This window comes from Cupressus sempervirens, chromosome 4 (genome assembly GCF_028749045.1).
Source record: "Cupressus sempervirens isolate cs-2001-9-10 chromosome 4, ASM2874904v1, whole genome shotgun sequence".
Taxonomy (NCBI): Eukaryota; Viridiplantae; Streptophyta; class Pinopsida; order Cupressales; family Cupressaceae; genus Cupressus; species Cupressus sempervirens.
Window position 1 is genome coordinate 25,517,040 of NC_143121.1, and position 144,179 is coordinate 25,661,218.

General features: G+C 35.6%; 1 protein-coding gene across 1 annotated transcript; it reads right to left on the reverse strand.

The window, feature by feature from the left end:
* Positions 1 to 4,253: 4,253 nt before the first annotated feature.
* Positions 4,254 to 91,445, reverse strand: LOC149559762 (SNARE associated Golgi protein family). Its single transcript, XM_089824274.1, has 5 exons — positions 91,277 to 91,445; positions 62,673 to 63,006; positions 42,917 to 43,153; positions 42,577 to 42,794; positions 4,254 to 5,217 (listed from the first exon to the last, which is right to left on the reverse strand). Exons 2-5 carry the CDS (start codon positions 62,928 to 62,930, stop codon positions 4,923 to 4,925), a joined length of 1,008 nt encoding a protein of 335 aa, XP_089680400.1. The 5' UTR covers positions 62,931 to 63,006; positions 91,277 to 91,445; the 3' UTR covers positions 4,254 to 4,922.
* Between the last annotated feature and the right edge of the window lie 52,734 nt (positions 91,446 to 144,179).

Sequence of the window (144,179 nt, forward strand, 5' to 3'; positions counted from 1 at the left end):
AACCATGAAATTGTAAATCAGACATCCACAATTCATAATTTATGATGTTATCTCCAAAGGAAAATAGTAATGAATAATTTCTCAAACCTCATCAAATTACACATTCATACCATCCATCTGCATATGTAAGAAAAATTTATCTTCCAAGGCATAAATCAAGTTGATCAAAGCAAGTTATCCATCAAGGCATAAATCAAGTTGATCAAAGCAAGTTATCCATCACAACAAGAAAGTGTCCAATAGTTAACACCACAAATTATATTCCTTAGTAAATTGCCATAAACGTTCACAAGACTCATGATTTTGAAATTTGTATTCAAATTTGTTAAGGTAGTTGCTAAAAACACTAAGAATGCAACACCATATGTTAGTAAAGTTCAAATCAACAACTCCCAACCCATATTACATTAGAAATTTGGGTTTAATTAGATTTTACATCTTTTCATTTCCAAACCCATAACTAGGGTTTCTAAAGATAAAGTCAAAAACACAATTAACTACATAAAATTTCTCCTAAATATATTTAGCGCCTACATTAAAGAATTCCAATTGTATTAAGTCACTCCCTATATTCTTTTATAGCCAATATGGCTTATCTTGACCAAACAACTAGTAAATTATTATTCTCTGGCTAAAAAATCGAGGCAACAAACTATTTTTCTATGATTTTCAAAATTGGAAAGAAGCCCTCCCACGTGAGCATGATATGTTCAATGTATGTGTGTTTTTCATTTGAGACCATTTTTTAAAAACCCATAACTCCACCATTGGTTCATAGAAATTGATAACTACTCTTATTGTTTACTCTCCAAATTGCTCTATGTCCTCTCTCCATTATAAAAAAAAATGAGATTGGTTGAGAAAACTATATACAAGCAACCAACACAACTTGTAGGCTTGGGTTGGAGAAATCAATTGGTTATAAATGTCAACATGAACATGGGTTGAAAGTGAGTGTTAGAAAATCAAATTGTAGTTCATGGTCAGGTGGGACCAAAATCCCTTCCCCTATTGCTCAAGTGATAAAGGATTTTAAATCCTTGAGTCTCCAAGTTAAACTATTTTCTCTTATCATCATTCATTATTTTAAAAAGGAAAGTGACAACCAATCCCATCAATGCAGTTTTCCCTCTTAAGTGGAAACCCTTAAATTCATTTCTTCAATCAAGTAGTCATCAAGGGTCACATATCCAATTGTCTTATTTATAGATGGCTATGCCACTTGAGCTCTCCAAGCCCTTTCTTATTTGCAAACACATAAGGTATTCTTTGACCTTTATTTTGACCCTATGTTCCTTCCTCTTGTAAGATTCTTCCTATCCCCGAGAAATCTTGAACCTTAATCTCCTTGTATGTCATTTTCTATGGTTGGATGAACTTCGTCAACCACATGGGCGTGGAATCATAGGTACTAGATTAGTATGGTACCATCTAAAATAGTCCTTGTTCTACTATTTCTTGTTGTTGTTGTGAAAATGAGATATGCTAAGTTGATGTTGTAGTAGCATGATCAAAAGAACAAGGGTCTCTTAATGTCCTTATTGATGATGGGAAGTAGCCTCATTTTCTTGTCTTCATCCTTTCTATCCTTTATTTATTTCCTCTTCTCCACTACGCTTTTTCCATCACTTCTTATGCCCATGTCAAAGAAAAGGGATGCTTATTGAAGCTAAAAACAACCCAAGAACAAAACCCTAACAACAAAAATCAAACCACAACAAAGACAACACAAATAAAGGAGCAAAAAACCATACATGAACCCTAGAAATTGTGAAACTAAAACCCATAAAACACAAACACAAACATAAACCAATCCTTTGGGAAGGAACAAAAACCCTACTTGGAAGGGCAAAGGAAAGGTAACATATCGGCTCTAGATAATGACCACTAGTGCACACGAGACTAGATAATGACCACTAGAATGTAAAGCTCAATCAATTGTATAGAACCACTCTAGAATCACTACAGTTGATCAGAAGTGAGGTTGTGAAATAAGGAGCAAAAGTCCTGATTTATAAGTAGATGTTGGATGACATCACTAATAGATTATCGCTTCAAGGCTTTAGACACCTTGACTACCCCTTTGAAGGTCAGACCTTCAAGATAGGTGTGGGGATGCCCAAACCCACAACACCTCAAAGGTCTAATCCCCTATAAATGTAGGGGATTGTTGATCAAGCATAGAGTGTTCTAGGGTGTTTATCTTCTTCAACACCTTTGAAACACCAAAGATTTGAAGCTTTGACTAACCATACAAAAGAAAAGGTCCTCGCTAATCACACATTATGTATCGAGTATTCCTCCACAATCAAACCTTTGTAGTGCTCCACTCAGCGAAATCATAACAAAAGGAACAAGAACAAACACAAGGCAAAACAAAACAAGATAAACAAAGAAAGAGAAGGGGGTCCTCATTAGGCCAACTAGGAAAGTAGGGCATGAGTTACGAAGCACAAGGAGAAATTATTGTATACTGATAATATTTTAGATAAAACATTAAGTTTGGTTAAAGTAACTTACCAAGTAAAGGATGATGAGGAACTTTCGTGCACAAGCTATTATTTGACTAGAGTTTTTTACACGAGCTATGACGGTTAAAGTAACTTACCAAGTAAAGGATGATGAGGCACTTTTGTGCACAAGCTATTATTTTACTAGTGTTTTTTGCACAAGCTATGATTTGTGCATAGGCTATGATTTGAAAAGATTAGAACTCATTAGGTAGAACCCAAACATAGCCCACACAGATTCTTGTTACATTATATTTCTTCTTCTTTTTAATAGAGAATTTTCAATCTCTTTAACTAAGGAGAACGCCTAAGACGTATTTATTTTGCCAAATTTTCTCAGGTCATGATCTCAACCTCATCATCCCTTATGGTGTTGCAGTGTTGCACTCAACAATACTTGATTGCTGACAGACTTCTAAACCTTTCAACTTTACCCACATCCTAAGGACCTATTTACAATTACAATATTCTTTGAACTTAATAAAAGTATTAATTGTATGAATATAAAGAAAAACTGCTAAACAACTATTAGCAATTTTGCTATTCTTACCATATGAATCTTGTCTATAATAAACTTCCGTAACTTCCTTTCATCACAGTTGCTAAGTAAATGCCTTCCATAATATTGTTGAGAGAATGTTAGGTCCCAAGAATGCTGAGCTAACTACATAGTCTGAAAAAAAGCAAAACAGGAAAAATGAAAATATGCTGAGACCTAATATGAGTCCATGAAGACGAATGGGGAGCTAATCACGAGGACTCAAAAAAAAAATGCAAATAGGAAAATATGAAAACATGCAGGGCTATAATTTACTCCATGAATACTCGTGTACCAAGAAGACAGCCAACAAAGAAATTGTGGATACAGGTAAGATAAACAATATCTCATTAGCATGAAACAAGTCCATTTAAACAACATTTTACCTTTAATACAGTAATAATAGAAAAACACAGTAACTTGCACAGCCTCCTGTAATATTAAATCTCACTAAAACTTTTGTGCAGTATGTCTGGCCAATAGGCCAAAGTTTGATGACTTGTAAGAGAAGAAATGAAGATTTTGATGCACATACTGCAATCCGAGCAGTGTGAAAATGTGCAATTTTGTATTTAAAAAACATCAATCTGACCGAATTTTCATATAATATTCTGTGTCAAGCTTCATTTACTGTCTGGAACAGAGAATTTCTGATGGCCAGCTGAAAAATGATCAAAATAAAAGCTATTCAAAAACTTCTGTAAAGCTCAATTGTCTACAATAGCAAATTACTATTTCATGGATGAATTGCTAGGGCTGGCAATAAGTGTCACTCTCACAATTAATAAAGATACAACGCAAGTTATTAAAATTTTGAAGCACCCCAGGATTAAGCATCAAATTGCAAGCTTTGATGCCCTTCTAAATCTCAATAATTGCCCGTAGTTCATTGCAATTGGACAAATGCAACAAACATTCCTTGTAGAGTATCAAATTTTTGTAGTACTGAATCCTTAAAATACTATTATATCATTAGGAATGAAAATCATTTTTTGTGACAGTTTTCCATGACAATAACCAGGATAAGAAATAATAATCAAGTGAAAATGCTTCCTATACAATAATGACAAAAACCAGACACGGCTATTGCATATGACAGGTGGAAAAACGAAGTCATGAAAATGCAAGTATCTTAATATCATGAACCACTCTTAAATTTTATTTTAACCTTTTAATATGGCTACCAAATGAATTACCTTAAAACATGAGCAAAACATATGATCAACTTTACCTTCCAACTGAATTTCCAGTTCAGAATGTTTATTCAATAACCAGACACCTTGGCTTGGCAGTGAGGCATCAAGTAGATAGAAATTGGAGAAGTGAATGTCCCACTTCACAGAAAAATACAGAAGAATATTTTGTGATCATCTACCAGTTATCAAATCACAGTAGTGATACAATTAGAAATGTACTTTTGTTCCAATAGCTCCATTTGAGTCCAGAATCTGTACATCAATATAATCTCAAGATTGGTATAGCATACAATTATGGAATCTCCAGGTAGACCAACTCTATAAAACTCAGTTCTTGTTCCACTCTGCATGGCTTCACATATCACTAGCACTCAACGAACCGAGTACAAATGGAGCATGACACAAGAAATGTCAATTTCAGTAAACTACCCGTGAATAACTTTAGTTTGGCCCTTGTTAAAAAGTATGATTACAAAATTATATACTTGCAAAAATGAGGCATGACCCTCAAGACTAGTACCAGTTTGATCCTTTTTTCTGTATTAAGCACATGTTACACTGTAAGCCTGTAAAAGGTGTGAAATGCCTACTGGATGCTGCTTTTTGTATTCCACCTCAGTTGCGTGTGTGTGTATCTCTAGGTTTATTCCTTAGATCCATGCCAACACAGTTGTATATTCAATTTTGTACATTTGCAGAATCAATCCTAGAGCTCTCAATTGCTGAACTGTTTGAGTGCCTTGCTGAAACTGACTCCACTTCTACCAAACTGATAGACCCACCATTTTCAACCACCTCCTCATGTGATTCACCATTTTCCTGCATATTTCGTAAAGCTCTTTTTGCATATATTGTGAAGCCAATTGCAGTACCAACAGCTATGACAAAGCAAATTGCATTATATATAATCTCCACAGGGGTTAGATGGCGATTTTTGTATTTGACGTCTGCCAATGTCTTTAAAAGAAGGCCACTGCAAGACAATAAAAGAATTTCATCCAAACCAATATAAGCAAAAGGTTTCCAGAGTAAAAGAAAATTTAAAATTATTGATAAGTCATATGAGAGTGACTGTAAATAATACTACTTCCCCAGAAGGAAATTCCCTTGTTAAGAGTTCCTGTAACACTACAATGCATACTATAATCTAATTTGCATTATAAGATGGTAAAGATTCAAGAAATGAGGTACGTAGATAATCTACCTTAATTATTATCAGCAACCTATTGAACTCCCAAAGGAGCACAATTGAAAAGCCGTGGCTTTTTTTGGGGTCAGTAAAAGGAAACTGTAATAATTTATGGATCTGATTCCCTGACAAGTAATCTAACTTGATTTTTTGGCATCCAGTCAGTAAATATGCCCATGTTTATAAAGTATACAAATATCCTTATAAGCAAGGGACAAAATCAGAATGTTATTTATACGAGCTGCATTACACTCGATATAAAAGAAATTCTCCAACACTATTGCTTGGTGAGAGCATCAGACTTCTTGAAGTGGCCAAATCTATGGGGTCATGTTCTTCACCTCAAATTGACGCATGACCTCCAGTTGTTATACATGCAGTCAGGGGACAAGCATATGGGTAGTCTCTAGAGGCTGGATGAAACTATACAGCATAAAAAGAGAAAAAGCTTTTTTGTTTCTTTCCAAGGGCCTATTTTGTAAACAGATCACACACCATAAAATGTGAGAATTTGTGTGATAAGCCCAGTTAGAATGAGACAGCTCGTTTGCTAGCATGTTTTCTAAAAATAAATAATAAATATAAATAAACCATTAAACAAATAACATTATTAAATAATTACATTGTTTCCTTTTGGGCCGGCTTATCTTTGGGTGGTTGTGTTTGGCCAACTTGGATTAAAAGAAAAATAAACACTATTAAATATTAACCTGTTATTCGTTTGTGCTATTACCTAGATATATGAGAGGATGTTTTCATTTGAAAAGGATCAGGACAACTACAAATTTGCTACAGGCATGCAAGTCTGCTAGGATGATAATCTCGGAGGCTCTTTATTGGTAGACCGTAGGACAAAAGCCCTACCTTTGTTTAACAATTTTTTTATCACGGAATATATGCTATGGAATTTCCATCATTTACAAAATCTGGATCAGTAGAAGCATTTGCCTTGTGCATGCAGAGTTTCTATGACAAAACCTTCAAAGCTTCTTCCAGGATCATGACCAGGAGTAAGGGATTTGCACACTTGCATGAGGAATTATAGCAAGCCAAAGAACCAGCCTATACCATTGATGGGACCTGGTAAGTATAAACAGCTTTCAAAAGGTATGTGAATGACACCTCTCTAATGGCATCCTATCAATATAACATTCATCATCTACAGCAGTGACTCTGGCCTGTAGAGTGTAAATATATAACCATTACTGAGAAGTTGAGAACATCTTTATGCAAGGTCAAATTACCAGTATTCAATAAATTTATGTGATATCATTATCTGAATGAGAATCAACCTCCTGGACTGTAGTTTCAAAGGTGTATTATACTGTTGATATTCGGGACTGTGTACATGTTGATATCTGATGTGGTAATTCATTAATAATCTGAAGTTGATAGCATTGTAAGTTCTCTGTTTTCTTAGAATACACTTTGCAGTCAGATTATCTTTGACTTTGAGTTAACGACTGCCGCAGGATCAGATTCGTACAGATCTTGGGTCATTTCAGTGGTACCAGAGCATGGCCTTCTTCCAACCTGTGGATTGATGAGTAACATGGAACAGAGATACAAGCAAAGAGAAAAGAAGGCAATGAGTAATAGGGAAGAGGCATAACCACAAGATTTCATTAGGTAGACCAGATAGATTCATAACAGCATGTGGGATACTATGACTGAAATGGTTCAACTTTTAAGCGAAATGAGCCAGCAAATAAGTGCTGGTAAACCCATTCAAATATTATGCTGAAGGAAGCAGTCTTGGTAGAGGAAAACCTTCAGCTGTTGGTGAAAAAGCCTCAGCTAATGGTGGGAGAATTTCAATTAATACAATGACGTTCAAAGCTAAATTTCTTGACAAAGGAGCTGTGGGGTATTGGAGAAGAGCAACCGAATCTAGAGGAAGACATGGAAAGACTTAATGATGCGTGTTATGCCCTAAGCCCTGTCATACGTGCAGATCTGAATTTCATGGGCTATTATGATATAAGGATAGCAAAAAGGCATGGGGGAAAGGGTATAAAAAGGAAGGATATTCAACACCAATTGGGAAATATCGTCCCAATCTCTGATGGAGTTGGAAGCTCATCAGAAAGGGCTTGGTTATGGAAATTAGATACATATTTCTCATTGAACCCAATGCTTGAAGAAGCCATTAAATTCGCCATCTTGTATCTCGAGGAAGTGGCTCACGTGGTACCATGGAATGATAACCCAAGGGCACAATTCTGTCACTGCCTTGGAAGACGACTTCAGCCAAAGATCTTGAAACTTTTTTTAGAGAATTCGCATTGTAAAGATTCTGCTAATTCCTTATCTCTGAATCAGACTTCTAATTCAGTCTTTAAATGCTGAGAATGGTCTTCTAAATATTCTGAATGTTGAGGAAGTAGACACCTATGTTTAATGCAGATCCAATAATCTAAAATCAATCTTTGATTGAATTGGAGTAACACTGATTTAAATTTGCTGGATATAGATGCTTGAAGGAACAGACTTGATTATGTTTGTGTGTCCTTCAAAACTGCATCACCACCCCTATAAATATCTAGTCCAAAGGACGTCACCCTCAAAGGGCATGTCCCTTTCCTTGGTGGGCTTTATAACTCTTCATAGAAAACTGGCGATATGCAAGATAAACTAACATTAAATAATAACTAACACATTGTGTTAGTTTCTCTGTTTAATATTAACAAATCTTGGAAAGTCACCGCCTAGAGGAGAAACATAGGAGTATAAATACAAAGCCTTACGTAGATATTTAGAACCTAGAAGATCTAGTACAATCTGCACTATCAGACCTGGTGATTATCAGGTTATAAACTTAACACTCCCTCTTAACTTGATAATCACACAAAGAGATATCATATCTAGCAACATCAATACAGATGAGTAAGCAAGAATTAATACTCTATATCTGTCTAAATCTTCTAAGTATGTGACATCACAGAACACATAACACAATGTCATATTACTCAATCTGTGGTATGACAAATCACTGCTACTAGTGATATCATACAGGATAAATCTGAAGAGTACTCTCTTCATTCATCCAAGTTGTGATTTCATAGAAACTGGTATTTCTATATCACAACAAGATCTTGAGTTTTAAGGTCTACCAGAATACAGGATAAACCCGGAGAATACTAAGATTCTTCCTTTATCCAATTTGTGACCCATGAAAATAGCAATGTCAACATCACAACATGATCTAAAACTCGTCTAGATCTTACAGTAAAATCTATTGTTTAGCACATTATCCAAGGTCACCGGGAGACGGGGAGACTTTGAGGTCTCCGGTACTGGTACTGGTACTGGTACGGCAATTTTTCAAATAGGAGACGGGGGTACTTGGAGACGGCAATATTTTTTTTTTTTTTTTTTTTTTAAATTTTAATAGTTTAAACTTAAAAGAGTCTAATACTAAAAGTAAATACAAAATTTCAAATTTTCAAAATAGTAATACCGTAAGACTAAAAGACTAAAGTAAATAATAAATTAATAATACTAGTGTTGTCACATTAAAAATTAAAATAGATTCATAGAGTCAAACTATCAAAGATTATAATAATAATAAGCGGTCAGATACAGAAGCACATTACTGAAATAGATTTTAAAACCTGACAAATTGGCATTGCTACAAAAAATTTGTGAAAATTATTGAATTATTCAAAATCGATGCATGCATAAAGACACACTTAGGATTTCTATTTTCTAACTAAGAGTTAGGATTGCTTAGTTTAAGAGGGAGTAAATCATTTTGTAATAGTGTTTTTTTTCCAGTTACACAGATTCAAATAACAAAGATTCCCATATTGGTACTAGGATATTGCCAACAGCAGATAAACAGGTACGAATAACAAATACGACTTATACATCAAATTGAAACATGATATCCTCTTGAAAAAACAGAAATATGGGACCAAATACATTCATGTTAACATACATAAAACCTCTAGTCTATCACTGTTATCGCTGAGTCTTTATCAGCAAATAGATGCTTGGTTTTCATGAGGAATAATACTATTATCAAGCATTTGCATATCAGATTTCTGTAACATACGTAATACTATCTTCTAATGCACTAACAACAGTTTTTGCACCCTAATTCCTCAGCCGCATAAATTTATGTGATTTGGGATCTTTACTGCAATCCTGCACAGCTTCCAATATGTTGTCTTAGACTTGTATCGTGTTCCAGTAGGTGACGTACATCACCAAGCAGTTGTTACAAAATTCATATAGTACCTTAGATTTTTGCATTAAAAACATTTAAATGAGGGCTAAAATATATAAAATTATTTAATATTATATTTTACATTTATATTTTATCAGGAGACTTCGGGGAGACTTCACTTTTTGAATTAGGAGACGGGGAGACTTCAGGAGACTTCGTCATGAAGTCTCCAACCTTTTTTGAGGTCTCCGGAGACGCGAAAAGTCTCCGAGACGCGTCTCGGTCTCCGAGACGCCACTTTTAGGGGGGAGACGGGTCTCCTGGTAACCATGACATTATCTAAGAGTTCGTCATCTCTCATAATGCCTTTTATACTAGTGTTCATTATTTCAAAGATCGTCACCTCTTTAAAAAATGAATACACATGGTGGAGCCCATAACAATCAATAGCCTGACAAAATAAAATTATTTTATTAATAATCAAAAGAGTACAAATGGATTACAACTCAACCATAGCAAGTCTCCTCCTAAAATGTTCCATCTTCACTCTAGATAGAGGTCTGGTGAGTATGCCTGTTGTCTGATCTGCAGTGCAAATGTATTCCAATTGTACAGAATTTTTGTCTACCATATCTCTTACATAATGGTAAAGAATTTCAATATGTTTGGACCTATCATGGAAAACTAGATTCACTAAGGGCTTGATGGAACTCTAATTATCACAATGAATAATCGTAGGATTCATGGCTTGCCCAAACAATCCCACAAGTAACTTCCTCAGCCAGACTGCTTCTCGAGAGGCCATCACTGCTACAATGTGTTCGGCTTATGTGGAGCTCTGAGCTACTAAAGACTGCTTTCTGCATATCCAAGATATCATACCTAATCCTAAACTGAAACAGCATCCTGAAGTACTTTCTCTGTCTTTAACACTTCCACCCAATCTGACTCGGTGAATCCATGCAAGTCTAAAGCAACTTTCTCATATTTGAGTCCAAAATTAAGAGTGCCTTGTAAGTATCTCATAATGTGTATAACCGCAACTAGGTGAATCTCCTTTGGTTCACGCATAAACTGACTTAAGGCACTAATTGCATAGCAAATATCCGGTCTTGTATTTACTAAGTACATAAGGGACCCAATCATTTGTCTGTAGAGAGTAGAATCTATGGAAGGTGATTCTGCTGCTGCTTCCTTAAGTTTATGTAGATTAGTCTCCATTGGAGAAGACATAGGTTTACAATTCCACATTCCAAATCTCTTCAAAATGTCTGATGTATACTTTCCTTGATTTAGTATAATGCTATCAAAATTTTGTCGTACTTCCAATCCTAGGAAGTAATGAAGGAGTCCCAAATCTTTCATTTCGAATTCTCTAGTTAGATCTTTCTTACACTGATCTATGAGGTCATCGTCACCTATTATTAGTAAATCATCAACATACAGTATCAAAATGACCATATCATCTTTATCTCTTTTATAACATAAATTTGGATCAGCTTCATTCTTGGAGAATCCTAAGCTTGTGAGATATTTATCAATTCTTTCATACCAGGCCCTGGGAGCCTGTTTAAGCCCATAGAGAGCTTTCTTGAGCGTGCAAACAAAAGCGTTAAGATCATGAGTTTCAAATCCTTCAGGTTGCTCCAGATATACTTCTTCTGAAATCTTCCCATTTAGAAATGTTGTTTTCACATCCATTTGATGTACCTTCCATCCCTTTGATGCAGCAATTGCTAAGACTGCTCTTACGGAGGTATATCTAGCAACAGGAGCAAAGGTTTCTTCATAATCAATCCCTTCTTTCTAAGAAAATCCTCTGACCACAAATCTGGCTTTATACTCTCAATACTACTGTCAGCAACATGTTTATTTTAAATATCCATTTGAAAGAAACAACAGATTTTCCTTTAGGTCTTGGAACAATCTCCCAAACATCATTTTTCATAATAGATTGGTATTCTTCTATCATAGCTTATTTCCACGTTGTATGTTTAATAGCATCAAAAGGATTGGTTGGCTCTGTATTGGATAAATCACTCACATTTGTTGTATAACCAGAGAATCTTTTAGGTCTTTTGCTTTCCCTGACTGTTCTGGAAGGTGCAGCAAAGTCTTGCGATGCTTCAACTGTTTTAATGGCCCAAAGTGGTCTCTTCTTTGAATTTTCTTCAAGGTTCATATTTTGAATTTCATCTTCAATTTCTTCTAAGTTCTCCCTTTGGGACCCAGATTCACTATGTCTTTCAAAACTAGACAAAGGAGAAGGTTCATCAGAACTTATGGCTCTTTTGAATGCAAGATCTTCTTCAAAGATTACATCCTTACTAAGTTTAATACTTTTCTGTCCAGGTATGAAAATCCTATATGCCTTAGATGTTTCACTATACCCTACAAAAATGTCTTTCCTCCCAGAGAGTTCTAACTTTGTTCTCTTTTCTTTTGTGTAACATTCGGTTTTCCCAGGTCTAAATTAACAAATATCATGCTCAAAGAACACAGTTATTACTTCGTTTCATAGGAAGACAGTTATATCATTCATGTTCATGTGAATAAGATTTACCATTAAAATCAGTTAGACAAAATTTCTTAACTATAAACTTGAAATACCTTCAAATGAAATTACTATAGAAATTGAAAACCACATACCTCAGAAAACTGAGATCGAAATCAAACAAAGGATGCTTCTGCAACCACCCGAGTTAGTCCACAAATACACTATAACAATTTCATATGATGACTATCATCTACAAACCACTATCTTAAAATCAAATGATAATTACAATTAAATACCACTATATTTTAAATTAGGGCATCACATACTGCTATGTCAATTAGGGCATCATTTACCATTGGTTCATTTAGGGCTTCTGATACTGCTATATCACTTAGGGCTTCCGCAACCACGGATTCAACTAGGGCTTCCAATACCACGAATTCAATTGGGGCTTTTGATACCACTAATTCAAATAGGGCTTCCGCAACCACGGATTCAATTAGGGCTTCTAATACTCCTGATTCAAATAGAGCTTCCACAACCACGGATTCAATTAGGACTTTTGATACCGCTATATCAATTAGGATTCCAGTCATCTCTCAATCAATTAGGGCTTCAGATTCCATTCCATCCGAATTGCTTAACTGTGATAGTTTCTCAAGATTAGATAAATACTTATATTTGATATTCATATAAATTAAAACAAATCACAAATCTATCTAGGTGTAAAATAATGATAACAATGAATTTAACTCAATTCAATCTTACCTCATAAATAAAAATGATAATACCTGTTTCTGATAAACAATTGAATGCATAGCTTATCTCTATCTGTCTCATGTCCGACATCTTGAGTGAGGTGAAACATTGTCAAGGGCTTAACCACTCAACCTCGGACCACAACATATCCCCGCACGATCTTTAACAAGAAAGGCCCTCCCTACCCAGAATTAATAGGAAACATCTTACCATCCAATAGGCATCATGATATATAACATGCCATACGACTTGGCAGCAGGAGATCACCATAACAAGAATATGCATGAGCTATTAATTATTTCATATTAAATGATAAAAATTGAAATGTCATAACTGATACTGGTTCATATTATTGATGATTCCTTTCTCACACCTCATCACCCATCTTCTTGGTTACAAAACCAAGTGAGTCCCAGGTATTAGGAATTCTCAGAACAGACGGCTCTAACAATTATTCAAGAAGATTTTATAAAACCATTATTTCACAACATTCTTGACAACATTCTTCATGAGTGAAATATGCATGAGCTACTGTATTATTTAATTATCATGTTATTATCTCATTCTGATAACACTCTTGTTTATTGTAGATACTCTGCACCTCTTCACCTATTTCAAGCCAGCAAGTCGGTGACTCCATGGTGCTATCAAATTATTTTCACTGCGATACTTCACACCTTCTTCACCATACTCTGGCATTGTGCCTGGTGAATTCCTTGGTGTTCACTTAAGAAGACATTTGTAATGATTTAATACTGGAATGTTACTCTTTTGTCTTGATTTATAAAAGACTTTCGGAGATATTTATCTTTTCTCATATAAAGAAATACGGCAATCTCAAATCAGAGAAAGGGAGGCATCAAACTTTATTAACTGTATTATGTATCACAAATAAAAATGTCAGATCAAGATACATGACAAACTCGTTGTTTGAAATGGAGACATAGCATTCTATGTTGTTACTATGAAACCCAATGACTTAGACGTCAGCTAAAGGAGCAATTTCATGAGCAATACCATTCAAGAAAAGAATAGAAAAGGAATACGATTTTGAATATAATCATTGCAATGTTATTGTATAAGACAGTCGGCAAACTTCCAAAGAACACGACAAACTTTAGATAATTGAGATAGGGTTCATGCAAGCATCAAATTGTAATTACAAAGGAAAAACGATACACTCATATTGAAGTACAGTAGACTTATATACAATCGGTCTTCTACCCTATACCATTCAGCCGGCTCAAGGAATTTCAATCATATAATCAAAGGTAAGCATTAAACGAATTTCATAAGTTAGATTATCTTGCATGACTTTCTCCATAACCAAATTCTAAGAAGAGCCCACACTTGTTTCAAGCCGTCACAGTGGCTTGCGGAAATGATATTGATTTGTCTCAAGGCGGATATATGATTAGAACTGGATTCAATCTCTACAAACAGCTACAAAGAAACTTGGATTGCTAAAGAATAGGAAGCTGAAGAAGAATGCAAAGAAAAGGAGTATTGGAACAGACGTAAGAGCAGATAAGTGCATCGACTTTCAGACTAGATGATCCCCGAGCTACCGTAGCAAGGAATGATATAAAAAAAATAGAATAATTAATCGTTACGGGTATGAAGCTCAATTAAAAGAAGAGCCTGACTTAACGACTTCTTGCAGTTACAAGAATCTATTCGAATTCCCAAGAAGTCTATATGAATTTAAAAACATAAATACTATTAAACATGCCAAACAATAATCGGTTAAAAGCAAGAATAATAAAAGAAGGGAATAGAATTGGAAGATTAAAATTCGAAGATTATAATAATACAATTATTATAATTCGAACAATATTATAAAGTACAACTATTAAATCATTAAATGATAATGGTGCCAAATTATTATTATTTTTTATATTTAAATGCACATAGTTAAATATTTTATTAAAAATAATATGACAAATGATAAATTAAAATCCTTTAAGATACGCTTTATATTTTAACTCAATTATTTTAATTAAATTATTTATTAAATAGCTCATGCGGGTCCCGCAAATGTATTATGTTCCGAATCACTAGGCCTTTTACCCATCTGCTCAGTGATGGTGATGCTCCTACCTAATTCTTTTCTGACAATGCTTCCACCCCTTCGACAAATTCCCTGCAAGGAATTTCTCCGTAGTTAGATTATAAATTATTTAGTCATAAATAATCATAACAGTTAACCTTTCATCTTAATTCCATGAATTCGCGATTAACGATCAACTAACATGTCATCTTCACTTGAAATCATAACAACCATCTTACCATTTTGCCAGATTATATCAAATTAAACTGCCAACTAACTTCATACGAACCTCAACAGCTATATTTCAAGCTAGGTCAAAAATTGGGATGTAAAATTTTGGAACATGAATATATACAAGACACCCAAAGATTCTAAGATGACTTATATTGGGTTTTACTTTAGTAAATACTTCTTCAGGGGTTTTATCTTTTAAGATAGGAGTGAGGGCTTCTGTTTTGAATATATACAGCAGTACAAGAAGCTTCTGCCCAAAGATAATATTCTAGATTTTGGTCACAAATCATAGCTCTAGCAGCTTCTAAAATTGTCCTATTCTTTCTTTTTGCTACCCCATTTTGTTCTGGATTATAAAGAACAATGTACTCCCTCTTAATCCCTGATTCTTTACAAAACTTTTTAAACAACTCTGAGGTATATTCTCCTCTGTTATCAGTTCTAAGGGTTTTAATTTTATGCCCTGAAAAAATTTTAGTTAATGTTTTGAATTCTTTAAATCTTTGTAGGATTTCTTCTGATTCCTTGCATTTTAAAAAGTAAATCCATGTTTTCCTAGAGAAGTCATCTATGAAAAAGATATAATACCAGAATCCTCCAAGAGAAGGAATAGACATAGGTCCACATAAATCTGAATGAATTAATTCTAGTACATTATTTTTTTCTTAGTACTATCATGAAAGGGACTTCTGGTGTTCTTACCCAGAGCACACCCTTTGCAAATACTTGAGTGGTCTTTATTTAGTTTAGGTAATCCAGTAACCATCTTCTCCATAGTTGATAAAGTTTTGAAATTTAGATGCCCTAATCTTTTGTGCCATATTTCATTTGTATCTACAGCTTCGTGAGCTAGGGCTTGAATATAACGACTAGGTTCTGTATTCAATTCATACAAATATCCTTTTCTTTGACCAATTAACTTTGCTTTCTTGATAGAGGAGTTCTTAGCCCAAGTTAATACTTTGCCATCCACAAATGCAACATTGTGCCCATCATCTTCAAGTGTTGTAATTGAGATTAGGTTTCTTTAATTCCTGGTACATAGAGTACACCTTTAAGAAGAAGAGTATTCCTGATTTTAGTTTCAAAGTACAATTTCCAATTCCTTCAACAGAGTGTTCTGAGTTATCACCAATGGTTTGAATTTAGCAGAGCTAGGTTTGAATACCAGAGCTCTGATACCATGTAAAGATTCTGCTAATTCCTTATCTCTGAATCAGACTTTTAATTCAGTCTTTCAATGCTGAGAATGGTCTTCTAAATATTCTGAATGTTGAGGAAGTAGACACCTATCTTTAATGTAGATCCAATAATCTAAAATCAATCTTTGATTGAATTGGAGTAACACTGATTTAAATTTGCTGGATATAGATGCTTGAAGGAACAGACTTGATTATGTTTGTGTGTCCTTCAAAACTGCATCACCGCCCCTATAAATATCTAGACCAAAGGACGTAACCCACAAAGGGCATGTCCCTTTCCTTGGTTGGCTTTATAACTCTTCATCAAAAACCGGCAATATGCAAGATAAACTAACATTAAATAATAACTAACACATTGTGTTAGTTTCTTTGTTTAATATTAACAAATCTTGGGAAGTTGCCGCCTAGAGGAGAAACATAGGAGTATAAATACAAAGCCTTACGTAGATATTTAGAACCTAGAAGATCTAGTACAATCTGCACTATCAGTCCTGGTGATTATCAGGTCATAAATTTAACACGCATGCCTGAAGCAGACAGGAAAGATGGAAGATCATGTAGCAGAATTACACAAGCTTGCAGTAATAATTTCTGAGGTTTTGATAAAAAGGCTTATGTTTTTCATTGTAGGAGGCTTACCTGAACCACTTCGTGAGCAAGAGCATTTGATCCTAGTCTTTGCAAGAAACTGCCAAGAGTGCTTTATGTTTTGAAGATTCGCCGACTAAAGACAGGTCGAGTTTCAAGCAAGCAGCTCCTACGCTATCAAAGAAATCTTTTTCAGAAAATTGTGCTGCCACCTAAGCAACAATCAAATGGAGATGTCTAATAACGAGTTGCGAAAGAAAAAGCCATGTTTCACATGCAGAGAGTCATGGAAACCAGGTCATAGGTGTTTGGGAAAAGAACAAATTCAATAGAAGTAAATTCCCATGAGGATATAGACCAGGTAACATGGGAAGGTGTGGATTCAAGTCTAAAGTTTCTTGAGGACAAGCAATGTCAGGAATGGGTGGACTATAGTGGCCCCAGTTAGAATGAATAGACTTCTTCTCTAGTGTATTTTCTAATTATAAATAAATAAATATAAATATAATTTCACTTGAGTTAGCTGGTTTGTGTTATTGCCTCTATATATGGGAGGATGTTTTCATTTGAAAAGTATTGGAACAATTATAAATTCATTACAAGCTTGCAAATCTGCTGGGAAAATAATTTCACAGGCTCTTCACCTGCAGTGCAAAAACCCAACCTTTGTTCAGCAGTTTTTTATCACTGAGTATATGCTTTGGCATTTCCATCATTTATGGGATCCGGATCAGTAGAAGTACTTGCCTTGTGCATGTTGAACTTCTGAGACAAAACCCTCAGAGGTTCTTCTAGGATCATGACCAGAAGTTAAACAGTTTTACAAACTCGCAGGACAAATTACAGCAAAGCCAAAAATCAGCCTGGATCATTGATGAGACCTGCTCAGCATCAACACCAATCTACAGGATTCTGAATGGTGCATCCAAATCGTGTTCATCATCTACTGCAGTAGCTCTGACCTTTAGAGTACAACGGTTACTGATTCGATATATTTTTAATAACATATTTATGAGTGAGAATCAATCTCCTGGATCTGTAGTTCCAGCATCCAATAGTGCATTATGTTGCTGATATTCTCAAACCCCATACTCATCGATATTTGATGTGGTAATTCATTAATAACCTGCAGTTGTCATCGTATGTTCTCTATTTTCTGGGTATAGAATTTGTAATCGAATTATCTTTGAGTTAATGACTGCAGCAATATAAAGCAGGAATACAGATTAGATTCATTGAGATCTTTGCGTACGCTTCAGTTTGGGTAAGGGATGCATCCCATGGAACACTGCCTTTAATTCAACAGAGGAAGGCATGCAACATCGATCTCTTGAATCAGGCATACAACTTGTTTCAAATAAAATGCAGCAGTACTACCCTTAAAGGCCTGTGCAATGGAATGGAAGGGAACATACAACAACAAGACATAGATAATATGATAAGAACAATTAGGAGAATAATCTTGCCATCACAGGCAACAAAGCCAAGTGTATTCAAAAAGTGAAATTCACCCATTGTTCCATTTTAGATGAGCCATCTCAAGTTCCTACATTATTATCAATGTGTAGGATTTTGGCAAATTTAGATGCTATAGTTCTATGATTTTATCACAAACTAAGTATACCAAAGCTATTCTAGAAAGTTTCAAATATGAGAGTAACCTTCACTTCCAAGTATTGCAGTTGGAACTTGGAATAAAATTCTCAACTACAATCTCCAAGAAATGCTGTTGAGAAAAAGCTTATTCAAAAACTGAAACTCAACCTTTGTTCTATTTTAGATGAGCCATCTCAAGTTCCTACATTATTGTTAAAGTGTACAATTTTGGCAACTTAAAAATGCTATATTTATATGATTTCATCACAAATTAAGTATGCCAAAGCTATTCTAGAAAGTTTCAAATATGAGGTAACCTATCATCTCCAAGTATTGCAGTTTGAAGTTCAGGTAAAACACTAAACTACAATCTCCAAATGATGATTTTGAGAAAAAACTTATGTTGCATGGGGGAATGTTCCCTATCTTTGGTCCTCTAGGAAATGTCTCTGAAATACATTCCCTATCATCCCCCTGCCTCCATCCCCAAAACATTGGAAAACATTTTAAAATCAACATAGAGACGCACCCTCCTGGTTCTTGAGTTGAGGATATCCCTAAGACAGGGACATGACATTTCCATGTCCCCCAACCGCTACCTTCCTACCATTAAGTCGTCGTTGAGATGCAAGGATTGTCAAACACACCAAGGATGTCTGAAGGATGCCCAAGCATCCCTCAACCATCCTACAAATGATTGCACGTCCGTCGTCATGTCAAAATGCAAAAAAAAAATGAGATAACTTTATTTGTTTAACTTATTAAAGTTCCCTCCCTCAGACATCCTACAAACGATTGCACGTCCGTCGTCACGTCAAAATGCAAAAAAAAAGTGAGATAACTTTATTTGTTTAACTTATTTGGGTTCCATTTGAACCTAAAAAGTGGATCCCTTTTTGGCCACTCCAAGCCTACGGAAGCCCCTCCAAACTTCAAAGTTCCTCACAATTGGATTTCAACTTGTTTTCTACAGCTGATAGAGAAGAGTGAAAAAGAGTGTAAAGAAAGATTGCAGGAGTGCAAGCAGTGATTGAAGTGAAAGAGGAGGAAGATATACACCTTCCTTGAAGAGATTCATCACGCGTAAGGTAAGGTTTTTAGAATTTTTTCGTTTTATTTTTCTTACTTCTATTTCTAAAAGTAAATTTCAAGTTCTTTTAAAATGTTGAATGTTTTTTCTAAACTATTGTTGAAAGTGTTTTCTTTTTTTTCTTTTTTAACTTGTGTTTTCATTTTTTTGTTTTTGTTGTTTCTTTTTGTTTCTAGACTAGAGCCTAGGCTGAAACTAGCCTCTTAATAATTTATTTTAAAAATTTTTAATTACCAATTAGGCTGAAAAAATTTTATTTTGTGAAATGCAGTGTCAAGATGAACTCTCATATTCATGATATTAGTGGAGATGATATGGAAGTTCAGTTTGAGGGTGCAGGTCTATCAGATTATGAACTTGAGCATGAGAAGAAAATTATTGCTAGTAAACCACCTTCTATAAATTGCCCCTCAACTTTTGACATAGTTTGCTAGGGGTCCTTATGATCCTAGGTCTCTTCTGAAACAATTTGTAAAGAGAGTAACAGCCCCAACACCAACAAATGGTGGCACAAGAAAATGGAAATGGCAATCTTTGTGGTGTTACTAGAGTTAATGCACACTTGTTCTTCTGGACAGGACATGGTGTGAGTACATTTAATTTTGTATGGATGCCAAAAATGTCAAGTACAGAATTGAGATAACAAGCTTTGGGGTGTGCTTGAGAATAGTGCAGTTGTATTGCCTACCACTTTGTATATTAGGCAACAATTCACGTAATTCAGCAATTATAGCAGCAACCACATACTTCCACTTGTGGCATGCATCACAAAGCAAGAATGCTCTTAGGGTCAGCCTTAGGAGCTTCATCACTCAAAGTTCAGCAAGGAAGAGCAGTGGCCAGGAAAACCGCAAGGCAAGAAGTAACCCCATAGCTGATTTTTTCAATGTGCATTTGAAGGATCAATCAAATAGAAGATTCCATTAGTAGGTTCTTCTTTGTCAATGGCATACTATTGCATGTAGCCTATTCTCCTTATTATAAAGAGATGATATTGATTGTGGCAAAGGGGAGAACATCATTTATACCACCAGGTGAGCACAAGTTAAGGACAACGATCTTGGAATACTGATTATACCAAGATCAATATTTTGATGGAGTAATGAAGGCATGTTGAAATGAATCTGGATGCAGCATAGTTATGGATGGGTGGACAGACATTAGCCATTGTCCATGCATCAACATCATAGTTACATGAACAAAGGACCCATAATTTTTGGGGGTGCTTAATTTTTCAGTCCAAAAAAGATGTTGATTTTTAGTTTCAAGACCTTAGAGAAGTTATTGAGAAGGTTGGGCCACAAAATGTGCTCCAAGTAGTAACAAATGCAACACATGTGTAGAGTTATAGAGAAGCATATAGACATATTCGTTGGGATTCCATGTTGTGTGCATGCCATGAACAATGCAATCAAGGACATGGGGAAGATTGACTGGACTAGCGGAGTGGCCAGCGATGCATGAGATGTGCAGATGTATATCTGCAACCACCAAACTTCATATATAGTCTTCAAGAGCTTTGTGAAGGAGTTCTTGAAACCAATTGAGACCAGGTATGTATCCTATTTCATTCATTTGGAGAAAATGCTTGAGTTGCAAGAGCCACTACAGCTCATGGTTATGATGCAAAAATGAAAATTGTGAGATGGAGCCAAGATAGCACAAGGGAGGAGAGTGAACGAGATAGTGAAGAGAGATGCATTTTGGAGTGATGCAAAATATAATCTCTATCATCACCCCAGTTTTCTACGTCATCTGATATGGGGTGGGGGTGCACCTAACCTTCGAGAGGTGTGTGAATGCAATGATTCTATATGCTTGGCTAGATGAGGGAAGTTGTGTGAGAGGACCTCACTTCAGAATTCAACAATAAGCACATTTAGCCAATCATTCAACACAAATGGGACAAGGTAAACACTCCTTTGCACATAGTTCCTTATGTCATGAATCTTAAGTTGTACATGGCTAGGCCTAGTAAAGTTACACCACTTTAGGATGATAAGGTGAAGGCAGGGTTCTTCAAGTCCACTGGTACGATATATTATAATAAAATTGTTCGCAATATTTGCACTAAGTGGACAAAACTTGCCACTCTTATAGGTTTTCCGATGCGGAAAAGATGGATATCAAAACTATGGCTCAGGAGCATCCAATTTTGTGGTGGAAATGCCATGGATTACAGAGGTCAAACATTACCACACTAGCCAAATGTTTTCTATCTCAGGTTTCTAGTTCTTCAATTGTAGAGAGGAACTGGTCCACTTACAGCTTCATCCACTGTATTACAAGGAACAAACTTTCCTTATGGAGAGCAAAGAAGCTAGTGGTTGTAGACATTACCTTGCGTATCATGAATTGTAAGACAAACATGTATATGGAGAGCTCAACAACATGATGGGATGTAGAGCCAAAGGAGCCATCACAGATTGATGAGGATGAGACTATAGCAGCTGCAAATATAGGACTGGTTATTGTTCCTTTGGTAGAACATAAACATGAGGAGTCCACCATTTCCAATGATGAGGAGTTTTCCTTGGGGGATGATTAGAGGCCTCTCTTCACTACATTTTGACATAATTTTGTACTTGTTTTGATATCATGTTACTGATTGTAATCATCTTTATGATATTTCTGGTATAATATAAATTGGAATACTTCTATTTGTCAATAATTTGAACTTCAAAATTTTAATAGCATCTAGCAGTTTGATATTCAATATTCAAAATGAAAACTTCAATGCTCAAGTATATAGTATTCAGTATGCCCAATTTTTCTATGTTCAAGTATTTAGTATTATTAGTTCTTATATTACACATCATTGCATAACTAGCATTTCCACCTCCCTGGCATCCCAAAATTGAAGCCTTGTTTTTGCACGCCCCAAAAATCCATCCCCACATCCCCCAATACCTGTGTTACATTAATGCTTTCCTTAAACGAGCGATGTAGAAACAAATTCAAGTGGGCATCCCTTCTCATCCCCTATTCTCATCCCCGATTTGTGGAACATAGGAAGAAAAACTCTCAACTGATTCACCAACTTTCAATGATCCAATATATCTTCAACTAGTGGGTAAATTTGATTTATTTTTACTACCAGTCAGTTAGACTTGTGTTAGACTTCTGTTTTGTAGTCAGCTATCTTTCTACATTTGTATCCAAGTCTTGAGAAGAACACTGGCCAGTTGGGAAATATGTTCTTCATTATGTCGAACACTCACCTATGGCATTGTTTATCAGCACTCTAGATTTTGGTTATATTAATTTCAATTTGGCTAGATCAATTGATTCTCAGTTATTTAATGGATTTATTTTACTCTAAAGTTTCTAAACTTTGTGGAAAAGAAACTTGCAACATACAATTTCCTTAACTTCTATTGAAGCAAATTATTAGGAAATTGGTAGTACAAGGTGTGCGGCAATGTAATTACAAATGATTGCTTAAATTTCAACTTGATAAACTACATTGACATCATTCTTTTGTGATAATTAGGCAGTCCTCAAGATGACAAAGTATATAACCTATCATGCCTACACCATGCATATCAAGGTTCACCACTAGTACATTCGACAATTGGTTGATATACTAAGATATTTGCATTTATTACCACCCTTCACAGGAGGTGATTGCAGACATAATGACGAAATCACTTAGTAAAGATAAAATTATCATATTTAGAGATAAAAGTTGAGGTTTTCACACCATCACCCCATTGCAATTGAGGACCCCCTCTTTTTGCTTTGCGGTAAGAGTAGATGGATTTTAGAAGTCTTAGTTAGTGGCAATTTCAAGTCTCCAAGCATTAGAGGGATGTAAATCTGAATTTTTGAAGTCAAGGAAAGAGGAGAGTTACTTGAAATCAATTGAACCCTTGGTCTTGAGAAGGAATGCTTGGAAGGGCAGAAAATGGTTGAGTATCATGGAGGAAGGGTGAAAACCAAAGGAGGGATAAGTGGCTTTACATGACAAGTTTGGACATGTAACGAGTTTGAGGAAAAAAAACCTTAAGTATGGGCAGCTTAGCATAGTCTAGAGGTCAAGTATTATGGAGGAAGGGTGAAAATCAAAGGAGGGATAAGTGGCTTTACAAGACAAGTTTGGACATGTAATGAATTTGAGTAAAAAATTTCTCGCAGATCCCCAAGGATAAAATCCTCAAGCTACCTTTATTTCTGCCCTAGGTCTATGACACTAAATCATAAACTACAACATGACTGAATTGGAGATGAATTGAATGGATGAGAAAGGAAAAAGATGGTGGTTTGGGATTAAAGTTTGAGCGAAGATAAATTAACTCCTCAAGGATAGCAAAATTCAGCCATCTTGAGGATAAAATCCTGTCACCATTAAAATTTCTGACTTGAGGAGATAGGATGAGAACTTAATCAAATCACTTCTATTGGTGCGACAAGGAGAGAACGAATACAAAATCTGTTTTGGAATCAGAAATAATGAGACATGTTGACTTGGAAAACAAATGATGAAACAAGAGTGAATCCTTGAAAGTGGTGGAATTTCACCACCACAAAGGATTCTCAAAAATCCTCAAACTACCTCTAATTCTACCCTATGTACAAGATAGAAGTGGATGGCGATGAATGAATAAGGCAATGTAATTCAAAAGTGGGAAAATCAAGAATGATCAAGTAAAATACTAAGGAGATGAAGTGAGTTTAAAGTGAATAAAATTCTTGGGAGTGATAGAATTCCCCCACCACAGAGGATTCCACAATACTCTTCCACCTCAATATTCCACCTTGAGTTGAAATGCTCTTCTTCACACAATTGGGGAAGATAAACATCAAAAGCCTAGCTATGTAATCAAAAGTTTTGATGATATGAAGAAATGATCAATGTTGGAAGGTTGAACTTGAAGTTGTAGACAATTCAATTCCTCAAGAATGGTGGAATTCTGCCATCCCTAAGGATAAATTTATCTTCCCAATTATAATCTCCCCATGCACATGATAAAGAAACATGAATGAAACTTGCTCTCTAAGAGCAAAATGAAGATCGGAAAGACTTGAGAGTTAAGTCTAGGACAAATTCAATGAAGAACTGAAGTATGCAAACGAAGTAATTTTTCAGGAATGGTGGAATTCCAACATCCCTAAGGATAAAATCCTCAAACAAACATAACTTTCACCCCAGAGATTTCTCTAGCACATGAGGTCTCCACCATGATATAATGAAAGGTTGGTAGGTACTTGAGAAGTAAATTTAGAAGTTTGGGCTGACAAAAGATTCCCTAAGGATAAAATCCTCATGAGAATGAAATTTGACCCCCCACCCCCCCAACGCCTTTGTAAAAGGCTCAGTCAGAGATATTATGGGCTGTGATCTTATTAAAGAAATCAAACATTTAAAAATCATTTTCTCCCTTGTTAGAGTCAGCCTATGCAAAAGTCAATGCGTCTTCAAATACATCACCTATACAGAAGGAGAAACAAATTCATTTCAACACCAAAATGAAAACAAGTCTCTGCTAATAACACCAAAGCATATCTCTAATATAGTGATTTTCTCATCAGCATTGAGGCAGTGAACTACTTTATTGGCAGCGAAATTACCTTGAGGTGGCAGCCAGTTAACTTTTGAAAGCAATAATTTCCTATGTGAAGCTTAGGAAGGCTTCAATTTTGGACAGTTATTGCAGTTTTATCCTCAAAAATCAGAGAGGTCGATGGTAGGAAAAGTATAATTTGGGCACATCATGTATCAGAAAACTAGTTTATTTCCCAGATTTTAACAAGATTTGCATCAGGTTGCAAGATCAGAAGCAATTTAACACTAAAATAAATTTGAAATTTGCAAGAAACTGAAGGAATTGGATCTTAAACTTGAAGAAATCTTTGAAAAAAATTCATCTTGCTGGATTTTAATTTGACTTTATTTGAATAAAAAGTTTCAGATTTCTTTTGTGTTTTCTTATCATTCCATGAGCTTAATGCATTTGCCTCTTTTGTTTAGCAAGATAAAAGAAGCTTGGGAGGTCGAATGAGGACAATGGATGATGGCAAGCTCAAGCTTGAGTTCAAGACTTCAAGCAAGGTCAAGCGTAAGATTTCAAGAAAGAGGATGCTTTTAAGATTTCAAGTGAGAAGGTGATTCAAATCAAGTTACCAAAGTGCAAATTCAACTAAAGATCAAGATGGAGTTCAAAATACAAGAAGAGAGAAAATCAAAGAAAAATTGTCACTAACTTGAATTTCCTCCGGAAATCCAAGCTCGCTTTGAAGGAATCCAATCACATGAAGCATTCATCACTCCATCATTTGAAGAAGTTCAAGATTCAAGTTGAAGTCATAGGAATCAGAAAATCTCCGGGGAAGAAGATGAAGCAATTTGGGAAAATGCTATCACTATTGAAGGACTAGCAATATTAAGAATCAAGAGATATTTTCCCATCAACAAAAGATTTCAAAGTCTACAAAATGAGCATGATGAGGTGGCACCTAATCATCTTCTACCAATCAGAGCATTTAGATCATGCATGTTTCAATCATATTATGGCAAGAGTACAATATTCTCATTTGTTCTCAAAAGCATTGTAATTTTCTTATTGGCCCACACGGTGGTACTGCCATGTAATTGGTTGCTAGTGTGGCAACCCTAAGCAAAGATCACACTTGGCCCTTCATTGTAATTAAACACCTATTAAAAGCCAAGACCTACTCATTTGTAACTAATTAGATTAGAGAGATAGAAGTAGAAGTAAATTAGCAAAGGGAGAGACCTATCAGAATTGTTTCCATAATGCTCTCAAAGTAATTGATGATTCATTGCTTGTCTTGGTGGTGGATTACTTAATGTTGCTTTTAAGTGTTGCATGGTTTCTTAAATCCTTACTTGGAGTAAATTTCATTTCATGTAGTTTAAAAGTACTTTAGTTGGGTGAAAAAAATTGTGGATGTTTACTTGTTTGACTTAAACAAACTATTCCACTAGCTTCTTGCTGACTATAAGTGTGCCTTTTGTGGTTAGCTAGTGAAAATACTTAACTTCAATTGGCATTCAATCTTTAGTTTGCATCTATTGATGGAGTTGAAGAGGAGATATTGATTTGAAAACCAATTGAGTATACCTTAGAAGTTTGCACACTGATAAGATGGCATCTAGTAGAGTCAAGTTCATCCATACTTCATCCATTCCTAGATTAGAAATAGAAGTAGAAGTTTAAGTTCAAGTTGATAGTTCAAAAGTTGGAAAGTCACAAATTATGTTTTTATTGTGCATTGTGATGCCAAATCCATAGAAGTTGATAAGTCTTGAACAAGTAGTGTATTAGCAGTGGGTCAATGTCCCTTGTTGGGTATGACATGGTTTAGCAGCCTCTTATGTCTTCTATAAGTCTAGTGGTTGTATTGTGCATTGACAGGTCGATCTTTTGGTGCAATGACAACCCTAGTGCTTAACAAGTGGTATCAGACCTTGATCACTGGTTCAACTCATTATAGGCCATAGCAAGTAACATTGTGAGGGGATTGTTGGCAGTGACCCAACATCCCTCGATAGAGGTCACATGGTTTAACAGCCTCTTGTGTCTTCTATAAGTCTAGTAGTTGTATCAGGCATTGACAGGTCAATCATATGGTGCAACGACAACCTAATAGTTAACATAGCATAAGCCCCATATATGATTACTAGAAAATCACATTATTCTACTGAGCAAATATCCACAATTGAAGAGAACCTTGATGTTATATCCCTATTTTTGCTTTAAAATAAAAATTTCTTATAGCCATTGAGAACTTCATGTGAAGTGAGTTAATTTGTTAAAGTAGCTTAATCGTTATGGTTCATGTAAATTGGAAGTGTTGGTTATTCATTATAATTCATGGGATTTGGAATATTGGTTAATCGTTATGATATATGAATTGAAAATGGATAGCCAATATGAATTGAAGTTATAGTAATTTTGGATTAGACTAAATGATAAGACATATGTTATTACCATGGTAATTTCTTTTGCATAAACACGACAAAGGGGGGAAGCATTACCAGAAAACGAAAGGGCATGAGGATGTTCAATGCCAAAACAATGGTGTCCCAAGCCTAATCCCAGGGTAGGGAGGACCTTTCTCAGTGGAGATTGTGTGAGGGTACTTAAGGGTTCGCGGTTGGGAGGTTAAGCCCCTAACAATGCTTCTCCTCTCCACCAAGTGCCCAAAACTTGAACAAGACAAGGATACGATCTGCATTCATTTAAATGAGTACTTTACTTTTGTGTATTGCATTTTAAATTAAAGATATATTAATGGGTTGAAATTGTTAGATCTAATGCAGGAGCATCCTGGGTTGCCTTGTTATCTTGCTCATTTTTGTTCATTCTGCAAGTGGTGCCTAGCAATTATAGACTCTTAACAGGGTATTTATACTCTTAGTTTTACTTTAACACAAAGAGATTTGATCTTAAGGTGATTCTATCAACTATTCCTTCATTTGCCTAGTTGTTCTAGCAATTCCTTCATGTGCCTAGTTGTTGTAGCAATTCCTTCATGTGCCTAGCAGTTCCTTCATGTGTCGAGTTACTGTAGCAATTCCTTCATGTGCCTAGCAATTCCTTCATGTGTCTAGCAATTTCTTTATGTGCCTAGCAATTCCTTCATGTGCCAAGTTATTGTAGCAATTCCTTCATGTGCCTAACAATTCCTTCATGTCCCTAACAGGTCCTTCATGTGCCTGGCAGTTCCTTCATGTGCCTAGCAATTCCTTCATGTGCTGAGTTGCCCAATGTATGTCGAGTGTTAGCATTTGGACATGATTTCTACAAGTCGACTTGCGGGATTTATTTCGATTGCAACATTTATATTAAGATCTTTTCTTGGGATGTGTCCAAACCATTGTTGGGTCGGCCTTCCTCTTATGTAATGTTGTAGAATAATCTGTAAGCCGTTTTGGCAAGTTTATATAGAGTGTTTAGGCTTAAAGTTAGGCAAGTTTTTGGAAGAGGATTAGAGAGCAAAACTGAAAGTGTGAATTTGTTGTTGGATCTTTGAATGTGAATGTATTTGTATTTGGCTGTAACCCAGAAGGCCTTACAGCTGAGCATGTATGAAGATATTTTGATGAATCAATAAAAGTATTTCACTCTTTTTCCTCCTTTGGTTGTTGTTCTTTGTGTTTGCTTCTGTTGTGTTAACTCTTGCAAGGTGGTTTGGATAGTTGGGTGAGCATTTGGCCCTAGTTATTCATCCTTTGCCAGCATCAATTGGTATCATAGATTGAAGTTCGTCCTTGTGGAGATTGGATCGTGTAGAACCCTGATTTGGATTTGGTTGTAGGGTGGCAGATCTGTGGATTTGACCTATAACTTGCAGAGGGTTACGATCTTGCAAGAACCTGATTTGTAAAGATGGTTCATGGTAGAAGGAATGTCGATGATGCTATATTGAATCAGTGAGACAGCCCAGAGGAGAGGAGCACATCTTGATGATGTAAGTGATGATGAAGCAGCAGCACCAAATCATAATCCAAAACCTGAAGAAGATCAAGATGAGGAAAGATTGTTGCGAGTGTTGTCTAGAACAAATTCAAAGCCAACTATAGAAGTTGTTCCTTATGATGGAAAATTAGATACCAATGCTGTGTTAGATTGGATCTCTGATATGGAGTTCTTTGAGTATGAAAACACTCCTTATAATAGAAAGGTGAAGATTGCAGTTACTAAGTTGAAATGTCATGCATCACTATGGTGGGAGCACTTGCAAATTGATAGACAAAGAAGAGGAAAGGAGAAGATTAGAACTTGGCCAAAGATGGTGAACAAGGTAAAGAACAAATTCCTCCCTACTGATTACCAAGTTAGCTTGTTGAGAAAGATGCAAAATTTGAAACAAAAGGACATGATTGTGAAAGAATATACCGAGGAATTCTATAAATTGGACATCAAATCTAGACACGTGGATGATGATGTTGAGAAAATTGCAAGGTACATTAATGGATTGAGATCTAGAATTCAAGATGAAATAAGTTTTGTGAAGTTGGAAAGTGTAGAACAAGCATATCAATATGCCTTGAAAGCTGAGGAGATCTTGAAAAAGAAGCATGAACAAAGACAAAGAGGTAGAGGTGGTAGATTCCAGAGAGGCAGAGGTAGATCTTATGGTGAAGGTGGCAAATCTAAAAGTTTTGTGCAGGATAAAGACAAAACTGAATAGAAGAATGATGACAAAGGCAAGACTGAATGGAAAAGTGGTAATTATTACCGAGTAGGTACTAATTCTTACCAAGGAAGAGGTAATTCTTATTCTAGAGGTGGATTTCATGGTAATTGTTTCAGATGTGGTAAAGAGGGACATAGATCTTTTGAATGTAGATCCTCTGAAAGTGGGCAAGGTAATAAAAATGTTGTGATTCAAGGAGATGATAAGGGTTCACCAAGTGGACCTGAGGCTGGAGAAAATATGATGGTGAGAAGAATCTTATGAAATAAGGGAAGTGATGAGGAACCTGTTTAAAGGAGAAGTCTTTTCAAGACAAGATGTAAGATGGCTGGAAAATGCTGCAAAGTGATCATTGACAGTGGAAGTTCTACAAATCTGGCATCAGAAGAGCTGGTTACCAAGTTGCAATTGCAGAGGCTGAAACATCCCAAACCTTATCATGTTTCATAGATCAAAGATGAGCATAAGATATTGGTAAGCGAAAAATGCCTTCTGAAGTTCAAAATTGGACATTACTTTGATGAAAGTTTTGTGTGATATTATGCTCATGGATTGTTGTCATATTTTGTTGGGTACACCTTGGCAATATGATAAATATGTTGTACACGATGGAAGATTGAATCAATATACTCTGTGGGTGAATGGAAAGAAACAAAAATTGTTGCCTCTGATTGAAAGTCCAAATGGGGTCAATTGTATTGCAATAAAAGTTTGCATGGTTAATGGAAAGCAGTTTGAAAAGGAAGTAAAGAAGAATCAAGTTTGTTTTGCTATAGTTCCTAGAGGACCAAGTGTTGGTAGTAATGACCGAGCAGCAAAAGCTAGTAACGACTGAGTGACAGCAGATAGTGATAGCTGAGTACCAGTAGAAATTATAGAATTGCTAAATGAGTATAAAGACATTATTGCTGATGATATTCTTGACAGTTTACCTCTAGTAAGAAGTATAAGTCATTGTATGGATCTGATTCCTGGAGCTAGTTTGCCAAACAAAGCACCATATATATTGACACCTATAGAGAATGAAGAACTTAAAAGACAAGTGCATGAGTTGTTGCAGAAAGGTTTGATCAGAGAAAGCTTGAGTTCATGTGTTGTACCTGTTGTATTAGCACCTAAAAAGAATGGAGAATGGAGAATGTGTATTGATTCCATAGCTATTAACAAGATCACAGTGAAATATAGGTTTCCTATGCCAAGGATGGATGGCATAATGGATTGTTTGAGTGGAGCAAAGTATTTTACCAAGATTGATTTGAAGAGTGGCTGTCATCAAATCAAAATCAGAGAAGGTGATGAATGGAAGACTGCTTTCAAGACAAAAGATGGTTTGTATGAATGGTTGGTTATGCCTTTGGGTTTGACTAATGCACCTAGTACTTTCATGAGGTTGATGAATGAAGTTCTGAAAAGATTTTTGGGTAAGTTTGTGATTGTTTATTTGGATGATATTCTGATATTCAGTAAGACTAAGGAAGAACATCTTGAGCATATTAGACAATATTGCAGAGGTTGAAAGAGGAAAAATTACTAATTAATCTGAAAAAGTGTTCTTTTATGCAAGAGGAGATTGTGTATTTGGGATTTGAGATTTCAGCTGATGGATTGAAGATGGATCCTAAGAAGGTTAAAGTAATTTTGGAATGGCCTACACCTGAGAATGTGGGTGAGGTAAGATGATTTCATGGTTTGGCTAGTTTTTACAGAAAGTTTATAAAGAATTTCAGTGTTGTTTGTAATGCTATGATTGAAACAATGAGGGGAGATAAAAAGGAATTCAAATGGACACATGGAGCTGATAAGAGTTTTACAACTTTAAAACAAAAGGTTGTTGAATTACCTATATTGGCTTTACCTAATCTCAACAAAGTATTTCAAGTTGAATGTGATGCAAGCGGTAACGCAATAAGAGCTATATTAAGTCAAGAAGGTAAACCTATTGCTTTCTTTAGTGAAAAGTTGAATGATACTAAAAGGAGGTATTTTGTGTATGATCAAGAGTTTTATGCTATTGTTCAAGCATTGATGAAGTGGAAACATTATTTGATTTCTAAGGAGTTTGTGTTGTATACTGATCATAAAGCTTTACAATACTTGGGAAATCAACATAAATTAAATTAGAGACATATGAAGTGGGTTGAGTACTTGCAAAGTTTCACATTTGTTATGCATAAGAGTGGAGTTACTAACAAAGTTGCTAATGCATTGAGTAGAAGACGTTCTTTGTTGACTGAAATGAAAGTTGAAATTCTTGGTTTTGATGAAATGAAAGAGTTGTATGATGTTGATCCTGATTTTTTTGAGGCGTGGAGAAAGTGCAGAGCACCAAATCTGACTGGTCACATAAGTAAGTATGATGAGTATTTCATTCAAGAAGCTATGTTGTTCAAAGGCATTCAGTTGTGTATTCCTAGAAGTTCTATGAAGTTGAATCTGATTAAAGAAAAGCATAGTGGTGGATTAGCTAGACAATTTGGAATTGATAAGACATTGAGTTTGCTGAAAGTGAAGTATTATTGGCCACAAATGTATAAGGATGTTCAAAAATTTGTAAAGAGTTGTAGAGCTTGTCAAGTTGCAAAAGGAGTGAGTCAAAATACTAGTTTGTGTACAACTATTGTTGTCGGTAAAATGTACTTCTTACACTATGCAGTAAACACCTATTATTGTTCCTGAGAAACCTTGGAGTGACATCAATATAGATTTTGCTCTTGGATTGCCTAAGACAATAAAGGGGTATGATTCCATATTTGTTGTAGTCGATAGATTTTCTACGATGGCTCATTTTATACCATGTAAGAAGACATCAAATGCTGAGCATGTTGCTGAAATTTTCTTTAAAGAGATTGTGAGATTGCATGGATTACCAAGAAGCATTATTTATGATAGAGATAGTAAATTTGTTGGTTATTTTTGGAAGACTTTGTGGAAGAAGATGGGTACTGAATTGAAGTTTAGTTCTACAGTCCATCCACAAACAAATGGATAGACAGAGGTTGTGAATAGAAGCTTGGGTAATTTGCTAAGATGTTTAGTTGGGAATAAGCCAAGTAATTGGGAGATGGTATTAGCACAAGCTGAATTTGCATATAATAATTTTGTGAATAGGAGTATAGGAAAGACACCTTTTGAGATTGTTACTGAAATGCATCCTAGAAGAATATCAAATTTGAGAGATGTTGTTGGTGAAGAAAACAGAAGTGTTACAGGAGAAGAATTTGCTAATTTTATGGAGTCTCTGCATAGGGAAGTGAAGTTGAGGTCGGAACAAAGTAATCAGAAGTATAAGGAGAATGCTGATCACTCTAGAAAACACCATGATTTTCAAGTTAGTGATGAGGTGATGATTCATTTGAAGAAAGGACGATTCCCAGTTGGAACATACAGCAAGCTGAAGATGAAGAAATTTGGACCTTGTAAGATCTTGAAGAAGTTTGATAGTAATAATGCTTATGAAGTTGAGTTACCTGATAACATGGATATATCTCCTATATTCAATATTGTTGATTTGTATAAGTATCATGAGTCAGAGGATGAAGTTATTATATCAGATGATTATCCTAAGAAGCAGATTGAAGAAGTTGAATAGATATTGGATCACAGAGCAAGAGCACAACAGGAAAAGATTACTATAAATATTTGGTGAAGTGGAAGAACAAACCTATTGAAAATGATTCATGAATTTCTCAATTTGAGTTGGATTCAAGGTTGTGACATCTCAATGATTCAGGACAATCATTTCTTTCAACCCCAGCTGTCTGATGCAAGAGCATCCTGGGTTGCCTTGTTATCCTGTTCATTTTTGTTCATTCTGCAAGTTGGTGCCTAGCAATTCCTTCATGTGCCTAGCAATTCCTTCACGTGCCTAGTTACTGAAGCAATTCCTTCATGTGCCTAGCAATTCTTTTATGTGCCTAGTTACTGTAACAATTCCTTCATGTTCCTAGCAATTCCTTCATGTGCCTAGCAATTCCTTCATGTGTCGAGTTACTATAGCAATTCCTTCATGTGCCTAGCAGTTCCTTCATGTGCCTAGCAATTCCTTCATGTGTCGAGTTACTGTAGCAATTCCTTCATGTGCCTAGCAATTCCTTCATGTGCCAAGTTACTGTAGCAATTCCTTCATGTGCCAAGTTACTGTAGCAATTCCTTCATGTGCCGAGTTACCCAGTGTATGCCAAGTGACTCTTCGTGTGCCGAGTTACCCAGTGTATGCTGAGTGTTAGCATTTGGACGTGATTTCTGCGGGCCGACTTGCGAGATTTATTTCGATCACGATATTTATGTTAAGATCTTTTCTTGGGATGTGTCCAGACCATTGTTGGGTTGGCCTTCCTCTTATGTAATGTTCTAGACTAATCTATAAGCCGTTTTGGCAAGTATATATAGAGTGTTTAGGCTTAGAGTTAGGCAAGTTTTTGGAAGAGGATTAGAGAGCAAAACTGAAAGTGCGAATTTGTTGTTGGATCTTTGAATGTGAAGTATTTGTATTTGGCTGTAACCCAAAAGGCCTTACAGCTGGGCATGTATGAAGATATTTTGATGAATCAATAAAAGTATTTCACTCTTTTTCCTCCTTTGGTTGTTGTTCTTTGTGTTTTCTTTCGTTGTGTTAACTCTTGCAGGGTGGTTTGGATGGCAGGGTGAGCCTTTGGCCCTAGTTATTCATCCTTTGTCTGCGTCAAGATCAATTACTCTCTCTCCATGTACTAGGATTCAGTTATTCTATTATAGCCGTTGATTCCTTTCATTTGAATGCATAGAGTAGTTATTATAACTATTGTATGTCAACAACAAAGATATTGGTTATTTTGTTTATAATTAATTATTTATTTATTTATTTAGAAGTAGGAAATTTTAGCATGTCACACTTGAAGTCATTTCATGATCTTACTTTGCAAGCTAGCATGAGAAGTGACCTTATTTAAGAAAAAGTTGGAGATTTGGTGATTCATCTTGGAATACTAAGTATTTGATCATTATGTTGTAGTGGAACAAAAATCATGTCAACAATTAAACTTGTAATTGACTACAATTAAGCTACTAGGGGCCATGCTAGATATATCATAGATATGTCAGTGTCATTAGTTGATCAAATGTTTTCATGTTAATTATTTCCATGTATGCTAGCACCCAGGGTAGGAGAGCCATTTTCTTATAGAGATTACATTTATGTTTGTTCGTGTAGGCTATGTAGGCTCTTTAACAGATAGCCAACTTGATTCCTTTTATAAGACAATTTATTATGTAATATCCCGAACCGGATATTAACCGATTTCCCTTTTTGCTATATAATCAGAAATAAACTTTGCAAATAAATTTCTAGCACATTCGTAAACAATAGAAATGCCAATCGACACTTTTCCAGCCTCTACTTGAATACAATATCAGATTCCAATATAAACAAATGTAATACGAGACATTCAATAAAACCAATGGTTCTCCACAAGATAACAATTTGTTATTTCCAAAATAACATTCAAGATGTTGAACATATAATCATGAATTACAAACTGATAATACGAAACCAGCAAACTCTTATAATACCTTAAGGCTTAAACAATGTTATTGCCTTATACATCAGCAATATAACAACCAACAACTAAAACATTATTGTATTACACAACAACAATACAATAACCAATACACAGAAACCAATCCTAAATACAGATTCAACAGTCGAATCGGAACGATAGGATAATAACTTGTAAGCACGAATGAAACACCTGAAGTGATGCTCCCTGGGGCAATGGGTTTACGTCCACTATCTGCTAACACAAGGGGCTACATCCTCTAACTAGCTAAAAGCTAAAGCATTCTAAGACTCTCACAAGAGAGGAAACTGAACTGAATAATAAAATTAAGCCTTCCCAACAATGAACCTCTTCCCCTTTTAATACGCAACCCAAGACTATTCGGCTCCTCTCTGGTTTTCATCTTTCTCCCTAGTGGCTCTCCAACTTCCCTAAGGCATTTCGTCATATTCCTCCTTGCCCCTTTGTCCTTTATATTACATTAAGCCAACCCCTTTTAATATTTTGAGCCTATGTCTCAGAGTCAATTTAATGTTGCATAAAGGGAACATTACAAATCTCCCCTCCTTAAAAATTGCTTGTCCTCAAGCAATTGGTACCAGGATCCCATATGAGTCGGCAAACCACCCTATAATCCAGACTGAAAACAAACCCAGCCAAACTGTGAAGCACATTACCACTCTGCAAAACACTCGTCAACCAAATTCCTCGATCCCATATTACTCTTTGAGGAAACATTGCGCCTGTAAACGAATCAACACTGGTCATCACCATAATCAACCCCAAACTGAATAAGACCACAAATAAATCCTCATCCAACCATAGATACATCCTGCCAACACCTGGATCCCAAACTCTGTTAGGTTGACTCGCTGTTAGGATGATATGGAAATATATCCAAGGTCCATGTATAATCCAGTAGAATGTGAAAACCTAACTTAGATGGATGATGTAAGAAATGAGCTACTCAAAAGCTAAAACCACCTTCCCATGGACATCATAATTCATACTGTCGACATAAATTTGGAGAATTTCCCAGCACGTAAGAGCTATGAATATGGAGAATGCTGAGAATCTACCCACAAATCTCACATAAATACTCCATTGAAAGCTATTCAGAGGCTAATGAAGAAAATTCACCCAACTCCTGAATGAGATGAAATCGGGAAATATATTGGGGCTGATCCAATGATAAGCAACAGAAGTTGATTCATCATTCCCATGCTGAGAATTGGATTCACTGCTAGAATCTAAGCCAGGATCCCGAAGTCTGAAATCAAACTCTTTCTGTTCATGGAAAACATGGGATGATCCCTCATTTAACACAAACAGAGGATTGTTGAACGTCCAATCAACAACAAATTCAAACAAAGGGTTGTCAACAAATTGAAAGTGTTTTGAAATTTTGCCACTTAACCATTTGGGGCAGCTATCCAAGTCTTACATCTGCTGAATGCTCTCAAGTTTGTCAATGACTTCCTAGAAGAACTTCTGCCTCATTCTATTCTCATATTCTCAAGATTGTTCCATGAGCTCGATTTGATATTCTGCTCCTTGTAGGGAAAATTGAGTCCTCCTTAACATACTTAAGCGTCTTGTTGAGATTCTCAATCTCATCCTTTTCCCTATTTGACTGTGCGGCATAAATCTCAGCAATCTTGAGAATGTAATCCCTATCAGACAGTAGGTATAAGAAATCTGATTGCATAGTCTCGAGGGCTGTTTTGACCTTTTGCAAATCAATTGCATGCCAGTCATCTTCCCCTTCCCTTGGGATCTTCTTGTAGAGCTCCTCAACCAACTTGTGGGTACTATCGAACTGCACCAAGGATGCTACGACCATATCTTTACTAACCTTCAATTGATTCTGTAAGGCATGAATTTCATTATCTCCCTACTGAAATTGTTCATTGTATTGCAGTGTCATCCTAGGTTGTTCCTCTAAATTCACATTCCGAGTATTATGGATATATGGTTCACGATGCCAAGGTCCCAAACTGTTATTGTCTTGTGTACAATACACTTCATTACTCTACTTGACAAAGCTCACCTCCAAGTCACCAACGAAGAAACCTATACCTCGTGTAACATCTTCTATGTGATTGTGAGAAGGCTACCCATCTCTGGTAGTTGTCTTCTCTTCTATTTCAAGATCATCCAAATGATAATTTTGGTTTATTGGGATTTCTTTGTACACCTCTGTGTGTTGTTTGTTTGCAAAGAGCTCCTGAGCCAACTCCAGATACTTTTGTTTTGCCATATCAGTCAGATTTAGTTGCTCTAGATAAAAATCCAAGTAGTCATTGAATGATAAATCATTCTAGATTCAGGTAGGAAGTCCTTTGTACTCTCCATAAATGTCGAGCATCTCAGATTTCACAATGGAATTTGAATTTCGGACTAACAATTCTTGTGGCTTCATAGTAGCTTTCTTGAAATTACCCAATTCCTTTCCTAATTTTGTAATCCAGGCAGTTTGATCTGCTTCTCGAATCAGTCTACTTAATGGTACTATCTGACTGTAACGTTTTCTTAAATTTCCTCAAAGAGCTAGAAACTTGATTAAGAAACCTCCTCTGTTCTATTGATATTACATATCCGTTTTTTAAATCTTAAACAAGTTGCTGCATTCAAAACATTACGCAGTAATTGCACAACCCCCATTAATCTGGCATAGCAGCAGCAAATCATTCTTTAATGACAAGCTTCAGCAACCATGTAAAATGACAATTCACATTAAGGTCTTCCTTTAATTTAAATGCCCCAGACTCCAGTATATGGTTATGAAAAACTACACATAGATAATAGCTAAAGCACATTTACACCATTATCATCATAGACTCTCCTCTCTATGCATGCACAACAAACATGCTTGACTTTATAAAAACAACTTCACATCTTTCAACTTCTCAACTTTTTGATACATCCAAAAATATCCTCTGCACGTCTCTGAAAGCATATATTCTTGAACAAAATTCAGCTCAAGTATCTATTGCATTATATACGGTTTCTTCAATCTCATGTTACTCAAGAAATCAATCTCTAAGTATACGCCAATCTCCTCTCCCCTTAGTCACAAATTCCATATGATTTCATTCAAACTTTTATACAAAACTATAACACAATTATCATGGCTACTCAAATCACATTTTTCTCCATCCATACATTGAACGAATATTCAACACACATCCCAAAATAACTTGTAAGCAGATTCCCCATCCGTGGATACAAATCCCAAGGCCAGTGGTTAAGACACGACTTTATTAATAACTATCGTGACTTTCAAACTCTATGCAACTCTCAACAATCGGGCCATGTCACTGCAATATCCAACTCATGCACCTACTTGGCACCAGTTACTCTCTTAAATATTTCAAGGCAGAATGTTATTTGGCTTTCTTCCCAATTAAACCGATGGATTGACAGCTGGTGTAGCATCATTACCGACTACAGAGAAAAGGTTCAATACAAACACGTGTTCATCCAATGGCTCAGTACTGGCTGCTTCCTAAATCTGAAAGGGCATTATTCTAGTAGGTAACACTCCTGATGTTCCTCTACCTCACACTTCACCATCTTGGCAAAACTCCTAATTTTCTCTCCAATCACCATGAGGACGATTTCAATTGTTAATATATTTAAAGCTACAGTTTGCTTTCAATGGATTTGGTATCAAAAACCGTTTTTATAAGAATGACTCTCACTTAGTAGAGACCATCGATGCCAGCTCCAGGAGATAGTGTTGTAACATATAAGGAATCTTGTCCAGGAAAACGGCCACAATCATTCCCGACGATGTTCATCTTTTCTACAATTTGGATATTGGAGCTCGACCCATGAATTTTTGTGATGCTTTTCTTCACAGCTAGGCACTTGAGAATATTGCAATATCTATGGTTTGCTATTTCTCTAAATTCAGATTTTGGAAGTGTCGAGCGATGATGAAGTTCCCTTGCTGTTGGAACTGTTTGAACTCTGCTTGATAGGAGGAAAAGAGGTGCACAATGCTACCACTGTAATATCCCCAACACATGAACTGACCAAGTATCTTAGAACTCAAATCTCATTTGCAATACACAACACGTCGACCTGTCCTTCTGTAACAGCAAGTGGTGACTTTTGACGACAGTCCCGTTGTCCAAAAATAACTCCCAGGAAGAACTTATGAGTTCAACAACAATATTCCTTATGTGAATCTATAACTCTAGTAGCAAGCAAGGTTTTGCTCAAATAGCCAACACAATCATTTTCAATAGGTAGCAAAGTCCATAGTCAACAATAATCTTTGAATAGTCGAATTCCTCTCAACCTCTTAAAACTTCGCAACAATTACATTTGGCACAAATATTTGTCGCAATAACTATAGTGGCCCAATGATATAACACTAGTATATTATCATCAAGCAAAATAAGAAGACCCGACCCCACAGTGCGGTTGCGGCTTGTCTTCACCACCAAACTCTAGTTGGCTGCCAGCAGAGCTTTGTGCATTTCTACCTTGAATCTGCTGCACCATGTATTTCTATGTGTGCCAAGGGTGGTCGAAATATGAAATGGAGTGAAGATTCAATGCTTCAACCCAGTCTGTCGTCCAAGCCACGGTCAATCTACTGGTATTTTGCCTGTTCTGCCAATTGTCCCTAACGTCTTGTTAATTCTAAAAGGACGTTTTGTTGTTCCTTGGTGTCTACGTGTGGTTAAACTTGCTAACGTGACCACCTCTCCCTATTCTCCAAACTCCCACCTTTTTGCTATATAATCAGAAATAACTTTGCAAATAAATTTCCAGCACATTCGTAAACTTGCTAATGTGACCACCTCTCACTATTCTCCAAACTCCCACCTTTTTGCTATATAATCAGAAATAACTTTGCAAATAAATTTTCAGCACATTCGTAAACAGTAGAAATGTCGACCGACACTTTACTGGAATACAATATCAAACTCCAATATAAACAAATGTAATACGAGACATTCAATAAAACCAATGGTTCTCCACAAGATAGCAATTCGTTATTTCCAAAATAACATTCAAGATGTTGAACATATAATCATGAATTACAAATTGATAATACGAAACCAGCAAACTCTTATAATACCTTAAACAATGTTATTGCCTTATACATCAGCAATATAACAACCAGTAACTAAAACATTATTGTATTATACAACAACAATACAATAACCAATACACAATAACCAATCCTAAATACAGATTCAACAACCAATACACAGAAACCAATCCTAAATACAAATTCAACAGTCAGATCGGAACGATAGGATAAGAACCTGTAAGCACGAATGAAACACCTGAAGTGATGCTCCCCAAGACAATGGGTTTACATCCACTGTCTGCTAGCACAAGGAGCTACATCCTCCAACTAGCTGAAAGTTGAAGCATTCTCAGACTCACAAGAGAGGAAACTGAACTGAATAATAAAATTAAGCCTTCCCAACAACGAACCTCTTCCCCTTTTAATACGCAAACTAATACTATTCAGCTCCTCTCTGGTTTTCGTCTTACTCCCTGATGGCTCTCCAACTTCCCTAAGGCATTTCGTCTTGTTCTTCCTTGCCCCCTTGTCCTTTATTTAACATCAAGCCAACCCCTTTTAATATTTTGAGCCTATGTCTCATAGTCAATTTAATGTTGCATAAAATAATACTTCATTATTTCTAATGTTCCAAAAAGGGAACATTACGTGTTACCACCTCACAAAGGAGCGAATTACAGACATTATGACTAAATCACTTAGTAAAGATAAATATATAATGTTTATAGCTAAGCTTGGACTTGAATCCGGTTGACCCATTAGGAGGCATGCTAGATATATCACAGATGTCTTAGTCATTAGTTAATCAAATATTTTCATGTTAGTGATTTCTATTTAAGCTAGTACCCGAATTAGAAGAGCAATTTTCTTGTAATACTTTCATTTTTGTTTGTTAGTGTACTCTGTTTGACAGATAGTAAACTTGACTTCCCTTTATAAGCCAATTTAATGGGCACAAACACTATGAGAAAGTGTCACTTGTTTGAGGCTTTGTAATGTTGAAAGTCATTCTTCGATTTCTCTACTACACTCATACTTGATAGATAACTAAGAGCCAGTAATATGTAATAAACATTAATGGAGACTAACCTGCCCCAAAATCATGAAACAAAAACATTGTTCCAAAACACCACTATCATTCTCACGTTTACAGGAAATGTATAATAGCAATATCATACAAAAACAGTTAGAATCTGGATGCCCTTCAACAATAATTCCAAGATTTGCTTATTTGTAGAGTCTGGAGACTGCTATAAAAGCCATGAGATATAAAAAGAAAGCAATTCTGGGAAAGCACGTGTGTTTTAAGAAAAAATTATAGTTACCGATGTTCTAATATGGAAGATATAGACCAAAATTTGCAGCATTGGATACTTTTTCCCATAAAATGGACTTGATGCATAACATTTTAAAAAGGAATTTTCTACTGTTCATATTATGTGCTAGCCTATATTTTTCTGGATTTGAATCTGTAGATTTTTATTTCAAACGTTTCAGAGAAAACTCCATGATCCATCATCAGGGTACACAAGCCAAAGAAAAGAAAAGAGATTTTTTGCAAATCAAGATGACTAAATAAATGGTGGGAATTGAGGCACCCAATAAATAGGCACAAGAACATGTTTCATGCAAAGATGTGGAAAAAGTATACTTGTTTCTTTCACTTTCTCTAGAAAGCAAGGAATTTAAATGGCAGAGATGAAGACCCCACAAATGATGTTCTGGACAGGATGATTGCTAGTAACAAAAACAAGTTAATAATCACAATTCATAACCATCTTATCAGTCATGCTTCTGCACATCTAATTGAATATTTGTTCCATGCTTGGCATTTCTGCATCTTAAAACACAGAACAGTCATTGAAAGATGAAACCATCCAAAAAAAAAATAATTTCGGAAATATAACTCCACCCTATTTTCATTTTCTCAGTGAAATTCCAGGCTTCCTAAGAAGGAGCTGCCTTTCGAAAAGCCAGTGCCAGACCAACAGAATCAAAATTTAGTCACAATATCAGTCTTGGACTTGCCATACCGGATTTTAAAAGTTTTATACTAGTATTATTGTTTGGGTACAAAGATAGTTCGCAAATAATAAAATAATAATCAATCAAAATACGAACTTAGTCTAAAAGATATATTTTACTCGTGAATATAACATATATACAGTTTATGGCAGAAAGTAAAAGCAAACAATTTCTCACCTATATATGGCAATTAAGGCCTCTGGAGCCATTCCAGCAGCTGACCCACAAATATATGGGCCGAACTTGACATTTGTGGCAACAACAGCATAATTGAAAATAGTATAAGGAAATGGCGATACTCTCACAAGCGCAATGATTTGGAACTGACGAAACCAACTTCCTTCTCCTGCTAACCTTATCACTGCAGCTTTTTTAGGCCATCTTTTCAGCCATCTCTGAATCATTAAATTCTAGAAAATTTTAGTAACAACTTTGCATGAAAATATGCGTTTTGATAATTCTACCAAGAACAAAAAGTTCATAACAAGCAATTGTAATTTCAAGTTAGAATCTATACATTTATTTGATTCCGAAAGAGTGATCCAATGAAGTAAGGCAATGCCATGCCTATTGTAGTTCCTGCCATTATTATCAGAAATCCAAGGCCATAACCAAAAATCATTCCAGCCAGCCACATGGAAGGCCCTGACGGTAGCAAGAAAATGGGAAAAATGGCCATAGAGGCAAGAAGAAGAAATGCGAGAACAGGCCTTTTGAAGGTTGATGCCTCCCATTTCATGAGTGGTAGGACAACCTGTCACAATCCAAGGAAAAAACATTTCTCAGAAGCAAGAAACAATGAAGAAAATGTTGCTGTAATTAAATATGGCATATGAATTACAATCAAATGAGAGCGACCACAAATCTCCTCCTTAATTTCTCACAGCAACAAAATGCTCAAATAGAATCAGGCATTCACCCACAATGTTTAAGCCTAACTGGTTCCCTTCTGTGAAATATCATGAAAATTTAAAACTGGAACGAAAGTATTGATATATTCAGCTTAATGTGTCATATTGGAAATGTATTGTGCAACATTTTGTTGTTTTAAAATGATTATCCCAATCACTAGTACTTATCTTTTAAATTAATCTGCAAAGCATTAAAAAACAATTAATCTGTTATGTAGGCAGGACATGCCACAGTCACCAAGTAATAACCCACCTTGACAAACTACTTTTACAGATTTTCAATTATAGAAGGCATGTATGCCATGACATAATGGATATCTAAACATCAACAATTGTGGAAATAAACTCAACGCGCATTTAACAAGCTCTAATGTTATTCAAGGGTTCTGCATCACTCAGTCTTACAATCTCACCTGCACACACAATAATGGCTCTATTCACCACAAAAAAACTAGTGTCTAACCTCTTCTAAGACATGGAAAAGGTAATTAAGACCTCTCTCCAGCATCCCAAGATAAGAAAACGAAAAAACAACCATCAAAGCTGGGGTTGAAATGTTTGGCATTCCAATTACTCTCTCTTTTCTATAATGCTCTCCCTTTCTATAAAGGGCCCCCTTCATGTATCTCTCTCCCCTTCCCTTCATGTATCTCTCTCCCCTTTGTTTCTATGTCACTTGGGTGACATACTTTTCTCTGTAGCTGCCTAAAAATAATTTGGATCATCTTCTCAACTTTAACACAAGTAACTTGGTTAGCTATCCCATTATTTTCGAAACATCTTTAAGTCTTCCTTCTCAATCCATGGCTGCAAAATTAAGCTGGTAATTCTTTTGACATCAATGGAATCATTTTCTCTTTTCGTATAACTCTCCCTCTTTTTGAAACTCACTAGTAGATCTTTCTCTAAGTAGCCTTCTAAGTGCATGTCATCAAAATATGAAGCTGAAAGATAATGTAATGATTAGATCTGCCCAAATTTGTACTTCTCTTTATGAACTTTGTAATACCTCTAAACTATGGAATGCCATTTGCATGAGTATAAATTTCTCCTCGTCTTTCTTTACTTGTTCTTCAAAAAGTTAGTAGGTTCTTTCTTTTGCTTATCCATGGTTTCTTTCTTCTTGCTTTGTTTAGGTTCTATAAGAAACTTCCAACAAAATCGTGTTTTATGCCCATATTGGCTGCATTTGTAGCATATGACATAATAATCTACTAAAGGAGCAAATGAGTTATTGTTCCTATTTGTCCACCCAAAAGAACAACTACTTTTGTTCCAACCAAGATGTATATGCCAAGTGTGCTCTACAATCTCTTGCCTGGAACAAAAAATTATTGCATGAAAAGCAACAACCAAGGAAAGAATGTTGAAGGATTGTTGAATTGGAGAACAATGTCTTCTGAATTTCTCTATTAACTTTATTAGTACTCTGTTTCAGTGCAACTTCACTCTTCTTACTACCTTCATTTGTTGATCGGACTTCTAAGGAAATCTTCATAACTTTTTCCCTTTGGTCCATTTATCTTCTTTGAGGATTAAATAGCTTTTAGACTTCGAGTTTCGTCGTGTAGCCAATACCAGTTTTATTGTAAGTTGGCCTTTGGCTATTAATAATATCATCTAAATTTCCGTATTCTTCTCATTCTTTAGCTTTTGTTCAATTGAGCACTTGTTTTCTCCAATTCCTTCTTCAACAAAACAATTTCAGACTAAATCCTTTCAGTGTTTCACAATTTTCTTTGTTTTCTTTTACTTGAATTCTCTCCTCTTCCTCCACTGTTTTTGCTTCAAGTTGCCCTTTTTAGTCAATAATGGGTATTCCTGATTCGTCGAGTCCTTGTGATAAATTTGCTTCATAGTTATCATCTTCTCTTTCAAAGGGTTGGATTTGCATTATCAGTTTCATATCCTTTTTATTATGGTCTTATTACAAACCAACTTCATTTTTGAAATATCCTTCCTCTTTTGTTTCCTTTTCTTCTTTTCTTTCGCCTTCACTCTCCAAGATGTCATTCCTTGTTTATATTACCATGTGTGTGCCTAAGATCTATCTTCTCACAATTAAACTATACTTGAAGGAACCCACTTTGATAACAATTGATGAGCACACACTTATACTGAGCTAACAATTATGCAACATCAAGAATAACACAAGATTAAGATGGCAACCTTTTACGCAAGAAAACCATGGAAAAATATTGCTTAGAAAAATGCTTCTCTTACAATTTCATAAGCACCGATCTACAATGACACCCATCCCATCAATTGATTTGTAGGCTCCAATACAGGGCAAATATGTGTTGTCCCCATCTTGAAATAGGATTAATAGTAAATAATATTTAAAAAATAAGAATTATATTAAATAAAGAATAATCATCAAAAGAATATGAATTATTAGAAATATAAATAGACAGATATTAAGGAATGAATAATAATTTAAATATTATATAAGCAAGAGGCTACAACACAATGGTAAATTGTGAGCCTCTTATTTGGGAAGTAATGGGGTTCGAGGCTAATCGAGCACAATAAATGATAATAACTAAAACACAACACATAATAATAATAATTTATCTTGGCTTTGGCCTCTTACCAATCCAGAAAAAAATTAAAATACTATATTAACAAATGAATATAGTAATATTATAAGAAATTATTAAATATAATAATATTTTAATTATATTTCATATAGAATGAAAAGATAAGTAATAATAGGCAAGAGCTACAATACAATGGTAAGTTGTGAGCCTCTTAACTAGGAGGTTTTGGGTTCCATCTATTGAGCTTAAAACACAATAACAATTAATCTCAATAAATAACTATATAATCTAGGCTTTGACCCATTACCGATCAAAAAAAAGATGAGTAATAATAAATTGATCAATATATGAATGATAATTTATATATATATATATATATATATATATATATATATATATATGTGTGTGTGTGTGTGTGTGTTATTTATAAAAGCATAATTATATAATTATATATTAAGTAAATAATAAGTAAAAATACATTAAATTAATTAATAATAATATATCAAATAATATGTATTGGATTGATAGATTACTATATATGAATGAAAAACACCTACAAATGGTGGCAATCAATTACAAAAGTCAAACCAGCACAAATTAATAATGAATTAATTAAGGGTATCAAAGAGTCACCATTGCTCTCACGTCTCTCCATGGGGTATATCATGGTAGTGGTGGGGAAATCTCACACAAGTTGCAATGGAACAAATGGTGAGAATATATAATACATTTTGAAAAAAGAGACTTATATACATACCATAGTTATTCATACCCCTGGCTCATGAAACTCGTATCAGTTATGGTATATATGCGATCAGGCTCAGTGATAAACCTAGGTGGGGATTGATGTTAATATCAAGTTGATGATCATTACCTAGGATTGTAGTAGGTTCAGTACATCATACTAGGATTCACATTAACCACATTCATCAAACAAGTACGAACTAGCCAATCTCCAAAGATTAATACATTATTATTATGCAGAGTATGTTCAATGCATCTATTAAAAACATTGGAGACAAACTATATCTTTGGCATATGGGATAGAATAGCTTATAGTAAAACAACCATAATACAATTCCTCATGTCTTGTTGATCATATCCAAAGTATATACATATATTGTTGCATTCAAGAGGCTATATAGGCCACTAGTCACAGAAGAAATAACATTGAGACTTATCATTGAGGTCTAAATCAATGCCTCTAATTAATGATTAAAGAGAGCATTAGAATGCAACTAGATGCAATGTGCCAAAGATTGACAAAATCTCTCCAGATGATATGATAAATCAATCCTATTGTCATGAGAAGCTACCATTAGGCCCCCAAGGGAAGCATTCATTATTTCTTGTCTTTTACTTCGCACTTAATTTTCCCTCAAACAGAATTTACAATTACAGTCTTTTGTCAACACTTCCAAAAAACCAGTGTAACACAAGGACTCACACACCCCCCCCCCAAACCTCAAAGTACCCGTCCTCAAGATGTCCCTGCACTATGTACTTGAGTACCCAAGTACCCCCACCTCCACCATGCCACCATTGGGATGGGTACTTGAATTTCTATTTGAATTTTGATTTTTGAATGTTACTATTGGGTATGTAACATGTTACTATGTTGAATGTTGAATGGTTCTAGTTCATGTTGCAATTTTGCTATATTCAAGTATTTTAACTTGGTATGTTCTACTGAAACATCATTTCATAATAACTAGCATTTCAAGTTCTATATGTATACTAAACAACACCCCTCCCTTCCCCCTTCTCCCCTTGCCATCCCAAAAATGAGGCCCATTTTCCCCCCGTCCCAAAAACTCCTCCCGACATACCCAATACTGTTGTTACACAGCAAAAAACATAACCTCAATTAGAAATTATTTTGTTGAAATGGCATTTCAACTTATCTTTAACCATCTTACAATTCTTATTCTAATGGAATTTGACTCTCAGGATAAAACCAAGACAACTCCAGATGGGGACATTACAAGATATCAATCCCACAATTTGTGGAAACCAACCTACTAGAGGCCCCAACCCCACAGCTAAGCACCAACTTAGCAAGAGACGACAATCTTTCCTTTAGAAAGCACCAAATTCCACGAAAGTTTAATCACTCAAATGTTGCTTCTTCAACAAATGATGATCTGATCTACTTCATATATTCAATAAATAAATCTACATTTATTTGGTCTTCATGCTATATACTTCTATGCATTCTATAGTATTCCCCTAAATCTACATGTACCCCCTTCACAAAATCCATCTATCATAAATCAGCTGTTATACTCTTCCTCATCTTCACATATTAATATATTCTTCATTATTCCATGATTTGATCTCACTTTTAAACTCTTCTTTACATCTGCTTAAATAGGAATGATCTACATTCATATGACATGCATTTCTAATTCCAACCTCGCCTTCTAAATATATCTTCTTCATACCTGCAAGAAAAAATGCAGCTCTGTGAAGTAGATACAATGCTTTGAAGGCTCATGTCCTTTAGTAATATATCCTCCTTAACTCAATCACTGCCTTTATTGGTGATGAGATCGTTGTATTTTCACCATCTTGATTGCTGCCACTTCATAATGATGTAATCTGCTATTTTTAATTTACTCGCTTGTTTCTCGTTGTTCACTTTAATCTTTTTGGTACATTTAATCCCTGTTGTATTACATGTGCCTTTTAACATTGCATTTTTTGTTGAGACTTGCCTTACTCTAACTTGGCCAATGAATATGTAATTATACCTACATATTGCCAAGATATGGTTGGCCATAATGAGATGTCTTTAGACTTTATATTACCGAGAACCTCTGCCTCGTTAGTTTTCCTTGTATAGAATGAATGGAGGTCAGCCCAGATGAAACAAAAATTAGACTTAAACTTCGAAGTCACCTATTGAGAGAGAGGTTGGCCAGCAACAAAGACATTTATTTTTCATAGGCAACTTTATTGAAAGTGTGTGTGTAGTACTTTAGATATTACTGGCTTTAACATCCAAGGAAAATAAATCTTAGCCAGCAGGTACAATTGTCACCGTCGATTTTCTCAATCTGCTCTTTACATCTATACATCTTGTATTAAATCATCATGAAATTCATTTCATCTTCCTTGACATCAATAACAATACTTTTAAGTTTTAACATTGAGCAGTAGTGGCACTTGAGTAACTCAAGTATACATACATCATTATTAGCTATATAGGTGAAGAAAATTAAATATTTCTTGCATTCTATGTGAACTCACTAAATAGGTGCATGATCACACTTTAAATAAATATTATTCAAAATGAAGTAAGAAAATTACACCAGCAAGGTTTAGGCCTATGAAAAAAATCAAACAATTTGAAAAGAATGTAATGTCCCCTCTTTAGTTCGACATGACATTGATCATGGATTTTGCCTATTCCAGACTCTCGTAGGCAAATCGTGTGGAGAGAGAGTCAATTCTGCGGATCAGATGGTCATATCTTGCTCTTGAAGAAGTGTTAAGAGGTTATATTTTATTATTATGTGTTATTGGGGCCTACATGTTATAATTTTAAGTTGAGTTGCACTTTTTATTTTATAAAATTACTTTATTATAAAAAGTGCATTATAATGAGATTTTATAAAGGATGTTTCTAGAAGTTCTAGAAAAAGTGCATTATAATGAGATTTTATAAAGGATGTTTCTAGAAGTTCTAGCAACTTCTTAGAAAAGTGAATAAATAGAGGGCTGGCCCTCTCATGTTGGACATGCTTGGATTTGAGATTTCTTCTACTTCTTCCATTGTGGAGCAAATTTGTAGTCTCTTAGGTCTGCAAATTATTATTTGATCTTTGGGAACGAATCACTCCCTTGGATTGGCGACTTTGAGGGTGTGAAATATCACCTGAATTGTTGCATTTGAGGAGTTGGTAATTCAGCCATCTCATTTGGACTTCATTGAGATTCAGTTATAAGGGTTTACTTTGGTTGGAATAAGGGTTTCAGTTGTGCCCTAGCATTTGTGGATTGATTAACAGGGTTTGAAGACACAGTTGTGCATTATTTTCAGACTGCCAGTCCAGGGTTTGGACCCACGTTTTTGCTCATAACTCCTAATTGGCTTGACGGATGAATTTCATATTTTAGGGGGTTATTCAGCAACCCTAGGCGCCCAAATTTATTGCTTTTGGAGTGACAAAAAACGCTGCAATATTTTTATCTAGCAGCCGTACCAGGCCGTACCTGTACAGCCCTGTCAGTTGGGCAGTAGCAGCAATTTTGTGAGTCGGTTTGGGGCAGATTGTGAGATCTTCGTGTGGCATTAATTCAGCATTCATATCCGGCAAAATTGGAGCTATTCCAGGTGCACAAACTGAAGTTTTGATTGCCAAAATATTGCATGTTATGGATTAGAACAGTCAGCACTGTCATTGCATAAATAATTATTTCTAGTCATTAATAACTGTTGTAAAAGTTTCGTCATTTGCATTCCAAATCTGAACTGGGTTATTGTTCATGTCATAACATTGCATTGTCAAGAGCTTGATGTATTAGAAGTGCATAGTTGTGACAGTCTCTCATTGTAATCAGTTCTATTTGCTGTCATTAAATCAGAATTGCATTGGACTTCATATTTGAGTTTCATATTGTCATCTATCTCTTAGATTGGTAGTGTTATAATCTAGAATTGTTGTTCATACATTATTGGCATCATATATTGAGGTTTCGTTGTACAACAATTAGTAATATTGCAGCCTTATTCGGTTACATGCCAACTGTTTGACAAAATTCCTAAGTCCAGTTTGAGGGTTTCAGTGGCCTTTATAGTAAGGGTCATTACAAAGAATTATATACTTCTAACATACTATTGAAACATACTAAATAGAATAAGGAATGGTCACAATGGGTTTTGTACATTTGGATGACTTCTTTCACAGTTTCTTTGGAGGTGGATGAGTCCCCTATTAAGGTGGTGAGTACTATTGTGAAGCTAGAGGCAGTCATCTCTCCTACTGAGGTGTAGCTTTTAGGTGTAGGCCCTCTTGGGCTTCAGTTGTTGGAGATTTTTTGGGCTCTCTGCTATGAGAAGGTTGATGGTTGGTGGTTACATGACTTCTTTAAGGGGCTGTTCATTTGGCTTGTTGTTCGTATCAAGGTGGACCCTTTGCTATTGAGGTGAGAAGAGCAGCCAAGTTATTATTGTTTACAAGAAGATCTTTGTCAGGCTTGCCCTCTCCAAAGGTTTTTTGAGCTTTTTTTGTGGGCAGCTACCACTGTGTTTTCAGTTTCCTCTCTTTTAACTATAATGATGGTATCTTTTAGTTTCTTTCCTCCCTATGACCAAGTGATTGCTAGAAGTTTTAAAGGGCTCACTTTGGTCCCTCGTTTTTGTTTTTGGTTAAAGATTGCAGCTTTGGTGGGGGCTTGTCCCAAGATGATCTTTGAGAATATTGACCATTTTTGGTGGCTTAGTCACTTCCAGACATTTGTTTCTTACAGAGGTAGATCTGAGTATTGTTTCATCTAGTCTCGTGGCACTAGTCGTCGTTAATGCATTGTTAATGAGCTGTTATTGTGCTATTAATGCATTGATTAATTGTGTCTAGTGCACTCCTGATAGTTCCATGAGCCAGCACCCTCTAGCTGTTTTTTTAATTCAAAAACATACTAAATAGGTGCAATATCACACTTAGAATAAAGTACCATCCAAAGTGAAAGATGAAAATTACACCAGCATTGTTTAAGTTATGGTAAATTGTTGTTGCATTAAATGGAGAATTCGGCTTTCTATGCAAGTTTACGAATTAAGCGCAGCTAATTTAGAATTTCAAAGAGCCAATTGTGTGTGTTGTGATTAATGTTTGCGATCATTAATTTTCTAGATTTTGTTATTGTTGAGATTATCTTATCTGTGATCATTAGTTTTCTGGAGTTTGTTATTTTGTCTCGTGTGTGCATATTTGTGGTAGCTTCACAATTTGATGAATTTTGATACACCATGTCTTCATAATTTTCCTTGTCGATTGCATTTGCAAAATATAGATTGTGATTTGCTTCTTGCTTTGTGGGTTTTCTACATGTTCCTTGCAGTTTAATTCACAAGATGATTATGTGATAGCTTATGTCTGTTTAGTTTCAATTTTAGTAATTTGCTTACACTCTTGTTACCCTAACCTCTTTGTAATTCTCTGAAAATTGGTTAAATTAGGAACTCATTCTAGGAGATAGATTAAATTTGCAACGATAGATGAAAGCTTATTATATAAACAATTGTAAACTAAAGACAAAAATAGAAACTATCTAATAAACTAACTATGATGAACATTAAAGATGTTAGTTTTTAGAGGACTACCGCAAATGTATTCGCACTACCATTATTTTGGTATGTGTTTTCCAACTACAGCGTCCTCTTGTATTTCTATGAGGACTAAACCAAGAGAAGAGACATGTCCCTTCATGGGACATCTCTATTCATCAATATTATGATGGAAAACTTGATAATAGTTGTTGTGTGTGTGTGTGTGTGTGTGTGTGTGTATGAATCACTGTAATTATATTAATTTCACTTTAATCTCATATGTTTATCCTACTAAAGCTACCAAAACATCAACACTCCCTCTTAGCTAGGGAGGATACACACATGACACATATTACACCATTGGTAATATTAGGTATGCCAAATTTTAAAGATATCTTTGATCAAAAAATATCCATCATTTTGATATCACATTTGATATCATGAGTATTGGTCTTCCAGAATATCGACACAAGATATTCACCGAGTATTCAAAAGGTTTGATATCACATCTGATATCATGAGTATGAGTATTCAAAAGGTTTGATATCACATCTGATATCATGAGTATTGGTCTCTCAAAGTACATGATATTCACCAATTACTCAATAAGGTTTGATATCATCAATATTGGTCTCCCAGAATATCAATGATATTCACCAAGTACTCAAAGGTTTTGATATCACATCTGATATCAAGACTATTGGCCTCCCAAAATATCAATGATATTCACCAAGTCCTCAAAAGGTTTTGATATCACATTTGATATCAAGACTATTGGCCTCCCAGAATATCAATAATATTCACCAAATACTCTCTAAGTAATGACCTTCCAGAATGTTGAGATGCAAGACATTCGCCATATACTCAATTTGTATCTCATAATACAAGTTACCACAAGATTGTCACCTTACAATAACTTCTACAAATATAAGTGACATCATTTGAAAGTCATGACTTTCTCATGATGTACACAGGGGTTAGGCCCATTAAAATCATACAATCACACATATGGACTTTCGAACTCCCTCTAAATATCAATCTTCAAAGCTCCTCATCCAATGTTGCCTCAAATCCAGTGTCAAACTCCCTCTGAATCTGATGATAGTCATCCTTTTCCTACAATAACATTCTCAAAGGAAAAGATCAAGGCACATGCTCTCTTATAGTACATATAGAAATAATAAGAGAAATGCTCAAGGATAATAAATAATTCTGCATAATAATATTAGACCATTCCATTAAAATATAGATAAAAATATACTAAGAACATATATGCATATATTCAATCTTCTACATTTATACTTTTAATCTATAATTTTTATTTATCACATAAAATTATCTAAGGTAATCATTTTCCCCACTTAATACTTACCTCCAACATTACCTTGACCTCATAAGCTAACTATTCCTTTAATTACCCTTACTCCCAACTAAATGGTGCGACTTGTCACTAACGTGACTCCTGACGTACTAATTTCACTTGCTATACAATGGTTTCTCTTTCCATATGAGTCGCTATCTTTTACTATTTTGTCAATCACACTTGGACACCCTTGTAACAGTGGGTGGGTATGAGAAGGTACGCACCACTTTATTGGATGATGAGGTGGCCCATGTAGAGAATGCCATGTTGCCCATCAAGGATGCATCGGTCAAAATAGGTGTGACAATAGTATCAGATGGATGGAAAGACGCAAGGAACCGTCCTTTAGTGAATGTTCTTACAGTGTCTACAAGAGGTGCAATGTTTCTAAAAGTTGTGGATTGTGAAGCTGAGGTAAAGGATGTGGTGTAGAGGCACCTAGAGCACATAAGGAGTTGAATAAACCTTTGGAGAACAAAAAGGAATCAGTGAACATGAAGACATCCAATGACATCAATTGGAGTATTTTGGAGCCTATAATGACCTATAAAGGTTAATCTATGTAATAACTTTGCAATAAAAAGGCCTAACAAGCCTTAGGACTAAAATTGGAGTCTAGGGTAGAATAAGTTTCAAATAGGGTAAACTAGTCTTTTAATAGGTTAATAAGTCCATTTAAATGAGTTGGTAAAGTTTCAGCACTTAGCAATTTCAAAAAGTTACAAAGTTACAAAGTTATAAATTTGAATTTTCAAATTATAACGGTCATGGACATTTAGGAGGGAATTAGTTTCTTTATTGTTTTTAAGCCAAATTAAACCATCCAACCAATTTGGATCAGTTGGGGTAGTCGATAGGAGAGTATTAAATGTTTCACAAGTCCATTGTACACCAAGAAAAACCCATGGTACAGACTGCTACAGCAATTTGAATTAAAAAAAATCTGATTTCTTGCAAAGTTTAAGGGTTTTGGTATGATTCAAAATTCTTACTTATTGGATAGCCTTGTGCAATGTTTTGATCATTCATTGTTCACTTCTTTGAATTCTTTCATGTTCTAAAACCCTACTACAGTTGCTGTTCATCATTTTTGTGTAGATTTCACACTATGAATGTCATTCTATGAATGTAGCACTCTGATTCTCATAGAATGGCATCTTATTAACATCCATTTAACATGTACAGCATCTTACTAATCTTGGAAATGAAAATTTGATGAATTTGTGTGGTGATCACCATAAGAAGACTAAGAAACTAAGTGAATTTGGAGAGTAGGCTGAAGGTTAGAGAGTTTTGGCCAAACAAGGGCACTATTTTATGATGGAATGTGTATAGACATGCTGTATACAAGGTGTTCCAACCTTTATTTGTTGCAAGAAACTTTGGGAAGCATGACATTGAGGAGGCCCTAGATTTAAGGGTTTTGAGGGCACAATTTGGGGCTTTGGTACCTAGAAGCCTCTTGGAGTCAAATTAACTTCATACTTCTTTGATTTGAACCTATTTATCACACTATGCAAAGATCTGGAGTCTGGGAGTTTGAATGGTTAGCACTTCCTTTCTAAATGCATGAGGATTAGGCCTTAAAAATCTGAGAAATAGTGAAAACAGTCATATACCATCCAAAGCAACCTACCCTATCCTTTTGGTATGTTAAAGAACTCCATAAAGGGTACTCAAATATATAATTTATTTGCCTAGTGTTTTGGAAAAAGTTTAAGAAAATTCCTTATTACTGCTGCTGCTGTTACAAGGCATGTCATTCGGCCTAGTGTGAGGACTATTGAAGTTTTGGTGTCTAAACCATTGAAGAAAGTCTGAAACCTGTTCAAGTACCTTGGATTGCATATTTTAGGGCTATTGGATCACATCATAAGACTTGTTGGTGGATAATTTACCATTTCACTTATTGAAGGCACTTTTGGTCACTAGTTTCAATTGTGTATTTAATTGAGTTTGTATTTGGGACCTTAATTCCACCATATTCCTTTGCCACCTCTACATCAGGATGGTCCTTTCATTGCAAATATTCTCATCCAAGCTATCAAGCAAGTTGGCCCTCAGAATGTTGTTCAAGTAATAACTAACAATGCGAAGAATTGTAAAGCTGCCAGCTTATTGCTTGAGCGGTATGAACACATTTTTGGACACCTGCGCAATGCACTCACTCAATCTAATGTTGAAAAAAATTGGCACTAAGGTTAAGTGGATAAAAAAAAATGTATGAAAAGGCACAAGAGATCCAAATGTTTGTCACGAACCATCATATGATGCAAGCCATATTCAGACAATTCTCGAAATTGGAGCTCTTGAAGGTAAGTTGAATTGTTTAATATTTTAAACATGTTTTAGAAATCTAACCACTTTAATAAACTTTCTGTGTGTTCAAATTTTTAATCTATTATTGTTTTGATTTTAAAATAGGTTGCTAAGACCCGCTTTGCCTCCAACACCATTGTTTTGAGGTGCCTTGTCAAGGTTAAAGATGCATTGACTAGAATGGTAACTAGTGCTAATTGGAGCATATGAAGGCAATCTAATAGTGATAAAGCAACTGCCATAAGGGGATTGATACTAAATGAATCTTGGTGGGATGGTGATGAGTACCTTCTAAAGATCACCGAGCCTATATTGAGCATGATCCAATGCACTGACATGGGTAGGCCTTGTTTGGGTGAGGTATATGATGGAATTGACTCCATGATTGAAGACATTAGAAATATCATAAATGAGAAAGAGCAAGATCTTGATGAAATGTTCTTCAAGAAGCTACAATTAATCATGATAAAGAGATGGAACAAAATGACTACCCCTTTGCATCTACTTGCCTTTGCATTGAGCCCCAAATTCTATAGCCAATTGGTCCTCAAGGGGAGTACCACTAGGGTTCCCCCATACAGAGATCCTAAAGTTGCTCAATGGTACAAGGCAGCCCTTCGAAAACTCTTTCCTGAGCACCTACGACCTGCAATGAGGTCTGAATTTATGAGTTTTGCGAGCACCAATGATTGTGGTCTTGACGCTCTTGAAGACAAGAACAATGCTAATGCTCATAAATGGTGGTACTTCCATGGACAAAAATACCAACACTTGCAGCCCATTGCCATCAAAATTTTATCACAGGTTAACTTTTTAATCTTAAGATTCTAATTATTAGTTTCTTGTTGGTAAATATTCAAAACCCTAATTTCTAGTTTCTTGTTGGTAAATTTGCAAATCTCAATAGGTTGCTAGTTCATCATCATTTGAGAGGAATTGGAACACATACCCCTTCATCCACTCGATAAAACGCAACCGACTAAACTCGAAGAAAGCAAATAACTTGGTGTCTGTGCATTCAAACTTGAAGCTCACAACTCACAAAGAGAATACATACAAAAAGGGGGAGGCAAAACAATGGGATGTCGAACCAAAGGCCGCGGAGTTGGAAGTCCACTTTGATTCACTTGCGATTGAAGATGGTGATCCTAAGATACATAGTACTGATGGAGCTGATCTTGAGGCTACGGCCAAGACTATGGTTGAGACTGCTAACGCTAGTGGCACTAATTGTGCTTCTAATCGGCAACTGCCTAATGACGATGAATTATTTGATGATTTTTGATGATACATTGATATTTGATCACTATGAGCCTATGACTGATTACTAATTACTGATTAGTAATGTTGACATTGTTGTTTTAACGACTAAAGTTTTGAACTGAAACATTCATATGGTGGTATCTTTTGACATTTTCTCATGCCATTCGAACAAATCATTAATATATGTGGTGGTTGAATTTGCTAAATTGCTTTAGATTAGCATAGTAATGTATGAACTGGTATGCTACAGCATATATATATATATATATATATATATATATATATATATATATATTTTTTTTTTTTTTTATAAATCTTGTATGGACGAACCCAAAACGAACCCGAACCCAGCCCAAAATTTGTTTGATCGAATTTCGAACCCACATCCAAACTAGAATCCAAACCGACAACCAAAACATCAACAAAATCAAAGACTCGATATTATAAGATGAAATACCAAATTTCCAACTCTCTCTTGAATAAGGATGCTCATATGCTAAATAATGTAAACAAATCATGTGACCAAATGAGACAACTTCAAGGTTCCTTCCAACTGTGGACTCTCACTCAATTTCAATGATGTTATATGTTGCTTATCACAAAGGGACTTACGATGCTTTTTCAATGGACTTACGTAGGTCGTCCAATGGATAACAACAAAATGCAAGGGATAAGGATGCTCATATGCTAAATAATGTAAACGAATTGTGTGATCAAATGAGACAACCTCAAGATTCCTTCCAAATGTGGACTCTCACTCAACTTCAATGATGTTATATGCTAGTTATCACGAAGGGACTTACGATCTTTGTTCAATGGACTTACATTGTTCATTCAATGAGATACCAACAAAATGCAAGGCATAAGGGTTCAGAGAATCAAAGTGATTGATAAATCATTGTTGGTCTTCATGGTGGATCACTTAATATTGCTTTGAAGTCTTGCATGGTTTCTTCAATCCTCACTTAGAAGATTACATTTCATTTTAGAAGCAGTTTTGTTGGATGAAAGAAATTATGAATGTTTACTTGCTTGACTCGGACAAACTAAGCCACTAGCTTTTTGTCAATAGTAAGAATGGCTTGTATGGTTAGCTAGTGAAAGTAGTTAACTTCAATTAATATTCAGTCTTCAGTTTGCATCCATTGATAGGATTGAAAAGGAGATATAGATTTGAAAACCATTTGAGTATATGTTAGAAGCTTGCACAAGGTGGATGGAGTCACTGACAAGATTGCATCTAGTGGTGTCCATGTTTATCCATACGTACTTCCATTCCTAGATTAGAACTAAAAATAGAAGTTAAGTTCAAGTTGAGAGTTCAAAAGTTGGAAAGTCACAAACACTGTTTTCATTGAGCATTGTGAAGCCAAATCCATAGAAGTTGATAAGTCTTAAATGAATAGCACAAGTCCCCTATGTGATTACCAGTAAATCATATTATTTCACTGAGTGAGTATCCACAAGCAAAGAGAACCTTGAAGTCATTTTATGATCTTACTTTGCAAGCTTAGCATAAGAAGTGACCTTATTCAAGACAGAGTTGGAAATTTGGTGTTTCATCTTCAAATACAAAGTATTTGATTCTGTACGTTGTACTGGAACAAAACTCACATCAACAGTCCCAAGAGGGGGTAAGAACATGTATATTTGAAGCCATGAGGGGGAAGCTTCGAGATGGGTATGAACATGTCTTTCTGAAACATTGAGGGAGCCTGCTTGTAGACGGTTTCCAAGCACCCTAGCACAATAATTCGACCATTCTCCATTATTATTAGGGAAGCAATGAGGACATAACCTAAATATAATTGGATTCATGGGTTCCGGCAAAAAGAAAATTTCCATTTGGGTTCATGGGTGAGTTCTTGTGTGTGTGTAGATATATATATATATATATACAAAAAAATAAGAGAAACGTGCATCATTGCAAAACTAAGCCATTTCATAGCATGACCCAACATGGCATCGAAAATATTTTCTATAACCTAACAAAGAAACCTAGCATCCTTGAGACACCAACCATAAGGATGTCACAAATAGGACAACTCATCAATGATTTTAAATCAGAAGTAACATTTTATAGCATTGGAAATTTACAAGAAAACTGTTATAAACTAAATACTTCCAATCTCAGAATTTTACAAATATGTGGTCACTCAGAAATCAGAATAATGACTACTATAGCTGTCTGTATACTATCACTTCACATAGAATCACCATAAACACGCGGCAGCCAATATTTGATAATGTTCAGAAATTAATCTGACATACTCAGAATGCTGCTACAGTCATTTCTTACTTCTGTTATAAGTACCTTAGACTGAAAAATTTAAAAAACCAGAGATTTTGCTCAATTTAACTCTTCAGCACGGCCCTGGACGGACCCACAGTTTGAAATTCAGACCCCACCCAGATCTGCCGCGAATCCAGACTCGCACAAACCCAGACCTGAATCCAAGCAGCAGGGTCCAAACCTGGTAACACAGAGAATTAGATGTTTTCTAAAGTCTAACTTAATTTTGGGCATAATAATGTTTAATCATATATGTTAATTATAGGTAGCCTCCCAGTAGGGGACATTACACAAATTTAATCAGAATTATGGAAAACTAAGAGCACCATTCATGCAAGCTTGCATTATCATTAACATTAATGTAAATCAGATGAAGATAGAAATCTGTCATCTCTATCTAGTGCAGCTTAGTCTACACAGACCAGAATCTGATACACAAGGACTTTTATTCCCTATAAAATTCTGGTGCTACTCTGATAAGAACCCTTTAAGAAGTTGGATTGCCAAAGGATTGCAGAAATAATCATCTTCACAAATAAGAGAAAATGGCAAAGCGTTACAGTAATTCACGCTCAAAGTATTGGATAAATATTAGAATAATACTTCAACATCAAATAAATTTCCTGGATATGGGATCATACAAAGAATATATTTTGAAATTTTGAAATAAGTCAAAACAAAAATACTTTAATTATGTTTTTTTCTTATGAAACTGCATCTTATTCCTCATATAGGGCATATTGAGTCCCATATTCAACCTCTATGCAGAGATTAAATGGCAGGTTTTCGTGCAGCCAGGAAAACCCTTCCAACTGCTAAGTTTGCAACAGTCACCCTTGTACACCAACTTTTTTACAAGTTCATCAATCTGTTTTAAACACTTTTGAACATTAGTTTTTGTGTAAGTAGAAATTTTTTTTAATATTTATCTTTTTCCGTCTAAAAAGAAATATTATTCAAGACAACAAACAAGATAAGCAAAGTTATCTTCAACCACCAAATTTCGGCACAAGATACCAGCCAGTTATATTTAAAAATTAACTGACAATCAAAACCCTTCAACTTCTGCAAATGTCCCCTTCACAATCTAATAATCTATCCATCCAGGATTTCTTACTCTAGTATTCTGTTCAGTTTCAATTATAAAAAGCCAAGAGCGATATAGAAGATATGTCTGAAAAGTACTTAATTGAACTTAAATCTGCCAGAGTAAACATATAGAGCGATTCATTATACAAAGGTAAGAGAGATACAGAAGATATGTCTGAAATGTACATAATTAACCTTAAAGCTGCCAGAGTAAACATATAGAGCAATTAAAATAGAGGACAGAAAATTTGTGTATGCTACTCTTTTTAGAATAATGGCAAATTGCTCAATATGCAATTTGCAAGATCAAGTGAGGTTTGAAAGCCCCACATACAAATAGAAACAGAGAAAGGTAGATCTGAAGCAGAGCTAAAGTGAGGATGAAGACCTTTTCTACACCCATAGAAAACAATTGAACATTTGTCCACGTCAGAAGCACAATCTGATGTAATATATGTTGTGTGATCTCTTAAGAAAATTATCACAGGATGACCTCTGACCTGGTAACGGCTCTTGTCATGTCCCATTTTTCAATCCACAGCTATTTAGTAAATACTAAATTGTAGATGAAGTCTTAAGATTATCAAGTAGATAAGCCAGTAGTTACTTTCAGCTTTTAGTTAAAAAAGTATGTAGTATCTTAAGAATGAAGTAGCTGACTCTACAGTGCCTAATTCAGAAGTAAATGCCACTAATTTAGAAGTATCAAGCAAATGGCTATGTTTGTGGATAGACAGTTTTGAGGGAATGTTGTTCAATTAGCTGCCTACATTTTAGGAAATCATTTGTCGATTAATTGCAAAGCTAGTGGACTGACTTCCCATGATTAAGGATCACTGGGAGCTGGGTCTATAGAACAGAGCAGAAGGCAGAACTGAAGACATTATTTGAAAAAATAAAACAAATTCAACTCTGATTTCAGTATTAGTGGCATTGCTACACCAGCTAGACACATTTAAGGTAAAACCCCTTTAGGCATGAACCCATCATATTGGGGACAGAGACCCTTTGGAGCAGTGTATATCAGTTAGCATGAAGTTTGCATGCTGGGACTAGCCAGTAAGTTGCATTAAATTGGTCAACTTCCCTTTGAAAGTGTTTTGTTAGCAAAAAGTACAAAAAAAAAAAACAGTAGTTGAATTCCCTTTGAATGTGTGCTTTTAGCAGAAAGTATAACAAAATATAAATAAGTATAGTTGTTGCTGGAGTGTTTTCTGTCTGTTATTTGCATATTTAGTGGAATTACTACAGCTCTGCTGGACAATCCTTTGTAGCAATAAAGATCTGTCAAAAGGGATTAAAGAAGCACCTCGAGGATCCTAAGACAAGAGTCTGCTGGATATGGTGAGGAACCACTGAAGCAGCCCTTATAGGTGACTCTATACTAAGCATTATGAAAAGCAAGTCCGTACCCTCTTAGTTAAATAAGTTAATAACGTAAGACATTTGTCGGCCATCAACTGATGAAAGCTGGGGAGCAATATCTAATAGATCTATTCCTGTATTCACTTCAATTTTTCATTGCAAGAGAGAATTGATTGCTTAAAAACAATCAATACAGAAATGTTCATTCAACCAAATAATTACTCAATATAGTAATGTTCTGGTGCAGATTTGTCAGCACACATTCAGTGCTTATTGATTTTATACTTCATTAGACATTAGAATAAGCTTTACAGTTGTCTTCCTTGAGGGATTATAATTATTCTTTACCATAATTTTTCTTATTATTTTTGTTTCTCTATCATGATCAAAGATTTTTTTTTCACTTTTTAATTTTTTCTCCATTTCCCTGTTAAGATTAACGTTTTAATTGTTTACTATTTTTTAATCATTGTATCATAATACAATACATAGCATTGAGCTGGTATATATAGCTTCAATTGTGTCCTCAAACTTGACAAATATTCAAAGAAAAAAATTGTTTATACTGACTTGGTGCCATCTTTGTCTGTATCAGCTAGAATAAGTTATAAAAATAAGCTTTTTACTGTGCTTGTCTGCAATTGTACTGTCTCAGGTGTCAGCCAATTTTCATCTCTCCCTCCCCTACTATTTAAGATATTATGAAGTGAATATTAAATAAAAGTTAACCTGCTCTAAACTCCAGCATTTTCTTGGCAGTAACTGAAGAAACAAACCCAATGCATGTTTGCAGTATACATAATGCAGGCAGAAAAGATGAACATGCATGAAGATGTTTTGCAAAGATAAGAAATACCTTCTCTACAAGGAATGGAACACCCCATATAACAAAGGCAGCAATAGATGCCACTATAATGATAAATAATGAGAACACCTTGGTCCACCACAACAATGAAACAAACTTGGACTTTTGCACAGGCCGTGTTATTAACTCATCAGACTCTGTTTCTTCTGACAAACCCAACCTCACATAATTTGTAGTTTCCTCTTGCCTTTGCTGCTCAATGTTGACAACGCTACTCTCCCTCATTGAATCATGAGGAGAATTTGACATAGTCTTGATGTCGTAGCTTCAAAACCACTTTTGTTTCTATGATTTAAAAGTTGTGAGAACAAAGTTTGGTATAGCCCTGAGGAAGAAGAGCAGGATTTAGTAAGACAAAATAATGAATAATTTGTAGTACACAAGTAAACATAGTTACCATTCTCATCTATTTTAATTAAGGATATGCAAATGCAGGAATACATGCCACTGTTTGCAATTTCCAACTTCAGAGCTCGTGTGACAGTAACTGAAAGCAACTGCCACCACCAAAACTGACAATTGGAACTTTATACAACATAGACAATCAAACTGATTCTGTCTAACAGAACAGCTACAACAGCGGAGTCTATAGTGAAGCCTTCCTTGTTTTCCAATAAGATGTATTTCCATGTCATGCTATACCATTTGTTTTATACATTTGTTCAAACTACTTCAAGAAATAAAGAAAGAAAACGTTGAAAGAATTGCTACTCAACACAATAAAATGTCTTCAAAATGCAGTGGACAAGGAATGCAGTGGACAAGGAATGCTTTTTTACCAAGGAGCAAAAGGAAACAAAACAAGAATGGCATTGAGAAAGAAGATTTTGGAGCATAATTTGCCCTCCATCTGGCCATTATTGAGAACTAATTTGTCAGACTGGTTAGCCCCTTCTCTCTGAGGATCAGTTTCTGTATTTGTAAAAGGTCATTCTGATTATTTTCGCCTCGTGCTCTGCACTATCTTGGGTTTAAATCTGCCTCTTATTATTCTTTCTGGCTTGTATAATTACAGTGAACTACCCCCCACAATCTTCTCCTATTCTCATAACCACACTTCCAAAACCAAAGAAAATGCAAACAACAATTTAACAAGAAAAGCCATAGTTTAGTGCTGGCTAATTTGGCTCGAAAATGTATAATACCATCAGAATCCATACCATAAATATTGTTACTAAAAAGCTCTTGACATCTGTAGAGAATATAGAGAACTGCCAATTTCAAAAAATTATGGAAGTTTAGATAAAGAAAAAACAATGGTTCGCTAATCTCGATTTCCCTGAAAACCCATAATTAATTTGTGACATCCCATAGTTGCAATAGTTAGAAAAAATCATGATTAGTAGGAGATTTTTGTGGCATCTTTGTTCTATGAGTCAATTGCTCCCAAAATCCAACAAAAAAGAAACTGCAATTTAACAAGAAAAGACATAGTGTGATATAGCTATCAGGATTTAACAGTGTAGCTTTCAAGTCAAACTCATTGACCCATATTTAATGAGTAGTGATTTACATGAATCCATCTCTCATGAGAATAAATGCAACACTTAGCACTCATTGGATTGAGGTGATGCTCACACAGGTGAAGCACTGGGACTTCCCAGGAGGTCACTCATCCCAGTACTACTCCAGCTTGAGCACGCTTAACCACAGAGTTTTGTCCATGGTTAAACCCGCTCTACTTGCAACCCCATTTGCAAAACCTTCACCGAGTGTTGTGCCTTATGAAGCATTCATTAGAAAGCCCCTTAAGCTCATTAATTGATAAATAGGAGATACTTTCCACATCAAATCAAATTGTGATATAGTTTCACCTCTATGAGCATCACCTAGATCCAATGAGTGCTAAGTGTTCCATTTATTCTCATGAGAGATAGATTTATGTAATCACTACTCATGAAACATGGGTCAATGAGTTTGACTAAAAAACTACACAGTTAAATCCTGATAACTATATCACAATTTGACTTGCTGCGGAAAATATCTCCCACTTATTAAGAACAGACATAGTTTAGAGCTAGCTGATTTGGCTTGAAACTTGAAAGGCAGCATGGCATTAGAATCAATAGTGTAAATGTTGTTAGGAAAACAATTATCAACCTCAACAAAGATTAAAGGAGAAAACCGTCTAAATTTGAATAGATTTATGGTTGATGAGATAAATAAATTAATAATTATTGAATGTTAACATGAAAAACAGAAAAATAATTAGATGTTTCCAGAGATATGATAGTTTAATTAGTCGGAGACTTCTAGACACCTGTGTTGCACAAAATCCTATAGTTGAATTATATGATAATTGGTACTTAAAGGACAGAATAAAGAGGGAAAACGACCAAGCATACAAGTTATTATCTCAGTTTCCAGGTGTTAAAAGCAGGGAGATGGAGAGTAGCACGGAGCAGGCTTTTAGTTCCCAGTCAAACAACTCAGCTCCAACAATGTGTCTGCATCCAAGTAGGCCTAAAAGAAGTTTCATATTGATATAATTACTCTTAACACTTCATTCAGATTAACAGCCCAAGTTATTTTTTAAGATGTTAAACTTTCTTACATCTAAGCTATTTAGGACACTAATCGTAATTGGGAATTTATGATACCTACCTCTTATATGTCTATCCACTGTCACATGTTCACAACTTTACCATTACATGAATTTCAAATAGTCTTGCAGGTATTACTTGCCACAAGTTTATACCAATTCTCATTGTTTACGGAGAAATAATCTCAAAACAATTCTCCATCACCAAATTAATCGATTGTTAAAATACTTCAGAACTTGGCCTTGCTCAAGCTGATCTCCAAGATAATTAAATCATAAACAAGCAGAGTGCTCTAAAAAGAAAGACTACTACCAAACACTTCATATTAACTCCATTTTCAAATTCTCCTAATTGAACTTTGTTTAGTCCTTGAATCGAAAGAAAATCCTATAGATTCTAGAGCACCAAAAAACAAAAAGAAATCTGTATCCAAACTATGAATTAAAAGGTTTATTGTTTCCGGGACAGAGGGACGAGGAAACGGGTTTCCAAGATGGTTTTTTTTTTTTTGGCTGAAATAGGGAACAGCAGGGGACGGCTATATATATATATATATATATATATATATATATATATATATATATATATATATTCATGAATTTCAGAATTACATAACATTGTCACATTCATCATAGCAACATAGTTTAAAATTATCAATTTCATTCATCAAATCAGCATAGAACATGGCATAAAATCGAATCATCGTCTAAGAATTGGAACATAGGATGACATCAAATGAGAGAATCAATCTGCCATAAATTAGACTTTACAGCCCTTTCTTGTGGGTTTTGGAAGAAAACCAAATTTGTTGTGCCAAATCTTCCTAGACGGGTAGCAGACATCTTGTTTGGGCAGTAATCAGCTACAACAATTTATTTTTGGGCAATTATTGCTACTATTAGAGCATTATCAAAGGTGAAAACAATCTAAGTTTTCCTCAACCCAGCAGCAATCATTTCCAAGTCTACAATATGAATATCAAATAGAGGTTTGATTTACAATCATTTTCAGGTCTGGTTTGTTGAACAAAAGTTGAAGTTTTAATTTTCAACGATAGTTGGATGCTAAGTTTGTAATGGCTTCCAAAAAAAAATCTTTGAACATGGGTTATATTACCATATTTTATTATTTTAATGTGGGGCCAGCAAATGGGCAGAAAATCACCATTTAGTAATGTTTTTTTTTTTTTTTTCAGTTGAATTTTATTTTAAAATCGAAAACTTCAAGCAGTCCCCAGGACAGATGGGAAACGGCTACGGAGTCCTCGGGACGGTCAACACCCTTTGGAAACGCGTTGACCGTTTCCGAAGTTTCAGGGATGGGTTTCCGATTTTCTTACTTGGGTGGGGACAGCTTGGAAACGTTTCCGGCCGTCCCCAAGTCCCCGAAATGGGGACGGTTTCCGAAACTCAAGGCTTAGGGCTGGAAACGCGTCCCCGGGTAACATAGAGATCCATGAAACTGTGTTTGTTGTAACAAGTTGCAATTTTGAAAAAGAAAATTCACTGAAATCTGGATGCACTTTGTCATCCACATAGGACTCAAGGCAGATGAAAGGAACTTGATGGACCAATGTCAATATTGTAGAGCAAAGCACCGACATATGAATTGCAAAGTGAAGTCTGGTTCCAAACTGGATATGGCATTGCTTCATAAACCATTAAGAACAGGAGATGGTGAAATTACGAGATTCAATGCAGAAACTAAATGCATGTGCTAGTATACTTTCCCTATATTAGACTCCACAACAACAATTTTCGGTGGTGAGAGATCTTACCTATTACACTAGTTTCAGTGGTGAGAGATCCTACCTAGCTTGTTTGATGTTTTGATATTAAAAACACATTGGCTTTCACAGATTTCCCAGATCCAGAGTCTAAAGAAAATAAAAATATTCAAGGTATTTTGATTGCACATTTTTGGGCTTCTTTTTTGGTGAGTGATGAAGATTTTTGGGTGTTAGATGGAGTTTCAAGGCAAGTTTAATGCTCGTAATACCGTATTTGTATCCATGTCCATGTAACTTTAAAATCCAAACTAAAAACAACTTTGAATAATAGCATAATTATGCCTAGATTATTTTATAAGAGCCCTGTAATCATAACATCTTAACTTTTAAAAGCTAATTAATTGCTAGGCTATTGCAGTGGCAAAATCAGATTGTAGAAAGAATTTTCTACATAATACAAGTTTCATGCACTTTTTAGATAATTCAAAATTTTGCAGTTTTACCCAATGTTCCTTTACATAATTTGTGGTTAGCCAGGGTTTTCTCTAAATAACATAGGTTCCCTGGATGCTGAACAGAAATTTATTCTTGCTAACTAGCAAGAAACCATGGGTTCTTTTTGTGGTAATATCAACTTGAACAGAATTTCTTGAGACAATCCAAGCTTAATCACACATTCTCTGAAATCCAAATAATTCAAGTTTTACCAAGGATTTATTAATATTTCAGAAAGTTCTTGGTTAACCAAGGATTTTCTATACATAATTTCTAGTGTTACCAAGGGACACATCTACTGGAATGCTTCAGGGACTTGGGGATGGCTAGGGGACATCCCCACCCCATCCCCTCTTTTTTGGAAATTGACAAGAAACATCCCAAAAACTCGGGGACTTTCGGAAAAAAATCGAGGATCCTTGTATGTGATGTCCCCATTTTTGTCAGCACCAAAGTTTGAGGGATTAGATTGTTATTGTGATCCTCATAGGCTAATTACTGTAGATAGAGGGTCTTATGAGGCAGAGGCTTGGCTATGGGAAGGTGTTGTTTTCTTCAAAATTCAATATGTCCCAGTTTGGTCTTCATTTGACTCAAGTTGGACTTCACTTGGGCTTAGTTTCAAGCTTTCATGCACTTGTTGTTTATGGAAAGTATAGTGATGATTGTGAGGAACCCTCTCTATTTTAGGAAAGTGCATTTGGTCACAAGAGAAAATAATAGGTGTGACTCCCGTTTCAGATGGCATATTTAAATGTAAAGTTTCTTACCAGATTTCAAATTCAAGGCTGACTAATGCACAACTTTTGATTGCAAGTATAAACACTACTGTCAAAGAATAGATTTTCTCGAGAATCTGTATATGTTGGTACAAAAATAACAAAGATAATAAAATGTTCTTGAAGTTGAAATGAAAATCACTCCTTTGATGTGCTTGCATTAATTGATTTCGATGTCTTGTTATGCCGGGCAGAACAAGTATACATATCACACGGAGGGGTGTGATGGTGAATGAGCATGTACATTCACCATCACACCAGTTAATCATGCCTAATTTGTTATAGACTTAACACAAGTCTTAATCATGTATTACCAATCATTATGAACTGTAGCCCGATATAATATAGATCAATAGTGATCTTAAATCAAAGGAAACAAAATAAGTTTCGATCATGTCTAAAATGAAATCTCAAACAATATATATATATATATGATCATCGGTTTCAACTGTGCAGAGTTTTATATAATACTGGTATATATATATATATATATATATATATATATATATATATATATATATATATATATATATATATATATATATATATATATGTTGATCACAATTATTGTCAGACCGAAGCTACATGCTTTAACATTAAAGGATACGTATTTTAAAAGTTATTATTATTTTAGTGGCCAAATTATTATTAAATTATTAAATGAGAGCTTCTAATTAAAAGGCGTATTGATGAAGCTTCTTTAATGAAAGGTGTATTGGAGAAGCCAAGATGCATTATAAAAGACACTTCATGGAAAAAAAAGACTTCATGATCTCCATTCTCTTGTTCCCAAATGATGTGGTCCTTCTAGCCTCTTCTCAGGAGGGGCTCCAGAGGCTTATTGATGGACCGGCCTCATTTTGTGACCACTGCCAGCTAGTGGTGAACTTGAGCAAGACTCAGGTCATGGTCTTCAATTGTCTAAAGACTTTGCATCTTCACTTCAGCTTCCAGGGTCAGCCGATTAAGATTGTCTCCTCATACACCTATCTTGGGGTCAAGTTCTTTGGTCCCTGTTTTAGCATGAGAACGGCCCACATTCCATGAGTGGCCAAGGGCATGGGCTCCCTCACCCTCTTAGAGGGACTGTGCTTTCGGCATCACTTCCAGGACACTAAGTCCAAGTTATCTCTCTTGGACTATCTAGTTAGACCCATAGTTCTTTATGTTGTTATGTTTTGGGGACCATCTCTTCTTGACTCAAATTGGGCCTCGATCGAGCAGATGCAGACCCTTCTCCTCCGCTGGATTATCCACTGCCACCGCTACACTCCACACAGTATTGTTTTCGCCAAGTTCAAGGCCCATCCTTTCCAACTTAGCACCATTTTCGACTTGATTTGGTTCATTCACCGTCTCAAGCTTCACGGACTCGACTGAGGGCCGACACAAATACTCGTACCTTGCTTACTATTCCTCTATGGACATTGCCAACTCGACGGGGACAACTAGGGCTCGTTCCTAGTATACCCAGGCCACTATCTTATTGAGCTCAATCAAGATTGACGCCAATCATCTTCCACCATACCAGTTCTCCTTGGACGCTCCCACCCATCTCCTCCCCTCAAGATAGGAGTTGAATGGACACATCAGACTCAACATTTACAGGCAGTACATCTCCACTAAAATCAGCCCTCCTGGCAATTTATGCCCTCAGATGGCCTTCTACTCGGAGCACTTCCTATAGACCCACGATGCTATTATTGTTCGTCCCTCTTGCTTGAGTCAACGTTGGAGCCATGCCCTCCGCATCACCTTGGGATCTTTTAGAGTTAGATCCCACCGACTTCGTTGCCAAACTAATCACCACTTGACCAGAGAGGAACAGGTGTGTCGCCTTTGCACCATATCCGAGACGAAGATTGCGACCCACTTTATCTTCAAGTGCCCCATCTACTATGAGATCAGAGGCAGGTTCCACTACCTATCCAAAGATTGCAGATTCATCTCGGCCTTTTTCAGTTACTCTGACCTACGGTGTTTAGCGCTCTACCTCCGGGAGACCTCCCAGCTTAGAGACCACACTTTACAGCTCTTGTTCCCTCAAAGCCAGACCTCGGATCAGCTCATCACTGACTTCTTTCCATTCATGCCCACTTCCAAGGGCATGAAATGACCGCATACACCCATATCTAAACACACCAGATCGAATAGAACTTGGTGTAAGGTTCCTAGTGTAGAGCATCTCCCTTTTTGGTTTAATCATGGTTTAGATGTTGTTTAGGGTTAGTTAGGAGTCTTTTGTGTGAGTCTAATAAGATCAAATGGTCTTTGGATCCCAACTTGTCCTAATTTGTTTGTAAGAGAAAAAATTGCTCATAGAGTCAAAATGTTGTCAAATGGGTCAAAAGTTGCTAAGTTTGAGCAACTAGGGTACATAGCCTCCTATAGGGTCCTAAGAATCCTAACCTACGTTCCCCGAGGATGCGTACCCGGCCTAAAAACAGTGAGTTTCAAAAACGGGGACGTCTTGGGGACGAGGGGACAAGTATGGGACGTCCCCCAGCAGTCCCCAAAAAAGGCAAATTACCAGGGGACGTCCCCAAAACTTGGGGATGGCTAGGAAAAAAAGGACAGTTGGCTGTCCCTAGTACAAGGGGACACCTAGACGTCCCCCAACCATACCGAGTAAGGCCAACCGTCCCCAATTTTTTTTTGTTCTTTTAATTTTTATGCAAAAAAAATTTAAAAGTGAATATTTTAAAAATAATTTTAGGATTCCTTACTAGGTTGCCAAGGTGGGCCCCACCCCTCCAAATGTGGTAGAGGCAAAATAGGACCAGGAGTCTGCTTCATTTTTCTATGTTCTATTTTTTATGTTGAATGTGAACATGATTATGATACATTGATACTTATTACTTTATGGCAGCCCTCTAGCCTTTGGGCATATAGCTTTAGGCATGTTTAGCTTTAGATTTTCAGATTTACATGTTTATCATTATGATATTGTTCACTAATATTGATATGCATTTTGACAATTGAGTACTGAAATCAGATATTATTTCCTAGATGGCATTCGAATGTCATAAGTTATGGTTCTATAATGTTTAAATGGCATGCTTTGTGCTTAGTTTCATATGAATGACATGTATATTTGCAAAATTTCAATGTATATTTTAAAATTATATATATATATAAAACCGTCCCCATTTGTCGTCCCTCCCTCCCCCATCTCCAAATCGCCAAAAAAAATTGTCGTCCCAGAAACCCGTCCAACCATCCCTGTATCGGAAACTCGGGGGAACATAAGTCCTAACTAAGGTCATAGGATAGGTCTAGGAGCACCCACTTGCCTAAAACACTCAAAAAGAAAGAAATGCAAAAAGTTGCTCAAGTAACTTTTGCAACTTTTACAAGAAAGTTGCAAGAAGACATGGGCGGTTGTAACTACCCATGCTCAGGTATTTGAGCATGGGATAAAGATTTTTGGAGGTTACGATAAGTTCAATTGCAGACCACACGTGTGAGCCATCTGTATAGACATTTTTTGAGTTTTTCCCAGCATTTATTGTGTTTTTGCACTCTTGTATGGTTGTGTACGGATTGGATTGCATAATCTGACTTCATGGCAATGTAGAGTTTTGATTAGCTTTCTTTTGCATATTCAAATTTGGTTCCAAGTTCAGGGATTGAGGAGTTATATTGCATTTTAGGAGACTATGTCTACAACTTCCATTTGCAAAGTTGCAAGAACTAAAATGGCCCTAACCTAATCAACCCCGGTTGAAAATGCATGAAACCCTGTGGAATGGTAGGTTAAGACTTGTACATAGTGATTTTGTTTCCCTTTTTGTTCTTGTAACTGATCTCCTACTTTTGGAGTGATGCCTTCGGCTAACTACTTGGAGTAGGCAAGCCAGGAGAGTGAGAAGATGTGTCTAGAGGGCACACCCATGATCTAAACTAACCAGCTCAATCGCATGGTTGGGGGCCCTAGGGAGTCCCCTTAAAGGATTGAAAAATTGTAGGAGTTGTGAAGTTTGAAGACCTCTAGGAAGCATTTTGTAGAGACTAGTCCAGAGGCCTAAAAGATAGCCTAGAAACTAGGGCCTGAGAGCAATTAGGGTTGTGGGTGACTTGAAGCTCTATAATTTGGGATTCTTGAAGTGCTAAGGGAGCTTTCAGAATCATATGGTCTTCCATAGGGTTGTGTGGAAGAATTTGCAGCGATTGATCAAAACAGTGAAAACAAACCTTGTACAAAATAGGGCTATTTAGCCCTACTTGTACGTAGCGATAGCAAAGTGAATGTTAACATGACCACAGGTGTTTGAAAGGACGAAAAAGGATATAGAAGGTAAGAAATACACTAGTAAGGACCTCAGATGTGTGTGGGAAAGATCCTAAGCAAGGGTTTGGAGTTCTAGGGAAAGGAACAAGTTAAGCAAAGGCTAGTAGGACTAGCTCCTAAACAAGTTGGCTTTGTTCTTGCATCAACCCAACTATACCTAGGAGGCAAATTGAGTCAAGGGTCTTGGAGGCCAAGGTTGGTGGAGAAGACTTAGAAGGAAGGAACCATTGGATGGTTCAAAGGGCTAAACTCTAGTTAGGAGAAGATAAGCCCTAGTATAGACCATCTGCATCAGAGTGGTATTAGAGCCTGAACTACGTTAAAATTTGGTGTATGTCTGAAGAGGAGGAGAGCCAAGAGGTTGACTGTATGCCACCCAAGGCAATCAGCAAGGGTGCCATAGTGGACTTGCTCTAAGAACTATACGGAAAGGCCAATTTGGCAGAATCAAAGAGCAAGAGGAGAGCCACTGAATGGGGAGATGAAAGTGAAAAAGAAGATGAAAGCCAATCGGGAGCGACATCTGACAGAGGCAAAGGAATGGAGTTGGAAAAGGACTAGAAAGTGTTCTTGGATGCCTTCAAATCTATCAATAAAAATAGAATGGAACACATTCCTTACTATAGTGGCAGTTTGAATGGAGAAGAGTTACTAGGTTGGATGGAAGCCATAAATAATCAATTTGACTATAAAGAAGTGTCAGGAAAAGAGAGTCAGTTACGCCAAGGCTAAGCTCAAGGGGTCAACATTGGTTTGGTGGAATATGATGCAAGATGATAGGGTAGCAGTCAGGAAGAAGAAAAAAGTTTCTTGGGATAGGATGAAAATCAAGTTAAGGGCACAATTCTTGCCCACTGATTATGAGATACAAATGTATCAGAAGTTACAAAACCTAAGGCAAAGGGAGTTGATAGTAAGTGCCTACATTGAGGAATTCAACAAGTTGAGTCTAAGGGCAAGGAGGCAGGAAGAAGTAGAAAGGGTAGCAAGGTATCTCAATGGATTGAGGCAAGGAATTCAAGATGAGATCAATATGATGGCCCCTAACAGCATGCAAAAATGCTTTCAGTTAGCATTGAGAGCAGAGGAGAAAGCTAGAAGAAGACATGATTCCCAACAAAGAGGAAGAGGAAATAGGGGATTCAAAGGCAGGAGAAAATTTGGAAGAGGACAAAGCCCAAGTAGGCCAAAAGAAGCTTAGTCTACAAATAACAATGGAGGCAATCAGAGTAAAGGTACATTTCAAAGGGGAGGATACAGAGGAAGAGGACCTCCTAGGGGTAGGTTTCAATCACAAGGTAGGGGTAATTTAGTCTTCACAGGTAGGTGCACAATTGCAACCAAGTGGGCCATACCATGGGCAGATGTCCTAAAAAAGGTTCCACCTCATCCATGGGAGAAAGAAGGGCTCAGTTAGTACAAGAAGAGGACACTCAGAGTGTCACCTCACCAATCTCCAAGGCAAGGCCAAAGTTGGAGAAAATCTTATGTTGAGGACACTATTGAAAGTTCCTAGTGTTGCCGAGCCACCTCAAAGGAAAAGCTTGTTCAAAACCACTTGTAGGACCCACAGGAAGATTTTCCGGGTGATAGTGGATTCAAGTTCCACAGAGAACATAGTGTCAACAGAGATGGTGGACAAACTAAAGCTTAGAAGGATACCCGTCATTCATGATGGGAAAAAGAACAATTATGTAATCACTAAGCAAGGTAAGAAGTTTCAGATGGATCCTTTGACAGAACCTGGTGAAGAGAAACATGTGGGGTCTAGTGTGATGCTTTTGAGTGGAAAGGAGTTCCTTAAAGTCATGAAGAAGGAAAAGGGGGTTGTTGTGCAGTGATAGTGAAGCCAAGAGTGGAGACTAAGGAGAAAGTCAATATACCTCAAGAAGTGCAACAATTGTTGGAGAAGTATAATGAGATAGTAGATAATGGACTGCCTAGTGCTTTGCCACCTATGAGAGATGTGAGTCATCAGATAGACCTAATTCCAAGAACTAATCTACCCAACAAGGTAGCCTATAAAATGACTCCAAGTCAGAATGCAGAAATTGTTAAGCAGATACAAGATTTGCTAGAGAAAGGGCTTATAAGAAAGAGCTTTAGTCCTTGTGATGTGTACCATTGTCCTTGCACCTAAGAAGGATGGCAAATAGAGGATGTGCACTGACTCCAAGGCTATTAACAAGATAACAATCAGGTACAAATTTCCCATGCCGCGGATTGAGGATTTGTTGGACAATTTGGGGGTTTCTTGCTATTTCTCCAAGGTGGATCTGAAATCAGGGTATCATCAAATCAAAGTTAGGCCCGGTGATGAATGGAAGACAGCCTTTAAGACAAATGAAGGGCTATATGAGTGGCTTGTAATGCCCTTTGGTTTGACAAATGCACCTAGCACATTCACGAGGCTCATGAATGAAGTGCTAGCAGACTTTATAGGTAAATTTGTAATTGTTTATCTAGATGACATTTTGATTTTTAGCAGGTCTAAGGAGGAGCACATGAAGCACTTGGAGATGGTCTTGAGAAGGTTACACCAAGAGAAGTTGATGATCAACCAAGAAAAATGTGAGTTTCTGAAAACTGAACTAGTATATCTTGGATTTGTTGTTTCTAATGGATGCATCAAGATGGATCCTGATAAGGTCAAAGACTATACTGGAATGGCCAACACCTAGATCCATAGGGGATGTTAGTAGTTTTCATGGATTGGCCTCTTACTATAAAAAATTTGTGAGAAATTTTAGTCATGTGTGTGCACCAATCCTAAACACCATTAAAGGGTGAATTAGATGTCGGTTTAAGTGGACAGAAGCAGCAGATAAAACCTTTGAGATGTTGAAGAAAAAGATAGCATAACTACCTACTCTTAGGTACCCTAACTTCAATCAACTATTTGTGGTGGAGGGTGATGCTAGTAAGCTAGCCATTGGGGCAATGTTAAGTCAAGAGTACCCTAACTTCAATCAACTATTTGTGGTGGAGGGTGATGCTAGTAAGCTAGCCATTGGGGCAATGTTAAGTCAAGAGGGACACCCTATGGCATTCTTCTCAGAGAAGTTGAATGAATCCAAGCAAAAGTATTCCACCTATGATTTGGAGTTGTATGCAATGGTACAAGCACTCAAAAAGTGGAGACGTTATCTCCTACCAAGAGAATTTGTAGTCTACACAAATAATCATGCCCTTAGCTTCCTGAATGGACAAGAGAAGTTAAACCAAACACACCTAAAATGGTTAGAGTACTTACAAGCATATACCTTTGTCATAAAACACAAGAAAGGTGTTAGCAACAAAGTTGCAGATGCTCTAAGCAAGCGAGTATTAGCTACTCAGGAAATACAATTGCAAAGTGTGGGAATGAGTGACCTTAAAGACCTCTACAAGGATTTCAAGGATATGTATGAAGCATGTGAGAAGTTCAAATAGGGTTTTAGAGTGGATTTTACTGACTATATGTTGTAGGAAGGACTATTGTTCAAGGGACACTTGTTGTGTATATCTCAAAGCTCAATGAGGGAGAACACAATCAAAGAGATACACCAAGGCAGTTTGAGAGGCCACTTTAGAGTGGACAAGACACTTGAGCAAGTGAATAGGCATTACTATTGGCCTAAACTCCAGTCTGATGTCAGAAAGTTTGTGGTGCACTGTCAAATATGCCAAAGTGCCAAGGGACATAGTAGTAACACTGGATTGTACCAGCCTCTATCATACCACAGAGACCTTGGGAATGCCTAAGCATGGATTTTGTTTTGGGACTGCCTAAGACACCAAGAGGACATAACAATGTGTTTGTAGTGGTGGACAGGTTTAGCAAGATGGTACACTTCATTCCTTGCAGACAAACCAATGATGCTTCACACATTGCAGGACTTTTCTTCAAAGACATGGTAAGAATCCATGCGCCACTCAACATAGTGAGTGATAGGGATAGTAAGTTTGTGGGCTACTTCTGGAGAACCCTTTGGAAAATATTAGGAACAAACCTATATTTCTCTTCAGCCTCTCACTCTCAGTCAGATGAAAAAGCTAAGGTAGTAAATAGATCTCTAGGTAACCTATCAAGGTGTTTGACTAAACAGCATGCACAGTCATGGGATCACATTATAGGATAGGTAGAATATGTCTACAATGACTCCATCAATAGGAGCACTAGAAAGTGCCCATTTGAAATAGTTTATGGGGTTACTCCAAGAGGGGTCATGGAGTTGAGAGACCTCAGCTTGCAGGATAGGAGTGCTCAAGGAGAATCCTTTACAGAGCAAATAAAGGAACTTCATGACCAAGTTAGGAAGACTTTACAACACCAAGTTGGAAAATACAAAACCAGGGCAGATAAGACAAGGAGGCATTTACAATTCAAGGTGGGAGATTTGGTACTTGCCTACCTTAGGAAGGAGAGACTGCCAAAGGGAGTGCCAACCAAGCTGTTGATGAAGAAGCTAGGACCATTGAAGATCTTGCACAAGTATGGTAACAATGCATATGAGGTGGAGTTACCTCCTGATTTGGTATCTCACCCATCTTCAATGTCTGTGATTTGTACCCCTAAAAGGGCCTTCCTTCTAATACTGGTCAGCAAACTCTTTCGGACTTGGGAGAAGATAATTGGGTCAGAGATTTGCCCACTCCTCAACCTCTGCGTTTTGACAATATAGTGGACTCCAAGGTGCTCAAGAAGACCAAGAAAGGTACCTACAAAACATACTTGGTAAACTGGAAAGGATTGCCAGATGCTGAAGCCAATTGGATGAATGAGGTAGACATACTGAAACATGGAGTCACCATTGAAGACCTTCTAACTCAAGGGACTTGAGTTCTTTGTCCCAAGGGAGTATGGTGCAAAGAACCTCCCTTTTTGGTTTAATGTTGGTTTAGATGTTGTTTAGGGTTGGTTAGGAGTCTTTTGTGTGAGTCTAGTAAGATCCAATGGTCTTTGGATCCCAACTTGCCCTAATTTGTTTGTAAGGGCAAAAGTTGCTCATAGAATCAAAATGTTGTCAAGTGGGTCAAAAGTTGCCAAGTTTGAGCAACTAGGGTACATGGCCTTCAATAGGGTCCTAATGGTCCTAACTAAAGTCCTAGGATAGGTCTAGGAGCACCCACTTGCCTAAAACACTCAAAAAGCAAGAAATGCAAAAAGTTGCTGACAACTTTCAAAAGTTGCTTTTCCAACTTTTGCAAGGAAGTTGCAAATGAAGAAATGGGTGTTTTAACCACCCATGCTCGAGTATTTGAGCATGGGATGAATATTGTTGGAGGTTAGAATGAAGTCCAGTTACAGATCACACATGCGAGCCATCTATACGAACATTTTCTGAGTTTTTCCCAGCATTTACTGTATTTTTGCACTCTTGTACGACTGTGTACGGATTGGATTGCATAATCTGACTTCAAGGCAATGTAGAGTTTTGATTTAGCTTTCTTTTGCATATTCAAGTTTGGTTCCAAGTTGAGGGATTGAGGAGTTATACTGCATTTTAGGAGATTGTGTCTGCAACTTCCATTTGCAGAGTTGCAACTAAAATGGCCCTAACCTAATCATCCACAGTTAAAAATGCATGAAACCCTGTGGAATGGTAGGTTAGGACTTGTACATAGTGCTTTTCTTTCCCTTTTTGTTATTGCAACTGATCTAATTTTGGAGTGATGCCCTAGGTTGACTGCTTGGAGTAGGAGCAAAGTACCGGAGAATAGGATATTTCCAGTAATCAAGAATCAAAATCAGATTCCTCGTCGAGAGGGAACTTCCAGTTAGGAGGAGGTGTTCCATTGAGAGGAAGAGTTCCATCGGGAGGAGGTATTCCATCGAGAGGAAGAGTTCCATCGGGAGGACGTGTTCCATCAAGAGGAGGTATTCCATCAAGAGAGAGTGTTCCATCGAGAGGAAGAGTTCCATCGGAGGGAAGTGTTCCATTGGGAGGAAGAGTTCCATTGAAAGGAAGTATTCCGCTAGGAGGGAAAAAGGCCAACATAATGCAATAGACAAACAAAAACTGTCAAGGTTCACGAAGGACGGCTCGGAGGACCCCGTGCACCACTGTAAAACATGCATAACCATATGGCAAGCTAACGGAGAAAATAACACAGCTGAGTGGCTAAAAGCTTTCCCTACCACACTAAGGGGTATAGCCATCCAGTATGATTCTAAGGGGAGACCTATGATCCAATGTAGAAGGTGCAATGAATGGGGACATTTTGCACGAGATTGCCAGGATGGAGGACAAAATGGAGGAATGTTGTGTAATGGTGGGCCAAGCAATCATGAGGATGCGAATTGCCCGAGGCAGAAGGGGGTGTTGGTTCCCAAAACCGCAAATTGGAATCCTACGAGCCTTGCCTACTCGATGCTGGGATATCCAACCGGTTAAGGCCAACTTGACAGGATCGATCAATGTGATCCAAATCCCCTGCACTTTCGACTCTGCAAAACCAAGGTGGGTGTACCTGATCCTCGACAACAACCTCAAATCCAGGATGCTTAAAGCAGATCGATTAGAACACGAAGACAATAAAAGTTTTCCAAATGGCAAGAATTAAAGGAAAACTTTAAACTTGCAATTTATGAACTGAGAAGAAAAGTAAATGATTGAAGTAATGTTTAAATAAAGAATAAATATAGATTAATACAACATATGAATATATTAATTCCTCTAATGGAAAGAAATGAAACAATTGCCAGCATATGGATTATGAATCAAGAGTAAAAGACCAGTGCCTAATTAAATGGGCAATCAGAGTCAACATTATAAGTTGAGACGTACAACTTTATAAAGTTCAATATATTAAACTATAAACAATTTTAATAATTCAAATGCGATGGTTCAATTATATAAACGCAATTTTAAATAACTCTAAAATGCACTTTAATTCCTGTGGAGACAAATTAGACATAAATACAAAAACAATAAAATATTTCACAATATTTACGTTTATCAAATTTAAAATGCAATAATGATCCAATCCACTTATCCGAATATTAAAATATTTATAGAAAATAAATAAAAAACATTTACAAAGGACACAACTTAATAATAATTTAAAACTCCGAAATATAAAATAAATAATAATGCCGAAAATAAAATCACAACAGAGACATTCCTTACAAAAGATCCATCTATTGTGAACATATCCGGATCGCACAAAATCCACTCACTAACTCAAATCCACGGGCTTAGTTCAAAAGTCCATTTCTCCGCCAATTGGAAAAATATAATATATCATAAAGCATAGGCAAGGAAAAAAGTTGAAGTATGAATATGAATATTGTCCCCCATTTTGATTTTTACATCTCCTATTTATAAAACACCAAAAGGTGCATGAGGAAGGAACATATCCTTTCACCGCACTTAATCATAACTTAACAAAAAACTGAAAAATAATTGTGATTCATTAATCACCGATAGGTTGCAATGTTCTTTGTTTTGTTAATGAAAATAAACCTTTTGAAACTTCAATGCCCCGACACAGCACACAATCGCTATTCCTACCTGCAAACTGTCCTCCATACGATGCAAGATCTAGGAATGCAAGGCTTCTCAAGACGCCACCAATTTTGATGCTTTATTCAGGACCTTCGTCTTTAACACACTTGCACAAGTTTCTGGAAATCATATGTGCATCTGCTGCTTGTATTCATCCTTCCAACGCATATATGCCCTTATCCACACAGATTTTCACTACGACAATAACCCTGGCTGCCTCCTGTGATCGCGTCCTCAAAGAGCCTTCCTGGTTTCTCCCACGTCCGCTGCTCATGCCTTCTCTTTGATCGCGAATCCTAAACACGATTTATTCTAACCGTTCCAAGAAAATATTCAGGCAATTTCTACTCTTCCTTGCCCTCTCTTCGACCACAACCCCTTAACCTACAAGAAAAATGAACAAGCGTAAGATATATATCACAAATATTACATTTGTTATGAGATCATGTGGGTGCCTTGTGCGTGAGGACTTCCAGACTTCTATAGCAAAGAAAGCATCTCCAGGTTGCACCTAGTCTATCTGTCGGGAGATAATACCCGAACCTTTGATGCAATCTCCATGGGTCAATAACAAGTGATTTAGATATATTCGCTAAAACAGCCTCTGGAGATGTCAACAAAACCTCAACACGAAGATTAGGAGGGAGTGTAACAAGTATTGAAGCACTATCCATGTCAACAGGTTGTCCTTCAAACTGGCGAGACCGGAGCAATCTCTGAGCATGCTGTTGTGCTTGGACTTCTGCTTGTTCAATTCCTCTTTTGTTCGAATTTCTATTGTGGCAGGAGAATTCCTTATATTTCACATCTTTACTAACTTTCACTGCCATGTCCAAATTGTCCAGTATTAATCCAGGTGAAATCCCTTGTATTTTGTGGCTTCCTTTTTGCCCACCTGAAGTTACAGTACTCTCAAAAGGTTCAATACAGACAACCTTAATAGATGGGTTTTTCCATCTTCAAATATCTTCCAACTCTTGTTATGGTTCCTCCTATTCTGGAACCTGAAACAAATATATCCACTTTGCCTGTTGTACCTTGCCAAATTTCAGGGCCTGTGCTTTGAAAGTGTGCATCAGGATTTGCAAGATTACTAGTCTGATCCAATGTGTAAACATTAGGAATGGCTTTTGTCAACTCTTCAACCTTTTGCACCGCCCCAAAAAAACCAAGTGCAGAGTTGATTTTATTGTTATTCTTCAGCTGCTCAATCTGCTATTGCTCTAGAAAATGTTGTCTATCACCACAATCCAGATAGGACATGAATCTATTATGTATTTCAAAAACTTATTCTGTCCATATAACAATGAAGCTTTTTAATATTGACAATACCACTTCATCATTCATCTCCTTTCATAAATGGAGATCAAAAAAAAAATTAAAATTTCGAGCTCCATCAAGGGGTAAATATGTTAGACATTGAAGATCCAAACAGCAAAATTCTTGCAGTCACAAGGATGCAAGCCAGAAAATTAGCCTATCCAGATACTACTATAGAGATGAAAAGATTTCAAGAAGCAAAGAAGGGCATTCAAGATAGAATGAGAGGAAGGGAGGACAAGGCCAAAAAAACCTACTTCGAGTAGGGGTGTACCGAATATTGTGAGGCAAGTACTGGAAACCACTATCCCTGTGAAAATCACTGATTTATTGGAAACGTTACCCCAATTGCAGGTAGCATTAACGTAGGGGGCAAGCCTAAGAGGGGCTTTCTAAGAAAGAGAAGGAAGGAGAAGCACGAATAGAAAACAATACCCTATTCACTATAGGAATAGGGAGAACACCGGCAATAGTAAAAATGGAGATATTAGGGTGCAAGCTTTCAAATACTATTGTTGATGAAGGTTCCAACGTAAATGTTTTACCCAAAGAAACGTGGAAGGAAATAGTAAAACTCACACTTTGGCCACCAACATTTCAATTAGTGGGAGCTGACCAACATGGAATAAAGAGTATAGGAACCTTGATGAGACAAAAAGTCATAGTCGGCAGCACTCAACAATTTTTTCTGAATTTTGTGGCCATTACCTTGGAGAAAAAAGGTTACGATGCTTTATTAGGAAGAGGATGGTTAGTTACAACAAAAGCCACCCATAACTGGAAACAGAACACTCTATCTATTGAGTTTGAAGGAAGAAAGTACATCATAGATCTCAAGAATCAGTCAGTAAGTCAAGACCTAGCATCAGACTTCGAAGGGGAAGACTATGAAGGGATGGAACCAAATGAGGAAATTGTGCTCAAACTAGGGGAATGCTCAGACGATGACACAAGTTCCCTGAATGGATTATTCCATTGGTAGATGGGAGACTATGAAGTTTTCCATGTCGAATGTAATAGGCTACAAATACAAGATTCTGAGTTGAAAAAACGATACCCGAAGGTGTGCACGGAGTATAAGGAAGGCGAGGCAACCCTCAACAAGACACCTGCACACATTTAAAAAGAGGTGGAATACAAGGAGGCCAAACTCCAGACTTTAAACTTGAGAGAAGAGGATCAACCCAAAGAGATTCTGATAAGGAGAGGAGCCATACAAGAGGGAGCAATAACCATACGAGGGAGAGGAGTCATACAAGGGAGAAAAGGAGCTGTACGAGGAGCAATAACCGTACGAGGAGCAAGAGCCATACGGTGAGGAGAGGAGTCGTACGGTGAGGGAGCAATAGCCATACAAGGGAGAAAAGGAGCCATAAAAGGAGCAATAACCGTACGAGGAGAAAGAGTCATACAAGGGAGAGAACTAGTCGTATGGTCGGCATACCAAGTGGAAGAAGCGATTGTACAAGAACAGTGGAAGGAAGGATGGTGTACGAAGGTAGCCATATGAGGAGCAACAAAGTTTAAGACTGTCGTACGAAAGGAAGACATCAGGCAAACATTTTGTACAGCCGTACGAAGGACACCAAGCAAGCAGTCCATACGGAACCCATACTACATAACAAGTCTGTACGAAGAAGCCTTACTCGTACTTATCATCTCCAAAGAAAGTTCGTACGAAGGAAGGTACGATGGCAGTTACTCTCTAACCGCATAACATATGCTACGACTGTACAAAATCAGGAAGAGGTTTGTACGGAAGGGCATATAAAGACACATCATATGAATGGTTGGCACACCTGGCACATACAAACAACTAAGGAAATTTGGAAAGTGAGGCATCACCACACAATAGTGAAATTAAGTATAGGAAACCTGAGCAGAGGGAACATTATTGATTCCAAAAGGAAGAAGCCTATGACACTAAAAGCGAAGGAGGAGGGCAGGAGGATAGAAAAAAAAAACTTGGAAAGCAAGATAGCCACAACAGAAGCAAAGAAGATAGATGCCCTAAGGGTACTACAAGGTGTTCGCACAAAACAAAAGACAGTTGAACGTGACTTGCAACTGCTACTGCGAGTTCCGAGTAAAGGGATGTCTTCCCATCCCCCTTCTTAAAATCAAAGTTTCTTTTTGTTTCCATGTTCAATAGTCATCTGGAAGACGACTTCTTTTTTTGGAGGGGATAGATGTAGTCGGAATAAAGTAACTATTGTGCTTAGTACTTGTTAAAGCTTATTCAGGTTGGGTAGTTAGGAGGTGAGGGAATGTGTCGGTTGGTTCTCCCAACCAATTGACCCTTCTATAAGTACTTAGAATATTGTCAATGTACTCACGATGTTTTTGGTATGAATAAATAAACCATTTTCTCGCCCACTGGTATTGTGGTATTAAGGTGCCTTCTATGTTTGCTTCATGTATATATCAATTACATTATATCATTTGCATTTCCTCTGTGAAATTGAGTTGTATTTCCATTCTACAATACCATTGGACATTCTAAAGTTGATGAAGAGGCTTGTGCTATAACAACTAGATGGATCTTGTATGAGCATAAACTACTATTGGGCATTATATTTTGGTTCTTAAATTACTTTTTGAAATTTAATTTAGGGTTATGTTCTCAAGCTGACCAGTCAAACATGAGAACCAAAAAGCATTGCAAAAACCAAAAAGCTACATTACCAGATTCTTCTGGGAACCCTTAGGGATCTGGTCCAGATGTGGTCCACTAAGGTCTAGAAAGACTCCCACAAAACTTTGTGGGCTTGCACTACCAGACCCAGAGCAAATTTTGATGATCAGCGGCTAAATCCGGAAAGAATTTGATAGGTATTTGACACTTTTTGTTTTTTTTAATTTCTTTATGGTTGATTTTGGTCAACTAAACCCACCAACCCTAAAATAGGCCACTAAAAGAACTAAAAGGTGAAAAATATCTCATTTCTGAATGAAAGAAAAACTTCTTGGCTCCATTGCTAATCTTTCTTGTTTGTTTGGCATTGCTCAAGAAGTGTTTAAGGGTCATTGCTGCTTTTTCAAGCAGGTTTGTGAACTATTCCTATGTGGTTACAAGTGTTGAAACTTGAAAACTCCTCCAAAGTCATTGAAGAGAAAGATTTCACCAAAAGAGGTAGATTTTTATTGATTTTGTTTGTTTTTTAATTTTGTTTTTTGTATTTTTTTACAAAATTAAATGAACTCTCTAGTTTTTTTTTTTTTTTTTTCATTTTGGTTTGTGCTTTTATATGTTGTTTATAGCTTCATAGAATGGCAAGTGCCTCTATCACTGGGAACTCCCAATTCAAAACAAACTCGAGCTCTCCACTGTAAAAATATGTGGAAATAGTCCAATAACTACTAGGCAGAGGAGCTTACCTTCGGATTTGAATCCAATGCAAAGAGGAATATTATTGTTCATCCTTTGGAAAGATCTAGAAGTTAAAAAGCATCGAAGGCCTCTATGGCTTCAATTTTCTATGAACAACACATAGAGGGTCATTCATATTTTTATGTTCCTTAAGAGCTAGTGCCAAATAAGAGAGTAAAGGGGCCCTTAGAAATGTCATTTCACAATGAGGGCAGCCTAGTAGAGACATTGTTTAACAAAACATCACTAGATGCATCTATGCAAATGGATTAGCACTTGATGTTGTTAACTCACCATATTGGCCGAAAAATGTTGAGATCAATTAAGGAGGCTCCAAAGGGGTTCCAGGGACCAAGTTATGAGAAGGTGCATACCACCTTATTCAATTAAGAGGTGAAACATGAAAATAATTCCTTTAAGCCCATCAAAGATTCATGCGTCAAAACAAGTGTGTCCATAGTATCTGATGGTTGGAAAGATGCAAAAAATTACTTTTTGGTCAATGTTATTCGAGTGTCCATAATAGGTGCATGTCTTTCAGAACAATTAATCATGATGGTGAGAGAAAGACGGTCCATTTATAGCCTTCAATAGTGTACTTCTTTTGATGTAGAAAAATATTACTAGACTTCTAACGTACTTCCAAACCAAGAAAGTAATGGAGAATTCCTAAATCCTTCATTTCGAATTCAGAAGCCAAATCTTTCTTACATTGATCAATAAGGTTTTCTTCCCCTGTAATAAGAAGATCATCAACATAAAGAATTCGAATTAACATATCACCTTTAGTTACTTTGAAGTAGAGATTTGGATCAGCCAAGTTCTTGGTGAATACAAGACTTAAGAGGTATTTGTCAATTCCTTCATACCAGGCTCGGGGAGCCTGTTTAAGTCCATATAGAGCCTTCTTCAATTTACACACATAAGAAGCAGCATCATAAGTTACAAATCCTTCTGGCTGTTCTAGGTGTACTTCTTCCTCTATCTTTCCATTAAGAAAAGCAATTTTTACATCCATTTGATGGATTTTCTAACCTTTGGCTACTGCAATGGCTATTACATCTCTAACGGAAGTGCACCTGGCAACTGGTGCAAAAGTCTCTTCAAAATCAATTCCTTCCTTTTGAAAAAAACCTCTAGCCACAGAACGAGCTTTATGTTTTTCAATGCTGCCATCTGCAGCATACTTGACTTTGAAGAGCTATTTTAAAGACGCAACAAATTTTTCCTTAGGTCTCGGAACTATGTCCCAAACATCATTTTTCAGTATAGATTGGTATTCTTCCACCATGGCGTCTTTCCAAGCTTGATGTTTAAGTGCTTTAGAAGTGCTAGAAGGTTCAGGATTCAAGCTCTCACATACGAAAGCATTATATGTCAATTTTCTAGGTCTCTTGCTTTCTCGAAAGGTTCCTCAAGGGGCTGCAAATCCATCTCCTTCTTGTATTATTTTCTTTGCCTAAAGTGGCCTTTTAGAGTGATCAAGACTCTCTTCTTGAGTCTCTGGAAGGATTTCAATTTCAAATGTAGTCTCTTCAAGAAACTCCCTCTAAATCTCAGGAGCAAGAGTCTTTTCTGGAGATACATTAAATATATCTAGTTCATCAATGATTTTGGCTCTTCTCAAAGCGATGTCTTCCTCAAAGATGACATCTCTACTTAATTCTATTTGTTTCTGTCCAGGGAATGTAGACTCTGTATCCTTTTAATGTTTCACTAAAACTAATGAGAATACCCTTTCTTCCAGAAGGTTCTAACTTAGTCCTTTTCTCCTTAGGTACATGCATATATACAGGACATCCAAATGATGTCAGGTTTCTTTCCAGAAAATGCTTCTTCAGGAGTCTTATTGTCCAAATGTGAATGAGGACATCTATTCTGAATATAGACTATTGTCTTGCATGCTTCAACCCAGAAAGACATACTCAAGTTTTGATAAAAAAATCATGGCCTAAGCAGCTTTTGCAATAGTTCTGTTCTTTCTTTCAGCAACCCCAATTTGTTGAGGATTGTAAGGGACTGTGAACTACCTCTTAATCCCGATTAGTTTGCAGAACTCTTTAAATATTTCAGAAGTATACTCCTTCCCATTATCTATTCTCAGAATTTTAATGTTCTTACCGGAGGAGTTCTCAATGATAGTTTTGAATTCTTTAAATTTAGAGAGAATTTCTTCAGATTATTTGCATTTAAGGAAGTATATCCATGTCTTCCTTGAGAAATCATCAACAAATATCAAATAGTACAAGTATCCTCCTATAGATGGTATAGATCAGAATGTACTAGTTCCAACACTTCTTTAGTTTTGCTCAAACTATGGAGAAAAAGCTTTTTAGCGTTTGTCCCTAAGGCACAACCTTTACATGATTCATTGTGAATATGTTTTAATTTGGGCATTCCAATTACTATCTTCTCCATTAATGTTAGGGCACGGAAGTTAATATGACCTAGTCTTCAGTGCCATATTTCATTTGAATCAGAGGTCTCTTGTACAAGTGCAAGGTTTGTCTTAGCACATAGCTCATATAGGAGCCCTTGTCGCATTCCTATTGTTAGAGCCCTTTTAATGGTTGAATTTTTAGGCCATGCTAGTACTTTCCCTTCCATGAAAGCAATTTTATAACCATCATCTTCAACAACGGATATAGATATTAAATTCCTCTTAATACCTAGCACATAAAGAACACCAGAAAGTTGAATAGAATTTTCAGATTTCAATTTTATGGTGCAAGTCCCAATTCCTTTTACTGAGTGTGCAGAGTCATCACCAATTGTAACTTCTTCATCTATTTCTATTTCCATGCTTTCTAGGTTATCTTGATATCCAGTGATGTGTCTGGAAGACCCACTACCAACTATCCATGTATTCCTTTTAGATGATATTTAGTTGGATAATGCACAATAAAAAGCATATTTCTCATGTTCATTTCCTTCATTTGACTTCTCAGATTTTGCAAAAGATGCTTGAGGTTTATATCTATCGGGACAATTTATTGCATAATGTCCGTATAGATCACATCTAAAGCATTGGATTTTGGACACATCTTTCTTCTATTTGGATTGTCCTTTTCCATGAAAAATTCTTTTCCTCTTGTTGGTTTTCTTCTTTCCTTTCTTATGAGCATTTGTATTAAGAACTTGAACATCTTCATCTAGGGTTTTGTGTTTTCCCTTAACCATTAATCTTGATTCTTCTTGAAGACAATCTGATCTTAAACGATCCATTTTAGGGATTTTCAACCTAACACTTATGCCTTGTACAAAGGATTCCCATGAGTTTGGATGTCCTCCTAATGCTATTAAGGATATCTCTTGATTTTCAATCTCATAACCAATTGCACATAACTAATCTCTTAAGTCTGTGATTCTCATAAAGAAAGCATTTATAGTTTCTCCTTTATTCATGCTTATACTATTCATCTGCCTTTTAAGAGCAAGTTTTCTTCTAGTATTATTGATTATAAATGCATTTTCAAGAGCTCGAAACATATGATAAGCTGTGGTATGTTTTGCCACAATAGGTATTATGTTGTCTCGAACAGTATCAACAATCATCTTCATTGCCTTTTCCCTTTTCTCAATCCATTCTGATTTTTCAGGATCATCTTTAGGTTCCTCTTTGCCCTCCTTTATAAATGATTCCAGTTTGTTTTCTTTTAACAACATCATTACTCAAAGTTTCCAAGATTTAAAGTTATCAGCACTTCCAAGGTGATGTTCAAATCTCATTGTGTTTGTCATTTTGGAGGAAGAGAGAACTGTTTGTCTCAAAGTAAAAATCTGATTCAATAAACTTAGTGTGATCTTTTCTTAGCCAAGCTCTGACACCATGTAAAGTTTACTTACAGATTTCCTTTTCACTACTGAATTATATCTATTTCCTGCAGGTACAGTCAATGCCAATGAAGTATACAAGTGTTGTACAGTATATATAAAAATTCAATGCAAAATGATGATAAATATTATTCAAGATCGGCATCTGAGATGCCTTCGATCTGCACGCATTAATCAATTACTATGTTACAATATCGGGCAGCATATACATTATATATGATGTGGACGGGTACATGGGTGAATAGGCATGTCTCCATTTGGAGACATGTTCATTCACCGATGTGCTTGATCGATGGAATGGTCACACCCGATGATTAGTCATAACAAGAACTAATTCCATTTAAGACTTTAACTAAGTCTATTTGCAATTGATAACAATCAGTATAAATATGATTGTTTCCAGAATTCAAATCTGAGATATTACTTCAATAATAACATGCATCGGCAGTTCTGAATGCTGTGATCTTCATTATAATATTCAGACGATATTCATGTACATATACATATCGACATGTATATATACATGAGTATGGTCTCATGAGATCAGTGCAATTTTCTAAACCAAAGCTATTTGACTCAACAGAAGCTTAATAATTCATTCTCTAGATAATTCAGAAATTTGAGAGTTTGTGCGATCAATTTAAATTCTGCAAAAAGTTATTAGAACAATTTACTCATAATGCAAATGTTTTTTTGGCAAATGACATTAACCAAAGATTTCCCTGCAGCTCATCTGATTAAATGTAGCTTCTTCACATAATTTAAGTTTAATAAACCATTCTCCAGAGAATTCTTATTCAAACTAAGGGCTTCTTCCAATAATCCATGCTATGCTTAAACTACGTTTAATTTAGATTTGCCAAAAAAATACTTCATGCTTGATGTAAAACTATTGCTAAAAGAATTGACATTTTACTTGGAGTTTACTTACATGATTTAAGGTTAAACTAGAGTTATCTCTGGATAATTAAGGTTCTGCCAAGAGAATGCATTCTTAGGTAAACTGAGCAATCTAATTAGCCCTAACCAAGATTTTTTTTACTTAAAAAATTCAGTTGTAGGCATAGCTACTTGGAGACTCATATCCTGCCCATTTGTACTCCAAATCACATACCAGAACCATGTCTCTGTCTCAGAGACCTATATGAAGATGTCTGTAGACATTAACAGAGCTCAGATGAAGTTTCTTTGTGTGTCTCCCATAAGCATCAATTGAAAATGAGGAAACTTCCACTAGAATTTCCTTACATATATCAGATAAATTACATTGGATAATTAGTCTGTTTCGATAATTTAAAATGTTGGTCTTAAATTTAATTTTAAATATTTTAGTACTTAACATTTTTGACAATGGTGTTACCATTACTCATTCCCATCTATGATACCAGTACCAGTTACCAACTCCTTGTAATTATAGTTTTAAGTATTGACAGAATTTTGTCAGACAGTTAAATTCAGGAATTTGACTGTGAGCATCACCTAGATCTAATGAGTTCAAAGTGTTCCATTTATTCTCATGAGAGATAATTTTGTGTCAATCACTACTCATGAAACATGAGTCAATGAGTTTGACTCAAAAACTACACAGTTAAATCCTGATTGCAATATCATAATTTGATTTGCCATGGAAAAATATATCCTACTTATCAGTTAAAGCATAGTTATGCAGTTTCTGGAGAATTCAGGATCTACAGAAGTTTTATCCACAATCACATAATGCATGCTTACACCAAGCTTTACTTGTCAACCTATACTCTGAATAAATCTTAAAACAAACCATTTGGAACAAAATTGAAGCTCTACCCAGGGTTCTTCACATGATCAACCTAGAGTCTTCTCTGGACAATTTCTGATCTACCGAGAAAATCTTTCTAAATGTAGACTTAGTTAGCCTTAATAAAGGATTTTTTCCTGGCCAGAAAAAAAGGTTTCTCATTGTACTGAGAACCTTCAGATAATTGAAGCTCAATCGTATACCATCTAGATTATTTGGGTTTTACCGAGGTTTCTCTGCATAATGTATGTTAAATCAAGAGTTTTCTCGTATTAATTTCAACCCTTCAAAACTTCGCAAGAAGATTATTCTTAATATAAACTTTTTTCTTTCAAACTAAAGATACCCTGCCACTGCATCAGGATAAAACAAAGTTTCTTCAGACAAGTCATCCTTACCCAAACATTCTCTCCAAGACTCGCGTTCAACTATATTTTAACAAGGATTCCACAAAAAATAATTATGCTGTTACAACGTAATTCATGCTTAATCAAAAGGTTTTTTTCCTAGCTAGATTTCCTTACCAAGGGTTAGTCTGCAACTCAAACAAATTAATCAAAGATTTCTGCGCGCGAACAATTAGAAACACAGTATCACTGAGTTTACTATTATTTCTAAGATTAAAATCGTGACGAGGGCAACCAAAGAGAAAGATAAAACTAAGGTAAGAAATATACACATTATAGGTGTAGCATCTCCCTTAAAGAATTTTCACTAGAATATGAGTCCTTTAGAGAAAACAAACAAATCTAGGGCAGAAAAGATAACGATTATCAGTGCAGGTGCTTTCTTGAATTATTTTGACTAAATCTTAATCTATGAGAAAATAAAACCAAAAATATAAAGCAGAAACATAGATTATGAATGTAGCAGATTCTCTGAATTATTTTCATTAGAGCTTGAATCCGGGAAGAAAATTTAAAAGTAGAGAACCTAAGGAAGAAAATATAGAAACAAACAGAGCAATTACCAGGTCTCACTAATTCTGCTGTACTTTATAATCTGCAGAATGCACCATTTGGCAGACCAAAGCCGAATTGACCTTCGAATTCCTTCCGTTAAAGCTGTCTGCAGACAGAAATTTCCAAACACACGGCTGACATACTCTCTAATTCGAAATAGTTGTTCAGATGGTTGTTGAATGAGTAAATGCCAAGCAAGATCAAAAATACCGGAAAGAAACGCCGTTCCGATGCTGACGTGGACAAGGACGAGTTAAGTTTCTTGTTCAAATATGACATCTGTTATAATATTAAAAAAAAATCAATTAATATTAAAAAATATTATCTTATGTTGAAATAAGAAGCCTACTAAATAGTACACCAATTTTAATCAAGAAAGTCTGCTCATAAATACTTTTACAATAAACTAATCAGTACATATTTGAATATAAAAATTATATCTAATTCAGATATGGTATCAAAGTATTCGAAATTGTTCAATTTTTATTTTTATTTTATTATAAGTCTGAAATTGTCTTTTGATTTATTTGTTTTATTTGAAATTGTGTATTTAAGTCCTAGAAACGTTCAAAAGATGTGGAACTCGTTGTAGACTACACACATTTTGACAGAACTTCGACTTTTTTGAGAGCAGAGAAGAGAAAGAAATTATTTAAAAGAAGTTTCTAGAAGAGCGAGATGCTTAGTCAACAAGATGGGAGCATTTTACTTTTCAAATGTCCTTTTGCAAAAGAGATTATATTGGCACCAAGTTAAGAATCAACTCAATTTTTAATAGAATTACCTTTGAAGTGGAATTCATCATCGTGTACTTAACAATCAAATGAGCTAAGACATGGGAAAACATTATGATGTTTCAGCTTTTCTTAGATGGAACGCTTTCTCCTTGTATAATGATTTATTTTTATTTGTTTTTTTGGTTCTTTAGGTATCTAGTTGGTATTTAAAATTAATGTTTGAGGGTGTTAAATGTCAAAGTAGTTGGTCTGGAGTGATTCACGATATTATTTTTTGTCCACAAAATTCTAAAATGTGTTTCATTATATTATATGAGATATAAATAGTAGAAAAATTTACTATGTTGTATTATTAGTTCTTAAGTGGTATAATGTATACATGTGGTTACACCTATTTAGCTTTATGAATATTATTGATATGCTTGATAGGAAGATAATATTTCACATAGATATATGGTCATAAAATTGTTTTGTGATATGTAATCTGTAGTTATTTTGGAGCATCTTTGTTTATGAATAAAGTAGCAGCAAGAGGGTGTTGGCTCGTGGATCAATTATAGAACAAGTCTAAAGTGTTGACAGTAGCCAACGTTAACTACTTATTAATAGTAGATTAACATCATGTTAACAGGAACTAGTGAGAAAACAAGATAAAAGGGTAGCCTGGATCTACCTTTGTCAAAAACAAAGGTCCAAAAGCGACTAAGCTAGTAACCATGGATAGCATAGTCAAGGATTATCTTGAGACAAGCCCCCACAAAAGTTGCAAGCTTTAACCAAAAATAAAAATAAGGGACCAAAGTGAGCCCTTTAAAATTGCCAGCAATAATCTGATCATATAAAAAAAGAAATTGAAAGAGAGAGACACCCTCATTGCCATAAAATTGAAGAAACAAACTCAGGCAACAAACAACACGACCATCTTTCTGTGTCAAAAGATAGGGTCTGGAATTGACTAAACCAATAGCCCTGGCCAACACTATAAAAAAATCTTTCAACTCATTGCAAATGCCCTACCCACCTCAATAGCAAAAGGGTCCACCTCAATAGGAGCAAGGAGGAGAAAGGTCAAAATGACAAGGTCAGAGCTATTACACCTTCTTCTATCAACATGACCACAAGAGGTGGCCCAGATATTCTCCACCTTAATAGGAGTCTCTTCCACTTCCAAAATCACAGACATCTCCATCTTGATAGGATATTGCTCCACCTCCGAAGAAGAAGCAGACAGTAAAACCCAAACCAACCTCCAAGGGTAGTAAAAAAATCAAAATTGAAAAACTAGTAGAGGTGGAAATTGAGGAGTCAGAAGAGGAAGGAGGTGGAAAGGGTAGGAGAAGGTCGAGAAGGCTTGCAAAAACACAGGCAAGGTATAAACAAAAGGCTAATAGATATAGGGTTGACGAGGCAGAGGAGGAGAGTTCAGAAAATAATGAAAGAGAACTAGAGGAGGAGAAACATTCTGACTCCAAGAGAGAAAAGGGGGATGAGGAGAAAGAAAAAAGTGAAAACTCTATTGATATTACCCAGGTGTCTATTGGTAATGTCAATACCACTGAGACCACACATGTGTCAACAAGTTTTACCCTGTAGCCTATTAACTTCTATGAGGACAGCAGTAAAGTGGACACCTCTCCTATCACCATCTCCTCCCTAGTAAAGGAAAAAATCAATGTTTTTACTAACCCTCAGGTTTTGCAGGATGGGAACCAACCCTTGACAAAGACTAAAGAGGTATATAAAAATGATGAAAAAGAAAACAATGAGAGAGAGGAGGAACAGAATGAGAAGAAGGCATAGCTAGAAAAAAGGGTCAAATCCTTAGAGGAAGGGTTCTACTCCTTCTCTAAATTTGCACTGAAGGTTACTCATGTTGCTGCTACCACCCTCCAATTGTTGGCATAGGAGAAGGATGAAACGAGGCTGGACATGGAGGATAACAAGCTCCTCTATAAGTTTCTAGTTGAGGACTGGACTAGGGCACTTCTGGCTAGGAAAGGAAAGGAAAAGGATGAAAATAAATTGGGGTATTATGACCCTAGTTGTTTTTTTTTTTCGACTACTATTTGGTTTGCTGGTTTACAGTTGTTACTTAGACTTGGGTTGGCTTGTTTATGCCAACAATTTTATATTTTGAACTTTAATAGTATGTTAAGTGATATAGGGTTCGACGCTAGAATAGATGTTACGCTGATAGATGTAAATGGTAGTGTGTTGTTTCTAGGATGGGTTGGTTTTCTTATGCCAACAGTTTATACATTGAATAATCACAGTATGGTTAGTACTATATTTGTTAATTTAGTTTGGTTAATTCTCTGCTAGTTGGTTGTTTCTTGGTTGTTAGCATAGTTCTTTGTTGCAGTGATGCCTCCTACTTGTTTTTGCTGGTAGTGTGCTAGTTGCCAACATTTTGTTTGTAAGGTTCGACCCCCTAGTTTTGGTCGCTTTTTATTTCAAAAAGAACCCTCTTCTCAAAACCAAAGGGCTCTGAAAAGTTGTGATGTCCCCCTCTGTTAGGCCCTTAGTGGAGTTATTAGCCTTTCATTCTCCGAAGGCTAAGTGGAGAAATAAGGAGAAGTAAATTAAATTAAAGTCGATAAATAAATATATCTAAAGGTGACTTTATATTTAATTAATTGAATTTTCTAGAAGCACAGCTAATTATTGTATTGGAAAGGGGGAAGCTTTTAGATAGTGCATTTTCTAGAATCACAACTAATTAATGTATTAGAAAGGGGGAAGCTTCTAGAGAGTGCAATTAAATAATATTTTATTTCCTTCTAGAAGGGTGAAGGAAAAGAATAAATAAAGGCGACAGCTTCATTGCTAGGCATCCATTATTTTCTTATTTGATTATTGATTTCTTTGAGCTCTGAGAAAGGGTTTTAGCATTTGCAACTGGAGAATAGAGTGGTGTCCCTCCATCTGAGCTAGTGAAATACCCTGTGAATTTGGTATTGGGAGGACATCATACATGTGTTCTATTCAAGCATATTAATGAAAGATCCTCCGAAGGGTTGGAGCTATTGGAGAAGACAAATCAGTCTTTTCATTGTGCCAAATTTGTGGCCTAGGGCTAGATCATGGAGTACAATTGAAGGAATAAGTCGGATATTGCTACAGTGTCATCGTTGTTGTAGTGACTCACTACAAAAAAAATCCTAGATTCCTTGAGCGATTTCCAGGATCCTATGCATTTCATTTTGCATTGCATGGAGGATAGATTTGAATATCTCAAGGCATGTGTAAGAATTTAGAAATTAATTGTGAGGTACTGTAATCTGATTTATATAAGAGTTTTACATCAGAATTTGTTATAAGGGATTAGGATATCATTGAACATCATAGAAGACATTGCCTTAATGTCTTATTTTTGTAGATGCATATTTTCTCATTTGTAGTCGTTGCTTATATATTTCAAAAAAAACCAAAAAATACTTGCATCTTTATTGTTAGTTGTTTGGAGTTTTGCAAGTGTAGCAATTCAAGTTTAGCATTTAGACAAAAACAAAATTTAGATTAGTGATATATTCCTTGTGTGCAAAGTATTTGACAAAATTATTGGTTAAGAAATCAGAATTGCAAGGGATGTTACAAAAGCCCCTAAGCTAGTAAGTTGTGGAGTTGTCAGTCTCCACCAATCGAAGCTATCTGGGGTTGAAACCAAGAGTCCCCATTGTTGTCACCAAACTTAGTTTGATCCCTCCTAGGTAACATGGAGCAGAGTCCCCTTATGTATACCCAAGATGTATCACTTGTAGGTTCATAAATTATTCACCAACCAAACAATCTAGGACTCCACTATGTGATTCCCAATACCCACTTTCTTTAGACTAGATCAAATTCAAAGTCTAAGACACCTCCTTGAGGTCTAACAAGACACAAACGTAAGCTAGACGTTTTAGGGATGAAAAAGGGTTTCTTTTAACCTTAGATGTATGTCCCTAATGTTTTTCATACATAAGTTCCACAATAATTGCTTAGGAAATCAAATTACACACCTAAAACTCCAAATAGGCTACAAGGAGAAAATAAGGATTTGTGAAGGAAACCTTCTTGGAACTCCACCACAGAAAGTCTTAAGAACCTTTAGACACTCTAATACCTTATTCAACAACCCCTACCAAGTTAGGACCCTTAACCAATCTCCCAACTCAAGTTGTTTGCAAAACTCTCCTAGGCCTAAAAGGGCTAATTAGGTCTCTTTTACAAAGCAAGTATAAGAAATTCAACACCTCTTCCAACCAAACCTATTGGAATACTTTAGGGAAGTGCCAAAAAATCTAATTTCATGTTCATATGGTTCTATTCCACCCCTAGGCCAAGTTGTGCCTCAAAAACCCAAAACTAGGTAGTGACATTTAGATGCCTGTCTAGAGGATTTATTGTTTTCTCCCAACATTTCTTGCCTCTTGTCCTGAGACCCAAATTTTTTAAAATTGCATCCTCCCCCACTTCTTTCCACTAAAGCTTATCTTTTTCCTATGGTGGAATCTCTAGGAAAAAGATTTTTTCTCTCAAACCCTAGTTAGGGCCTCCCTACGACCAACAAGCAATAAAAATTCATTTTCTCTTAACCAGTATAACTTGAAGTCCTCAAACCACTTGAAAAACCTTCATTAGAAAATACTTCAACTTTTCCAATCCTTTAGAGTTTTATGTGAATCTGTACAATTCTGTACAAGTGTTTCCTCAGGCAATTTTGATAGGAAAACAAAATATTTTTATTGATTTGAAGCAATGATCACAATAGATTCTTCTCTTCTATCTTGAGAAAGGTTTCTCAACCTTATTGATGTCATTCCTAATAGTTCCAATTTATAAAGGTAGTTTTGAACATTGGGATTCAAAAGTTGCATTTTTGCACAAAAGTTGCATTATGCAACATTGACAACTTTGACAACTTTTTGCAAAAGTTGTCAAATGCCTCTAAACTTTATTAAAATTTAATCCTAGACTCTACCTAAGATCTTACAAAGGTTTTGATCAATAAATAACCATTATTTAACCTTCTAGACTATCTTATCTTATTTATACCTATAAATTGCCCATAAAATGACTAAGGTAGACAATTAGGTTTATAACAAACCTAATGTTTGGTTGCCTTACAACTTGGACATTAATTCTAGCATTGGATTCTAGATCCAATTACTACCCTAACCCTTTGTCTTTGATCCTTCTAGTGTGCTTGCAATGGTAGGTATTTGAAGTGCTCCTGTACCATACTCTTGGGGTGTACTGGTCTCAAGTCCTCTTGAGATAAGCTCTTGCAAACTTAGGCCATGTTTCTGGATCTCTTGTTCATCCATCCATACAAACTCTTCCTCAAGAAATCCCTACCACAAAACCAAATACTTCTTGTATGCATTCTTCCTAGTTTGTTTGATGACCTTGGTGTCCAAGATCTTGTCAAGTCTTCTTGGCTCATGGGTTGGTATCCCTACAACATCTTCTTCCACTTCTTTAAGCTACACTTCTGAACCTACATTCACATCACCTTTATATGGGGTTAGATCTCAAATATTAAATATGGGAGAGATACCAAGGTGTGAGGGAAACTCAATCTCATAAGAATTCATTCCATGCTTCTTCAATATTTGACAAGGTCCTACTTTCTTCATGAGTAGTCTCGTACGCTTGCCCTGTAACCTCTCCTTCTTCAAGTATGCCCGGACCAAGTTTCCAACCTGCAACTGAACATCTCTCCTATGTTTGTCTTTAGCTTGCTTATACTTCTTTGCACTCTTCTTAAGTGCCAACCTTATTGAGTCATGGATCTCCTTCATGTTTTTTGCAAACTCTTATCCATGAGCACAGATTGGAGTGTCAGAAGGTAGATCCCTGAGTTCTAGGATACCTCTTGGATTCTTCCCATACACTATTTGAAAAGGGCTCTTCCCTGTGCTCCTGTTGACCGAGTCATTAAATGTAAACTGTACTTGTGGTAGGACTAACTCCCACTTGTCTCCATGCTACTTTGTCAAGTGTTTAAGTAGGTTTCCAAGAGACTTGTTGACCACTTATGTTTGCCCATATGTTTGTGGATGGTAGGCAAAGCTAAAACTTAGATTAGTTCCCAATTTCTTCCACAAGGTCCTCCAAAAGTGACCAATAAACTTCACATCTCTGTCTGATAGTATGATTAAAGGTAAACCATGAATCTTGACAATCTCCTTGAAGAATAAACTTGTAATTGCTTATGCATTATTGGTGCTTTTACAAGGGATGAAGTGGGCCATTTTATTGAATCTATCCACTACAACATATATGCTATCATTTCCCTTCTACGATCTAGGCAATTCCATCACAAAGACCATGCTACAACTCTCCCAAGGCCATGTAGGAATAGGCAAAGGTTGGTATAGTCTTGCATTAGTGGATGTACCCTTGGCCCTCTAATATATTGTACATGTTTCCACAATCTTCCTTACTTTAGTTTGAAGTTTTGGCTAATAGTAGAACCTTCTCACCTGTTCCAAGGTCTTGTCCAATCCAAAATATCCCCCCATGTTGCCTGAATGCTTTTCTCTAATAATGTTGTCCCTCATTGAACAATGTGTAATGCAAAGTTGATGCCCCTTGAATAGTAACCCATTTTGAATCAAGTAGTCAACATACTCAATGTGATATGCCTTAGATAAGTCAAAGTGCACCTTATAAATGTCCTTGAAATCATTATCATCTTTATACATGTCTTTCAAAGTATTGATCCCTACACTTTGGAGTTGGATTTCTTGCACAACTAGGTTCCTCCTGCTTAGTGCATCTGCCACCTTATTGGCAACTCCTTTCTTGTGTTTTATTGAAAAGGTGTAGGCTTCAATGGATTCCACCCACTTCATGTGTTTGTGGCACAGTTTCTCCTTGCTATTCAAGAAACTTAAGGCTTGGTTGTCTGTGAAAAAAACAAATTCTTTTGGAAGGAGGTAGTGCCTCCATTTCTTCAATGACTGGACTAAGGCATATAGTTCCAAGTCATAAGAGGAGTATTTCCTCTTGGCTTAATTCAGTTTCTCACTAAAAAAAACTATTGGCCTTCCTTCTTGACTCAAGACAACCCCTATAGCCAAGTTAGAAGCATCACATTCAATAGTAAAGATTTTCTAAAAATCAGGGAACACTAGGATAAGTTTATCCATTACCTTCTTCTTCAGCATTTGGAAGGCCTCCCCTGCATCCTTGTTCCACACAAATTTACACTTCTGCCCACTGTTGATGGTCTCAAGGATAGGAGCACACAACTGACTGAAACCTCTGATGAACCTTCTATAGAAAGAAGCAAGCCCATGAAAACTTCTGACTTCAGTCGTGGTCCTAGTGGAAGGCCAACTCAAGATGGCTTCCACCTTCTCAAGATCCATTTTTATGTTACCTTCAGAGATCACAAACCCCAAATAAACAAGTTCTCCCTGCATAAAAACACACTTGTGCAAGTTTATAAAAAGCTTTCTTCATGCAATCTCTTCAACACCAAGTTAAGATGTTCTAAATGGTCCTCTTTACTCCTTCTAAAAATAAGGATATCATCAAGGTATACTATGACAAACTTTCCACAAAATGGCTTAAGCACCTCATTCATGAGTCTCATGAATGTGCTTGGAGCACTTGACAGGCCAAAAGTGTTAGTTTGTGGTGACTGATCAGGAAAGTACTATACATACTTCATAATTTTTTTTAAAAAATTGGGCTACTATTTGCCATTTTCCAATGGCACAAAATGTTGGGCTACTATTTGCCAATTTGGCTATTTCTTATATTCACCGACATATGGCCAACATGGTGTAACCCTAAAGTGGCAAAAATACTTGTATAAAAGGGATTAGGGTTAGGGATTGTTAGATAAGGTGATGCAAATATTGGTTCTTGCAACAGTATTGAGCTGTAAGGGATTACAGATTGTAATCAAGTTGTAATCACTGGATCATAATAATATTGGACTTGTTGTTTGGTAGACATAGCCCAGGGTTTGGGTGAACCACATTAAATCTTGGTGTCTTATGTTCTTTTCTATGTGATCTATTATTTTCTAATATTGTTTATATTTACATGTAATTGTTATTTATGTCTAAGGTTTAATCCTAACAAAAAGGCATAATCATCCATTCATACAAGCCCTCATTGGTTTTAAATGTAGTTTTTCACTCATCGCCATCCCTAATCCTTATTGGTGATATCCACTTTTTAAGTCTATCTTGGAATAGTATCTTGTTGCCCCTAGTTGGTCCAATAGGTCTTTTATCCTAGGCATAGGGAATCTATACCTAATAGTGATTCTATTTATTTATCTCAAATCAGTGCACAATCTCCATGTGCCTTCTTTCTTAGGTTCCAATAGGGAAGGTACTACATAAGGGCTAAGACTTTTTTAGATCAATCCTTAATCTAAGAGTTCTTGTATTTGTCTTGTCATCTCTTGATTTTGCTTTGGGGTTAGATTATATAATGCTTTATTTGGTAATGTTGCTCCTAGGGTCAGATCTATGTTATGGCTTATATCTTTGATTGGGGACAACTCACTTGACAATTCTTTGGTGACAATGTCCTTATATTGGTCCAATAGGTCTGCAACCTCCTTAGGACCTACATGTCTTAAAAGCTTCACTTCTTTTACAACCTTCTTAGGTCTATCATCCTTAGGCAAAATTACTAGAGCATAGCATGGAGCCTTTTCCTGCTTCACAGTTTTTAGAAATTCTTTTCCATCTAAAAACAATAAATTTGATCCTTTTACTCTTTTGCATAATTTGGTAAGGGTAAGAGAGTTACCGTTTCACCTCTATGATTGATAGTATATGTATTCAACTTTCTATCATGGTGTGCCTCCACATCATATTGCCATGGTCTCCCTAATAGAAAATGACAGGCATCCATAGGTACAATATCACACAGAACTTTGTCCTTGTACTTTCTAATCTAGAATTCTACCCAAGCATGTTCCTCTATGATGGTCTATTGATTCTTTGTGATCCAAGATACCTTATACGGGTTTGGATGTGGTACCCTCCTTAATTTTAACTTCTTTACTACCTCCTCAAATACCAAGTTATCAGTAGATCCACTATCAATCAACATTCTACAAACTTTGACTCCACACTTGCATGTGGTTTTGAACAAGTTCTTCCTCTGAGGTGGTTCATGGGTACTTGGTGCATTAAATAGTGTCCTCCTCATCATAAGGGCTTCTCCCTTCTCAGGTGCTGCATAAGATCCTTGGGCTTCCTCTTCTTGGTTGTCCTCTTCCCTGACTAGGTTTGCTCTCCTATCAGTCTGATTCTTTGCCTTTTTAGGACACTTAGATGCCAAGTGCCCTGGTTGGTTACATCTATAACATCTTGGAGGTCTTGATGATCTCCCTCCAAATCTTCCCCTTGAATCTCCTCTTCTTCCCTTATGGGATCCTCTAGAATTGTATTCACTAAAGGAATTGTCCTGACTGGTCTCCCCGTAGTCTCTAGGAGTTTTTCCTCTACCACCACTTGTTCCTCTTCTTCTATTGCCAAAATCTCACTAGCTTCTTTCTTTTCCTCCTTGGTATTGTTTCCTTTTAAGCTTCTCCTCCATTTTCAATGCAAATTGAAAGAATTTCTAGACTATGTTAGGGGAACACAAACTTAGTTCATCTTAGATATTCATCCTCAACCCTTGCATATACCTAGCAAGTTTGACACACTTTGGTTCCACCAATTGGACTTCATAGTGATTTTATGGAACTCCTCAATGTAACTAGAGATGTCCATCTCCTTTTGCCTCAGACTCTTAACTCTTTTTATGAAATAGAATCGCATAGTCCTTAGACATATTGGCTTCCTTTATCAAGGTCACCATCTTCTTCCATGTGCTGATCTATTTTTTGTCCATCTTCACCCTCTCTGCTTGAGTGAAATTCCACCAAGTTAAGGCAAATCCCTTCAACTTGATTTTTTCTATTTTCACCTTTTGATGCTCTAGTATCTCCTCACAGTCAAAGAAACTAGTGAGTGCATCAATCCAATCCATCACTTCTTCTAGATCCATCTCTCCACTGTAGATAGTAAGATCAAGTTTAGTGTTCATGGTCCTTCTCTCCTTGGATTTCAAAGTCTTTAGGAACAACCTCTGTTCTACAGGGATCTCTTCTTCGTCCTCCTACCAAGGGGTTTCCTCATCACTCCCCTCCTCATTCTCAGAGTTACCACTGAATCATTTTTTGACTTGTTCTTTTAATTTTTTGATCTCTTTCTTCATTTGCTTCCTCTCAACATCATGAGCTTTCACCACCCTCAGTAGGTCAGCATTTGTCATTCTATTAGGAAGTTCATTTTCATTTTCTTCTCCACCATCTGACATGGTCGCAACTTGTCTTTCTCCAAAGATCTACTAAGTTGCTCTGATACTACTTGGAACAAAGTCCCCTTATGTATACCCAAGATGTATCACTTGTAGGTGCACAAATTATTCACCAACCATACAATCTAGGACTCTACTATGTGATTCCCAATACCTACTCTCTTTAGACTAGATCAAATTCAAAGTCTAAGACACCTCCTTGAGGTCTAATAAGACACAAACTTAAGCCATTTTTTTATGGATCAAAAAGGGCTTCCTTCAACCTTAGATGTAGTTCCCCAATGTTTTTCATACAGAAGTTCCACAATAATTGCTTAGGAAATCAAATTGCACACCTAAAACTCCAAATAGGCTACAAGGAGAAAATAAGGATTTGTGAAGGCAACCTTCTTGGAACTCTACCAAAAAAAGTCTTAAGAACCTTTGGACACTGCAATCCCTTATTCAACAACCCCTACCAAGTTAGGATCCTTGACCAATCTCCCAACTCAAGTTGTTAGCAAAACTCTCCTAGGCCTAAAAGGGCTAATTAGGTCTCTTTTCCAAAGAAAGTATAATAAATTCACCACCTCTTCCAACAGAACCTATTAGAATACTTTAGGGACATGCAAGAACATCTAATTCCACGTTCTTATGGTTCTATTCCACCCCTGGGCCAAGTTGTGCCTCAAAAACCCAAACCTAGACAGTCACATTTAGATGCCTGTCCAACGGGTTTAATGTTCTCTCCCAATAGCTCCTACCTACTATCCTAAGACCCAAATTTTCTTAAAGTACATCCTCTCCCCCTTCTTTTCACTAAGGCTTATCTTTTTCCCATGGTGGAATATCTAGGAAAGAGAATTTCTCTCTCAAACCCTAGTTAGGGCCTCCTTGTGACCAACAAGCAATAAAAATTTGTGTTAACCAGTATGTCTTGAATTCATCAAACCACTTGAAAAACCTTCATAAGAAAATTCTTCAAGTTTTTCAATCCTTTAGAGTTTCATGTGCATCCATACAATTTTCTATAAGCAATTTCTCAAGCAATTTTGATAGGAAAACAACAAATTTTTATTGATTTGAAGCAATGATTACAAAAGATTCTTCTCTTCTATCTTAAGAAAGGTTTCTTAACCTTATTTATACCATTCCCAAATACTTCCAACCAATAAAGGTGGTTTTGAACATTGGGATTCAAAAGTTGCATTATTCTAAACTCTACTAAACTTTAATCCTAGACTCTACCTAGGATCCTGTTGGTGTTTGAAGACGTTACCCGTTTCCAATTACCCTGATGAGAACAAAACATATCTAGGGGCAGCTAACTCCCATTATCAACACATCCATTCAGACACCAGGCCAACTGTAAGGCATGACCCTTCTTCTTCTTCAGGCTCTGCAAAACCTAGGTGGGTAGACTTGAGATTCAATTGATACCGTACCAGTGCAAAACATATCCTTGAATCTATTTAATGCAGATAAAAACCCCTAAATCTTCTATACTTAACCAGGAATTCACAAGCATGAAATAACTAAGGACATGACTCATGAAACTGGAAAGCTAAGTGCGGGTTATACTTTGAATACCTTTCAACATAAAATGAAAATGATTTAATAGATTGATGACAACAAGACCCAGGTATGAGCAACAAAATTTAATGATCCTATCTGTGATTAGTGCCTTATCTATTGGGCAATTAAATGAATTATAACCATACATCTCCTAGAAATCTCAGACGTATCTCTACATCAAGATCTCTGATCTATCCTTCACTTCGTGAACTGACATCTGCATCAAAATGAATCTCATACTCAGAATATCCCATCATGAAATCAGTAAACCCTGTGATAAACACCAAGTGAACATGGCTCTTGGTTCCATAAGCAAGGTATTTCAATCACATACATCACTAAATGAGATGCAACCTAATCTATGGTCTTTGATCATAAACTAGAAAAGATTACAGATCCACAAACAGGAGACAAGATTCATACTGAATTTGAAACCATTGCCCCTCTTTATTTGCTTTCCTTGAAATAAAATACATGAAAGATGTACGTAATACTTCATAAATCACCTAACAGACATGAACTATTTGCATAAAACTCAAAATGTTGTTCAATACAAGAAGAAATGCTGAAGAATGGTTTCTCAGTGCAAAAACTGGAACCCCATAAATGACAGAAAGAAAGAATGATATAGAAGAGAAAGAATTTTTGGATCTGATCTTTACTTGACAAGTGTCCACTTGAAATTCAATCTTCTGGCAACTGAAAACTTTTTCCTTCCTTCTCCATCTTGATTTGATTTGATTTCATCATTGCCTTGTAACTGATTTGCAAAATATCCCCTCCTGAATGATGAAATCCCTTATTTGCTAAAAATCTGATTTGCATCAAAATGCTAATAAACTTGCTTTAACTGACTCAGAGATGCCCCCAGCTGAATTCTCCTTGTCTTTTACGCATTTTCAAGCTATTAACTTGCAAAAAATCACAATTGAACTTCTTGGTCTGAAAATGGTTGCAATTCAAGTACCTGAAAGAAAACCTCCTGTAGCTTGAGCTAGCTACTACTTGTGCAAAAATTGACTCTAGAATCGGATAGTTCGTCTTTTCCTGATTCCAGCGGTTTATTGGAGTCCATGTTTAGCTTATCGGGAACCCACTAAATCTTCGTTTGAAATCCGCCTCTCTGATTGAAAGTTCAGGTTGCACATCTTTAGTTTTTTAATTTTTGAAAAATTTTTAATTACTCTAAAGTTAAAACTTTAGGTTAAATGCCTTTTTGGTTTTTTAAAACATCTGACGTGCCTCCTTTCTTTGAAAAATGACAAAAAATGACATTTTAAATTATTTATTTTTTCCTTTGCCTTCAGATCTGTGGTCAACTCAGGGTTGATTGACTGCCACGTGGCATTGTCTGATTTGTCTGGCCTTATACAATGAATGCCACATGTCATTACTGCATCCATCCTCGCTATCAGACTACGATAACTTTCGTGCAACTTTCATTTGGCGAGTTAGCGACGACCATCAGATTATCCACGTGGCGTGATCTCTAAGCTCGAAATCAACCTTCGTTCGCCGTATTTTATGTTTTTTTTGGCAACCTCGCTACTTTGCTAGCCGGAGTTGCCAAGATTTTTCGGCTAGCGAGGTAGCGACTAGCCGGATTCTTGGGTTTTTCGATTGTGCTGATGTCATCAGTTTTAATTGCACGCCCGTTCAAAATTGTGCTCTGTTTAGATATGGCTGACATCATCCTCCTTTGGGTCAGATTGGGGGGTCCCGCACACACAAGCCTTGCCTTTAAAAGGCTCATGCTTCAATTCACAATACATTCTGAGTGCAATTGTATTTTAAAAAGTAAAAATTACCCCCTGCAGCCAATGTGGGATAATGGTTTTAACCGTTTTCCTCATTTATTCTGCTTGCATGGTACTTTTGGAAGCATGATTCTTCCTTGATGGGGATGGCTATCTTCTTCAAACATACCTCCTTGCATGGGATGGGTTCCTATGACTAGCATTAGTTTGCTTCTCTTGGTATGGCGGCTTTGTTCAGGAACCTGCACAATGCTTGTGAATGGACTTCCTTGTGGAAGCTAACGGTGGAAAATGGGCATCCCAAGATCGAATGATCATTCTCAATCTGCTCTTCTATTATGCATGAGCTCCTTTGGTATTATGAATGCGTGGGTCTCTTTATATTTCATTGGCTACTACAATTTTGTGCGTTGGAGATGCTGTTACTAACCGGCTCCTTCTTAACATGGGCGTCCGCTTGAGAAATCTTTGTTTTAAAAGGCGTGAAGACTCCTTCCAACTACCTACGGCTTTTCTTGCTCATTCACTGCAGGCATCTTCTTTATTTGGCGTGGAGTTTCTTTGCTTGCAGGGGTAGCTTGTGCCATGGACGTCCTCCTTCTTTTGTAGAATGCCTTCGAAACAAGGCGTCTTTCTTTTTAAAGGCGTGATTAAAACCAATGTGGGCGTCCTTTTATTCGGATGCGTTGACTGAAGCTGCTCCTTTTATGGCGTGGATGGCTCCTGTGGTTTAGCTTGAAGTTTTCCTTTTCAATGGCGTGAGGCTCTTGCTGTTGCTGAATTCCTTGTGCCATCAAAATGTAGGCATCTATGCAATTTTCCATGGAGGAAAACCTTGTCTCCATGCTATCATTTCACTTGGCGTCCTGCTGCAGGGTTATTTCTGTGTGCTACTATAGACGTCTTGATTTATGTTGTGCGTTTCCTTACTTGAGATGAATTTCATTCTGCCCTGGTGTAAGAAAATTTCCTAGACGTGGAGCTAGGGACATCTTTCCTGATGCCCACCGTGAATTGCCATGCTCATCTAATGCATTGGCTTTTGATGTTGTCCCCATACCTCTGCCATTTCTGTGGGCTGGCCTTTCATGCAGTGGCCTTCTAATCCTTTGTTAAATTGGCTATATTTTAGAGACCCAAATATGAACGCCTGTTTTACCATAAGTGAAAAGACATGAATAGCGTGTCTTCTTTATATATTTCCCTTATTTGTATGATCTTTGAACCCATAAATTGGGCATAGATCAGATTTATTGAACACCATGCAATATATCAGGTGCCATCTCCATTAAGTTGATTGGTGCTGACAATAGGAATAAAAGCATCATTATATGAAAGCTATTCCGTGTGTGGGGTTTGCCCTTTCTTGATGTCTTATGTCTTTGAATTTCCTCTTCTTAACATGTGCATTACCAGTAATACCCAAACCACTGAAGATATAAATTTTACTTTTTGACTCAACCGGAAGAGGGCTCAATGGACAATTTCAATCTCGCCTGACACTTATACGCTCCTAGTTAATCTGATGAAGATTAGTCGGGCCCCAAGGCGGGTCCGAAAAAATTTCGTTTCCAGAACACTGATCCTTCAGATTAATCCATTCGACATCTTGAACTGATTGAAAATAAACTCTATTACTGAAAACACAATTAAAACTCATTTTACGACTTAATTGCAAACTGTGAAATTCATGTTAGGAGGTCCTTTGACTGGCTTTAAAAACTGATCCAAACACCTGATCAGAATCTGAAAAATGACACACTGAAACTTTGCTCTGCACACTTCTACCCTATCGAATCTCGTCCCATGATGAATTCGGGGTCAAAAGATATTCACTGTCGAAGTTGACCTCTCAAAATTACCTGCAAGAAAACATGTCAGAAAACTATAAACTAGGTTTGGATTTGGTTCGGAAAGCTAAGCAAATGAGCACATAGGGAAACAAAAACTGGGACACTGATTCTATGTCATTAGGTGAATACGAATATGCAATTTGGGTTCATGATGAATCATAGGACGCGAATGGCGGACGTTCAAAGTATGCTACTTGGATTTTGCAGATTAAAAGCACTGACAGAAAACATTTTTTTACGAATGGAAATGACCCAAAAAAGTGTGCAAATGGATTTGTTAAAGCTCAAAAATTGGCACACTTATAGTATTTTCAGTGGACAATATTTTCAATGGACAATTGAGAAGGGAAGGCCAAAGAAGGGGCCACTATCAATATCAACCACTACCAAAATCCTAAGAGACAAAGGCAATAAGAAGACATAAGAGAATAGATCCACCAAAAAACTTTGATAAGGGTGAGAAGAGTAGAAGAAGGCTCTCGTAGAAAACATTTCATACTCACCATCCTCAAAGTCATTTATATAAAAAATCAAAAGGACTTGTCAAACACCAAGAACAACACCAAGGGGCACTTGGAGAAAACAAAGGGATCTTTCCCCTTTCAGACAATACCCCCAACTGTATCATGAACGCCAAACACCCCAAAAATAAGAGGGAACACATCACCATCTTTATTCTCAACACCAACATCACTTGCTACAACAAAGTCATAGTCAATAGAATCCCTAGCTCCAAATTTTGAAATGGACTACAAGTGCACGCTCCCACTCATAATCATAAGTTTATTTTTTAAATGTTCTTTAACCCTTGGTTGTAAGCACTTTAGGCAAGAAGCCTCGCTATTTCACCAAGGCTCAAAGTCAACAACTCTCACTTAAGAACCACAATAGAGAGCGACTGTGTGGGGACTTGAACTTTGGTTGTAGGCACTATAGGAAAGAATCCCCATCATTTCAGGATAGGCAATTTAAAAAAAAGAATATTTGTCATTTCTCATATAGCTAAAAATAACAATGAACTAAATTAATAATTCAATAGGCCCAAAAATAGCAAATCGGAGCAATTGACATATTCATAAATATATTAATTTTGGTGACTTAGACATGACTAAATCATTATTTTATCACCAAATATATTTTATATTTATAATAATCCCTTCTTGGATGTGAGATCTTCAAATAGACTTTTGTTGGCATTTAATGATGATGATAAGCCATAACAAGTGATGCAATGCTTTTGAAATGAAAGAAATCGATGTACACTTATCATCAAAGGTTGTACATACACTTCATGATAGATAATCTCTCTACTTGCTCATGGGATTTGGTCTCATAACTTGGAAATTGAATTTTTTTCACATGTTTGCATTTTTTGGCCTCATTTTATAAGATTCAGATAACAATTTTCTTAGGTTGTTGCTTGTTTCTTCAATTGATGAACTAGTGGAGAAGAATAATGAACATAAGAGCTTGAAGGTTTCCAGGTTATTTGAGGTTTAGAGACAAAGGACTACTAAAGATAAATCTTATCCTGCGGTTACAATTATGATTAAAGAATTAAGTAATTTCAATAGTTTTTAGAGTTTTGGTTAGTTTATATGATTTTGGTAGTTTTTTCAGTAATTTCTTTTGAATTTTTTAATTGCAGAAGCTACTATTGGCTATTTGGACATAGTTTTTTAGTTATGTGGTTTTTCATGCCTCATTTCCAAGTGTTCAGACAAATTTGTGCATGTATAGCAAGGTTTCAGGGAGTTTCTTTCAATTTTTGATGATTGGTACACTTCATGTTAATCATGTTTGATTTGTATCTTGCAATGGTTGTAACATCTGATCAAGTAAGTATTAATGAATTTATATAAATAAATGTAATGTTTTGGTCTATAATAAAACTAATATTTTGGATTCAATAAATTTTGGAAGGGTTTCAATAAGTTTCTATGAATTTTGAGTTCATTGGGTGTGGGAAATCTAAAAGTTTTCTATAAAGTTTATATTAAAACAAAATATTGATGAATATGTGGTATACATTAGTTGAGGGCCATGGAAATGATGATAATTTTTTAATTACTTGCATGCTAACTTTTGTGAATTTTTACATTGATCTGGTGGTCAAATATCAAAATTAGGTGCATAATTTTGTAAAATGTTGATGAATCTTTATGCATATTTTAGTTCAATTTAGAAAATTCAAGTTGATGAGAATTTAGAATAATAATTAAATTTATTTATATATTTATATTAAATAGTAGAAAAATAATAGTATTGGTCCTCGCAAATAACTATTAAAAAGACCATTTACAATAGGTCAAGGAAAGAGCATTAACAATGCACTACTAAAAAAGCTAGAAACTCATCTCAAGAGTGGTTAGATAACTTGCCCACCTTATGGTAAGGAGAATGAGATACTAATTTTTTTTTCCTACATCATCAGACAACCTTCCAAGTGATACTATCACTAGACCCATGCCACAAGGTTGAGAGAATGGTGGAACCCTATATGAGAGATTTTAGAACAAGGGGGAGAGTGTTGATAAGTTTGTATGTGTTTAGCCAAAGGGTAAAGAAGATAAGGAGAAGTGGATCGAGGAGTTTTCACATAGCTAGAGGTTGTTACAATAACAGCAAGAGGTGGGGTAAAGTCCACCAGATCCAAGGAAGCCAAGTAAGCAATAGGATCATCATCCTAAGGGGGGTCATCATCAACTTTTGAAGATTCATCAAAGGAGGAATAAAAAATTGGAACATTCAAATGATCATTTTTTTTGTCCTTTCTCAAATTTAAGTTAATTTTATACATGTATTAACATAAGATTATTTCCCTACTATGTAAAAGAAGTGCATGAATGAAATATAGATAATCTTTTGTCAAATATTTATTGAATATTTTTGGCATAATTAAGTGGGTAGCACTTGGCTATAAATATATAGTGGGAAGTTAATTCTTGAAAAGGTTACATAACCATCTATTATGACTTAAAGGAAGATAAAATAAACCATTGGATATGATACTCGAAATGTATGGCATAATATTATGCTTTAGCATGACATTGTGTCTAAATTATCACTTGATTCTAAGGGGAGAATTGTTATTATACTTGTGCACTCAGCCTACATAGGGTTGTATCATCAATTGTGAGCTAGAAGTCCTAGACAACCTATTATTTCTCACATGTTGCCAACTATTCCACTTACAATTGATTAGTTATTTTCATCAAGCATGGGAGGGATAAAGCCAATTTCTTCTTGATACTAGTTTATCATCTCTATGTAGCATGCTTGATGAAGGGAGGTAAGGCACTTGAGCTAACATCAATTTGTGGATTTTCTTTAGCTACCCAAGAACAACTAAGTCTTCAAATCCCAAATTAAGGGAGAGATTACCTAGAATTTCTACCCACATCATAGAGCAATAATGAATAACCTTAACTAGGCATGTTAAGAGGCCTCGTTGAGTGAATACAACTGCTAACTCTATACAAGAAGTGAAATGTTAGAAACATTTAGATGGATGGTTCAAAATTAAATTTGATAGAGCATATAAGGGGAATACTAGACAATAGGGTGCAAGTGTCAATGTTCAATATTGGTAGGGAAATATTATGGATTTTGGTCCTAGAAAACTAGAGGAGGGGACCAATAATATTGTGGAGTTGAAAGTGTATTTGATGGTAGTAAATTTTGGCAAGTTCTTGGAGTTAAAAAGGTACACTTAGAAGGTGATTCTTTATTAATGCTCAATTAATTATGAAAGCAAGGTATGTGCATAGCATGCCATTTATAAAAAAATATTATTAAGGTTATTTTGGATGAAGTGACTAGCTTTTAATAATTCAAATTAATCCATATCTATAGAATGGGCAATAGAGAGGTGAATTTATTATATAAATTGGAACTTTCCTTTAATGAATGTGAAGAGGTTCGATTCAAGGATTTTCAAAATCTTCCACACAATGGATTAATCAATATTAAAAGGAGTAAGGAGATTTAAAGTCAATGTTGACGTTGACAAGGAGATAACCCGTGCTTGAGGGGTTTAACGTGATGTGTATGTATGCTTAGGAGGATGGGAGGAATGACACAATCTCTTTTTGGTCAATCCTTGTGCAATCAAGGATGAGTACAAAGGATAAATTGACACAATCTTTCAAATACAAATGTACATCATTTCAAATGCAATAGCTGATGAAAAATTATTTGTATTTAATGAAAATTAGTTGGTAATGGAAAAATTAAATCATTCTACCTAAAAAGGAAAACAATTTTTTTTTTAAAGAATAAATTGAAGTAGTGATACGATGGTTGTACCCTCGAAATTGGTTTAAAAGTGATAGGCATCTTTGATGCCTAAATATGAATGAAAATTGAGGTGGGGTGGAAATTAGTGGAGGCAAAATTCACTCTAGTTACAACCTGGTAGCAACAAGGTTTTTTTGGCTCAATGACAGACCAAAGGTTAAAGAGGCTCTTCAAATATAAAGTGAAAGATATAATTAAAAAGATTTTGGAATTGTTGGGCAATATATTTATTGAATCAAGGCACTAATATTAATTTAACTTGGATATCATTTCCTTCCTTGGGGACTAGAGGCAACAAAGAATTTTGAGACCACAAAATGGATTTTGAACCCATTGGTTGACGATGAGTTGTTGGTGGGAATTGATTCAGTGTTTGAAAGAGTGGTTCTAAGTGTTGAGCTCTATGTAACTGAAGAAATTAAAGACCCAGTGAAGGTGAGGGAGGAGGAGATCATTCTATTTATGTGGTGACTAGAAAAAATGGACAAGGATGATTATAAAGACAATTTGCTTGTTGATATGGAAGGAATTAAATTTAGCTCCACATTGGCAAGATTCTGAGGTTGATCAACACTCAATAGTGGTGGAAGAGTGGAAGAATGTACTAAGGAGATGAAGCAAGAATCATTCAATATTTGGTAATGCAAAGGTACCAATGCAAAAAATGTGGTAGAATAAATTTCTATTGGATATCTTTTGAATTTTTTTTTCTTGGTTAGGGAAATTGGATTTCTGATATTTTGTCATAGCAAGGATTTCAAAAGCTTAAAATTGCATTGTATCTTTGATTTGTGCAAAGTCATCATGGTTATAATGATGTATAGGTTGGAGTAAATCATTATGATTTACCCTTTTACTTAAGTTTACTTTGGTTAAATTCATTCATTTATTAGTTATAGTCTAGGAGTTGTTGACAACACGGGAGTTTGTTCCTATTTAAGTCATACTTATCTTCTCACCTTGATTGAGGATATCCCATCTTTTGTGGACCTATGCTTAGTTGTCAACCTTATCTCCTAGCACTTTCTAGCTTGTTCTACAAGCTTCCTAGAGGCCTTTATAAATAGGTTCTCCTATTGTAATTTCATATCTTTTGCATATCATATTTAATAACAATTTCATTTTCACATTGTTGCAATATAAATTTCTCTTTATTGCTTCAAGCTCTTGTTCCTTCCTTCTTCAGTTTCTCTTCAACAAGTTATTTGCATGCAGGTAAAATGATGACATTAGCATGATGTCAGCCCTACATTAGCACACTTGCAAGCTCTTTAGATCCCTCTTTGACCTACTCGCAATTTTTTGGCCACAGCTTGAACATACAGAGGTATTTTTTCAATCTGAAAAAAGTGTCGAAAAGCTGGTTCCGAGACGAAGACATTGGTGTAGGTCCAAGGATCATTTTCATGGCATGGAAACTTTTGTTTTGGGCATACTATCTTTTGTATCAGCTTTTTCCCTTTCTGATCATTATTGATATCATTTGTAAGCATCTTTATGCAAACACACTGAGATAAAGTGCCACTCTTGCATTTTAGGATCATGAACGTTGTTTTGAGATAGTTGTACTTGCACTATTTTATAAAGCACCATGGGGGGTTAGTTGTTGCTATTTTTGTACCCTCTTCCTTTTTCAAGTGAGTGTCCCTTCTACAACATTAGCCCCATGATGTGTTGGTGACACATGCCTTTATATGTGTTTGTACCTCTTACTCTCTTTCACTGTTCTTAGTTCTTTCTGTAGAGGATTTTGGCCCACTTTTTTCAGTTGCCTATCACCTCACCCCGTTTGCATTAAGGGGGGGTTATTCTGTTGTTTCTAATGCTTCCTTGGTTCAATGGTTTGATAGAGTGAACTATGTATTTAGTATTTGATCCTATATACTAGGCGATTGCAGTGGCTGGCTACCTATGCATTTCGGTGAGATGGATCACCTACCATATAGACACTCTCGGTTTGTGCCTTCAATTTTCCATGGAAGTTCTTCAAATCAACAGTTTCTTTTTTATAGAGTTTGTGGCTTCTTAATGCTTCAGTGATGCTCTTAATGATCTTCTTTTTGTTCCTATTTTCTAGGACATTCCTCTAGTTGGAGGCTTCTTCGGTCCTTCACTAGGTTTTCTTACTTCCTTTTGGGAGAGGGTTTTTTCCATGTGGTTTTTCCTCTTTGCCCATTTTTAGAGGTTGCATTTCTTTGCATTTGTACATGGGTACCTAACATGTCCTAGTTGCTGGGACCCATTCTGCATTTCATCTTAGTTGTTGTGAGCTTAAGTGCATTCCCCTAAGTTGCACTTAAGGGGGGGGGGGGGGGGTGTTAGAGTAAATAATTATTATTTGCCCTTTTACTTAAGTTTACTTAGGTTAAATGCATTCATTTATTAGTTGTAGTCTAGGAGTTGTGGACAACATGGGAGTTTGTTCCTATTCAAGTCATACTTATCTTCTCACCTTGATTGAGGATATCCCACCTTTGTGGACCTATGCTTAGTTGTCAACCTTATCTCCTAGCACTTTCTAGCTTGTTCTACAAGCTTCTTAGAGGCCTTTATAAATAGGCTTTCCTATTATAATTTCATATCTTTTGCATATCATATTGTACGACAATTTCATTTTCACATTGTTGCAATATAAGTTCTCTTTGTTGCTTCAAGCTCTTGCTCCTTCCTTATTCGATTTCTCTTCAATAGGTTATTTGCATGCAATTGATCTTGGCGCATTGTGAAGTTGGCTTTCATCAACTTCTATTGTATAATGGTGTAAATATAATAATGACAATGAGATCAAGTGATAGTGCTCTAAAACTTGTGTTTTGGAAATTTTGTAGCCTTTAATGGCCTCAATTAGATTAGGTAGTGAAGGATTTGATAAGAAAAAATCCACAGATCTTGTAGAACACCTGCATGCAAGAACCTATCACAGAGAATAAAAAGACAAGAGAATGCAAGGGTTTGGTTCTGAAATATGCAAGAATATATTATTTGACAAAAAGAATGAGTAAAAATATATAATAGATCAATCCTTATAGAAGGAGATAGTAAAACATTAAAGGGAAACCCTAAGATCTAAATTGCATTTAATAATTAATATTTAATTATTAAATGGAAATGCATGTATATAAAGTGAAATCTTAAGTAGGAAGTAAAGGTAATCTAATAAATATAATTAAATTAATCCTTTATTCTAACACCCCCCATTAAGATGAGCAAAAATGCAACTACAAACAATGCATGAAAAAGAAAGGAAACTATAATTTTGAAAGCATAAATGGGTCTTGACAACATGGCCTGATGAGGCACCCAACACGACCAAATCTCTAAAAATGGAGAAATAGGGAAAACCAAGTAGGAAAAACCCCACTCCAAAAAAAGATAGAAGAATGCTAAAACAAAAAGAAGGAAGGACTCATCAGTGAGACCCCCCAAGGACAACTTCCTTCACCCCAAGCATAGAATGCAACTAAAGAAACCTCAATGATGCAAAAGGTTTAGTGAAGATGTATGCAACATGCTCAGTAGTGGGAATATACTCCAAGCTAAGAGATCCATCTTGAATAAAATGCCCGATGAAGTGCATATGAAGCACAATATGCTTGGTCTGTTGATGCTCAACTGGGTTATAGTAAATGTGTATAGCACTATGATTGCCACAACAAAGAAAGGTGGAACTATTAGGGGGGAATCCAAACTCTGTCATTAATTTTTGAAGCCATAAAACCTCCTGACTAGCTAGTATAACTTCCCTATATTCTGCCTATGTAGATGATAATGCGCGAGGATGTTGCTTCTTGCAAGACCATGTGATAGGGCCATAACCAAGACAAAAAACAAAGCCATAAGTAGATCTTTGATCATCAATATCACTAGCCCAATCTGAGTCTCTATAACTAACAATGTTAGGATCCCCTAATGTATAGTGAATATCATAACATGTGTACCCCAAATGTACCTCAAAATACATTTGGCATCTTGTTAATGACTCTCGTGAGGATTAGTGAGAATCTAGAGACAAGGCCAACCACAAAGGAAAGATGAAGATGTGTGTTTGTGTGTGTGTTAGGTACAACAAACTACCCATTAGTTGTGTATATAAAATGGAATCCACTATAAGATAAGAGCAAGTGATATATTAAAAAAAACCCAACTAAAAAGGTGTGGGAGAAGGCTTGAAATCAAGCATGTTGAATCTCTAAATCATATCAAGAGCATAATTATGTTCAGGGTTTTCATTAGTGGCAAATATTCACCATTCAATGAATTCTTATAGTCAGTGGACATGGATTTGGCAAATGAAAATCGCATATGAGACTAGCCATGTCATCGATTTTTTCCACTTATTCGATCCACCACCCAGGCTGATCGCCAATTTGTTTATACATTATTGGACTGCACCCCAACACAGTCGCCAATGGATTCTATTTTTAGGGAAGGCTTAAGTCTAACAATTTTGCCACGATTTTCAAGTGTGTCTTATTGGACATAATTAATTTTCCGTTGGTATTATAAATAAATTTTGGAAGAGACAACCAATTCACTTGCCATTTGTCAAAATGTGTATTTCAAATCCTGACTATTTTGCCTCCTATTTTAATCATACAAAATGATTGGGTGTACCATAGTTGCCTCAAAAATTACATAAGACATGTCATGATTACATGGGATTCACCAAATACTTGTATACCATATAATATTCCCACCAAATTTGCCAAAGAAAGGTCCAAGGATCTTGGAAGCATTATAAATACATTCATAACCAACTTTAGTTTACACAATTTGTTCAATTATGATCTTTTAAATTTGATCAAAAATGAAGAAGTCTCAGGAGATTCATGTTAGAGGTAAGTGCTACTGATTAATCAAAATTCTACAATTTTTAGTTCATTCTTATTGAGTGGGGAGTTGAGACAAATTAGTAATATAGTGGGCACTAGCTGGGAGACATTGAACATGATTTTATAAGTCTATTTGATTTTGTAGGTCTAAAGAATCAAATTATTTATTATTAATTGTAGTTACTAGTGTATATTGTAGTCTATGTTCTTCCTTCCTCATCATTAAGTTCAATCTTTTTTTAGTAGCCTTTATTTGGTTGAAGATGTCAAACAGGAAGAAGGGTAGGACCCTTGAATATAGGGAAAGCCAACAAAGGCATGCAAAAAGGAAAACCTTATCTCATAATTTGGTGGTGAATATCAAAAAGTTTCATCATCACAATTTAATGAAGAAGGCACAACATCACAACATTAACCACAATTACAAGATTCACAACCCACAAGGCATATTCAAGAAGTAGGCAAGCTTGATATTTCAGATGACGATGAACTTGATGTTTGACAAGTACATGAAGATACCTAGAGCAACCACAATAATATAATGGGCATGAAGTTGGGTGAGAATGTCACATATTTAGATGATAATGCTACACAGAAGGGGAAAACAAAAGACACTTCCAAAAAAGATTGTAGGTAGGATCTATCAAGGAATTTTCAATTAGATTGGGCTTCAAAGTATCTGTTTATAGAACTAGTGGCCAATCCGATTGAAGATGAACCTCTGGTAGAATGTAGATGAAATATTTGCACCACAATAAATAAGAAGGAAAAGAGGTTACATTTAAAACTCGACACCATAGAAAATCATATTGGTAAAGTTTACAAAATAGAAGAGATAGATGGGGTTGAAAAACAAGTGGTGGCTTGGAAAATGGTGGATAAATGCTAGCATGTTAAAAATGCCAAAATATATAATTATCAAGAGAAAATACAAACAAAGCTTGTGGAAGTTAAAGGTTTTGTTGAATCTTATCTTCGAAGATTACTAGAAAGTGGACAAATGGGAAAAGTTGTTCAGTTAAGTGTTGTCTTTTATATTTTGAAAATAGGGCATCCTATGACAGACTACCCATTGACGAGTACTTTGTTGAACTTTATGAAAGTTTGTAAATATCTCAACAGTCATTGGTCATTGAACAATGGATGAGAATAGGAAAGATGTCTTGTTGAGGTTGAAAAAGAAGATGTAAAGGCAAAAATAAAAGGGTTAATTTTTATTGTAGTGTCATTAGACAAAGTTACAAAAATTGATAATACTTTCTAGATACACATGCATGTTTATATTGCACACAATCTTGTTCGCCAACCTCTACCACTATCTATTTCTAAAATGGAGCAAAGTGCAAATGCAAAAAATATATATGAATTGTTCAAGAAAAATATAATTCAATATGGAGGTTTGGATAATACGATGATTGCCAAAAAGTTGGTGTGTGTTGGAGCTAATGGAGATTTAGTAATGAAAACATTGAAAGGTAATACAAATGGCATTTGTGCAAAGATAAAAAGTTATTCTACACCCTATATTATTGGAATTCATTGCATGACCCATAAAATGAATCTAGATTTTGGAGTTGTGAGCTCAAATGCCCAAGTAGAGAAAGTTGAAACTTTAATCAAGGAGGTCTACCAATATTTTAGTCGAAGTCCTAAATGATTTAGGGAATTTAAAGTGTCTGTCGATGGAGTAACTCGTGGGAACAAGCTTCTTAAGGATGATGATACAAGATGGATCTCTTTGGATAGACCATCCTATTGTCTTTTTTAAGAATATCCATAATTTCTTGGACTCATTAACTCCAAGAAGGACAAGTTGAAAAACCTCAATATCTAGTCCTTCATTCAAAGTTAATAGATGTAGAGACACTCTTAAATTTAGTAGCTCTTCTACCCATTCTAAAAGAGATGAGGGATATAATGAAAAAGACCCAACAAAGGGCTATGTTTATTGCAGAATATTCTAGCATGTGTAAAAGAACATGCTTGACCCTTGATAATCTCTATCAATCCGATAGAACATTGTCTGATATAAAATTGGTAAGTGGCAGAAAATCATAGAATTGAACAATCTTGATAACTATCTACATGTCAATGTAGATGGGGAGTTATGTGTTAGTGTACATGGAATTGACATACGAATGCACTGCAATGGTAGATTGGAGACAAACTAGGAGTGACTAGCAAAGAGGCCTAGGAGGTGAGCGACATGTATTACAAAGGAAGATTTCACCAAGATCATTGAGTCTATAGTTGCTTCTGCAAAATTAATTGCCTTTGATCTTTCCTCAAAAATTAGAATGGGATTCTCTCCAAATAAACTACTTGAATCCATGGCTACTATGTTTCCTCAATATTGGAGTCTTAACTCTCCAAGTGATTTTTGAGGTAAGCTACTGACTCTGATAAAGCAGTTTTGCAAAACTAAAGTAATCAATGGAGTAACTATAAATGGAATTCTAGATGAATCTCTTTTAAGAGAGAACTAAGGCCATTTTTCACACACAATGAGGGAGCAATATAATTCTATAGAGAACTCTCATGAACATGGATCAATGACAAGGATTTGGGACTATCTAGGTCAGAGTGAAATATTGAGAGATTCAATATCAAAATATTTAAAGCTTATTGAATTGTGTCTCACCATGATATTGGGTTTGGTGGAGGATGAGAGATTTTTCAGTACTTTGGGGTTCATAAAGTCAAATATAAGAAACAAATTAGATAATAATTTGGATACTTTCTTGAGGATGTACAATTCTAGGTATGATGTCCATATTTTTCCTTATGATAGGGTAGTCAAAATATGGAGGAAGAAATGTCAAAGAAGAGGGATGGACAATATTTCTAACTAAAGTGGGATTGATAGTGCCAAGAAGAATGCCATTGGCACTAACTCATGTATTGGTTCTGGTAGTGGTAGTGGAAGTGGATGGATTGGTAGTGCTACTTATGAGCTTGAGATGCAGACTCAGAGTGAAGATAATATAGGGACTAATGAAGGAAATTATGAGTTAGTTGATAGCGAGGAATCTAAAGATTTTTAACTTGAAGATGTCGAGGATGTGGCAACTTGATCCGAACTTGATCTGATTTAGCACTTAGCAGTAACAAGCCATAGGCATTTATTAGTAATTATACTTATTGCTACACTCTTCTTTTTACTAAACATGCATATCAAATGTGCATGATTATTAAGTATTGTGGTTACAACCTAATGATATTAAATGCAAGTCTTCTTTTATAGTTAATATTCATTGTCAGTTGTATTCTTTGAGATTTTCATTAATTTTTTGAAAATATAGCAATTCATATGAGACAATTCTTATAGTGGTACACATGAATCACATGAATGGAATTTCTATTTGCAATATTCAATTCTAAATAGTAATGGTGGAAGTACAATTCAAGTGACAAGTCAATAGTTACCGATTCACTATTTATGTTTGCCTAATGTGAAGAGTCAAATAGACTTGTTTCATTATCATACAATGTTAAATTTTTATGGTATAATGGATTAACAGTTTCATTAATTTTTTAAAAATATAGCATTAGAAAATTATAATTCATATGATACAGTTCAATGAGTTCATTTTACATAGTCGTATCTTATAAACCTTAGCAATAGAAAATGAGCTTGAATTCCCTTTTATAGTAAGAAGGGAGCAACAAAAGCTTCGAGTCAATTTTCTTGATGAGGAGAGTAGCACCAAATTTGGTATCAAAGTCTCTTTTGCTTTTGAGAGGCCTATTCAACATGTTATCTTTTCATTCTGCTACATTTGTCATGTTCAAGAAACAACATACAAACTTGAAACTCTTATCTAACCATTACAAATAGAAATAAAGTATACAATACAAAACTATAGAAATGAATAAATGATTAAAAGTATTTTCACATACTATGATTGATCAACTATGAGATGATTCTGCCAACTTTTTCAAGATGTCTCATTCTGCTTCTGCTAGAAGTTGGATGCTTGGTATGTTATGGTAAATGACCTACAACTATGTCAGAATTTCATATTTGGAAGATAGATTTGAATGCAAGAAAGAATCCAACAGTGCCCTCAAACTTGGCAATTGTTTGATGCAATCGACAATGCCTTAAGGAGTTGTGTCCCTTGGAAACTTGACTACTTTAGACCTCATTATGTCCTCCAACTCATTTAGGTAAGCTTCCCTTCCAATGAATTGTGTTGAATTTGCAGTTGTAGATTAATTCAACAAACCAAGACCCTTCATTGCTTTTGTTTTTCAGTCATCTTGGTGAGCTTTCTCCAAAATGATGTCAAATATTCATTTGCTTCCCTCAATTTCTGACAATTTTGAATGATATAGCTTGCCTACAGTGTTGTACTAATGTGGTCATGAATTCCCTTGCTTTCCAAATACATGTCATTGTTTGTAATGATTTGTTTTAAAATCTTTCTTGCAATGCTCTCCTTCTGAAAAAGATTAATGCCCTTCTTAACATTCTCTCTAATCTTCCGATAAACAACATCAAGACTATCATACAATTCAAACCAATCACACAAATTATCACCATTTTCTTTAATTTCCCCTCAAATGGTTTCTTTTATTTCCTTCACTTAATTTTCATTTTTTCCATTGATTGATTCAAGTTGTTTTCATAGTTTCTAATTGTTTACTCTACTTTATTTAGCTCTCCCTATAATTTTGACAAATCATCTTCACCTTGTTTCCTTATTTTCCGTGCTTTGTCTTCCCACTATTTTTCTTTTTCACTCTCATTCTCCAAATCCTCACTTAATTTATTGTTTAGTTGTGCTGTAGACTATACCTGTTTGAACAAACTTACCATGGAATCTTTTTCTTTCTCTAGTTTTTTATTTGTTTTTTCCAATTGTTCCCTCACCTTTTTTTAGTTCTTCTACTACCTGCATGTTTACATCACCATTTTTTTCATTTTTCTTGCTTTCTTCCAATTGTTTCTTCAAAATTTCTAGTTCTTCCTCTATTTTGTTTGTTCAATTGCTTCTTTGAAGGAATCATCTTTTATCAGTTTCTCTAATTCTCTACACTTGTTAGTCATTGCTTTCTCTCGTGCCTTTTGGTTTTCAAGGTCTTCTTTTAACTTTTCAATAGTCTTCTCCAGCTTCTTTTTCTCTCTCCCCAACTTGAACAATGAGGTGTAGACCACATTGTTCATCTTTTTGGCCACACTGACTTTGTCCACATTTTTTACTTTGAAGAAATCCATTGATAGGGTGCTAACCTGTAATTGTGATGGATCTATCTAGCTCTCTAGCGAATTATTATTTGTCTATGGGCAAACAATAACCGTGAACTTCATCAATTCTTTATTTGGGTCACTAGATGGAAATATCCTAGTTGATGCACATTCTTCATCATGAGTTGTGACAATTGCTTCCTTCTTCAACACCTTTCTATTTTGTCTATTGCTGATTTTGGTCTATTGAAAATTTGTAGCAAAATCATTGAAACTAAAATATGGGCTTGCACATATAAAATAATGTTTGAAAGGAGAAATAACACTTGCACTAATGTGGTTGTCTCCAGTTCCACCTATGTCCGACATTTTAATTGTTGCACTTTGATCCATTCCTAATCCTGTCCCACTATCACTAGTTAGTGGAGTTTTTGGACTACTTTGAGGGTTTTTTCCTGAAGGAATTGTATTAGTGGCAATTGTTGAGCTCAACATTTGATTGGTAATGACAAGTGTTAGCATAACCTTTTGCTACTTCTCACTACCTAGTTGAACTTGACCCATATCCACTTGTAATATCCTTTTTACATCACTAGAAATAGGGGTAGTGGTAGGTAGAGTTTGAGTTGCATGTAATGCAAAACTAGGAAAACTAAGAATGAAATTATCACTTATGGAGGAACCTAATAGAGATGATTCACCCCCAAGGACTAGAGAAGTACCACATTATGGTGGAGCTGATGTTTGAGGTGGAAACCAAATTCCTTCACCACTTGGTCCCAACCCACCAACACCTAAACAACCCATCTTTTGTGTCAATTCAACCCCTCTGTTGTAAGTTTCCATTCTCTTTGTATTGAGTAGAATAAATGATGAAAAGAGTGAGACTGTACTTGTACTTGGAGTAGCTTGGGGATCTGTAGAAGACTCATTCTGATTATCTTTAGACCCATCCCCAAGTAGTGGTTTTAGTGCTTCTAGATATTCTTCATCTCATAATGGGATAATTTTTTTTATCTTTGTCTAAAGAATCAAACTTTGTAGAGGTCCTTGACTCACTGCAATTCTTCCTCATTGTCCAAAACTCTCTAACTTTAGTTTTAGTCCAATCCTGAAGGTCATAGTTAGTCTCCATTTCTCTTGGAATAGGCATTTTACTTGGGTTATCCACTTTATTGTAGAAATTGTAGGATGTTATGGGCTTCAGTTTTATTTTTTGGTTGTGCAATTCTCTAATTTGTGTTGACAATTCCTAAATTGAAATATTGCTTTCAGCAACACATTTCTCCATCTATATTGTAACAACTTCCCAAGAGTCCATGTTTCTAAATATTTCAATCAATGTGATACTCTCATGTACATACTTGGTTGGTTTGTACCCACAATGTACAAGCTTTGAGCTAATTATGTTAACTGGAACATATTGCCGGTAAGCATCAACATCAAAATTAAACATTGTTAAAAATAGGTGTGCCATTTGGAATGTTGATCTATCAAATGTGAACCCTCCATGTGAGAAAGGAAAGGAAAAAACATGGCTTTTATTTTGCTAACCATGAAATAGTACCTCTATATTCTCTGTATATTGTACATATTCCAATGCAAAAACCCTTTGTGTCACATGTATTGGAAGTTTGAAGGGTTCTACCATTGAACCGTAAAACCTTAACACAGTGTAGTCCTCCATGAAGTACCAATCAACCAATTGTATTTAACTTCCTAGTTGAATGCAATTTATAGAAGACTCAAGGAATCTAGGCATTGAAGCATTTGTAATTATATGACATACGGGTGCTAAGAAGAAGTCAAAACAATCCTTATGGTTCCTTCTGCTATCAATCTTCCTTATAACATCTAATCATTGGTATACTTGATCTTGAACATTGAGCTTAAGTTGGTTACTTTGAAATATTTGATGATGCTTTGATAAGAGACAATAGAAGAATTAGGTTGTGAATCTAAACCTCTTTTGGGAACCATTTTTAATCATTAACAATTGTTCTTGCATGCTATGAACACCATGCCTAATAAAATTATATCATATTGGTACTGCTTGACAATGAATATTGTAAATCATTTCTAGAATGGTAGCACCCACTTCTTCAGTACTTCCAAACCCAAACAAAATGATAACAAGGATATAATATCTTGAACCCATTGCAAAAAAATATCAATTTTATAAGGAGGCTTATGATCACTTTGAACATTGGATGGGGATAACATTAGTCCTCTGACATATGAATCTTTTTATTTATTGGTAGTCTCTTGTATGACTCTACCAGGTTTTCCAGGTCAATGTGCATGTTTGAGTTTTGTGCTACCCATGTTGCTCCTAATAGATTAGAAAATTTAGTCTCTATTAGGGACAAAATTACCTCTTAAGTATTTTTATTAACAAATTCCTTTATATTTTCATCATAGTTTTCAACACTGAGCATGACAAGTTCTGGACAAGGGAATACATGAGGAAATGTCAAATGAGTTATTCCAGTAGGCCATATTGCTAATTTATATATTATGGTCCCTACACTGGCGTTATACTTAGAATAATTTTCATCCTTTTTTGGACCTGTCCACTTATTTTCAACTAAAAATCTAATTTTCATGATATTTTTCCCATATATAACAAGATCATTAATATAGTGAAATTCATTAGTGAAACCTTGTTGATTGAAGCATATCGAAGAGTCTATCAAATCTTTTTGTTTTCCATGTTTCTACATTGTATTCTTCATGTTTCTTTTTGTCATTGTGAACCAGTTGCAAAATTTGAATAACTATTCACAGTCACAATGTACAATTTACATGGGTAATTAAAATTAAACCTTAATTCCTTTTGGCCTTTACAAATTTAAAGTAAATTAAGTAATTCTATAATTTAATTTGCAAATTATCTATAATTCTAGAATTTAACAAGTAACTACCCACTACTAACGATTTAGGCTTACAAAGTTACATGCATGATTTAAAATTAAACCCTAAATTCTATAATCTATAGTTACAGTATAATGATTTGTAAACCATTTAGTCCTCAGGATCTTACCTGGAAACTGAATTTGAGAAGAGAACCAAAAGACTAAAAGTGGTGAAAGAGCCAATAGAATGTATTGCATTCCTCCACCAAGAAGCCTTTGTATGATTCAGATTCTAAAATATTGTCACTACATATGAGTTTAGAACTACAAAACTATTATCGATTAATGAAAAAACAAGTTGAAACAACTTTACACAAAAATATTATTTTTAAAATTTAATGTTTGGTATGTGACATGTATTGGGTATTTATTTATGTTAGTACGTACATTATTGATTGTACATACTACAACTAAAAGTTGAAGCTTGTACTCATAGTTGTTAGTTGAAACACAACACGTAGTGATATGATAGAGTGGACACGTGTCATCATTATGGGGACATTGTTGTAAAATGTAGTGTTTGTTTCCCTTTCAGCCCAAAATACACCTCACATCATTGATATTTTCTGATCTAACAGTTGATTTAATGCCACGATGATGTTAATCCCTATTGCCTTGTGGTGACACATTTAATAGTCCACATGTCATCATTTTGGGAGCCTTTGGTAAAGATTTGGCCCCATTTCCCCTTCCTATCCATAAACTATTTGATACAAAAGGTGGACCACAATAAAAATTAAGTTATATTTTATATATTTTAATATTTTAACACCTGTCAAGATTTTGGTGTTTATTACCCTTTCAGCTTGAAATCCACTGGACACCATTGATCGTTGGTGATCTAATGATCAATGCCCAATGCTCATACAATGCCCATAAGAGGAAAAATTTACAAGAAATGCCCATAGAATACATCAAATACCTATGTTATTAATATCAAAGTATTTCCATAAAGCCCTATTCAAAGTGTAGACATCATAGAAAAAAGAGTGAGGTAAAGAAAACCCTTGGAAGAGCCCAAGACTAAAGTTCTGTACACATACATTTGCCCTAAATGGGACTTGAAGAGGCATCCCCTCTTTTACAAGAAATATGGGGGCATTCCCCCTATTACAATGAATTTCATGAGAATTCGAATGGTTTGTTAAAGGTTATTTACAAATGATATTTACATTTAAAAGAGACCTAATGAATTGTTGAAGTGACACTTGATGGTAACCCTCTATCTACCTTCAATCCACCTACCACAACAAAGAGTAACTACCATGCCAAAATACAACCAAATAGGGTTAGAGTATAATAAAGCTGAACACTAGCTATAATTTTCATAGGAGTAAATACCATTCAGGGATTTCACCTAAACTTGACTGATATAAAAGTCGTTAAATAACCAAATGTTCCAGGAAAATCAGAACAAAGAGCATTTTTCATCATTATACTTGACACCGACAAAAAAAAAGCTTCCAATAAAACCATCCATAGTCAAGATAGTTATTTGAAATTTTCTCTGCTAACAAATTAACGATAATGTTAAGATTTAAATAAGCAGTAGGAGTAAAGTTGAATAAAAAAAATGTAATGAGAGTTTTAGAGATTGAGTTTCAGTGAACTCTATAGATTAAGTTAAAACAAAAAGCACAACATGGTCACCAGTCAATGGTTGATCCCACAATAATGGGTTCCACTTTTTGACCAATTTTGACACTGAAATCGATATTTTCGAAACAAACCTCACGTTCGAATGACTATATCTTTAAAACTATGAATAATTTCGAGATGACATAAACTAGTGATTTGTAGTACTCTGTTCCTAATTTGTAACCGTATTTTTAAATTTTTTAAAAAAAAATTATTTCAATTTTTTCTTCTTTTCCAAAAAGTGGTACATGTTAAAATTCAATATTTTTAAAGAGTGATAGTCTTTTTGACACACATAACTTTTTTTCTAGAAAATATAATGAGGTAATTCTTTTGGCGTTGAATTTATAACATCAATATCTAGGGGATGCATTTGGTTTGATTCAATTTGGTTGAATATTGTATAGTTTATGAAGTTTTGAAGTGACACCAATCATAATTCAGACATACGTTCGTTTTGACATAGATAACTTGAACTTAATTTATCATAAATCTATTTTTTTTTGAATAGAAAGCTATCTCAATAATCTATTTCCTAGATATTTTTCAATTTTTTTGGACCTAATTTACTGATTTTCTCGAAGTGTCGAAGTCAATTGATGTTCAATCGGTAATGAACCTATAATGAGTTAAACTCATATTTGAAAGTCTTAATGAATTTGATATATATTACAATTATAGTCATTGGAAAGCTTGCTCCGAGCAACACAAATTGACATTTCTTATTTTATAGTAGGAGATCAATCGTTTTCAATTTTGGGTGTCAAAAGAGCCAATTTTTTTTTCCTTTCAAAAAAGAGGGTCAAAAATTTGTAATTTGACATGTTCGCAACAAACATGTTTTATGAGTTCGCTGCAAACACATGTTCATAGTGAACATACACAACTAAGTTTTCCAACTGTCGTTAATTCAATTTAGCATGTTCACGCAAACATGTCACATTATTTATGTTCGTGTGAACATTTTAAAAATGCTGACGTCACTAGCAAATAGGTTTGTTTTAAAATAATGTGAATTTGTACTTGTGAAGCTGTACCAGGTGACATGTTTATATAGTTATTGCATGAAATTTATCTTGAGGCAAGGGGTAAATTTTTTTTATAATGATTTCATAATGGGAAACAAGAAAGGAAGGCAAAGTAAATATGCAAGGAAGAGATTTGATGAAGTAGAACAAAGAAATCTTCAGAAGACTGTTGCACATTATCATTGAATTAAACAAAGTATGTAATTTTATATATTAATTTTTTTTTTATGGTCTTAAATTTAATTATGTTTCAATCTTATTTTTTTTTATCTAATTTGATTTATTTATAAATTTGTTGTAGACAATCAACAAGGTGAAGAAAATGTTGAAGAAGGCTCAATAGAAGTAGAAGGAATGCATATGGAAGAAAGGTCAAGAACACTCTCTACGGAATCTGAAACAATGAATGTTGAAGAAGGTTCAAGATCACTCGCTACAAAGGTTCAAATAACAAAAGTCAGAGAATGGTCAAAATCTTTCACTATAAAATCTCAAAAAATGAATTTTGGAGAAGGCTCAAGATCGCTCCCTGTAGAAATTTTAGTAACAAAAGTTAGAGAAGGGTCGGGATCAGGTGCAAGAATTGGTATGGATGAACTCCTAAATATTGCCCAATCTATAAAGAATGGTATTTCTCATTAAAATTTAGATCATTTACTTAAAATGGATGTGGATAAATTGAGAAGACTTGTAGCTACTGTTCAACCCTTAAGTATGTCTAAGAAAAGGTCAATGAATAAGAAGATAAGAGAAATTATGACTAAATTTGATAACATTGAAACACTTGAACAAGCTCAGTTGCTTTCACTTTTGCTTACACAAAAGAAGTTGCAAGAGGCATTGAAATTATTAGGTGTAGACACAACATCAAAGAAGAGAAGAATTTCTAACATGCAAATTAGTGTGATTGAAAATGTTAAACAAGGTTTGAGAAACATAGGAAAACACTCTTGAACTAAAGATAAGTCTGTGGCAAGAAAAGTGATGTTGATGTCTGTTGTAAATAAGAATATGACCCAAAAAAGACAAATATCTTCAATTTCATCTAAAAAGGGTTTTAGTAGGAAAACAATGAGAGAATATGTTAAGAGAAGATTAATTGTGGATGACAGTACTATGGAGGGTAATTGGGCAATCATGTGTAGAGCACCTCATTCTAATAGGATTGAAGAGTTATCAAAAAAATTATTCATATCATTTTGGATTGATAACACTCATCCTTCATCAAATAGTAGAGATGTTTACAGGCATAGGATTGCATCTGGTCTATTTGAACATCATACAAAACATTGATTGGACACAACACAACATGAGTTATATGTGTCGTTTTGTAGTGAACATCCTAATGTAAAAGTTGGACAAATGTTGTTTGAAAAATTGAAGCCATACTTTGTGAGGTCAAACAAAATGTTTGAAACATGTTGTTGTCATCATCATATTGAGTTTGATCTCCACTATCAGGTATTTTGAAAGTTTGTACAAGACACATATGGTTTTCATGCTGCTCCTCCTAGTAGGAGAAGTGAGTTTATATCATCCATTCTATGTGACAAAATAGATGATGCAACTGGTCAAATAAATTGTATCAAAGGATTATGTGAAACATGTGGTAAATTGGCTCTATTTCCTTTGAAAATTGAAAATATTGATGTAACAAAAAATTGAATTGCAAAAGTTAAAAGTATGTGAAGAATGAAACAAAGTTGGGGAAAGAGACAAAAAGGTTAGAATATGTTGAAGAGGAGTTACCTATTCTAAAATTTATGGACATTTAAGAATTTGATTCAACCTTATATTCGTCACGCATTTTTTGCAAAGTGGCAAGCACAACAGTTTCAAATTTTTGAGAGATAATTTCCCACTTGGAACAATTGTATCAATTGTTGATTTTGCAGAGAACTATTCTTTTGTTCATCAGAAAGCAATTCAATTATATTATTACTTTTCTAAGCAGGTCACTATTATGGTACATGTTTGTTATAGACATGCACAGTTAAATTTGGATGGTGTTCAGAGTACAATTCAAGCACGAGTAATTAAAAAGGAATATCATTTTTATATGAGTGATGATAAAGAACATGACATTCACTATGTATAACATTGCTTCAATATTTTCTTTTCTTATTTGAAAGAAAGAGACATAAATGTTGATAAACATTATGTTTGGTATGATAGAGGTGCCACATAGTTCAAATCATCTAGATCATTTTATGCATTATGTAGATATCATCACAATGAGAATATAAAACACATATGAAATTTCTTCGAGAGTGGCCATGGAAAAGGTGAACATGATGGTGTTGGAGCTTGCATCAAACATGCTTTGTGAAAGTATCAAATGAATTATTAGGGAGTTCATGTAAATGATGCACATGATGTTGTTGAATGGTGTAAGACACATTTTGCATCAGATGAGGTCAGGACATCATCAAAAATGAGTTGACAAGTACCATATAGAGTCTTTTGGGAGATAGCAGGTATGGATGTGTACATCTGTTTAAATTTTATGAAATTAAGTTATAAAATTTTATTGTTAAGTTTTATCTTTCAATTCGTTGAAGTTTAAATTTAATTTGTCCATATTTTCAATTTAATGAACTTTCAGGTGTTAATAGAAAAAACAAGCATGGTTCTAAGAGGATAGAAAAGACACGTTCCTTACATTTAGTCATGAGTATAGATAATTTTAATTGGACATTGAAAACAAGAGAATATTCATGTTTTTGTGACAGTTGCATTGATGAAGACTATCAAGAATGCATCAATCAAAGATGTGGATATACAAGTGCATGGATTTTGATACCACTTGATGTTACCAATACATTTGATAAAGATGATAAAATTTTTGATGATATTCCATTGATTTTTGATGATTATAATCATATCTCTAGATTGGTAAAAGTGGGTAAGTATCATAAAAATTAATCTCAACTTGTCAGTTAATTTCAACTTGTTATTTAATTATCAATTTGAACTGTCTTATATATCTTGTACACATGTATGTATACTTGTTATGCAAGAGATGTCTTTGCAGTGATTGTTGAGCCTGAAAACATGAAGGTGTCAGTTATTATTTATTACGATGTACTACAGAGAGGACAAAGTTATATGATCCTAAAGAAAGTGATGGAACTTTGTTCCCCATAGGTATTATACATACATGTGTGCACATAAATAAATAAATAAATAAATAAATAAATAAATATATATATATATATATATATATATATATATATATATATATATATATATATATATATATATATATATATATATATATATATATATATATATATAGGTAACTTTATATCTATCAAATTTTAAAATATTTAAATTTGTGGTGCAGGTTTTGTTGTGATAGAGGGAACATATTTTAAGCAAGTCAAAATAGTCCAACATGGAATACACTTTGTTGATTATCAACCTGACAACAAGGTTTTACAATATAGCCACCTGGTCATTGCTACCGGGCTTTGTCTACATCCAGTCAAACTTAAGCATGTAAGTCACAAGTGGAGATTAGATAGTGAAGATCATGAGAAGATATTACATGTTATATGTGTACATCATGGTTGAACTGACCTTTGAGCTTTTTTTTTAATATAATTTGAATTAATTTAAAGTTGTTAGTTTATTGTACATGGTCATAACTCTTAGTTTATTAGTTTATTAATGTGTTTTTAAATGTACATACATTTTAATAATATTAATTACCATGGATCATATTGGGATCCTTTCTCTTGGCAATAAGGTTAATATATTGTTTTGCGAACTATCTTATCTTATTGCCTTGTGTTCTTGGATTTATTTATGACCACATTTGGTTCAAATTAGATTGACTAATGCATGTGTTTAGAATAAAAACCTTTATCATAGTTGAGATATTTATACTTGATGGGATCTTGAGGTTCTTGTACTCTTGGTATGTGACCACTTGAGTTCTTCTAGTATTGTGGTTTTTGGGACTCAAAATCGAAGCCTTGATTTTGAGTACCATTGAAAAATCAAGCCCTATAAGCGCCTTTTGATGCATTTGTACTCGACTATCCATTTGAGGCCTAAGAGGTGTTTAATGTTTCTAATACCTTGCATTTAGTGTATCTATGTGTTTTATGATGATAAATTGTCATTTCGAGCCATTTCGTGAAGTCCCATTTTGAGCAATTTCCAATTCTACATTTTTGCTTAAGTGTCAAATAGCGACAGGAGGCTGTGTTTGCAATTGAATATCTTGCACCCAGTAATGTGTCATGACTCACTTCTTTGGGAATGTTTAGTGTTCATACCAAAGAGCCTTTGTTTCAGATTTTGAGTCATTTTGAATCCGTTTGACTAGGTTTTGAATCCCTCAAAGTTGGTCATTTATTGATGTCATGCTGATGTGAATTATTCTAAATTTTGGAAAGCCTTGTTTGACTTGTTATAACTTTGACCTAGTTGACCAAAATTCTAAAATTCCTTTTGCATTACATTTTAGAGGTTAGAGACTTGCTATGTTTCAATTTTGAGCCTATGAAAAATCCGTTTGATCAGTTTTCGAACAATTTTGGGATCCTTTCTCTTGGCAATAAGGTTAATATATTGTTCTGCGAACTATCTTATCTTATTGCCTTGTGTTCTTGGATTTATTTATGACCACATTTGGTTCAAATTAGATTGACTAATGCATGTGTTTAGAATAAAAACCTTTATCATAGTTGAGATATTTATACTTGATGGGATCTTGAGGTTCTTATACTCTTGGTATGTGATCACTTGAGTTCTTCTAGTATTATGGTTGTTGGGACTCAAAATCGAAGCCCTGATTTTGAGTACCATTGAAAAATCAAGCCCTATAAGCGCCTTTTGATGCATTTGTACCCGACTATCCATTTGAGGCCTAAGAGGTGTTTAATGTTTCTAATACCTTGCATTTAGTGCATCTATGTGTTTTATGATGATAAATTGTCATTTCGAGCCATTTCGTGAAGTCTCGTTTTGAGCAATTTCCAATTCTGCATTTTTGCTTAAGTGTCAAATAGTGACAGGAGGCTGTGTTTGCAATTGAATATCTCGCACCCAGTAATGTGTCATGACTCACTACTTTGGGAATGTTTAGTGTTCATACCAAAGAGCCTTTTTTAAAGATTTTGAGTCATTTTGAATCCGTTTGACTAGGTTTTGAATCCCTCAAAGTTGGTCATTTATTGATGTCATGCTGATGTGAATTATTCTAAATTTTGGAAAGCCCTGTTTGACTTGTTATAAATTTGACCCAGTTGACCAAAATTCTAAAATTCCTTTTGCATTACATTTTAGAGGTTAGAGACTTGCTATGTTTCAATTTTGAGCCTATGAAAAACTTGTTTGATTAGTTTTTGAAAGCGATTCCAAATGCAATTTGTAACTTTTTATTGGTATCAAGAAGTGCAGATTTGTTAGAACCCCTGTTCATGATGTCATATCTCAAAATCCATGATAGATGAGATCAAATAGATTGTACCACTGTGTTCTACTTTGAAAATACTTTAAGTGTGCCAATTTTCAAGTCTTGACAAATCTGTCTGCACACTTTTCCAGGTCAATTCCATTTGAAAAAATACTTTTCTACCATTGTTTCCAAGACACAAATTTTGAGTAGCCTACTTTGACCCCTCGCCATTTACGCTCAATTATTTTTCATGAGCCCAAATTGCAGATTTATATTGTCCTCATGATAATGAACCAACACCCCAATTTTTGTTTCCCCAAGTGTCAGTTTACCCAGTTTTCAAAGCCAAATCCGAATGCAATTTATGGTTTTCTAACATGTTTTCATGTAGGTAATTTTGAGAAGGCAACTTTGACAGTCAATATCTTTTGACTGAGAATTCTTCATAAGATGAGATTTGACAGGGTAAGAGATTGCGGAATAAAGAATCAATTTGTATGGTTTTAGAGCCCAGTTAGGTGTTTTGATCAGTTTTAAATGCTAGTCAATAGATCCCTTGGAACTAAATTGATAGTTGGCAAAAAGAGGTAAAGTGATTTTCAAAAGTTGAATCAATGACACAGATTGATTCCAACTATAATCAGGCATTCAGTAGATCAATTTGGAAATTCAGTTGTATGAAAATGAAATTTTTTTAGTCGGACCCACTTTAGGCCCGACTAATTTCATTAGATTTATGACATTTGTGAGGATTAAGGATTTTTTTAAAACAAATGATTATAATGACATCGACTTTATAAGGTCTTGATGTATGCATATTGTCATGCGGAGTCAAATGTGTATGTGGGGGATTTACATATCTTTATGATTATTGTATTATTTTTCTTTGTGCCTTTTTTTGATAATAAGATGAGCCTGGTTGGTGTTTGGGTAATAGAGTGAAGTATCCCTCCATGCTAGTCTACAATACATATGGGTCATCATGATAAGTTAGAAGTCTAAATGAAGTAAAAAATAAATAAATATATTGGGTAAATTTTTTAATAAGAATTAATATGACTACCTAGTAAACTGAGGACATTGATTGAATATAAGTCAATGTATGCAAATTTGAGGACATTGATCAAAGGTATTGCTCCTAGTCATCTAGTAACTCTAATTGAAGGCATGGTATCTATCTCTTTCTATAAGTTGATTGAAGATATATAATGATTCTAATAATTTTCAAATGTTGATCATTAAATTAATGCTACATGGGCCTCCATATTCTTTTCATGAAACTCCATTCTTGATTCCCTACACCAAACCATTTATAATACTAAGTAGTAACCCTAGTGTACTATGATTTTATTGCATTGGTATTGCATCATGGGTGTTTGTCAAGTCTTGAGTATTCTCCATATGTTATTGACTATTTGCATTGATTTCATTAATTGGCATGAGTGTATACCTATATTCCCTTGTGTGATTTATTCCTAGTTATTTAGGTTGTGAAACTATCTCTACTATTGGTCAAAAGAATAATCTTGATAGTTGAGTGTCAACGAACTCAACCATTTTCACTATATATGCCAAGTACACAATGTATGTTGAGCCATAATTTCAATAGGTGCTGAGCCATAGTTAGTGCCAAGCAAGTCAGAACGTAGTATGTGCCGAGTGATCTAGGAAATGTTCATGTGCCAAGTAATCTAGAAATGTTCAGATGTCGAGTAATACAAAACATACATGTGACAAACAATACAGTGTTTAACAAGTGCCGAGCAAACCAAGAAAGTAATAGATGCCAAGCAATCTAGGAATCAGTTCATGCCAAGCATCAGTAATGTAATGAGTGCCAAGTAACTCAGGATCAACATAAGAGTTTGTGCTTTTACAAACTAAGATGTAAACCATTTTTGGAGTTGACTTAGAGAGATTTCAAAGCAGAAAAAGGATAACGATGAATCATTTACATTCCCTATGCAATCTGCATGCAACTAATTAGAAAAATGGAGAAGGCATGCAACCAATGAAGAAAATCCAAGGATTTGAGCAGGAATTTGATATTTAATATGGATCATAGATCCATACCTAATCCTAAGTCTTCGCATTCTTTATAAGGAGGTTGAATGCACCATTGCATATGTGGATGAGAATAGTGAATGGGGATATTATAGCAAAATTTTAGTGAGAAGAAGGAAAGACTTAGAGGAATAGAGCAACAATTTCATATCAAGTTGATCAGAACAACACAAGGGACAAGGAACACATACAAAGATTAGATCAAGCAAGGATCAGAATGAGAAGAGCAAAACTAGTACCTGAATCCAGTAATTTGAGATTGCATTCAATCAGGTCAAATGTTCTAATACTATCTCACAATTGTATTAGAGGTTGAAATCCTATGTTGATAGGTTAGCTTAACAGCTAGGTAGGAGAACCTTTGGAGAAGGTGATTGGAAATCCTATGTATTAGGTGGGTTTAACAACCTATTGTAAATCCTTTAATAGGGTAACACTTCATGTAAGTGTTTGTAAATCCTCTAACTAGGTCACTATTGACACAGTGTAAAACCTTTAACAGGGTAGACCATCAGAAGTGGCTGAACATTGATTGCTGCAGTAATTTTTGTGGGTGTCATCCCCACCCCAATTTTACCTTCTTTTTCCCAGAGGGTTTCTGGGTTACCAAATCTTTGTGTTATGTATTGATGCATGCTTTCATTTCATGTTTGCTCATATGTTTACATGCATGTACATTGCTTTCGGTTATGTGTTAATAAGGGTTTAAAAGGATGAAAACTAGTTACTTCTAATTCACCCCCCCCGCCCCCAGAAGTACTCTTCCCATTTTGAATATTCCAACAATTGGTATCAGAGCCCTATTTTTCACAAGGAGAAGCCTAATAGCTTGGAGAAAAAGGTCTAAAGATGGAAGTCTTCAAACTTGGGAAGATCATTGACAATTAGGTGATTGATGTGCAACTAGCTCTACACAAAGTAGAGGAAGCGAAGGAGGAACTAAGAAAATCCTTGAAAAGAAGGAAGGAGATAGCCATAGCTAAAAATGACATACACTACAAGGAGATTGACACCTCAAAAGTGTTTTCCAATGGAGATTCCAAGGAATTTGATGTAGCAATAGCAGAATTAATGGAGAAAAATAGAGCACAAGTTGAAGAAATCAGACTACTCAAGCTTGAACAAGAATCACAAGCCATAATGCTTTGTGAAGTGACTGAACAAAAGAAAAGAGCTATTGAAGACAAGGCCATGATAAAATATGACAAGAGAAATCTCATCAATAGGCTAGAAGAGAAGACAATTGAATTTGAAAAGATCTCAAACATGCAACTAGACACCTTAAGCCAGATGATGGATGTTCACCATGAGCTAAACATGAAGGACATTGAAATCTCCACCTTGAAGATGTAGAATGAACACTTGCAAAATGAATTGAAGAGAGAAAAGGAAATAGCAAATAGTTACAACAAACCCAATGAAGCCATCAAGTACTTTGAGCAATTGCTGAAATCACCAAGGGCTACTAATGATACTTTAGGACTTGGCTACATCAGCACTCAACAAGGAGAATCATCCAAGGCTACCAAAGAAAGAAGAAATAAAGGTAAGAACACTAAACCTACTTGTCATTTCTATGGTAAATAGGGACATACCTCTAATGTGTGCAAAAGCAAGAATAGTCATCAGTATGATAAGCCTACAAATGCAAATTTTTGTCACAAGTGCAAAAAGCAAGGACATTCAACACAAGACTGCAGAACCAAGACCATAAGGACACCTAGATTTGAAGGTCACTGCTACAACTACACAAAGTATGGACATAGAGCATTTGAATGCAGATCAAAGCTTATGTGGACACCTAATCAGCCTACAAGAAGAATCAATCATGCACATCACTACAATTGGGACTACAATACTAGGTATAGCTATCACTATTGTCAAGAGTATGGACACATTCCTGAAAATTGCATAAGGACACATTTCAAGGGAAGTTATAGTAGCTGGCTAAACCAAACTACATGTTTAAGTTGCTTGAAGACTAGTCATATCAGTAGAAACTATCCTACAAAGTTAAAAGCATCAAAAACTGAAGTCAACAATGGAAAAGAGAAGATTGATGTTGAACAAATAAGAGGGCAAATGAACAAGACATGGAAGAAGAAAAGTGAATGTAGCACATCAAATGGAGAGATCACTTCACCCAAGAGGTCAAGTGATCACACCTGATCCAATTAAGCACAAGACAGATACATGGGGCTAATACATATAAAGATGTATCATACATCAACCCAAGAAAACAAAAAAGCACTGCAAAGAAGAAATATGCATGAGAAAAGATGTCAAGTTAAAAGTTAGAAGACAATGCCGAGCTACCTTTGGTTGTCGAGTGAAACTCCAGTATATGCCAAGTTGAACAGACTAGTGGATTCCAAGTAAGACATGTTAGTGGCTGCCGAGCAATTGATAATTTTAGTTGATGCCGAATAAGATGTGATAGTGGATGCTGAGTGTACAACTGTAATCACAAATGCAATAAATGATAGGTTTTTGAACTTATTAAAGTTGAAAATCATTCATTTTTGAATTATTCAAACACAAAGCGAAGTTGAGCAGAGCGAAGAGGCGATTCTACAGTAATCAAACAATGATTTGCAATGATTCCAACAATGATTCAACTCGATTTCATCAATTCACAGGTATTTTTATTCAAGTATCAAGCTACATAGAGTTTGAAAGTTTATTTTTAAACCCTAGTTTGGTAAATGATGGCATCTGGGTCAAAATCTACCAAAGGAAAGGAAGGTCTTGAAATTCAACTAGTCAGTAATGAAGTCAAATAGCCTGAGTTTAGGCCCATTCCTGAAGTCACTTATAAGAATGATCTTGCTGGTGCCCTATCCGTAATACCTGATAAAGTTGTTATGGTTCAAGATGTTCGAAAGTGTTATAACTATAAAGTTGGAGCCATAGGAGATTTGGAGATTTTTAATGCATTTGATAAACTGCATGATAATGGAAAACTTAAAGATGAATTCTCCATAGTTGAGAAGAAGGGTCTGACCAAAGCCCTAGTTTTCCCTATTGTTTTCAAAATGGAATGGATATGTATAGTGTTGAGCAGAATCCATGATGCATCCTTTTTGTTAGAGACAGGGCCAGTGAAGTTTACAAAGAAAACCGTCCATAGGGTTACTGATATTCCAACCCTAGATCGGCCAATGACCCTGAGAAGCAACAAAAAGGAAGCCATAAAGAAGAATACTGGTGCAAAATGGAATAATAGGGGAATGACAATAGACACCATTACAAAAACCCTACTAGATTTTGCTGTGAGAGTCATATCCCACAAATTCTACCAGTCAAGTAGACTAAATAGTGTACCATGTATTGCAATGGATGTAGCTTATAAATTGGTGAAGAAAGATCATACATATGACCTTGTAGAGCTCATGTTATGACAGATCAATGAGAATCTGGGAGCTATAAAGAAGTCTAAGGGAGCTCAATGCAAATTTGGCTCAATTTTGGTTTGTATGTTTTTCTATATTATGAAAGAATTCCCTTCAGTAGGCAAGGTGAAATGGGATCAGAATAAGACCATTGTTGAGCAAATAAATGGATTCATTGAGCAGATGGGTGAGAATTTTGATGCCCAAATGACTACTATTTTGAGGACTTCAAGAATTCCATGAAATAGAGGATGAGGATACCAGTCTCACTAGTTGAGCAACATGAAAAGGACACTTGCTTTCTTGTGGATATTGATTACACTTATATACAAGAAGTCATACCTAGAGTGAGATGGCTTAGGCCACTGGGTTATGAACTTGATGTTGATCAAGCCTTAGTAGTAATAACAGCTCTACTTGCAATGGAAATTGGCAAGGCTACAAAACATTTTGGAACCCATGACATTGTCAAATCAAGGGTAGTAACAGACCTTAAGATAGCCATAACAATGAAGAAGAAGGACAAATTAATCAGGAAGATCAAGAAGAGATTTGGTGTTGAAGCAGCAGGCTTAGTAGAAGAAGAGGAAGTAGATGAAGAAGAGGATGACAATGAAAATGAAGAAGATGAGCCTCTACAGCTGGCACAAGGTCTAGGTGAGGACAAGGAAGAAGGTGCAAAGGAAAAAGAAGCTAAGGAAGCACCTATCAGAACTAAAGTCACCATGAGGAAGGCTAAAACTCCACCTGCTCCTTAACCCAAAGCAAATAAAGTGGCAAAATCTACACCAAAGAGGCCCACTACCAAAGCCACCACCAGAGCTACAACGCAAAAGGCCAAAGAAGAGGCAAAAAAGAAGAAGAAAACTACTAAGAAGACTGATGAGGAGCCAAGAAAGAGAAGAAAATATGTAGCTCAAACTAACTCAAATGAAGAAAAGATAGAGATAGATGACAATAGTTAGTTCAAAGTGCTAAGTCGTCCACCTAAGTCTTCAATTGATAAATTATGTGCAAAAATTAGGAATGGAGACTTAAAAGATTTAAAGAATTTAGATTTTAATAAGCTCACTAAGGAAGAGCAAAATAAAATAGAGGAATCTGTGTATGCTATGATGGTCGAGTACAAACACACACCTCTAGAGCTAGATGGCTCAATGCCCAAAGAATTGTATAAAATAGTAGAAGACAAATGACACTTTTGCTTGCAAATGGAAAAGGAAATAAGGGAGTCTACTTTAGCTAGATTGTTGCCTAATTTGACTAAGGGTCAAATAACTAATGTAGTCAAGAGGCTTAATAGTATATTTACTCCAAAGCATAGGGCATTTAGTATTTTGTAGAATAAAATTGAACATGTTGTGAGCAAATCCACATAGTTGTGGAAAATAATTTATAAGAAAATTGATGATGTTTTTGATGATGAATACATGGTAGAAGCAAGTGCCAAGATAAAGGAAATAAAAATGATAGAGAAAAAGGTTGAGGAAGAGAAGAAAGTGGAAGAAGAAAAGAAAGATGAAGAGGAGAATAAAGAGGAGAAAGAGGAAGAAAAGGGTATAGATGAGCAACAAGAAAAAAGTGTTCAAGACACGCAACTATCACCTCCTAGCAGAGATTATCAAGATTAAGGATGTTATTGACACTTCTAGTCAAAAGATCAATCCATTAATTGTAGAGGATCTAGCAAAAATCCTTGACCAATCAACACAAGCAGCTAGATTATGTTCAAGCCCAATACTAGTCAGTGTTGATGAATTGCAAAAGGCAGTAGTAAAATCAAAGGAAGTCAAGGTGCAAACACAAGAACCAGCTTCATCCACTCAAACTACTGGAATCCTATTCCTTCCTCCACCATCTCCACCAAAAAAAATAGCAGATGCACTTCAAGTGCCGAGTGCAATAGCAGAGGTAGAAATAGGAAAAATAGAACAACCATCAAGTACACCCCCAGCCATTGATAGTGAAAAGGAGAAACAAGCTAAAAAGAAGGAAGAGACAAGAGATGAGGAGGAATTTGCAATACAAACTTTGGTTGAATTACCAAAAATAAGTACTCCCACTCAAACTCTTCAAAAGCCGAGCACGGAAATGCTAGCATTACAAGTTAGAACACCAAGCTTGAGCTCAACAAAAGTAGCCAGAAAACTTCAATATGGAATTCCTGAGCTTGATGAGGAAATCACAATACCTTACTATGAATCCAACACCCTCACTGAAGAGAAGATTAATGAAATATAGAGTGCATTGGATAGATGAAGAAGACAAGAGGTATTGAGAAAACAATATAAATATAGGCAAGCACTGAATGAGATAAAGGACATCTTCATGGATGCCTTCAGCTTGCAGACACCTGATGAGTCAAGGCCAATAGTAGAGCAACTATCTGACATAGTTGACAGGGGGACAAATGAAGACCATGATACAAATGCCAAATTAATGGAATGGCCAGAAAGAAAGTTCCAAGGAAAGGTAAATGAGAAAATATTTGGTGATATAACACTATCTTAAGTTGAGCTGGCTAAGAAATTGTATAGAGTAAAAATTGTACTTGGGAATATATTTTCCCTATACAATAAGTTGTGTGATTTTTCCAATTTCACACAGGAGACTAGCCAGAGAATAATGAGCTTGGAAAGAAATCTAAAGATTTCTAGTATGCAACTCCCCACCAATCCAGCTCAAAGTGAGAAACATTTTGCTCAAATGCTTCACACTCAAAGAGAATTAGTTGTATTAATAGCAGAGGAGGCTAATACAAAAGCTAAGTTGATGCAAATCCAATCCTCTATAACCCCACACTTGGAGGTACTCCATAAGGAGCAAATGTATGTAGAAACATTCCTCAAGAAAGATTCAAATCTTTCTACCTTAGATGGACTTGTACATCTAGCAACAGAGATTGCCATCCAACATAAGTCATTGGACATTGCACTAGCAAATTGGGATGCAACTTTGAAGATACTCCTGGAGGTAAATAGAACATTTTTGGCTAAGCATGGTATTACTCCATAGAACCCTTTGACATTAGTGTCAAAAAAGGGGGAGATAAAGTAAGGAGGAGATATGTGTATAAGGGGAGATATGTATATATGCAGATATTATGGGAGAATACCAAATGAATACCAAAATTTGAACCATTTTTTATTACATTCTTTCATTCATTTTGAGAAAGTTTGTAAATAGCCAAAAAGGGGGAGATGCAAAATTTTGAACTTCACATAGATCAGATACATCACACAAGCTCAAAATGCAGAAACATGACAAAGGACAGAGAGAATCAGGCACATTAGCACAAAATTTCAGTCTCAAGAATGGACAAGGCATAATCAACTCAGGGGGAGTCATAAAGAATATTTTTACTCACAATATTTTTAAAATTTTGCATGAATACCAAGTGAATAAAGAATGTACTCAATAAGGTTAAGCTCATAAATGCTTAGTTAAGTGTTTTTTGACACTCATGTCAAAGGGGGAGATTGTTGGTCAAAAAGAATAATCTTAGCAATTGAGTGTCAACACACTTAACCATTTTCACTATATATACCAAGTACACAATGTACGCTGAACCAAAATTTCAATAGGTGTCAAGCCATAGTTGGTGCCGAGCAAAGCCTTTCATAGGGTAGACCATTAGAAGTGGTTGAACATTAATTACTATAGTAATTTTTGTGGATGTCATCCCCACCCAAGTTTTACCTTCTTATTCCTAGAGGGTTTCTGGGTTACCAAATCTTTGTGTTATGTGTTGATGCATGCTTTCATTTCATGTTTGCTCATATGTTTACATGCATGTACATTGCTTTCAGTTATGTGTTAATAAGGGTTGAAAAGGATGAAAACTGGTTACTTTTGATTCACCCCCCCTCTGAGAAGTACTCTTCCCATTTTGAATATTCCAACATCTGCAAGCATGGTAGGGTGAGCATGTGGGTTCCACATGGTCAGGTGACATGATCAACAAATATTAGGGACCAATGCATAGATGACGAACTTTATTGAGAGACTTTGTGTGAAATGGATCATTATTTCTTCCCTTTCTCTCTCTTCCTCTCTCTTTTCTAATTATATACCCATATTGTAATTCTAATTACCGAACTATGTTTATATAATGTTTATAGATTTAATTGAGTGTAATTCACCTTGATTTAGTTTATTTGGTACTCCTTGGTGTAGATATAGGTTACACATTGGTATCAATACTTAGATTTATGTATTTTGCCTCAAACTAGATAGAACTACACATATGGTTGTTTTCCCATGCATAGATCTAATCTTGCTATGCATATAACCCTTATCTATATATGCATATGTCCTTTTATTATGTGCATTCCAACTAGTGAGCTACTCTAATCTTGCACATTTGGAATAGAATGCACTTGGTTAGGGTAACTTGTGTATTAATGAATGTTACATTTGATCTCCCTACATTCTCAAGAGTATTTTCATGTGTTTAATTTCACCTTTTACATTTTAATATTAGTTACATTAATAATAATATTAATTACCATGGTGAAATTAATCACATGAAATACATTATTTGATTATTTTATAATGATCACAATAAGATCTAAAATCTAAGGTTTAAATATGTTCACAATAAAGTTTTATAATGATCATGTAATAAAATCTAAAGTTTAAAATCTATAATCTAATTGATGAAGAATGTTCTACTAAAATTTTAAAAAAATACACATACATGTATGTCTTAAGAATAAACATCTGTACATCTAATATATAGACTAGATACTGAAATGCATACATATGCAAACTGTAAGTCTCAAATAAACATGTATACATGTAACAAAATATAAAAAGTCATATGCATGTGACCATCCAACTACTGAAGTACTAAATAGTCAAATAAATAGTGAAACATGTATGTATGCCATCGTGGTACTAAAATACACATGTGCAACATGTAAGTCTCTAGAATATATACAAAGTCTCCAATATATAAATGCACGCATCTAATAAATAAATCTACTACTATTAGAGGGACCCCTCAAGACACATATGAATAGAATGACCCTATGATCGAGTTTCTTGTACATCTTGTGGCTGAGGAGCATCAACCGAGCTCTGCAAATATTTATTTATATACACACACACACACACACACACATTAGAACTATCTAGAAACATATATATATACACGTGTGTACATGTTCAAATTAAATACGAGTGCACATATGTCTAGTTTGAAACATAAATAACTTTGCAAACTATTTAAAACTCATACTTGAGCACTACTGGGTGCCTCAATAGAATCATCTCTCTAATGTACATGCCCTGACCCAACACTAGATGTAATCATGTGCTCAACGACCTATGCCTACATGATTTATTATAGTTCTTAAATTAAATATCTATCTGAGCTGAATTTTTTAATTTCATATATTTAAATTTAAAAATAAATTATATATATATATCTGTGTGTGTGTACCTAGGTCTCCGGAGGTGGAGGATGATCTGAAGCAGACTCCATCGTATTATCTATCAATGCACCTCTACTGCTTGAAACATCAGTGCATCCTAATACTCTACCATCATCTCCTAAAAATCTGAAACGTACTGAACCATCCTTAGCACCACAATCTCCAACTACTAGTAATGATGAGTGAAGTGGATTGTGTAACTAGTTGGGTAATGGTGTAGAATCAGTGCTAGGTCTAAATAACATGTCCATGTACGATGATAATCCCATGCTTGGACTAGTATCAATCTCAAAAAGCCTTTGTAATTTCTCACCAAAATCATCAAGGCACTCAGCTGTGGTCCTAACATCTACAACTCGTATGCCCAAGCCATCTGTAGAGTGTCGTGAGCTTGGTGTAGAATGCTGTGAGCTATGCACAAGTGTATTGACTGTCACTAGTGTAGTTTGTGCCTGTGGAACTACGACGCTCTAATGG

Bases quoted from the DNA above. Each gene is read 5' to 3' on its own strand.
- LOC149559762 (XM_089824274.1), bottom strand. From the start codon at position 62,930: ATGTCAAATTCTCCTCATGATTCAATGAGGGAGAGTAGCGTTGTCAAC. The intron at 43,154-62,672 runs GTATTTCTTATC...GGATTGTGACAG, and splicing joins TTCCATTCCTTGTAGAGAAG to GTTGTCCTACCACTCATGAA. The intron at 5,218-42,576 runs GTGAGAAATTGT...ATTGTCTTGCAG, and splicing joins GCCTTAATTGCCATATATAG to TGGCCTTCTTTTAAAGACAT.